The 144,179-nt window shown below is 45.7% G+C and overlaps 1 protein-coding gene across 1 annotated transcript; it reads right to left on the bottom strand.

Annotated features, from left to right (window-relative positions):
• Positions 1-28,561: 28,561 nt before the first annotated feature.
• Positions 28,562-111,438, bottom strand: LOC134601436 (immunoglobulin superfamily member 2-like). Its single transcript, XM_063445925.1, has 9 exons — positions 111,322-111,438; positions 110,559-110,939; positions 101,849-102,262; positions 97,213-97,593; positions 92,318-92,707; positions 85,841-86,239; positions 49,339-49,740; positions 44,068-44,463; positions 28,562-29,025 (listed from the first exon to the last, which is right to left on the bottom strand). The coding sequence occupies exons 1-9, from the start codon at positions 111,362-111,364 to the stop codon at positions 28,787-28,789; spliced, it is 3,045 nt and encodes a 1,014-aa protein (XP_063301995.1). The 5' UTR covers positions 111,365-111,438; the 3' UTR covers positions 28,562-28,786.
• Between the last annotated feature and the right edge of the window lie 32,741 nt (positions 111,439-144,179).

Genomic DNA, 144,179 nt, shown 5'->3' with positions numbered 1-144,179 from the left:
AGTTGGAGCCCCTCTCCGTGTGTTTCTGGGCACTAAGGGCGTTGTTCTCTCCAGGACCCAGGAGTGCGACGTCGAGGGGGTCGCCTGTTGCTGTGGTCGCGAGAGGATCCCCAGTGTCCGCAGGAAAAGTCCTGCCTCCTGTAGTGAGGTGAGAGTGAAAGTGGTGCATTCCTTGGTCATTGTTTTTTTGGTCACAGAGATCTCGGCAATGTCCATTTATTTTCAATGTTGGCGTCACGCAGCTGGCTTGTTACTGGGGATTTTCTCCATAATAGAGTGTTCCGGGTTAAGTCTTGGAAGAATGTTAGGTGGGATGACTCAAAAGCAAGTGGAGGCTTCCCCTTGACTGTGTCAGGATCATCATTGTGCTTTGCGCAATATTGTGTATTTGGGTCAGGCTGGGATCGAACCTGAGTTTCCTGCATCCCAGTCAGGATCCTTACATTGGGCTCCACGCATCTTTGACTGTTTCTAGATGTTCTTGGTATCCTGTAGTCTGAGCCTGTTTGCCTGGGATTTGCACACCTGTTCCTGGTTCCATGATCATTGGTTGAGACTCCCTATTTAAACCCCGCAAGTCTGGTTCTCGTTGTCAGATCGTGTTTCCTGTTCCGTTTGGTTTCACTGCTGTTCATCTGACTCCTGGTTTTGATCCCCTGCTCGTCTACTGTTTTGCCTGATTGCCGCCAGCCCTGACTTCTGATTCTGTTACCGACTACTCTTCTGGATTTCCCTTGTCTGTACTGCGTTCCAGGAAGCACTGGTTATTTCAGCCCCAGTGCACTGTGTCACAGCCTTGGGGATTTCTGTCCTGAGTCCCCTCGGTCTGTGCCGAATTGCAAAGGGTGCCTTAACTCTGCCTGCCGGACTCCCACTCCAGGTAAGATCCCTGACAGTACGATCTGACCAAATGGAGTCTGCAGAGTTGAGGATTACCGTTGCAGCCTTGACCCAGCAAGTTTCCCAGCTCACCCAGGCTTTGCAGGGCTTACAGCAGGAGCTGGCTTCCCTTAAAGGGAGAGTAACATATGACTCTGGACTATCTGAACCGCTGGTTGCTCTACCTGAGAAATTTTCTGGGATCCGGTCTAAGTTTGATACCTTCAAGGTTGACTGCGAGGTCCTGTTCTCCTTGAGACCACTTACCTATGCCACAGATGTCATTAAAGTGAGGACAGCAATTACCTTATTGTCGGGGCACCTTAAGATTTGGGCCCACCAATTGTTACTCACCAAAAGCCCAGTCCTGGATTCCTGGGAGTCCTTTATTCGGTCCCTGGGGTTACAATGCAACAAGACACAAAAGTCCTATGTACATAGAACACCTACTGTTGCGTCACATATATTGCAACCCGGACTGGAAATGGATTACACTACTCCTTTTACTCGGACTGATGTTACAACTAACCCTACCACTCCCAAGTCTCCTGAAACGCCTGAAACATCCTATACATCTGGCAGGGAGGCGGAGGAACCCATGGAGATTGGACTGGTTAGGTTCCGTCAGTCATCTCAAGAAAGGGCAAGAAGGGTGGCGCATGGACTGTGTTATTATTGTGGGGAGATGGGGCATTTAATCTCCTTTTGTCCCATTTCGTCCTTCTAGGCCTCGGGTTCTCCGTCTGGGTACTACTCCAGCATATCCTATGAGACCTGTCTGCCAACATGCTGCCTGTCCTTGCTTGACCACTTTGACCAATCCTCAGCCTTCTACAGTTGTTGCCCCTGAGGTTGTGCTGGAATCAGTTACGAAAGAACCTGAGATCTCTGTTTCCACTAAAGAGTCTGCTTCTAAGAAGGCAAGCACCACAACCACTTCAAGTCCTGTCAAGGAAGTCCCTCCTGCTGGCTGTACCTATGCCTCTAATGGGACTCTAGTCCGGAAGGAGGACTTGCAAGATTTTGAGAAGGCTCTAAAAGCTATGAACTCCACTCCTACAAGTACTACTAAAACCAAGAAAACAAAAAAGTAACCTCCTGGGTCGTGCTTGCCTTCCTCTTCTCACCTACGGCATCTTTGAAGGGGGGGGTAATGTCAGGATCATCATTGTGCTTTGCGCAATATTGTGTATTTGGGTCTGGCTGGGATCGAACCTGAGTTTCCTGCATCCCAGTCAGGATCCTTACATTGGGCTCCACACATCTTTGACTGTTTCTAGATGTTCTTGGTATCCTGTAGTCTGAGCCTGTTTGCCTGGGATTTACACACCTGTTCCTGGTTCCATGATCATTGGTTGAGACTCCCTATTTAAACCCCGCAAGTCTGGTTCTCGTTGTCAGATCGTGTTTCCTGTTCCGTTTGGTTTCACTGCTGTTCATCTGACTCCTGGTTTTGATCCCCTGCTCGTCTACTGTTTTGCCTGATTGCCGCCAGCCCTGACTTCTGATTCTGTTACCGACTACTCTTCTGGATTTCCCTTGTCTGTACTGCGTTCCAGGAAGCACTGGTTATTTCAGCCCCAGTGCACTGTGTCACACCCTTGGGGATTTCTGTCCTGAGTCCCCTCGGTCTGTGCCGAATTGCAAAGGGTGCCTTAACTCTGCCTGCCGGACTCCCACTCCAGGTAAGATCCCTGACAGACTGCAGAGAGAAGCCTGATTTTGTCGGCCATGGAGTGCCACCTTATAATGACATCCTGTGATGCAGCGGGTGGTGCTTGTCTCGGCTTTCGTATGTGAAAGTGTCTAAGGTAGTGGGGCAATTCAGTAGGGTCTATACTGTCTCGGATCCCCCTTATTTTTATGTAAGCCCTAGTGTGATCCTTGGCCACATCCACTCTTGTAGTGAGGGTGTTCTGGGAGGTTTGCATTTGTTGGAAATGCTCTTTTAGCCCTTGTACCTCCTGCTTCAGGTCGAGTATGTCCTCCTCCGAAGGCCTGCGTGCGTGCGGTCACCGCCTGGATTTCGGTCTTAAGCATGTTATGACTAACTCCTCCCCCCCTTTTTTTTTTTATAAATTCTTTATTCAGAATTTTAAGTCTTTTGATTGTAAGCGAGGGGTACAGAATGTAAAAGAGGGGTGGGGTACAAATGAGATCCATTTAGTACAGTAGGTTAATATATCAGAGATGAGGTGACAAACTCCCCTTTTTAAGGGAGTTTGCCATGAGTTTTTGGAGGGGCCTGCTAGCCAGCCTCCTGCCCTGCGACTTTGGACCCTGGGGTGTATTGCTATATAAAGTGTAAAAAAAAAAAAGTGTCAAGATTCGCTGCGTACATCTGTCTCATTTCCAGTGCCGTACATACCGCAGTCGCAGATGTACATGTCGCAGATGCAACAGGGCCCGTCACTCCAGGGGGCCCGGCCGCCCCGCTGACCCCTGTGATCGGGTACCCGCTGCCATGTTTTGCGACCCCGGCCCGCGCGGCAAACCGCCGGGGCCACCATCCAAGGGGTCCATCGGGTGGCCCATGCTGTCAGAGCCACCCGATGGAGATGGATTGTCAGGGGGCCCAGTAGTGCTGTTAAAGTTAAATCCATCTGATGACATCACTGCTGGGAGGAAGTGACTACACGTCACTCCTCCCAGCTAACACACACAGCCCGCGCGGGAGGAAGCAGAGGGAGTCAGAATGGGAACTCTGACTCCCATCAACCTGAGCCATCGCTGGACCCCAAGAAGTGTCACCCTCCTGCACCTAAAAGGTAGGAAACAGGAGGGTGACTTAAATATTGTGTGTGTGTGTATGTGTGCCTGTTTGTATGTATGTGTCTCTGTATGTTTGTGTGTGTATCTATCAGTGTGTGTGTGTGTGTGTGTGTGTGTCTGTCTGTATGTATGTGTGCCTGTCTGTTTGTATGTATGTGTCATTGTATGTGTGTGTGCCTGTCTGTATGTATGTGTATGTATGTGTGCCTGTCTGTTTGTATGTATGTGTCATTGTATGTGTGTGTGTCTGTCTGTATGTATGTGTGCCTGTCTGTTTGTATGTATGTGTCATTGTATGTGTGTGTGCCGGTCTGTATGTATGTGTCTGTGTGTGTGTCTGTCTGTATGTATGTGTGCCTGTCTGTTTGTATGTATGTGTCTATGTGTGTGTGTCTGTCTGTATGTATGTGTGCCTGTCTGTTTGTATGTATGTGTCATTGTATGTGTGTGTGCCGGTCTGTATGTATGTGTCTGTCTGTCTGTATGTGTGCCTGTCTGTTTGTATGTATGTGTATTGTGTGTGTATGTGTGTCTCTGTGTGTCTGTCAGGGGGAGGCACTGGGGCCCCATGGATTGTGTGTACGCCACTGCTCATTTCCATGAGCAGGTCCGCAATGTCTTGCTTGGTGGCTGGGGTGTGCTTGTCCCGAAGGGCTGCTATCTCCAATGTTTGCTGGGAAGGAGAGAACTCCAGCATCTTCACATGTTGTTCTTCTTCATCTCCTGAGGCTGGCTCACGGTCTGGAGAGGCCGCCATCTTTGGCGCCATTGGAAGTTGGAGCAGTGTGCTGATATCTTGCGTGTCTCTATTAGTGCCTGGGGGGGGGTGTGTTTCGGCTGAACTGGTCTGTTGTGCTTTCGAGCGCGAGCTTTGTGGTTAGGAACGCGGCGTAGGCCCCTGTTCCCCGTCGGGTCTTCTTACCCATTTGCAGGAACAAAAAAAAGCATTAGTGAGTTGTCTGTCTTTGTGGGGTACCATGGGGGGTGGTTATGCGTTTCGATGGCGCTGAGAGGGTCTAAGATTGGCATGGATTTGATGTCGTTTGTACAGAACTCTGCAGGATTGCGGCCATTCAGGTTATAAGCTAGACTCCACTCCAATTACATATATTTTAATCCCTGAGTACTGGATCTCAGAGTTAAGTAACATTCTCACCTCTCGGATGGGATCCACGTGAGCTAACGCTGGCCCATGGAACGCCATACAATCAGAACATGTCTGACTGCCAGCAGCAATATTTATATATTAACCATTTGCTGTGATTTGTCTGCTTTGATTAAACCGTCAGATAATGTCAGAAGGAAAGGTTTGTGTTTACAGAGGAATCTCACGAAAAGGCAAAGATATCACTCTGATAAAGGCTGCCAAAAACCGTGGCCCAGGGGCAATCTGCCATAATACGTTTACTTTAACCAGGTAAAATATACAGATTGCCACAAGTTTTATTACCCAACTTAATGGGATTCATTTTATTGACCTCAGAAACACTGATCAGATCAAGAATATCCACCTGTGACTCTGAGAGACTAGCAATGACGTTTTGCTGGCTTCAGCTCATTCTCTGATTTGTTACCTTTGTCATGGGGTGATTATTCGGACAGTTAGAACCCATTAGGTTAATAAATATTCTGGGTAATTGTGCATATTACTGGGTATATAGGTGTCTGTTTAATGCTCACACTCTCCATACTGATTTCTGGTTTTATTTGGAGTCATATCGCAATATTAATATATCAGCCCTTAGTAAACTTTGTTTGCAATACTTGGTCTGGCTTTTGTTTATTCTCCACCTGGAAGAAACCTATTGTGATGGGATTGATAACCATAGTATTATAGTGCGCTATGGTATGTGTTGGCTCTGTATAAATATAATAAGTATGATGGAAGGAGGCTGCTGGCTCCTTGCCCCCCCCTCCGGTGAGCAATACGTAGCTTGCTTTACCCATAGGACATGCTGAAAGCATTGCCAAGACTCACAGTTTGTGTCTAAATAAAGAGGCGACAAATTTCACACTTCTCATCCATTATCAGACCAGGCAGAGGTTAGGGGGGCACTGTGTGGCGGGATAAAGAATGCTTCGGATCCCCCTGCCTCTCACTGCAATCTAAGAAAACCACAAGAGAGACACTCAGCAGGCAGCAACTGGGTTATTCTCTAAGCTGAGAATTACTCTAATTTCACGCCATAGTATCTGAATTGGATGCATTGGTATCACAAATGGTTACTTGGTTAATCACTGTGGCTCAGTGTATCGATTAACAAATAAACACAGACAGATTATCCACCAGTATTGAATTTTCTATAAACACCCGATTAGCAGACCGTGTTAATCAACATGGAGACTGCATGCTCATCAATAAACAGGGCATATTTGTAAAACGTCCGCCAGTCACAAAGCATTAGCCATCGCTCTGTATTATAACCTTCAGTGACATCATATTGTTATAATATAGTATTATAACCTTCAGTGACATCGTATTGTTATTATTGTATTATCACCTTCAGTGACATCATATTGTTATAATATAGTATTATCACCTTCAGTGACATCGTATTGTTATTATTGTATTATAACCTTCAGTGACATCATATTGTTATTATTGTATTATCACCTTCAGTGACATCGTATTGTTATTATTGTATTATCACCTTCAGTGACATTGTATTGTTATTATTGTATTATCACCTTCAGTGACATCATATTGTTATTATTGTATTATCACCTTCAGTGACATCGTATTGTTATTATTGTATTATAACCTTCAGTGACATCATATTGTTATAATATAGTATTATCACCTTCAGTGACATCGTATTGTTATTATTGTATTATCACCTTCAGTGACATCGTATTGTTATTATTGTATTATCACCTTCAGTGACATCGTATTGTTATTATTGTATTATCACCTTCAGTGACATCGTATTGTTATTATTGTATTATAACCTTCAGTGACATCATATTGTTATTATTGTATTATCACCTTCAGTGACATCGTATTGTTATTATTGTATTATAACCTTCAGTGACATCATATTGTTATTATTGTATTATCACCTTCAGTGACATCGTATTGTTATTATTGTATTATCACCTTCAGTGACATTGTATTGTTATTATTGTATTATCACCTTCAGTGACATCATATTGTTATTATTGTATTATCACCTTCAGTGACATCATATTGTTATTATTGTATTATCACCTTCAGTGACATCGTATTGTTATTATTGTATTATAACCTTCAGTGACATCATATTGTTATTATTGTATTATCACCTTCAGTGACATCGTATTGTTATTATTGTATTATCACCTTCAGTGACATCGTATTGTTATTATTGTATTATCACCTTCAGTGACATCGTATTGTTATTATTGTATTATAACCTTCAGTGACATCATATTGTTATTATTGTATTATCACCTTCAGTGACATCGTATTGTTATTATTGTATTATAACCTTCAGTGACATCATATTGTTATTATTGTATTATCACCTTCAGTGACATCGTATTGTTATTATTGTATTATCACCTTCAGTGACATCGTATTGTTATTATTGTATTATCACTGTAGCGGAGAGCTGATTTCTTCCTAGGAAGGCTCAGGAACAAGTCATTAGTAAATCCACAGCAGAGTTTGCAGCAGGTAAAAAGGTACAGCAATATCCCCACAGCAATCCCAATAACTGGACGACACACAGTTTCAGGAGTAGAACTCACAATCGTTTATTCCAAGGTTTCTTATAAAGCCTGCTCCCATGCAAGGGAGGGACTTACAGTAATTAGGACAGTAACCAATACAGTGCTTGTTACCTCCCACACATCTCCTCCCCTCAGAGTGAGTCATAATCCCCTTAACTTGCACAGCAATTTACCCCAAACCTGGATGTACCCCCAAACCATCCCCTAACATTAAACAGGGTACCGCTAGGTAGCCCTGATCTGGGTGACTATAATATCCAAAATTCACCCAGATCGGACCAGTAGTTCGGTAGTTACGGGGAGGTGAAGTTTGACCGACCGCACACGAGTTGGTATCCGAAAAGGGTTCCATAAGATTGGGCCCTGCGGTCGGTCTCCGTTCGGCAGTTAAAACATACATTTATAATTGCCATCCACACTTAAATTCACATAGATGTTGGTTCCCTCATTCGGTACTTTGTTTCTACCGAATGGGGATTCGTTAGGACTCTCCGTTCGGCAGTTACGGAGCTCTGGAGGTCTCAGCGGTGTTCGGTTGTTTGAGTGTCCGATTTGAGTTCCAGACACTCGACGACCAAACACCGCTGAGATTTTCATGCGTAAGATGGCCGCCGCCACATGTACGCATGCCGAATGGCGGCCACCCAGATACAATGTTAATGAGCCGGTTAACTTGCGGTTTAGAAGGAATGTGAACTTTAATTGCTGGCACACTTCTCTCTGGGGTGGTCCCTCAGTTCGGTAGTTTCCATAAGCATATGGTACGGATGGAAACTACCGAATAACATACAATTCACATAGTAAATATTCGAATGCAATTTAAACACAGGCAAAAAATAGAACGAATACAGTCACACAGGCATGTTATAGGACAGGCTTACTGCATTCCGCTACACTGCTCCCCCTTGCCCACAAGCCGGCATACACAGCCTGATCCCACACGGATCGGCTTGGGGATGACCGGGGTGCTCACGGATCATTTCTCCAGATCAGTTTGTCGTGACAACCCGTCAGCGTTTCCGTTTTGCTTACCCGGGCGGTACTGAATGTTAAAGTCAAAAGGCTGCAGCGCCAAACTCCAGCGCAGCAGCCTGGCATTGTCCCCAGCCACCCGGTTCAGCCAGACTAATGGGTTGTGATCCGTGAGCAGAGAAAAAGCCTGTCCATATAAATAGGGTTGCAATTTCTTCAAGGCCCACACCACAGCCAGACATTCCTTCTCGATGGCGGCGTAGCTTACTTCCCGGGGTAAAAGTTTGCGACTGATGTAAGCTACGGGGTGTTCTCCGCCATCGGCCCCGACTTGACTCAGTACTGCCCCCAATCCAAACATAGAAGCGTCTGTGTGAACAAGAAAACGTTTAGTTGGATTGGGAGCGGCCAAGACAGGGGCATTAACAAGTGCATCTTTCAAGAGTTGGAATGCCTGCTCACACTCCGGGGTCCAGGTTACTTGGCGGTGTGAAGAAAAGAGACCTCAGCTAACCTTTTCTTCTATGTTTTGTGTATTTAATTTCCTTTTTCTGCCTATAGTAGTTTATCCGTTCGGCAGTTTGCATCTACCGAACCACGACCTCCCTCCTGGCTTGTTATGATCTGAAGCCCCGACAATTAAGTGTTCCCTGGGTGGCCGTTGTTCGTATAGCCGAACGCCACGAGGAAAAGAAAACGGCGGCCATCTTGTTCGCACGGGGCGAGTCAGCGGGACTTGGTCGTCGAGTGTCTGGAACTAAAATCGGACACTCGACCGTGCGAAGTACCGCTGAAAACTACCGAACGGCCGGTTCTCCCACTTGCCGAACACCCAGAAGAGCGGCATTCGGTAGTTATATCCGTATGAACCAGGGGAACAATCGCTCCTATGAGCCAGGAGGGTATTTTCGGTACTTTTGACCGCTTTCGCCTTTTTCCCCAATTGACCGACCCCACACACTGAATTCGTGGAACTGTTTTGGGCAGGAGCCTCGTGTGTGGTCGGTAAACTAAGACTTCCACACTTTTTAAGAACCCCTGAACCGATCTGGGTGAAATTTGGATATGTTTGCCTCCCAGATCGGGGCTATCAGGGGATATGTATTTTGTGGGGATACCTTGTGGGGAAAGGGGTGTTCCAATGTTTGGGTAAAATGTGTGCCCTCTGCCTGGAGATAATTGATTTAACCTTTAACTTATCTCACTATCTTCCAGGCAGAGGAAGGGCGTGTAGTAAGAAAATACTGTACAGTGATTGGTGTTATGTTTGTTTGTTTTGGGAGGTCCTCTTGCATGAGGATCCCCATAAAAGCCAGCCTGTTTCAATAAAGCTTTAGTTCTGTTACACCCTTCATGGAGTCTTGGCTCATGTTTGGGGAAAGGATACTCTAACTACTGGGAAGGATTGTCGTGAAGCTGTATTCATCTCTACCCTCTGCTAGAGCTATGATCACTTATACTCAGCAGCTGGAAAAGGAACAAGGGACCGCAGCACCATCTCCCCTGCAGGTCTTAACAGGCGGGGAAGGTTTTTACGTGTCAGGTCAGTGAGGGGTTTGGCCAGGGCACAATAATTGGGGACAAACTTCCGGTAGTACCCTGCTGTCCCTAGGAAGGCTAACACCTGGGTTTTAGTCTTCGGGGTAGGCCACTGTGCTACTGCCTCTACTTTGGCTGGTTCCGGCTTTTGTTTACCGCAGCCCACTCTGTGGCCCAGGTACTGTACCTCGGCCATCCCAATGCTACATTTAGCTGGTTTTAGGGTTAAACCAGCCTCCCTGATCCTGTCTAGAACCGCTCCTACATGGGCCAAGTGCTCCTGCCAGGTATCGCTAAATATGGCAATATCATCGAGATATGCGCAGGTATAGTCTTGGAACCCATCTAGGAGGCGGTTCACCATCCGCTGGAAGGTAGCTGGCGCGTTTTTCATCCCAAACGCCATGACCTTAAATTGGTACAGGCCGAATGGGGTGACAAAGGCAGACTTAGGAATGGCGTCCGGGGCTAAGGGAATCTGCCAATACCCCTTACACAAATCAATCATGGTAAGGTATTGTCCCCTGGCCATCCGGTCCAGTAACTCATCTATCCTAGGCATCGGGTATGCGTCGGATACTGTCTTCTCATTCAATCTCCTGTAGTCCACGCAAAAGCGGGTCGTGCCGTCCCGCTTTGGTACGAGGACCACTGGAGAAGCCCAGGGGCTATCCGAGGGTTCAATCACTCCTAACTGAATCATCTCCTCAATCTCTTTGCGCATATTCTCCCGTACCGCTTCAGGGATGCGGTACGGGGTCTGGCGCATGGGAAGTTATCCTGGGGTTTCTACTCGGTGGGTAGCCAGAGGGGTGTATCCAGGTACATTAGAAAAGGTCTCCTGCTTCTCTTGCAGTAGTTGTTGTACCTCGATACGCTCCTGTGGGCTCAACCGATCCCCCAATACAACTGCTCCTAAATCCCCAGCAAGCTGTCCGTCTTCTAACAGATTGGGGAGGGGTAGGCTGTCGCCTTCTTCAGAGGTGGGGGCGCAGATAGCTGTCACCTCCTCTGAACGTTCCTGGTAAGGCTTCATCATGTTCACATGGATCATGCGTCGCCCCCCAGTCCCTGCGCAGTGGCCAATTATATAAGTGGTGTCACATCGTTGTTCTACCACTTTATAAGGGCCTTGCCAGGCGGCCTGTAGCTTATCGTGTCGGACAGGTTTTAAAATTAAAACTTTCTGCCCGACCTGAAAGCTGCGGTCCCTGGCGCCCCTATCGTACCTGGTGCGCTGACGCGTCTGAGCTGCCTGTAGGTTTTCCTTTACCGTCTTTGTGAGTGCTTCCAGGCGATCTCGGAGGGCCAACACATATGGTACAATAGGGGTGCCTTCGGCGCTACGGTCTCCCTCCCAGTGTTCTCTAATCAAGTCTAGGGGTCCCCTTACCCTCCTCCCGAATAGCAGTTCAAAGGGGGAAAATCCCGTAGATTCCTGCGGCACCTCCCTGTAAGCAAACAGTAAGTGCGGCAGGAATTTTTCCCAGTCTCGGTGAGTCTCTGCGAAGGTTCGGAGCATCTGTTTTAAGGTGCCATTGAACCGTTCGCAGAGCCCATTAGTCTGGGGGTGGTATGGGGCACTAATTGAGGGCTTAACTTTACAGAACTTCCAGAGCTGTTGGGTGACCTCTGCCGTGAACTGAGTGCCCTGATCCGAGATGATCTCCCTGGGTAACCCCATCCGGGAGAAAATCTGCATCAGCGCCTCAGCCACCGTCTCGGCATGTATGTTAGTTAAGGCTACCGCCTCGGGGTAGCGAGTGGCGTAGTCCACTACGGTCAAGATATACCGTTTGCCCGATGGGCTAGGCTTCCGGAGGGGGCCTACAATATCTACTGCGACCCTATGAAAGGGTTCCTCGATTATGGGTAGTGGGTGCAGCTTCACCTTACGCTTATCCCCCCTCTTTCCTACCCTCTGGCACGTATCGCAGGTGTTACAATATCTGCGCACCTCCTGGCTAATCCCTGGCCAGAAGAAACTTTGGGTCAGCCGATATCTGGTACGGTTGACCCCCAAATGTCCGGATAGCGGAATATCGTGCGCTATCCGGAGTAATTCGGTTCGGTACCTCTGAGGTACCACCAGCTGCCTTGCAGCAATGGGGTCTGACCCAGCTATCTGTTTACTCGTCTCTCGGTACAATAACTGTCTGTCCCACACAAATCTTTCTCCCTCCGCCCCCGGTTGGTTAGAGGTGACCTTGTCTCGGTATACTTGTAAGGTAGGGTCAGTGATCACCTCGGCTACAAACTCGTCAGGAGGGGCCCAAGGGATACAGTCTAGGGAAGGGGAGGAATCTCTTACCTGGACCTCCGGCAGTGCGTTGTTGTGCTGGGTGCAGGCCTGTTGCCTGGTGACTACTGGGTGCGCTTCCTCAGTAGTTTGGGGCTCAAATGCGGAGGTGAGTTTGCCCAGATCATTCCCCAGGACCACCTCAGCAGGTAATTGCGGCATTAGTCCCACTTCTACATTCCCGAACCCCGCACCCCAATGCAAGTGTACCCTGGCTGTGTCTAGCCGATACACGGCTCCCCCTGCGACCCTGACAGCCACAGTCTTATTCAGTTTGGCCTTGTCAGAAACCAAATGACTTTGAACCAAGGTGATGGTGGCTCCCGAGTCTCTGAGCCCCTGCATAGGCTTCCCTTCTAGATACACGGTCTGCCTATGGTGCTGTCGATTGTCCGCCTGTGCCTGTAAGGGGTTGGCCTCATGCAGCACTTCCCACTGTTCCACAGTCGTGACTGGAACTGCAGAGCTGTAGGGAAGTGGTACCTCGTCCTGGTAGTGGTGCGCTGCTGCACTCGGTGGTGGTGGTGGCCCTGGTCGGATCCAGGTGGTGCGGTCTCTAGACTGTGGACAATCTCGCTGGAAATGTCCCCACTTCTGGCACCGGTGGCATTGCACAGAAGCAGGTGTGCGGTATCTCGGTTGTGCGGCTGCTGGTGCTGGTGGAGGGAGTTGTCTTGGTGGGGGTTGAGGGTTAAGGGAGAAGGAATTTCCTCCCAGCGGCCGCATGGCAGGTTTAGTACTCACTGCCTTGGTTTGTCTGCGGGCATCCATAAAATCATCTGCATTTTTGGCAGCCTCGGTGAGGGTGGTGGGGTTACGATCCCTCACCCATTCCTGCAGTTCTGTGGATATCCCCTCATAAAACTGTTCCAATAGTAGCATTTGTAACAAGTCCTCCATGGACCGCGCTTTACTCGACTGCATCCACCCAAGAGCTGCCCTTTCTAGTCGGCAAGCCCACTCTGCGTGCGAGTCTTTGTCAGCCTTTTTCAGTTCCCTGAAGCGCCTCCGGTATGCCTCTGGTGTTATTGCATACCGGGCCAGGATAATCTCTTTTACCCGGCTATAGTTCCTAATTTCAACATTTTGGTACAGTGCGGTAGGCTTCAGCTGCCCTTCCTGACAGCCGTCCTGCTAATATGGGTACCCACTCTTCCCTTGGTATGTTATGCAGCGTACATAGTCTCTCAAAGTCTTGGAGGAAGGCATCTATATCCTCCTCTGCCTCCACATAAGTTTTAAACGCTTGATAGGGAATTTTAGGCTTACCCTCTTGTGTCAAAGCTCCTGCTGCACTTCTTTCCGGTGTTTGTGGTCTCCTTTTGCTCATCACAAACTCCTGCACCTCTGTCATGGTTTTAGAGATGATCTCTGTTGGTGGGTTTTCCCCATAAAAGGCCAGCCTGAATTGTAATTGCCTTTGGAACTCCTCCTGTTCTGTTTCAGGTCTTTCTTCCGTGGCCTGGACCTCCTCTGCTCTGTATTCTGCCATTACTTCAGTGATAAGCGTTGCTTTGGATTTGCTGCTAGCTGAAACACCTTTTGCTTCCAGAAGTTCTTTCAACGTGGATCTCTTTAGAGTAGAAAGGTCAATCTCCATTAATCCTTGTTCCTCTGTGAGTCTGGATCCCACCGCTGCCAACCAATGTAGCGGAGAGCTGATTTCTCGCAGCTATTCTCCACTTCGGATCCTAGGAAGGCTCAGGAACAAGTCATTAGTAAATCCACAGCAGAGTTTCCAGCAGGTAAAAAGGTACAGCAATATCCCCACAGCACTCCCAATAACTGGACGACACACAGTTTCAGGAGTAGAACTCACAATCGTTTATTCCAAGGTTTCTTATAAAGCCTGCTCCCATGCAAGGGAGGGATTTACAGTAATTAGGACAGTAACCAATACAGTGCTTGTTACCTCCCACACATCTCCTCCCCTCAGAGTGAGTCATAATCCCCTTAACTTGCACAGCAATTTACCCCAAACCTGGATGTACCCCCAAACCATCCCCTAACATTAAACAGGGTACCGCTAGGTAGCCCTGATCTGGGTGACTATAATATCCAAAATTCACCCAGATCGGACCAGTAGTTCGGTAGTTACGGGGAGGTGAAGTTTGACCGACCGCACACGAGTTGGTATCCGAAAAGGGTTCCATAAGATTGGGCCCTGCGGTCGGTCTCCGTTCGGCAGTTAAAACATACATTTATAATTGCCATCCACACTTAAATTCACATAGATGTTGGTTCCCTCATTCGGTACTTTGTTTCTACCGAATGGGGATTCGTTAGGACTCTCCGTTCGGCAGTTACGGAGCTCTGGAGGTCTCAGCGGTGTTCGGTTGTTTGAGTGTCCGATTTGAGTTCCAGACACTCGACGACCAAACACCGCTGAGATTTTCATGCGTAAGATGGCCGCCGCCACGTGTACGCATGCCGAATGGCGGCCACCAAGATACAATGTTAATGAGCCGGTTAACTTGCGGTTTAGAAGGAATGTGAACTTTAATTGCTGGCACACTTCTCTCTGGGGTGGTCCCTCAGTTCGGTAGTTTCCATAAGCATATGGTACGGATGGAAACTACCGAATAACATACAATTCACATAGTAAATATTCGAATGCAATTTAAACACAGGCAAAAAATAGAACGAATACAGTCACACAGGCATGTTATAGGACAGGCTTACTGCATTCCGCTACAATTATCCCCTTCAGTGACATCATATTGTTATTATTGTATTATAACCTTCAGTGACATCGTATTGTTATTATTGTATTATAACCTTCAGTGACATCGTATTGTTATTATTGTAGTGTGTAGAGTGTGAGCAGGCATTCCAACAACTCAAGACTGCTTTAACTAATGCTCCTGTACTGACTGCTCCTGATCCAACAGGAAAAGGCAGAAATTTTAAATAAATATTTTTCTTCGGTATATATTAATGAGGATCCTATGGCAAGAGATATGCATATGATTGCTGCAACAAACTTGCAGATAACTTGTGATTGGATAACTCGAGACAAGGTGCTACAGCTATTAAAGAAAATTAATGTAAATAAAGCTCCGGGGCCTGACGGTATCCACCCACGAGTACTTAAGGAGCTAAGTGAGGAAATAAGTGAACCTCTGTATTTAATTTTTCAAGATTCTTTTGTTTCAGGTATTGTACCGGAGGATTGGAGGAAGGCAGATGTTGTTCCTATATTTAAAAAGGGTTCAAAATCCTTGCCTGGAAATTATAGACCTGTGAGCTTAACTTCTGTGACTGGGAAATTATTTGAACGGCTATTAAGGGATAATATTCAGGAATTCATTGGGAAGAACTGTGTTATTAGCAATAATCAGCATGGTTTTATGAAACATAGGTCATGTCAAACTAACCTAATTGCATTCTATGAAGAAGTAAGTAGAAATATAGATCAGGGTGTTGCAGTGGATGTGATCTACTTGGATTTTGCCAAGGCATTTGATACGGTTCCTCACAATAGGTTAGTCTTCAAACTAAAAGAAATTGGTCTAGATGAATATTCTTGTTCTTGGGTAGAACATTGGCTTAAGGATAGAGTACAGCGAGTTGTCATAAATGGTAAATTTTCAAGCTGGACAAAAGTGGTAAGTGGTGTCCCTCAGGGTTCTGTTTTGGGACCACTTCTATTTAACATATTTATAAATGATCTTGAAATGGGCATTGAAAGCCATGTATCAGTGGTTGCAGATGACACAAAACTTTGTAAAGTAATAAAATGTGAGCAGGATATTGCCTTGCTGCAGAGGGATTTGGATAGATTGGGGGACTGGGCACTAAAATGGCAGATGAAATTTAACGTAGAAAAATGCAAAGTTATGCACTTCGGGGTTAAGAATGCACAAGCAATTTACACCCTAAATGGTAGTGAACTAGGTATAACCACACACGAGAAGGATTTGGGAATTGTTATAGACAACAAATTAGGTAGCAATATGCAATGTCAATCTGCCGTTGCTAAGGCCAGTAAGGTTTTGTCATGTATAAATAGGGGCATAAATTCTCGAGATGAAAATATAATTTTGCCTCTTTATAAATCGCTGGTACGACCACACCTTGAATATGCTGTGCAATTTTGGGCACCTGTTCTAAAGAAGGATATCATGGCACTAGAAAAAGTGCAGAGACGAGCTACAAAATTGATAAAAGGAATGGAGCATTTTAGTTATGAAGAAAGGTTAAAAAATGTAAATCTATTCAGTTTGGAAAAACGGCGCCTTAGAGGGGATATGATAACATTATACAAATATATTCGGGGCCAGTACAATCCATTATCTGGAAATCTATTCATAAACAGGGCTATACATAGGACACGGGGTCACACATTTAGGCTTGAAGAAAGGAGATTTCATCTAAGGCAAAGAAAAGGTTATTTTACAGTAAGAGCAATAAGGATATGGAATTCATTGCCGGAAGAGGTGGTTTTGTCAGTCTATACAGATGTTTAAACAGCAATTGGATAAATACTTGCAAAAACATAACATACAGGGATACAATTTCTAATTAGTGGGATAATAGCTGCTTGATCCAAGGAGACATCTGACTGCTATTTTGGGGTCAAGAAGGAATTTTTTCCTAGTTTGTTGCAAAATTGGAAGCGATTCAGACTGGGTTTTTTGCCTTCTTTTGGATCAACAGCAAAAGCATATGTGAGGAAGGCTGAACTTGATGGACGCAAGTCTCTTTTCAGCTATGTAACTATGTAACTAAAAGATTTCTTGTCCACACAGACGCTTCAATGTTTGGATTGGGGGCAGTGCTGAGCCAAGTGGGAGCAGATGGCGGAGAACATCCCGTAGCTTACTTGAGCCGAAAGTTGTTGCCCCATGAAGTGAGCTACGCCGCCATTGAAAAAGAATGCCTGGCCGTGGTGTGGGCCCTTAAAAAGTTACAGCCGTATTTGTATGGACAACCTTTTTCCCTACTCACAGATCACAACCCGTTGGTGTGGCTGGGGACAATGCCAGGCTGCTGCGCTGGAGTTTGGCGCTGCAGCCCTTCGACTTCACCATACATTACCGCCCAGGGAAACAAAACGGTAATGCCGACGGGTTATCCAGACAAACTGAACTTGAAAAGTGATCTGTGAGTACTCTCCCGGACATCCCCAAGCCGATCCGTTGGGATCAGACTGTGTATGCCGGCTTGGTTCTGGGGGAGCATTGTGGCAAACCTAGCCACTTCTGGACTATATTGTAGAAAGGTTGTCCGTAGGCTGTATGGGGTACTGTGTATATTTTGTTGTGTATTTATTATATTATGGCCGTTTGCATGCTGGCAGCCGTAAGCTACCAGCATGCATACACTTTGTTTGACGAACTGCGGCTATCCGGGCCGTTCGCCAAACGAATACGGGCTCCCCAGGTGGACCACACACTTAGAGTCGTGTGGCGCTCATTAACCGATTGCAACAATGTTGCAATCGGTAATTAAAGGCTCTCCTAGGTGGCTGTCGTTCGACTACCGACCATGCGGCGGTCGGCCATCTTGGATCCTTTGTCTCTGCAGCGGTGTTTGGTCGTCGAGAGCCTGGAACTGAAAACGGCTACTCGATGATACGAACACCGCTGGACTTCCAGAGTGTTCGGGAGTTCCGCTCTCATCACATTTTGTTCCCCATCAATGTTCGGTAGTTTCAAACCGAACTCGATGGTTAAATGTATTTTGTGCGGCATTCGGTTAGTTTAGCTGGGCGCTGAGCGGTATTCTCACTAAATGTGCCCGCAGACCCCAGCTATCTACCGAACGGTTGTTCGTCCAAAAGTGAGGGATATTATGCGAAATATGGATTTTCATGTGAATTGTCAGTTTTGCTGCACGAGGGGATAATCCACTTAATCGTCCATTTTAGTGGGAGTATCCCTCTCGTGCAGCAATGCCTGTTGGGATAATTACACTGCCTGATGGGAGAAATCCCCTGTAACAGCTGTAAGGAAACCCCTTGCAAGGGGAACTGCATAAATATGGAAATCTGTGAATAAAGCAAGTTAGTTGACTCCCAGACTGTGTTTCGTCCGGTTATTGGGAGGATTGGGATATTGCCTTACTTTTCTAGCGCTGACTGTGGATGTTCCTGTGATACCAGCGGAGATCGTGGATTATAATACTGCATTCCGCTACAATATCGTATTAATAATTGTATTATAACCTTCAGTAATATCGTAATAATATTATTGTATTATCACCTTCAGTGACATCGTAATAATATTATTGTATTATCTACAGTGAGATCGTATTGTTATTATTGTTATTAATGTTCTGTGTTACTGATACACTGTCGGAGTAGCAGGCTTTATAAATGGAAGGATAGATTATAGATATATTAGATATTATTACCTGTAAAATAATATCAGCAGCTAAAATAAACGATTATACAGTATGAGATCGCCATCTACTGGACAATTTACAAAAGGTCTTTTGGCATAGTTCCACCCTCTGTCATGTTGAGAAAGTCCTGTGGATATTTTGTCTTGTGTGTCTGACTGCCTATCCTTCTATTAAAAGCAAAGCATCCACACATAGAAACATATGCTGTGTGTCTCTGCATGACGTGTCTCCACTCTGTATGTTTCTCTCCATGCCATGTCTACACTCTGTGTGTGTCTCTCCGTGCCGTGTCTCCACTCTGTATGTTTCTCTCCATGCCATGTCTACACTCTGTGTGTGTCTCTCCGTGCCGTGTCTCCACTCTGTATGTTTCTCTCCATGCCATGTCTACACTCTGTGTGTGTCTCTCCGTGCCGTGTCTCCACTCTGTATGTTTCTCTCCATGCCATGTCTACACTCTGTGTGTCTCTCCGTGCCGTGTCTCCACTCTGTATGTTTCTCTCCATGCCATGTCTACACTCTGTGTGTGTCTCTCCGTGCCGTGTCTCCACTCTGTATGTTTCTCTCCATGCCATGTCTACACTCTGTGTGTGTCTCTCCGTGCCGTGTCTCCACTCTGTATGTTTCTCTCCATGCCGTGTCTCCACTCTGTGTTTCTCTCCATGCTGTGTCTTTACTCTGTGTGTCTCTCCATACCATGTCTGCACTCTGTATGTTTCTCTCCATGCCGTGTCTCCACTCTGTGTGTGTCTCTCCGTGCCTCTCCGTGCCGTGTCTCCACTCTGTATGTTTCTCTCCATACCATGTCTCCACTCTGTGTCTCTCCATGCCGTGTCTCCACTCTCTGTGTGTCTCTCCATGACGTTTCTCCACTCTGTGTGTGTCTCTCCATGCTGTGTCTCCACTCTGTGTCTCTCCATGCTGTGTCTCCACTCTGTGTCTCTCCATGCTATGTTTCCACTCTGTGTGTGCCTCTCCAATCTGTGTGTGTGTCTCTCCATGCCGTGTCTTTCCACTCGGTGAGAGGCCAAAGGAGTATACCCAGGCTGGAGAAATCTAATAATTGTTGTACCTTGGCCCGCTCCTATGGGCTCAACCGTTCTCCCAATTTGACCTCCTCTATCTCATCTGACTGACTCCCGTCCCCTAGGAGGTCGGGCCGGGGAAAATTGTTAAAGTCCTCGGAGGCAGGGGCACAGATCGCTGCCACTTCCTCCGCTCATTCATGATAGGGCTTCAGCATATTTACATGAAGCATGCGTCGCCCGCCACTTCATGAGCAAGGGCCGATCACATAAGTGGTGTCACACTTTTGTTCCACCACTTGGTATGGGCCCTGGCAGGCAGCCTGTAGCTTGTCATTCTGGACAGGTTTTAAAATTAAAACTGTAACGGATCGTTTTGCACACAAGAGGTTAAAAACCGTTTAGGCGATAATCCCTTTCCAGATAGACAAGCAGCTACTGCAATCACCAATCTCTCGAACTGCAAACTCCCTAATAGGAAACACACGAACACAGGAAGCAGCCAAACAGGAAAAACCATACGATAGGTTTACACTCCTGGCAACACTCCAATTCCCCCCAAGAACGAGACGACACTTCGTTTTGAGGGTCAAGCAGAATCTGGTTTACTGGAGCTAACTGCCCGGCTTTTATGCAGGTCTCCCACCTGGTGGACACTCCTGGTGGACACTCCCCTAGGGGACCAGATGGGAGACTGGGACACAAAGGATACAAGAACCAATCACAGACTTACACATTTCACCAATCCCACAATGCATTACAATCCCTCCTCTCTGCCCTGGAGATAATTGGGAAGTAATCCAATTATCTCCAAGGACAGAGGCAAAACTCCATTAACCACATGTTAGCAAAAAGACAAAATTACATACGGTTACATTTAACATATAAAACATACACCTCCTACATATCCCAGATAGCTTAGATCTGAGCGCCCATTAATACCGAATGGTGCTCAGATCACATACATACAGTTCAATCGCCATGGAGCCAAAGTCTTTCCCCTAGTATTTCGTTACACGAATAGGCTCCATGGCATGGCTATCTGGGGTAATGCTGTTTGTAGCGGAGAGCTGATATTCCACAGCTTTTCTCCACTTAAGATCCCAGTGAGGCTCAGGAACAAGTATTATAGATCCAAAGAATAGTGATTCCAGCAGGCAAAATAATCTGACAATATCCCAACAGCACTCCCAATAACTGGACGACACACAGCATCAGGAGCAGAACTGAAATCTTTAATCACACAACTTGCTTATAAAGGGTTCTCCCTTGCAAGGAAGGGATTTACAGTAATAAGTACATTAGCCAATAGTACAGTAGTTACCTCCCATACCTCTCCTCCTCCTCTCCTCTTCTCCGTTTTAAAATGAAGTAGTCGATCTCCATCCACAGTCCATTTAGCGCTGCTGAATCCTCTGATCCTTGTTCCTCTGTGAGCTCTGGATCCCGACACTGCCAACCAATGTAGCAGAGCGCTAGTCTTAGCAGGGACTTTTCTCCGCTGGTTTCTCCAAGATGAACTCAGGAACAAAGAAGATGCTTCACAGGAACAGCTAAATACAGCAAGAAAAGCCAAGATTCTCCCAACACCTCCCCAGTAACTGGACGACCCAGTTTTGGGGGAATAACTCAAGTTTAATGGTGGCACACTGCCTTTTATGTGATTTTCCCCACAAGGTTACCGCCCGGGTGGACCTTGTGTGGCACCGAGACACCAAATTAACAGACCAATGAAACAGTGCTATACATAGACACACCCATACAGTATGTACAAGCCCTCTGCCTGGTAGATAATTGAGGTAGATAATGTAATAACTCAATTATCTCCAGGCAGGAAAACCACATATTTTACAAGATTCCAGAAGTACCCCCAAAACATGATATATCCCCATAAATGGCACACCCCTTGATGGCTCTGATCTGGGTGAACAACATATCCAAAAATTACCCAGATCAGAGCAGGGGTTCACGAATTACTTGGAAGTCACTTTTGACCGACCACACGCATGATTTAATGCCCAAAAGAGTTCCAGAGAATTAGGCTGTGCGGCTGGTCTATCTTCTCAGTCAAATAATGTGTAAATTGCAGGAACGGATCCGTTCATAACTTCATTGGATGTATCTGGTTCAGTAGATTGTTTCTACCGAATAGCACTTCTTTCGTGCACTTCTAGGTGAACTTAGGTGGAGGAGGAAGTCCCAGCGGTGTTCGCACCGTCAAGTGTCCATTTTTAGTTCCATGCACTCAACGACCAATCACCGCTGCCTTTGTTCGTGTCCCAAGATGGCCACCGCCACGTGTTCGTATATACGAACGGTGACCACCCAGCCGACTGCTTAGAACGTTCGTGTGATTGCGGTTTATGGAGGTGTGAACGGAGTTAATGAGTGGCACACTTCATAGCTGGGTGGTCTACCTTCGGTAGTTTGTTCGGTTGATGAATAAAACCGTGGGAACCACTTAAGGGAATGGATTTTGACGAACGGCCAGGTGAATCAGGGGAAATCCAGAGGAGTATAACAGTTATGGTTACTTTCACACACAGGGGATCAATAAAAGGGGAAAAAGGGGAGACGGACAGCCCAGAGCTGGTATAAAATATGATAGCAGGGTCCATTCTGCTACAGGGTAGATTTGCATATTGCTATTTCTGCATGTAGGAGAGATGTTTTGTGTTAATTATTGTCTTTCCCAGACAGTTATAAATATGTTATTATGAGTTCCTGTATGTTGTCTAATTATTAATATTATTATTATTATTATTATTATTGCCATTTATATAGCGCCAACAGATTCCGTAGCGCTTTACAATATTATGAGAGGGGGATTTAACTATAAATTGGACAATTACAAAAAACTTACAGGAACGATAGGTTGAAGGGAGGACCCTGCTCAAACGAGCTTACATTCTATAGGAGGTGGGATATAAAACATAACAGGACAGGAATTTGCAGTCAAATAAGGTGGGCTGCCCTTTAGGAGAGAGCATGTGAGGTAAAGGTTAGTCTGGGAGGCCATAAGCTTTTCTAAAGTGATGGGTTTTAAGGCACTTCTTAAAAGATGCAAGACTAGGGGAGAGTCTGGTGGTAGGCAGGCTGTTCCATAGGAAGGGAGCCGCCCGCGAGAAGTCCTGCAATCGTGAGTTGGCAGTACGGGTGCGGACAACGGACAGGAGGTGGTCACGGGCAGAGCGGAGAGACCGAGAAGGGACATACTGTTACGACACTCACCGCCTGGGGAATGAAGCTGCCGTTTAGTCGATAATCCCCTTTCTCCAGAAATGCAATTTCAGTCTAACCGATCATAAAACTCCCGAACGGAGCATACGAATGCGGTAACTCCCGATCAGCAATCCATCCGAAATCCTTCCACAGCTAGAAATAAACGAAAGCGCTGTCCCAATAGTCAATCCCTCCACAAACGAGACAAAGCTCCGTTTTGAAGGTCAAGCAGTAATGTGTTTAATGGGGGCTACCTGCCCAGTATTTATGCAGGTCTCCACCAGGTAGACACTCCCCTAGGGGACCTGGTGGAAGACTGTAAAACATTTTAGACAGTAGCCAATCACAGTGGCTATAACACAAGCCCTTCACATTTTACCCATAATACATCTTTTCCTATCCCGGAGATAATTAGGGAGAAACCTAATTAACTCTGAGGATAGGAACCATCGCCATTTTAAAATCAAATACAAAAAATGCAATAAAATACATAATATCAGAAGTACCGAATATATAGTGTTCGTGCAACGTATCCCCAGATAGCCTGGATCTGAGGGCATATTCCTACCGAATAGCGCTCAGGTCCGATGTACACAGTCCAATCGCCATGGAGTCAAAGTCTCTCATAAGTCCTTCGGTATACGAATGACTCCATGGGACGGCTATCTGGGTAAGTTCATACGAATGAAAGAAACTCCCGAACGGACCAGTGTTCGTATGCCTCCAAGAAAATAGAAGGGGGACGGCCGTCTCCAGCGGTGTTCGGTAGATAAAGAGTCCGTTTTTAGATCCATAGGTTTTGCACCGAACACCGCTGATTCGCCTCGTGTCCAAAATGGCCGCCGCCTCATGTTCGGCATACGAACGACGACCACCCGTACGAATGGAATGGAGAGGTGTTTGCGGTTAACCACAACGTTCTAATTTGTGGTCAAGGTGTTAATGAGCCGCACACTCCTCTCCTGGGTGGCCGATGTTCGGTAGTTTCAATCGGTACTTTAGGGAAACGTACGAACAAAAGCATACGGACAGGAAATCCATGAATCTAATGCAAACAGACGAACCAGCAATACAGGTTTATGCAGCAGGGTTCGTCACACGGCTCCCCCCTTGTGGAACACTCCGGCAGACCCGGCTTGGCCCTTTAGCGGGTCAACTTGGGGATGACCGGACTAGGAGGTAGCAAGAACGTCGGTTTGCCGTGATAATCCATCTGCATTCCCATTCTGCTTACCGGGTCGGTAGCTGATGGTGAAGTTATATGGTTGTAATGCTAAACTCCACCGCAGCAGTCTACCATTGTCTCCTGAGACCCGGTTAAGCCAGACAAGGGGATTGTGGTCCGTGATAAGGGAAAATTCCTGTCCATACAAATAGGGACTCCACTTTTTCAATGCCCAGACCAGGGCCAATCATTCTTTCTCCACTGCCGCATAACTCACTTCTCGGGGTAACAGCTTTCGACTGAGATATGCGACAGGGTGTTCTCCTCCATCTTCCCCGACCTGGCTTAGCACAGCCCCCAGTCCATACATGGAAGCATCTGTATGGATGAGAAAACGTTTGTTAGGAACTGGGGCAGCCAGGACAGGGGCATTCACGAGAGCCTGCTTAAGTGCTTGAAACGCAGCTTCACAAGCTGGAGACCACAGGACCTGCTTAGGAAGCTTCGGCGACTGGGGCAAATGTGCTTCAGGTGTCCCGGTTACAGCTAGGAAGCGAGGCGGAGGTATCCAGCCAGTGTACAGGGAGCTCCGTCACACTCAGATTACACATTGATGTAACAGTCCATAACCTTGGCTGGTCACTTCCTTAAAGGACCACTATAGTGCCAGGAAAACAAATAGGGTCATTAGGTGCTCCCCACCCTCATGGCCCCCCTCCTGCTGGGCTGAAGGGGTTAAAACACTTCTCTAGTGCCAAGCTCTCTCGGTGCTGGGGAATTCTCCTCCTCCTGCCGACATCAGCGCTGAATGCGCATCAAAAGCCGCGCGCGCGCACTCAAACCGCCCATAGGAAAGCATTACTCAATGCTTTCCTATGGACGTAAGCGTCTTCTCACTGTGATTTTCACAGCGAGAATCGCTGAAATGGCCTCTAGTGGCTGTCAATGTGACAGCCACTAGAGGATGGATTAACCCTGCAGTGTAAACACAGAGGTTTGTCTGAAACTGCTATGTTTTCAGCCGCAGGGTTAACACTAGATGGACCTGGCACCCAGATCCCTTCATTGAGCTGAAGTGGTCTGGGTGCCTATAGTGGTCCTTTTAACCCAACCTGTCCAAAACAGAAATCATTGAGCCATTTTATTGCCAATTTCCGTTAACGTCTGTGGTATTTAAGTTTTTTTGCTCTATATTTTAGTGGTATATTTTAATAGCCTATGTGTTACTGTAATAAGACAATAATTGTACTCTGCGGTGTCTCCTGCGCACAGCGCTGTGTATACCTTTTGCCTCGGAGTTACTGGGTCTGGGTCATATTTTGTGCTGTCTGAGTACTTCCAAATTTAAACATTTGCCATAAATACATGGAGACGATGAAATGTTTCACATGGTGTGTTTTGATTTATTTATACATTTGTGCTTTTTTTTTTTCTTAACATTTCACACATGGACATTGAATTATTCAGTATATTTTTTAAACTTGATAAAATCTGCAGTTAAAAAAAAACAAACAAACTACAAAAATCAGTTTCTGTGTGGTTATATTTCCCAGGTAAAGTAAGCCCTCCCCCCTCAGGGTATATTGTAACGTTACAGCGATAGTTAAGGAGATACTATGTCTATATGGACATGGTGGTTAAAGCGGCTCTGTCACTTTGCAGGTTTTATGTTTCAAACATTCTTTTTTGTCCCTTTATTTCCCTTTGTTTGTTTGTTTGTTTGTTTGTTTGTTTGTTTTAATAGAGATCCGCAAAGGTCATAATGGGCTTTCAATACCGCTCTAAGTTCTAATAGTTTGGAGTGCAACAACCGATCTCGATGATTCCAGTGTCTCTGCATAACTAGATTCTTGTAGTGGGCTCCCCAGGCGCTTGAACTGGATCTGTTGGACTCTAGTTCTTCTAGGGGAAAATCTCTGTCTAAACTGACATCCCTCAACCACCACAGAAGTTTGAACTTAAGGCTTTGAGGGATGATTATCTGTTGGTTCCAGTTTGAGTTGATTCTGTTGAACTGTCTCAGGAAGTTTTATTAGCCAAAGGACCCATCTGACTAGGCCTATTGATGAAGTCAATGATCCCAGTACACTCAAGTTTGAGTCATATTCCGGCTCCCAGCAACACTCTGCGGCGCGCGAGGGAGCTGAGCAGAGCGCTCAGGGGAAAGTGCTCCCTCGCCAGCGCCGCCCGCCCGACCGCCCGCCCGCCCGCCTGACCGCCCGACTGGCTTGTCAGTTAGCCGCAAGGCGGCTTTTTTTGCCGCCCCCTGGAAAATACCGCCCAAGGCAAATGCCTTGTTTGCCTCGCGGCTAAAACATCCCTGCACCAACTATTTCGTTTGGGTGACTTTCTGGGTTTTACCCCTACAGCAGAGGAAATGTCGACTGAAGCTTAATTGAAATCTTTCAGAGTCCAGTCAAAATTCTTTACTTACACCACTAGCAATGTCCTTGTAGATTCTCAATCCAAACTTTTAATGCTCTGGTGGCTAAAGGTTAAAGCAACTGTAGGATGAAGGCAGGATCCACAAGCCAAGTATGCTTTTACCAGGTCTTTTTTCCATAGGCTCCTTCAGGAATGCCATTCTGTTAATAGGAAGTATAGTCTTTTTGCCAGTCTTACGACTACAGCATCTACCTTAGCAAGAGAAAAGGTGTAAATTTATGCCGGACAATCTTTTTTCTGGCTTTGTCCATCCTGAGTGGATTAAATATTTTAAACTAATTGTAGTGGATTGCGTTTGGCTACTAACCACTGTCCTTAATTTTGGCTGTCCATAACTTTGATTGTTGCAATATTTTGTTCAATTTCCGACAGTTTGTTTCTTTTGAGAAAATAAGTAACAAGTTGGCTACTGAAGCATTTGTCTGGTTGTTCGGTAGAAACCCAATTGCAAACCTGTTAACTACCCCCGTTCGACAAACGAACAAACTCCCGAACAACCAGGCCACCCCGGAGAGGAATGTGGCTGTAATTGACCTCCCCATCGCTATTCACACTTTCCTGATTGATAACCGCACGAACACACTATGTATTCCCTGGCATACGAACACGTGGCGGCAGCCATCTTGCCATACGAACGCACCAGCGGTGTTTGGTCATCGAGTGTCTGGAACCCAAATCGGACACTAGACCACGCGAACACCGCAGAAACCTCAATACTTCCACCTGTTCGTGAGAAAACATACAAACGGCATGGCGTTCGGTGAAAAGATGTACATGAACGAGGGGAATCATACGAACCCAGGCGGAGCCTATTGTAGTGACTTATTTCCAGATTTTAAATGCATGAATGGATACCGACCGCAAGGTCAAAACCCATGGAACTCTTTTCGGCTACTACCTCGTGTGCGGTTGGTAAAACGAAGACCTCCAAGAAATTCCCAAACTGATCTGGGTGATTTTTGAGTATGTTGCTCACCCAGATCAGGGCTATCAGGGGATATGTAATTTATGGGTGTAAGTTATAGTTTTGGGGTACATCCAGGAATTGGGTAAAAATGTGTGTTATAAATGTACAGTTAATTATGTTTTCTCCCAGGCTAAGGGGAGGGAATATGTGGGTTGTACCCAGCTAGGCGGTTGGATAATGCCTAATCTTCTGTGGGCATCTCCCTTACCTAGGAGAATTGCATAAAAGCTGAGTATGTGACATTAAAGTTCAGTTCTGCTCCTGATACTGAGTGTCGTCCAGTCATTGGGAAAGGTGATGGGATATTCATGGATTATTTTCTTTACTGCTTATGCTATTCTTCCTGTGATAATTCACTTGATCCTGAGCAACTCTTGGAATACCAGCGGAGAAAGTCTATGTTAAACTAGCGCTCCGCTACACTAGCTTAGATAGGGGGGAAAAATCGTGAAGCTTTTAGGTCCTCAGAGTAGGTGTTTCCACCTAATGCAGGTGTTTCTACCTTCTCTTCCAGAATGTTTAGAGTATATCTGATCAGGTTTATTAACTTATCCACCTTTTTTGAGTTTATAGATTTGTAATATGGCTCATAATAGTCCTCCTCTTCTTTTGATTCCTGGAAGAACTGCATCTCAAGGCTTAAATCTGAATAGGCCGGGCTACTTCTGGTTCTTTTAGCCAAACTTCTAGTAGCAGACTGGAAATTTTCCACAGTGGCTTGACACAAACCGGAGGAAAGAAACGCTATATCTCCAACTCCTTGAACGAGGCCCTGAGAGTGCTAAGAGACTGGCTATCCTCAAAATAAGAGGCCAAGACACATCAGAGGAGCCGAAAATGGTCCCACCTCTACGGGCACACCAACATTAGGATGGCTTCCCACACTCTCCTGACTGATGAAGGGATAAACAGGCACTATATCGTGCCAGTTGCTTTTAAAGGTATTATACAATACAATATACAATACATTGCCACGTAGCAGTTTTACTATAAAGAAACCAGAACAAGCTAGTCCTGCCTAGGTCCAAAGGCTGTTTTACTGGTGAGGGGTAGAGACGCACAACTACCCATTAGAGAACCATGCAACCATGCTGGTGAGTCAAGGAAAGTAACAAAGATAACCATCCCTGCCTGTTAGCCAAGACAGGAATAAAATAGACTTGGGAGCTCAGAGAGGAAAGGGGCTTTTATCAGCTGTTAATTGTTTATGCTTAATTAATCATCCTGTTTCTCATTCTAGGGAGGAGCTACCCACAAGTGATGCTGCCATAGTTAGCCAGGAAATTTAAACATTAGGATATGAGGAAGAGGAAAGAAATGGTAAACGGCATTAAAACGGCTGCTATAAGCTCCGTGGTATTTGTAAAGGTTTGTTATTGAGGATACTCGGGTTGTGGATATATCAAAATGTCCTGTTTTGCAGAGAAAGTGAAGCCGGGTAATTAGAGTTCGTGGAGAGGCTCGGACTCTTTCATGCTGCCATTTACTGGGGTACCAGCTCCTTTCAGAGATGACCAAATACTGACCCGGTTAGTGTGAAGGGACCGTCCCCTCCGGTTCTTCCTCCTTACCAGGAAGATGCAGATAAGGCTGAGGACGAGAAGCAAAAAGAGCATGGCGATGGTCCCAAGGAAGTAGAGCAGAGAGTGGTGGAAGCAGAAGTCAACGGCTCTTCCTGAAACTGGAATGACAAACAAGATATTACACATACATGGACACGTGTTAGCTCTGTCATTACATGTTAGCTCTGTCATTACATGTTAGCTCTGTCAGGTGGTGACATGACATGTTAGATGGAGCTCTGTCAGGTGGTGACATGACATGTTAGATGGAGCTCTGTCATGTAGTGATGACATGTTAGATGGAGCTCTGTCATGTAGTGATATGACATGTTAGATGGAGCTCTGTCAGGTGGTGATATGACATGTTAGATGGAGCTCTGTCATGTAGTGATATGACATGTTAGATGGAGCTCTGTCAGGTGGTGATATGACATGTTAGATGGAGCTCTGTCATTGTGACGGAACCAATCTCGCCACATTGTTTTGGAGGAGCCTGGTTGCCCGCCTGCTGCCTTTGGACTATGGCCCTGGGAGATTGGGCCCTTTAAAAACAGTATTCGGCCATACCAGAGTGTATGTCACTCATTCTGGCCCTTTAAATACAGTGGGGTAATTTGGTACTTGCCCTGTGTGAGCTGTGATAACCAAGATAGCTATGCCATGGAGCCTATTCGTGTGATTAAAGACTTTGGCTCTATGGCGATTAAACTGTATTCGGTTGGTCTGAGTGCCATTCACCTAATAATGTGCACTCAGACCTGAGCTATCTGGGGATATGTGAAATGTCTGTGTGTTATGTGTAAAATGTAACTTCATGTATTTTAAAGTGTTTTATGTCGTTTTGCAACCATGTGGTTAATGGAGTCTGCCTCTAGTCCTGGATAATTGGATTACTTCTCCAATTATCTCCAGGGCAGAAGGGAGGAAACCGGGATGCATTGTGGGGATGTTTTTCTGCCAGCCAGGGGGAACAAAAGATACTTTTACTAACTTTTGAACCCCTGGTCTGATTCATGCCATCTTTTAATATGTTGTTCCCCTGAATGGATTGATTGAGGATATGTATTTTTATGTGAATGTGATGTATGGTTTTAAAGTTACGAAAGTTGTGTAAAAGTATATTTTGAACTGTATGCATAATGGGATTATGTGTCACACTAAGGGGAGGGGATGTGTGGGATGTAACATCTATGTCATTGGTTATTTTATGCCTCCCCCTGGGTGTGGCCTGTATGTGTACTCATGTAATAAAAACCAGGCTGGGTGCCCCAGCACCTCAGACCACTGCTTGACCTTCAACACGGAGCCTTGTCTCGTTCTTGGGGGGATTCACTGTATGCTGTTGGAGATTGACTGCTAGGAGTGTAAGCTGATGTCTGCTTTTCCTATTCATCTGCTAGCAGCTATTCGTGAGGTTCCAGCTTGGAGTGCTATCTTATTCCCTGGTATGCAGTTCGGGAGTTTGATGCATTCACCTATATCCAATTCGTGAGTTTTTGATGTTCTGCAGTAGCTGTGCCTTTCTGAGAAAAGGGGATTATCGCCTAAACAGATTTTAACCCCTCATATGCTGAAACGGTCCATTACAATTGGTGGCAAGTGGCGGGATCGTTCCTACAGCCAGAAGGACAGCTACAGAACACCATTTCTTTGGATTTACAATTTGAGGGCAACGCATGTCTGAGTACAGCGACCCTGACAGCACCAGGATGGAACCAGCTGTGGAGTACAATGAGGGTGACATGGATGACCGGGATGCATTAAGGAAAGGCATCTGGTACCAGGCCCTGGATAACGTACAGTACAAGCGGGGCAAGAGTCTCCCCAGTGAAGAGCAGCGATGGCAGACACGACTGGCACTGCGGATACCCTTCCTGGGAGAGCAGCCCCTGAAGGGATGGGTGAAGGAACTAGAGCACCGGCTATGGCAGGAGCTATGGCTGGAGGATGCCTACCAGGCGCTCTGGTGGTATATGGCACAGTATATACCCTGGACAGCCGAACATGACAAGCCAGAGGGAGAGGAGTTTGATGGTCCTGGCTTGTTATGGGAGTCCTTTGCAGAGCCTGGCTTTGGGAGCCCTGCGCAAACCAGATTGCAGGACATTTTCTATGAGAAGGAGGCTAGGCATGAGTGGGATGACCCCCATGAGGTAGAGCAAGACCTGGCTCACCTAGCAACCCTGGAGTGGGAACTGGAGCAAAACTACCGAGATCTCTTCCGCTTCATTGGGAAGGCTCAGCAGGACAGTAAGGTGACAGACCCAGATCCAGACCCCTTCCGCTGGGAAGATATTGTAGAGATTTACTGGGAAGAACCCCAGGTGGCCGGTAGAGATGGGACCGAGGTCTCTCCACCGGTCCTGCAGGGAATTGGGAGCCCAGTCTCCATTCCCCAGCGGCAGTGTGAATTGCAGGGAATTGGGAGCCCAGTCTCCATTCCCCAGCGGCAGGCTGAGTTACAGGGGGCAGAGGTAGTTGGTCCTACCCCCCAGCAGCAGAGTGATATGCCGGGAAGGCAGTGTGAAGTGCAGGGAGAGGAGAGCAGCGTCCTCCCTCCCCAGCAGCAGGCTGAGTTACAGGGGGCAGAGGTAGTTGGTCCTACCCCCCTGCAGCAGCGTGATTTATTGGGAATTGGGAGCCCAGTCTCCATTCCCCAGCGGCAGGCTGAGATACAGGGGGCAGAGGTAGTTGGTCCTACCCCCCAGCAGCAGCGTGATTTTTTGGGAATAGAGAGCCCAGTCTCCTTTCCCCAGCGGCAGGACACTGTATTGGGAGGAGAGACAGTCGGTCTCCCTCCACAGATGATGGAAGTATGTATGGGAGAGGAGCTTGCTACCACCTCTCCCCAGCGACGGATCATTGATGTGCAGGGAATAGAGAGCCCAGTCTCCTTTCCCCAGCGGCAGGACACTGTATTGGGAGGAGAGACAGTCGGTCTCCCTCCACAAAGGCGGAAAGTATGTATGGGAGAGGAGCTTGCTACCACCTCTCCCCAGCGGCGGATCCGTAATGTGCAGGGAATAGAGAGCCCAGTCTCCATTCCCCAGCGGCAGAGTGTCCAGCAGGGAATAGAGAGCCCAGTCTCCTTTCCCCAACAGCAGGACACTGTATTGGGAGAAGAGACAGTCGGTCTCCCTCCACAGATGATGGAAGTATGTATGGGAGAGGAGCTTGCTACCACCTCTCCCCAGCGGCGGATCATTGATGTGCAGGGAATAGAGAGCCCAGTCTCCTTTCCCCAGCGGCAGGACACTGTATTGGGAGGAGAGACAGTCGGTCTCCCTCCACAAAGGCGGAAAGTATGTATGGGAGAGGAGCTTGCTACCACCTCTCCCCAGCGGCGGATCCGTAATGTGCAGGGAATAGAGAGCCCAGTCTCCTTTCCCCAGCGGCAGAGTGTCCAGCAGGGAATAGAGAGCCCAGTCTCCTTTCCCCAACAGCAGGACACTGTATTGGGAGAAGAGACAGTCGGTCTCCCTCCACAGATGATGGAAGTATGTATGGGAGAGGAGCTTGCTACCACCTCTCCCCAGCGGCGGATCATTGATGTGCAGGGAATAGAGAGCCCAGTCTCCTTTCCCCAGCGGCAGAGTGTCCAGCAGGGAATAGAGAGCCCAGTCTCCTTTCCCCAGCGGCAGAGTGTTCTATTGGGAGAGGAGCCTGTTACCCCCTCTCCCCAGCGACAGCTTAATGTACCAGGGGGAGACGGTAAGCCCCACAGCTGTGCAGATGGGACCGTGGTCTCTGCACTTACCACACAGGGGGTAGGGATGGTCGATCCTACCCCCCACGACAGAGCTGTGTATCCAAGGGGGAGACAGTCCGTCTCCAGCAACCAGGCTCCAACCAGACTACTCCGGTGGTAGTGCTGGCACGAGGACAGAGTACCGCTGGTCTCTGCCCACTCAGCAACCCACCAAGGCAGCCTACCAGTCCCCTACACAGCCGTGGTGAGGCACCTGGACATGGTCCAACTTCTCCTCTACCCAGGTGTAGTAACCATTTATTGTGGGTGGGCTGTACTGCTGTTTCTGCTTTGTGGGTGGGTTGCTGGACTAACCAGGGCACTGACCGGCAGGAGGTCAGGTACCCTGTTAGTCTTTTTGGAAAGGGGGAGAGCTGTGACGGAACCAATCTCGCCACATTGTTTTGGAGGAGCCTGGTTGCCCGCCTGCTGCCTTTGGACTATGGCCCTGGGAGATTGGGCCCTTTAAAAACAGTATTCGGCCATACCAGAGTGTATGTCACTCATTCTGGCCCTTTAAATACAGTGGGGTAATTTGGTACTTGCCCTGTGTGAGCTGTGGTAACCCAGATAGCTATGCCATGGAGCCTATTCGTGTGATTAAAGACTTTGGCTCTATGGCGATTAAACTGTATTCGGTTGGTCTGAGTGCCATTCACCTAATAATGTGCACTCAGACCTGAGCTATCTGGGGATATGTGAAATGTCTGTGTGTTATGTGTAAAATGTGACTTCATGTATTTTAAAGTGTTTTATGTCGTTTTGCAACCATGTGGTTAATGGAGTCTGCCTCTAGTCCTGGATAATTGGATTACTTCTCCAATTATCTCCAGGGCAGAAGGGAGGAAACCGGGATGCATTGTGGGGATGTTTTTCTGCCAGCCAGGGGGAACAAAAGATACTTTTACTAACTTTTGAACCCCTGGTCTGATTCATGCCATCTTTTAATATGTTGTTCCCCTGAATGGATTGATTGTGGATATGTATTTTTATGTGAATGTGATGTATGGTTTTAAAGTTACGAAAGTTGTGTAAAAGTATATTTTGAACTGTATGCATAGTGGGATTATGTGTCACACTAAGGGGAGGGGATGTGTGGGATGTAACATCTATGTCATTGGTTATTTTATGCCTCCCCCTGGGTGTGGCCTGTATGTGTACTCATGTAATAAAAACCAGGCTGGGTGCCCCAGCACCTCAGACCACTGCTTGACCTTCAACACGGAGCCTTGTCTCGTTCTTGGGGGGATTTGATGCATTCACCTATATCCAATTCGTGAGTTTTTGATGTTCTGCAGTAGTTGTGCCTTTCTGAGAAAAGGGGATTATCGCCTAAACAGATTTTAACCCCTCATATGCTGAAACGGTCCATTACAGTCATGTAGTGATATGACATGTTAGATGGAGCTCTGTCAGGTGGTGATATGACATGTTAGATGGAGCTCTGTCATGTAGTGATATGACATGTTAGATGGAGCTCTGTCATGTAGTGATATGACATGTTAGATGGAGCTCTGTCAGGTGGTGATATGACATGTTAGATGGAGCTCTGTCAGGTGGTGATATGACATGTTAGATGGAGCTCTGTCATGTGGTGATATGACATGTTAGATGGAGCTCTGTCAGGTGGTGATATGACATGTTAGATGGAGCTCTGTCATGTGGTGATATGACATGTTAGATGGAGCTCTGTCAGGTGGTGATATGACATGTTAGATGGAGCTCTGTCAGGTGGTGATATGACATGTTAGATGGAGCTCTGTCAGGTGGTGATATGACATGTTAGATGGAGCTCTGTCAGGTGGTGATATGACATGTTAGATGGAGCTCTGTCAGGTGGTGATATGACATGTTAGATGGAGCTCTTTCAGGTGGTGATATGACATGTTAGATGGAGCTCGGTCATGTAGTGATATGACATGTTAGATGGACCTCTGTCAGGTGGTGATATGACATGTTAGATGGACCTCTGTCAGGTGGTGATATGACATGTTAGATGGAGCTCTGTCAGGTGGTGATATGACATGTTAGATGGAGCTCTGTCAGGTGGTGATATGACATGTTAGATGGAGCTCTGTCAGGTGGTGATATGACATGTTAGATGGAGCTCTGTCAGGTGGTGATATGACATGTTAGATGGAGCTCTGTCAGGTGGTGATATGACATGTTAGATGGAGCTCTGTCAGGTGGTGATATGACATGTTAGATGGAGCTCTGTCAGGTGGTGATATGACATGTTAGATGGAGCTCTGTCATGTAGTGATATGACATGTTAGATGGAACTCTGTCATGTAGTGATATGACATGTTAGATGGAGCTCTGTCATGTAGTGATATGACATGTTAGATGGAGCTCTGTCATGTAGTGATATGACATGTTAGATGGAGCTCTGTCATGTAGTGATATGACATGTTAGATGGAGCTCTGTCATGTAGTGATATGACATGTTAGATGGAGCTCTGTCATGTAGTGATATGACATGTTAGATGGAGCTCTGTCAGGTAGTGATATGACATGCTAGATGGAGCTCTGTCATGTAGTGATATGACATGTTAAATGGAGCTCTGTCAGGTGGTGATATGACATGTTAGATGGAGCTCTGTCATGTAGTGATATGACATGTTAGATGGAGCTCTGTCAGGTGGTGATATGACATGTTAGATGGAGCTCTGTCATGTAGTGATATGACATGTTAGATGGAGCTCTGTCAGGTGGTGATATGACATGTTAGATGGAGCTCTGTTATGTAGTGATATGACATGTTAGATGGAGCTCTGTCATGTAGTGATATGACATGTTAAATGGAGCTCTGTCAGGTGGTGATATGACATGTTAGATGGAGCTCTGTCATGTAGTGATATGACATGTTAGATGGAGCTCTGTCAGGTGGTGATATGACATGTTAGATGGAGCTCTGTCATGTAGTGATATGACATGTTAGATGGAGCTCTGTCAGGTGGTGATATGACATGTTAGATGGAGCTCTGTCATGTAGTGATATGACATGTTAGATGGAGCTCTGTCATGTAGTGATATGACATGTTAGATGGAGCTCTGTCAGGTGGTGATATGACATGTTAGATGGAGCTCTGTTATGTAGTGATATGACATGTTAGATGGAGCTCTGTCATGTAGTGATATGACATGTTAGATGGAGCTCTGTCATGTAGTGATATGACATGTTAGATGGAGCTCTGTCATGTAGTGATATGACATGTTAGATGGAGCTCTGTCAGGTGGTGATATGACATGTTAGATGGAGCTCTGTCATGTAGTGATATGACATGTTAGATGGAGCTCTGTCAGGTGGTGATATGACATGTTAGATGGAGCTCTGTTATGTAGTGATATGACATGTTAGATGGAGCTCTGTCAGGTGGTGATATGACATGTTAGATGGAGCTCTGTCATGTAGTGATATGACATGTTAGATGGAGCTCTGTCCGGTGGTGATATGACATGTTAGATGGAGCTCTGTCAGGTGGTGATATGACATGTTAGATGGAGCTCTGTCAGGTGGTGATATGACATGTTAGATGGAGCTCTGTCAGGTGGTGATATGACATGTTAGATGGAGCTCTGTCATGTAGTGATATGACATGTTAGATGGAGCTCTGTCATGTAGTGATATGACATGTTAGATGGAGCTCTGTCAGGTGGTGATATGACATGTTAGATGGAGCTCGGTCAGGTGGTGATATGACATGTTAGATGGAGCTCTGTCATGTAGTGATCTGACATGTTAGATGGAGCTCTGTCATGTAGTGACATGACATGTTAGATGGAGCTCTGTCAGGTGGTGATATGACATGTTAGATGGAGCTCTGTCAGGTGGTGATATGACATGTTAGATGGAGCTCTGTCATGTAGTGATATGACATGTTAGATGGAGCTCTGTCAGGTGGTGATATGACATGTTAGATGGAGCTCTGTCAGGTGGTGATATGACATGTTAGATGGAGCTCTGTCAGGTGGTGATATGACATGTTAGATGGAGCTCTGTCATGTAGTGATATGACATGTTAGATGGAGCTCTGTCAGGTGGTGATATGACATGTTAGATGGAGCTCTGTCAGGTGGTGATATGACATGTTAGATGGAGCTCTGTCAGGTGGTGATATGACATGTTAGATGGAGCTCTGTCAGGTGGTGATATGACATGTTAGATGGAGCTCTGTCAGGTAGTGATATGACATGTTAGATGGAGCTCTGTCATGTAGTGATATGACATGTTAGATGGAGCTCTGTCAGGTGGTGATATGACATGTTAGATGGAGCTCTGTCAGGTGGTGATATGACATGTTAGATGGAGCTCTGTCATGTAGTGATATGACATGTTAGATGGAGCTCTGTCATGTAGTGATATGACATGTTAGATGGAGCTCTGTCAGGTGGTGATATGACATGTTAGATGGAGCTCTGTCAGGTGGTGATATGACATGTTAGATGGAGCTCTGTCAGGTGGTGATATGACATGTTAGATGGAGCTCTGTTATGTAGTGATATGACATGTTAGATGGAGCTCTGTCAGGGTGTGATATGACATGTTAGATGGAGCTCTGTCAGGTGGTGATATGACATGTTAGATGGAGCTCTGTCAGGTGGTGATATGACATGTTAGATGGAGCTCTGTCAGGTGGTGATATGACATGTTAGATGGAGCTCTGTCAGGTGGTGATATGACATGTTAGATGGAGCTCTGTCATGTAGTGATATGACATGTTAGATGGAGCTCTGTCATGTAGTGATATGACATGTTAGATGGAGCTCTGTCAGGTGGTGATATGACATGTTAGATGGAGCTCTGTTATGTAGTGATATGACATGTTAGATGGAGCTCTGTCAGGGTGTGATATGACATGTTAGATGGAGCTCTGTCAGGGTGTGATATGACATGTTAGATGGAGCTCTGTCAGGTGGTGATATGACATGTTAGATGGAGCTCTGTCAGGTGGTGATATGACATGTTAGATGGAGCTCTGTCAGGTGGTGATATGACATGTTAGATGGAGCTCTGTCAGGTGGTGATATGACATGTTAGATGGAGCTCTGTCATGTAGTGATATGACATGTTAGATGGAGCTCTGTCATGTAGTGATATGACATGTTAGATGGAGCTCTGTCATGTAGTGATATGACATGTTAGATGGAGCTCTGTCATGTGGTGATATGACATGTTAGATGGAGCTCTGTCAGGTGGTGATATGACATGTTAGATGGAGCTCTGTCAGGTGGTGATATGACATGTTAGATGGAGCTCTGTTATGTAGTGATATGACATGTTAGATGGAGCTCTGTAATGTAGTGATATGACATGTTAGATGGAGCTCTGTCATGTAGTGATATGACATGTTAGATGGAGCTCTGTCAGGGTGTGATATGACATGTTAGATGGAGCTCTGTCAGGTGGTGATATGACATGTTAGATGGAGCTCTGTCATGTAGTGATATGACATGTTAGATGGAGCTCTGTCAGGTGGTGATATGACATGTTAGATGGAGCTCTGTCATGTAGTGATATGACATGTTAGATGGAGCTCTGTCATGTAGTGATATGACATGTTAGATGGAGCTCTGTCCGGTGGTGATATGACATGTTAGATGGAGCTCTGTCAGGGTGTGATATGACATGTTAGATGGAGCTCTGTCAGGTGGTGATATGACATGTTAGATGGAGCTCTGTCATGTAGTGATATGACATGTTAGATGGAGCTCTGTCAGGTGGTGATATGACATGTTAGATGGAGCTCTGTCATGTAGTGATATGACATGTTAGATGGAGCTCTGTCATGTAGTGATATGACATGTTAGATGGAGCTCTGTCATGTAGTGATATGACATGTTAGATGGAGCTCTGTCATGTAGTGATATGACATGTTAGATGGAGCTCTGTCAGGTGGTGATATGACATGTTAGATGGAGCTCTGTCATGTAGTGATATGACATGTTAGATGGAGCTCTGTCATGTAGTGATATGACATGTTAGATGGAGCTCTGTCAGGTAGTGATATGACATGCTAGATGGAGCTCTGTCATGTAGTGATATGACATGTTAGATGGAGCTCTGTCAGGTGGTGATATGACATGTTAGATGGAGCTCTGTCATGTAGTGATATGACATGTTAGATGGAGCTCTGTCAGGTGGTGATATGACATGTTAGATGGAGCTCTGTCATGTGGTGATATGACATGTTAGATGGAGCTCTGTCAGGTAGTGATATGACATGTTAGATGGAGCTCTGTCAGGTAGTGATATGACATGTTAGATGGAGCTCTGTCAGGTGGTGATATGACATGTTAGATGGAGCTCTGTCAGGTGGTGATATGACATGTTAGATGGAGCTCTGTCAGGTGGTGATATGACATGTTAGATGGAGCTCTGTCATGTAGTGATATGACATGTTAGATGGAGCTCTGTCAGGTGGTGATATGACATGTTAGATGGAGCTCTGTCAGGTGGTGATATGACATGTTAGGTGGAGCTCTGTCAGGTAGTGATATGACATGTTAGATGGAGCTCTGTCATGTAGTTATATGACATGTTAGATGGAGCTCTGTCATGTAGTGATATGACATGTTAGATGGAGCTCTGTCATGTAGTGATATGACATGTTAGATGGAGCTCTGTCATGTAGTGATATGGCATGTTAGATGGAGCTCTGTCATGTAGTGATATGACATGTTAGATGGAGCTCTGTCATGTAGTGATATGACATGTTAGATGGAGCTCTGTCAGGTGGTGATATGACATGTTAGATGGAGCTCTGTCAGGTGGTGATATGACATGTTAGATGGAGCTCTGTCAGGTGGTGATATGACATGTTAGATGGAGCTCTGTCAGGTGGTGATATGACATGTTAGATGGAGCTCTGTCAGGTGGTGATATGACATGTTAGATGGAGCTCTGTCAGGTGGTAATATGACATGTTAGATGGAGCTTTGTCAGGTGGTGATATGACATGTTAGATGGAGCTCTGTCAGGTAGTGATATGACATGTTAGATGGAGCTCTGTCAGGTGGTGATATGACATGTTAGATGGAGCTCTGTCAGGTAGTGATATGACATGTTAGATGGAGCTCTGTCATGTAGTGATATGACATGTTAGATGGAGCTCTGTCAGGTGGTGATATGACATGTTAGATGGAGCTCTGTCATGTAGTGATATGACATGTTAGATGGAGCTCTGTCATGTAGTGATATGACATGCTAGATGGAGCTCTGTCATGTAGTGATATGACATGTTAGATGGAGCTCTGTCAGGTGGTGATATGACATGTTAGATGGAGCTCTGTCATGTAGTGATATGACATGTTAGATGGAGCTCTGTCAGGCGGTGATATGACATGTTAGATGGAGCTCTGTTATGTAGTGATATGACATGTTAGATGGAGCTCTGTCAGGTGGTGATATGACATGTTAGATGGAGCTCTGTCAGGTGGTGATATGACATGTTAGATGGAGCTCTGTCAGGTGGTGATATGACATGTTAGATGGAGCTCTGTTATGTAGTGATATGACATGTTAGATGGAGCTCTGTCATGTAGTGATTTGACATGTTAGATGGAGCTCTGTCATGTAGTGATATGACATGTTAGATGGAGCTCTGTCATGTAGTGATATGACATGTTAGATGGAGCTCTGTCAGGTGGTGATATGACATGTTAGATGGAGCTCTGTCAGGTGGTGATATGACATGTTAGATGGAGCTCTGTCATGTAGTGATATGACATGTTAGATGGAGCTCTGTCAGGTGGTGATATGACATGTTAGATGGAGCTCTGTCAGGTGGTGATATGACATGTTAGATGGAGCTCTGTCATGTAGTGATATGACATGTTAGATGGAGCTCTGTCATGTAGTGATATGACATGTTAGATGGAGCTCTGTCATGTAGTGACATGACATGTTAGATGGAGCTCTGTCAGGTGGTGATATGACATGTTAGATGGAGCTCTGTCAGGTAGTGATATGACATGTTAGATGGAGCTCTGTCAGGTAGTGATATGACATGTTAGATGGAGCTCTGTCAGGTGGTGATATGACATGTTAGATGGAGCTCTGTCAGGTGGTGATATGACATGTTAGATGGAGCTCTGTCATGTAGTGATATGACATGTTAGATGGAGCTCTGTCAGGTGGTGATATGACATGTTAGATGGAGCTCTGTCAGGTGGTGATATGACATGTTAGATGGAGCTCTGTCAGGTGGTGATATGACATGTTAGATGGAGCTCTGTCATGTAGTGATATGACATGTTAGATGGAGCTCTGTTATGTAGTGATATGACATGTTAGATGGAGCTCTGTCATGTAGTGATATGACATGTTAGATGGAGCTCTGTCAGGTGGTGATATGACATGTTAGATGGAGCTCTGTCAGGGTGTGATATGACATGTTAGATGGAGCTCTGTCAGGTGGTGATATGACATGTTAGATGGAGCTCTGTCAGGTGGTGATATGACATGTTAGATGGAGCTCTGTCAGGTGGTGATATGACATGTTAGATGGAGCTCTGTCATGTAGTGATATGACATGTTAGATGGAGCTCTGTCATGTAGTGATATGACATGTTAGATGGAGCTCTGTCAGGTGGTGATATGACATGTTAGATGGAGCTCTGTCATATAGTGATATGACATGTTAGATGGAGCTCTGTCATGTAGTGACATGACATGTTAGATGGAGCTCTGTCATGTAGTGATATGACATGTTAGATGGAGCTCTGTCAGGTGGTGATATGACATGTTAGATGGAGCTCTGTCAGGTAGTGATATGACATGTTAGATGGAGCTCTGTCATGTAGTGATATGACATGTTAGATGGAGCTCTGTCAGGTGGTGATATGACATGTTAGATGGAGCTCTGTCAGGTGGTGATATGACATGTTAGATGGAGCTCTGTCCGGTGGTGATATGACATGTTAGATGGAGCTCTGTCATGTGGTGATATGACATGTTAGATGGAGCTCTGTCAGGTGGTGATATGACATGTTATATGGAGCTCTGTCCGGTGGTGATATGACATGTTAGATGGAGCTCTGTCAGGGTGTGATATGACATGTTAGATGGAGCTCTGTCAGGGTGTGATATGACATGTTAGATGGAGCTCTGTCATGTAGTGATATGACATGTTAGATGGAGCTCTGTCAGGTGGTGATATGACATGTTAGATGGAGCTCTGTCAGGTGGTGATATGACATGTTAGATGGAGCTCTGTCATGTAGTGATATGACATGTTAAATGGAGCTCTGTCATGTAGTGATATGACATGTTAGATGGAGCTCTGTCAGGTGGTGAGATGACATGTTAGATGGAGCTCTGTCCGGTGGTGATATGACATGTTAGATGGAGCTCTGTCATGTAGTGATATGACATGTTAGATGGAGCTCTGTCAGGTGGTGATATGACATGTTAGATGGAGCTCTGTCATGTAGTGATATGACATGTTAAATGGAGCTCTGTCATGTAGTGATATGACATGTTAGATGGAGCTCTGTCAGGTGGTGATATGACATGTTAGATGGAGCTCTGTCCGGTGGTGATATGACATGTTAGATGGAGCTCTGTCATGTAGTGATATGACATGTTAGATGGAGCTCTGTCATGTAGTGATCTGACATGTTAGATGGAGCTCTGTCAGGTGGTGATATGACATGTTAGATGGAGCTCTGTCATGTAGTGATCTGACATGTTAGATGGAGCTCTGTCAGGTGGTGATATGACATGTTAGATGGAGCTCTGTCAGGTGGTGATATGACATGTTAGATGGAGCTCTGTCAGGTGGTGATATGACATGTTAGATGGAGCTCTGTCATGTAGTGATATGACATGTTAGATGGAGCTCTGTCAGGTGGTGAGATGACATGTTAGATGGAGCTCTGTCATGTAGTGATATGACATGTTAGATGGAGCTCTGTCAGGTGGTGATATGACATGTTAGATGGAGCTCTGTCAGGTGGTGATATGACATGTTAGATGGAGCTCTGTCAGGTGGTGATATGACATGTTAGATGGAGCTCTGTCAGGTGGTGATATGACATGTTAGATGGAGCTCTGTCATGTAGTGATATGACATGTTAGATGGAGCTCTGTCATGTAGTGATATGACATGTTAGATGGAGCTCTGTCATGTAGTGATATGACATGTTAGATGGAGCTCTGTCATGTAGTGATATGACATGTTAGATGGAGCTCTGTCATGTAGTGACATGACATGTTAGATGGAGCTCTGTCAGGTGGTGAGATGACATGTTAGATGGAGCTCTGTCAGGTGGTGATATGACATGTTAGATGGAGCTCTGTCAGGTGGTGATATGACATGTTAGATGGAGCTCTGTCAGGTGGTGATATGACATGTTAGATGGAGCTCTGTCAGGTGGTGATATGACATGTTAGATGGAGCTCTGTCATGTAGTGATATGACATGTTAGATGGAGCTCTGTCATGTAGTGATATGACATGTTAGATGGAGCTCTGTCATGTAGTGATATGACATGTTAGATGGAGCTCTGTCATGTAGTGATATGACATGTTAGATGGAGCTCTGTCATGTAGTGACATGACATGTTAGATGGAGCTCTGTCAGGTGGTGAGATGACATGTTAGATGGAGCTCTGTCAGGTGGTGATATGACATGTTAGATGGAGCTCTGTCAGGTGGTGATATGACATGTTAGATGGAGCTCTGTCAGGTGGTGATCTGACATGTTAGATGGAGCTCTGTCATGTGGTGATATGACATGTTAGATGGAGCTCTGTCATGTGGTGATATGACATGTTAGATGGAGCTCTGTCAGGTGGTTATATGACATGTTAGATGGAGCTCTGTCATGTAGTGACATGACATGTTAGATGGAGCTCTGTCAGGTGGTGAGATGACATGTTAGATGGAGCTCTGTCAGGTGGTGATATGACATGTTAGATGGAGCTCTGTCAGGGTGTGATATGACATGTTAGATGGAGCTCTGTCAGGTGGTGATATGACATGTTAGATGGAGCTCTGTCATGTAGTGATATGACATGTTAGATGGAGCTCTGTCAGGTGGTGATATGACATGTTAGATGGAGCTCTGTCATGTAGTGATATGACATGTTAGATGGAGCTCTGTCAGGTGGTGATATGACATGTTAGATGGAGCTCTGTCAGGTGGTGATATGACATGTTAGATGGAGCTCTGTCAGGTGGTGATATGACATGTTAGATGGAGCTCTGTCAGGTGGTGATATGACATGTTAGATGGAGCTCTGTCAGGTGGTGATATGACATGTTAGATGGAGCTCTGTCAGGTGGTGATATGACATGTTAGATGGAGCTCTGTCATGTAGTGATATGACATGTTAGATGGAGCTCTTATGTTATAAACTAAGACCCCCGTTGCAGTAGCCCCAGGATGGCATATAATTAGGGCCCCACCTGGCGCAGTGACATTGAGCGTCACATATCCTGATTGGTCCGAGTCCTCCATTGTCCAGCCTTGCCCTGATACTCCCAGCCTCCACTCCTCTGCCTGGCAGTAGTATGCCCCGGTATCATTGTGCCCCACAGTCTGCAGGATCAGGCTGTAATTCCCCCGACTTGCACTCTCCAGTCGTAGGCGTTTAGCGAGGAATTTTTCGTATTGAATCTCACCCTCCCAACCAGCCCGCACTAGGAGTCTGGGATAATGTGATACATAATCTGTATAATACCAGGAGACTGAGTACAGCGATGCAGAGCTGGGTACCACCCCTAGAGGGCACTGTAACACAGCATCTTCTCCCTCCACAACCATGAAAGTACGGTTAGATTTGGGGATGTTTAGACTTTTCTCTGTAAAAAGAAAAATATTACAACAAAAGGCAAAAAACAAACAGAATTCAACAAATAACTAACAATTCTAGGAGAGAGAGCTGTATGTCATCACTGAGATTTACAGAGCAACATAGACTGTGACGGCAGATAAGAACCATTCGGCCCATCTAGTCTGCCCAATTTAACTGCTTCTTGAACTTCGTTTGTTACACAAGAAAAAACTATCTATGCCCCCAATGCTTCTTAACTGCCCACCACTATAGGTTTAGTTTGTAGTAGATACCTGGAATAGCCTTCCAGTGGGAGCAGTAACAGTGATATAGAAAGGGTAGTAGATACCTGGAATAGCCTTCCAGTGGGAGCAGTAACAGTGATATAGAAAGGGTAGTAGATACCTGGAATAGCCTTCCAGTGGGAGTAGTAACAGTGATATAGAAAGGGTAGTAGATACCTGGAATAGCCTTCCAGTGGGAGCAGTAACAGTGATATAGAAAGGGTAGTAGATACCTGGAATAGCCTTCCAGTGGGAGCAGTAACAGTGATATAGAAAGGGTAGTAGATACCTGGAATAGCCTTCCAGTGGGAGCGGTAACAGTGATATAGAAAGGGTAGTAGATACCTGGAATAGCCTTCCAGTGGGAGCAGTAACAGTGATATAGAAAGGGTAGTAGATACCTGGAATAGCCTTCCAGTGGGAGCAGTAACAGTGATATAGAAAGGGTAGTAGATACCTGGAATAGCCTTCCAGTGGGAGCAGTAACAGTGATATAGAAAGGGTAGTAGATACCTGGAATAGCCTTCCAGTGGGAGCAGTAACAGTGGTATAGAAAGGGTAGTAGATACCTGGAATAGCCTTCCAGTGGGAGCGGTAACAGTGATATAGAAAGGGTAGTAGATACCTGGAATAGCCTTCCAGTGGGAGCGGTAACAGTGATATAGAAAGGGTAGTAGATACCTGGAATAGCCTTCCAGTGGGAGCGGTAACAGTGATATAGAAAGGGTAGTAGATACCTGGAATAGCCTTCCAGTGGGAGCGGTAACAGTGATATAGAAAGGGTAGTAGATACCTGGAATAGCCTTCTAGTGGGAGCAGTAACAGTGATATAGAAAGGGTAGTAGATACCTGGAATAGCCTTCTAGTGGGAGCGGTAACAGTGATATAGAAAGGGTAGTAGATACCTGGAATAGCCTTCTAGTGGGAGCAGTAACAGTGATATAGAAAGGGTAGTAGATACCTGGAATAGCCTTCCAGTGGGAGCAGTAACAGTGATATAAAAAGGGTAGTAGATACCTGGAATAGCCTTCCAGTGGGAGCAGTAACAGTGATATAGAAAGGGTAGTAGATACCTGGAATAGCCTTCCAGTGGGAGCAGTAACAGTGATATAGAAAGGGTAGTAGATACCTGGAATAGCCTTCCAGTGGGACCAGTAACAGTGATATAGAAAGGGTAGTAGATACCTGGAATAGCCTTCCAGTGGGAGCAGTAACAGTGATATAGAAAGGGTAGTAGATACCTGGAATAGCCTTCCAGTGGGAGCAGTAACAGTGATATAGAAAGGGTAGTAGATACCTGGAATAGCCTTCCAGTGGGAGCGGTAACAGTGATATAGAAAGGGTAGTAGATACCTGGAATAGCCTTCCAGTGGGAGCGGTAACAGTGATATAGAAAGGGTAGTAGATACCTGGAATAGCCTTCCAGTGGGAGCAGTAACAGAGATATAGAAAGGGTAGTAGATACCTGGAATAGCCTTCCAGTGGGAGCGGTAACAGTGATATAGAAAGGGTAGTAGATACCTGGAATAGCCTTCCAGTGGGAGCAGTAACAGTGATATAGAAAGGGTAGTAGATACCTGGAATAGCCTTCCAGTGGGAGCGGTAACAGTGATATAGAAAGGGTAGTAGACACCTGGAATAGCCTTCCAGTGGGAGCAGTAACAGTGATATAGAAAGGGTAGTAGATACATGGAATAGCCTTCCAGTGGGAGCAGTAACAGTGATATAGAAAGGGTAGTAGATACATGGAATAGCCTTCCAGTGGGAGCGGTAACAGTGATATAGAAAGGGTAGTAGATACCTGGAATAGCCTTCCAGTGGGAGCAGTAACACTGATATACCTGGAATAGCCTTCCAGTGGGAGCAGTAACAGTGATATAGAAAGGGTAGTAGATACATGGAATAGCCTTCCAGTGGGAGCGGTAACAGTGATATAGAAAGGGTAGTAGATACCTGGAATAGCCTTCCAGTGGGAGCAGTAACAGTGATATAGAAAGGGTAGTAGATACCTGGAATAGCCTTCCAGTGGGAGCAGTAACAGTGATATAGAAAGGGTAGTAAATACCTGGAATAGCCTTCCAGTGGGAGCGGTAACAGTGATATAGAAAGGGTAGTAGATACCTGGAATAGCCTTCCAGTGGGAGCAGTAACAGAGATATAGAAAGGGTAGTAGATACCTGGAATAGCCTTCCAGTGGGAGCGGTAACAGTGATATAGAAAGGGTAGTAGATACCTGGAATAGCCTTCCAGTGGGAGCAGTAACAGTGATATAGAAAGGGTAGTAGATACCTGGAATAGCCTTCCAGTGGGAGCGGTAACAGTGATATAGAAAGGGTAGTAGATACCTGGAATAGCCTTCCAGTGGGAGCGGTAACAGTGATATAGAAAGGGTAGTAGACACCTGGAATAGCCTTCCAGTGGGAGCAGTAACAGTGATATAGAAAGGGTAGTAGATACCTGGAATAGCCTTCCAGTGGGAGCAGTAACAGTGATATAGAAAGGGTAGTACATACCTGGAATAGCCTTCCAGTGGGAGCAGTAACAGTGATATAGAAAGGGTAGTACATACCTGGAATAGCCTTCCAGTGGGAGCAGTAACAGTGATATAGAAAGGGTAGTAGATACATGGAATAGCCTTCCAGTGGGAGCGGTAACAGTGATATAGAAAGGGTAGTAGATACCTGGAATAGCCTTCCAGTGGGAGCAGTAACACTGATATACCTGGAATAGCCTTCCAGTGGGAGCAGTAACAGTGATATAGAAAGGGTAGTAGATACATGGAATAGCCTTCCAGTGGGAGCGGTAACAGTGATATAGAAAGGGTAGTAGATACCTGGAATAGCCTTCCAGTGGGAGCAGTAACAGTGATATAGAAAGGGTGGTAGATACCTGGCATAGCCTTCCAGTGGGAGCAGTAACAATGATATAGAAAGGGTAGTAGATACCCGGAATAGCCTTCAAGTGCGTGCGGTAACAGTGATATAGAAAGGGTAGTAGATACCTGGAATAGCCTTCCAGTGGGAGCGGTAATAGTGATATAGAAAGGGTAGTAGATACCTGGAATAGCCTTCCAGTGGGAGAAGTAACAGTGATATAGAAAGGGTAGTAGATACCTGGAATAGCCTTCCAGTGAGAGCAGTAACAGTGATATAGAAAGGGTAGTAGATACCTGGAATAGCCTTCCAGTGGGAGCAGTAACAGTGATATAGAAAGGGTAGTAGATACCTGGAATAGCCTTGCAGTGGGAGCGGTAACAGTGATATAGAAAGGGTGGTAAATACCTGGCATAGCCTTCCAGTGGGAGCAGTAACAGTGATATAGAAAGGGTAGTAGATACCTGGAATAGCCTTCCAGTGGGAGCAGTAACAGTGATATAGAAAGGGTAGTAGATACCTGGAATAGCCTTCCAGTGGGAGCGGTAACAGTGATATAGAAAGGGTAGTAGATACCTGGAATAGCCTTCCAGTGGGAGCAGTAACAGTGATATAGAAAAGGTAGTACATACCTGGAATAACCTTCCAGTGGGAGCAGGAAGGGCTTACATTAATAAAGGGAGGGCAGTTTTGAACATTCAAAAACAAGTTAAAACAAGCTAACAAATTGAGGCATTCCTTCCAATGTTAGACATAAGCAGGGCCGGCGTGTCCATAAGGCAGCGCAGGCGCCCGCCTTATGGCCACCGGCTCTGGGGTGCAAGATATGAGTGACCCGGCAGGAAGGAAGCGCTCAGGAGACCACTAAGGGACAAGGAGAGGAGATAACTAAGGGTGGGGGGGGGGGGGGGAGAAGGGGTAGGAAACTACTAAGGGACAGGGTGGGAGAGGAGACCACTAAGGGATGGTGGGGAGACTAATCAGGGACCGGAATGGAGAGGAGGGGAGACAACTAAGGGACAGTGGCGGGTGTAAGAGTTCACAAAGAAACGAGGGAAGGGGTGAAAGAGACACACAGAGTGACTAGTGGGGGAGAAAGAGGCACACAGAAGGGCATAAGTGTGGAGAAAGACATACAGATGGACTGGGAATGAAAGAGACACACAGAAGGGCCTTGGAGGGGGGAATACACAGAGTGGCTGGAGGTGAAAATGACACAGAGCCACTATTGGCTGGCTGGATGGAGGCAGAGGGAGCTATAGTGTTTGGTAGGGGGTAGGGGGGCACAGAGGGGCTGGTGAAGGGGAAAAAGAGACACACAGAGGGACTGGTGGGGAGACTGATGGGCTGGGGGTGAACGAGACACACACAGAGGTATTGGGAAGAGTAAAAGACACAAGGGGGTTGGGAAAGAAGGAGACACACAAAGGGGCTGGTGGGAGTAAGACAAACAAAATGTGGGAGGATGTAAGTGTCATACAAAGGGGACATTAAAAGACACACAAGGGGGTTTGTAAGAGAAACCCAAGGGAGGAGTAAGACACACAATGGGGAAAAATAGGGGATAAGATACACTAAAGGAGATAAGACATTTAAAAGAGGGGATACGAAACACAAAAGCGGTGTTAAGAGACACACAGGTGAAAATTCTTTTTTTGGGGGGGAGGGGCATCAAAATGCATCTTTGCCTGTTTACCCAAATATCCTTGCACCAGCACTGGACGTAAGGTAAACTATTTCTCTCACCTGATCGTCCAAATTCCAGCACTGATATTCCAGATTCCCTTTCTCCTAGCTGGATCCAGTCTCCAGACTCCTGTCGCAGCCATTCCCGCACCACGCAGTGGTAAGACCCAAGCTGGCTGTGATCTGGCCTCAGGATCCTCAGAATGTAGGTGTTGGTGGACACTCGTTGGGTGTGGAACTTTGAACCTTCTGCCCCAGGTGAGAAGATGGAGACCTGCACTCCCTCCTGGGTCACACTCAGGATTTCCAGAGGTGAGTGGGCACCAAGTGAATGGAAGAACCAGGATACACTGAGGAAGGTCCCCGGAGTGCTACACTGCACTGAGCAGGTCATTGTTATCTGGTCCTGACCTTTACTCAGCACTAAATCTTTTGAGGTTCTGTCCACCATCAGCTGGCTCACTGTGCAAGAGAGAACACATGATCATCCAATCATATTATATACAATCTATGGAACCGCCCACTGTGCCAGAGAGGGGACATGGTATCATCCAATCATATTATATACAATCTATGGAACCGCCCACTGTGCCAGAGAGGGGACATGGTATCCAATCATATTATATACATTCTACGGAACTGCCCACTGCGCCCGATAGGGGACATGGTATCATGCAATCATATTATATACAATCTATGGGACCGCCCACTGCGCCAGAGAGAGGACATGGTATCCAATCATATTATATACAATCTATGGAACCACCCACTGCGCCCGAGAGGGGACATGGTATCCAATCATATTATTTACATTCTACGGAACCGCCCACTGCGCCCGATAGGGGACATGGTATCATGCAATCATATTATATACAATCTATGGAACCGCCCACTGCGCCAGAGAGAGGATATGGTATCCAATCATATTATATACATTCTACGGAACCGCCCACTGCGCCCGATAGGGGACATGGTATTATGCAATCATATTATATACAATCTATGGGACCGCCCACTGCGCCAGAGAGAGGACATGGTATCCAATCATATTATATACAATCTATGGAACCGCCCACTGCGCCCGATAGGGGACATGGTATCATGCAATCATATTATATACATTCTATGGAACCGCCCACTGCGCCAGAGAGAGGACATGGTATCCAATCATATTATATACAATCTATGGAACCGCCCACTGTGCCCGATAGGGGACATGGTATCATGCAATCATATTATATACAATCTATGGGACCGCCCACTGTGCCAGAGAGAGGATATGGTATCCAATCATATTATCTACAATCTATGAAACCACCAAGGGACATGGACACTGGAACCAGGTAAGTAAATAAAGTGGCTTTAACTCTTTATTGGCTGGATGGAGGCAGAGGGAGCTATAGTGTTTGTAATTCAGGTTTACAAGGTATATACGTTTTCCTAGACTGTCCTTATTTGAGATTTATTCACGAAATTTGTAGTGAATTGAAACCCAATCTGCAAACCAGCGCAAAATATACAAGCTGTGTCTAGAGCAGAAATCGAGCTATTTATATATAACCAGTTCGGATGCATTTCTGTTTTCAATTTACATTCATTTTATCAGGTTTTAAAAGGAAATATATTTGTTTTAACGATATGTAGAAATATAGGAAAAATGTATCCCTCCCATTAATATATGACAGGCCCCCTCAGCCATTACATACACCTCGGGTTGGACAGTGATTGATAGCTGACAGTTATTGGGTCGGGCAGTGTTTGATTACTGACAGTTATTGGGTCGGACAGTGTTTGATAACTGACAGTTATTGGGTCGGACAGTGTTTGATAACTGACAGTTATTGGGTCGGACAGTGTTTGATAACTGACAGTTATTGGGTCGGACAGTGATTGATAGCTGACAGTTATTGGGTCGGACAGTATTTGATAGTTGACAGTTATTGGGTCGGACAGTGAATGATAGCTGACAGTTATTGGGTCGGACAGTGTTTGATAACTGACAGTTATTGGGTGGGACAGTGTTTGATAACTGACAGTTATTGGGTCGGACAGTGTTTGATAACTGACAGTTATTGGGTCGGACAGTGTTTGATAACTGACAGTTATTGGGTCGGAGAGTGTTTGATAACTGACAGTTATTGGGTCGGACAGTGTTTGATAACTGACAGTTATTGGGTCGGACAGTGTTTGATAGCTGACAGTTATTGGGTCGGACAGTGAATGATAGCTGACAGTTATTGGGTCGGACAGTGAATGATAACTGACAGTTATTGGGTGGGACAGTGTTTGATAACTGACAGTTATTGGGTGGGACAGTGTTTGATAACTGACAGTTATTGGGTCGGACAGTGTTTGATAACTGACAGTTATTGGGTCGGACAGTGTTTGATAACTGACAGTTATTGGGTCGGACAGTGTTTGATACTTGACAGTTATTGGGTCGGACAGTGATTGATTGCTGACAGTTATTGGGTCGGACAGTGATTGATTGCTGACAGTTATTGGGTCGGACAGTGATTGATAGCTGACAGTTATTGGGTCGGACAGTGTTTGATAACTGACAGTTATTGGGTCGGACAGTGTTTGATAGCTGACAGTTATTGGGTCGGACAGTGAATGATAGCTGACAGTTATTGGGTCGAACAGTGTTTGATAACTGACAGTTATTGTGTCGGGCAGTGTTTGATTACTGACAGTTATTGGGTCGGGCAGTGTTTGATAACTGACAGTTATTGGGTCAGACAGTGATTGATAGCTGACAGTTATTGGGTCGGACAGTGTTTGATAGCTGACAGTTATTGGGTCGGACAGTGTTTGATAGCTGACAGTTATTGGGTCGGACAGTGTTTGATAGCTGACAGTTATTGGGTCGGACAGTGAATGATAGCTGACAGTTATTGGGTCGGACAGTGTTTGATAACTGACAGTTATTGTGCCGGGCAGTGTTTGATAACTGACAGTTATTGGGTCGGACAGTGTTTGATAACTGACAGTTATTGGGTCGGACAGTGTTTGATAACTGACAGTTATTGGGTCGTACAGTGTTTGATTACTGACAGTTATGGGTCGGGCAGTGTTTGATAACTGACAGTTATTGGGTCGGGCAGTGTTTGATAACTGACAGTTATTGGGTCGGACAGTGTTTGATAACTGACAGTTATTGGGTCGGGCAGTGTTTGATTACTGACAGTTATTGGGTCGGACAGTGTTTGATAACGGACAGTTATTGGGTAGGACAGTGTTTGATAACTGACAGTTATTGGGTCGGACAGTGATTGATAGCTGACAGTTATTGGGTAGGACAGTGTTTGATAACTGACAGTTATTGGGTCGGACAGTGATTGATAGCTGACAGTTATTGGGTCGGACAGTGTTGCTAGTTGACAGTTATTGGGTCGGACAGTGTTTGATAACTGACAGTTATTGGGTCGGACAGTGTTTGATAATTGACAGTTACTGGGTCGGACAGTGTTTGATAATTGACAGTTACTGGGTCGGACAGTGTTTGATAATTGACAGTTACTGGGTCGGACAGTGTTTGATAATTGACAGTAAATGCGTCGGACAGTGTTTGATTACTGACAGTTATTGGGTCGGACAGTGATTGAGAGCTGACAGTTATTGGGTCAGACAGTGATTGATAGCGGACAGTTATTGGGTCGGACAGTGTTTGATAACTGACAGTTATTGGGTCGGACAGTGATTGATAGCTGACAGTTATTGAGTCGGACAGTGTTTGATAACTGACAGTTATTGGGTCAGACAGTGATTGATAGCTGACAGTTATTGGGTTCCGACCCAGTAACTGTCAATTATCAAACACTGTCCGACCCAATAATAATAGTGATTGAGAGCTGACAGTTATTGGGTCGGACAGTGTTTGATTACTGACAGTTATTGGGTTGGACAGTGATTGAAAACTGACAGTTATTGGGTCGGACAGTGATTGATAGCTGACAGTTATTGGGTCGGACAGTGCTTGGTAACTGACAGTTATTGGGTCAGACAGTGTTTGATAACTGACAGTTATTGGGTCGGACAGTGCTTGATAACCAATAGTTATTGGGTCGGACAGTGATTGATAACTGATAGTTATTGGGTGGGACAGTGTTTGATAACTGACAGTTATTGGGTCGGACAGTGATTGATAACTGACAGTTATTGGGTCGGACAGTGATTGATAGCTGACAGTTATTGGGTCGAACAGTGCTTGATAACTGACAGTTATTCGGTCAGACAGTGTTTGATAACCGACAGTTATTGGATCGGACAGTGATTGATAACTGACAGTTATTGGGTTGGACAGTGATTGATAACTGACAGTTATTGGGTGGGACAGTGCTTGATAACTGACAGTTATTCGGTCAGACAGTGTTTGATAACCAACAGTTATTTGGTCGGACAGTGATTGATAACTGACAGTTATTGGGTCGGACAGTGCTTGATAACTGACAGTTATTCGGTCAGACAGTGTTTGATAACTGACAGTTATTTGGTCGGACAGTGTTTGATAGCTGACAGTTATTGGGTCGGACAGTGATTGATAACTGGCAGTTATTGGGTCGGACAGTGATTGATAGCTGACAGTTATTGGGTCGGACAGTGAATGATAGCTGACAGTTATTGGGTCGGACAGTGTTTGATAACTGACAGTTATTGTGTCGGGCAGTGTTTGATAACTGACGGTTATTGGGTCGGACAGTGTTTGATAACTGGCAGTTATTGGGTCGGACAGTGTTTGATAACTGACAGTTATTGGGTCGGACAGTGTTTGATAACTGACAGTTATTGTGTCGGGCAGTGTTTGATAACTGACGGTTATTGGGTCGGACAGTGTTTGATAACTGGCAGTTATTGGGTCGGACAGTGTTTGATAACTGATGGTTATTGGGTCGGACAGTGTTTGATAACTGACAGTTATTGTCTCGTTATTGGGGGAATTGGATTGTATGCTGATGGCCAGGAGTGTAAGCTGATTGTAGGCTTCTCCTGTTCAGCGGTTTACAGCATTCATATGTTTGAGAACATTCGTATGCTTCTCCAGTTCGGTGGTTGTGGTGTCGGCTAGAGTGCTTGGAGCCCTCAGGAAGCGCTAGGAGCATCCTTCAACGGAGGTACCCAGTCGGGTTGCCCGTCGATCTGTTACAACGACAATAAAATAAATCTATTTCCATTCAATATTTGAAAAGAGTGTTAATATATTTATACATGTTTTTCAAGTGATAGTTTAATTAAAGTTTTTTGCTAAATTAGCTGATGTTGCTTGTCACGGCAAGGGTGTATAATTTATTATTACACCCTTGGAATATTATCCTTTAATGTAATTTGTGTAGTAAATGGCACAGGTTACAGAGATGTTATTGCTGAGGTCAGCAGGGGTTACATCTTTTGAAGCTGGGACCCTCACAGGGGTCAGTTGGCTCCCAGACTGTGTGTCGTCTTGTCCTTGGGGAAGAGGGATTATTATTACGCTGCCTGTGTTTTACCTGCTTTATCCTGACTACCAGCGGAGATACCGTGATTATACTGCTACTCCGCTACAATGAGTAATTAGGACTTCTGTATTTTATCCTTTTAGTTTTTATCTGTTGTTGGTGTAAATAACTTGTTTATCATATATTGTTATATGCACTGTGACTATTCTTTGTTCATAACAAACATTCATTTATTAAGTTCTGCCTTTGTCTGGTTAAGAATACCCGTTACCTGAAGAGACTAGTTAGTATTTTTGTAATTACATAGATATTGTGCTATTGTAATATTGTTGATTTACCTGGGGGACCAAGGCACCCCATTTATAAATTGTCTTGGTGGTGGCAGCGTTAAAATAGTAATAGTTGGGGCGGAGCCAAGCCGTTGAACTGACTGGCCGCATGTGGGAATAGCTCGGCACCAACAAGCCATAAAAACCGTGGTAAACGGGCCAAAAACCCTCAAATACGAACCCAAAACAAAACGTCAGCAAGGCAAAGACATCATGGGTCGCAAGACCAAGAAATCTAAGCCAGACAACCCCAGCATGAGCAGAAATATAGGGGACCTCTGGCGTCAGGCCCAGAGAGCTGAAGAAGCCAAAATGGCCGCTAACGTGGACTTCGCCTCCGACATGTCAGAAGACTACTCGGACGAGGCAGCGGAGGAACAAGCGCTACCACTACAGGCCTCTAGGCCGCCACCTGCACCGCCAGACTCGGCCCCAGTCACAACGGCGATCCTGAAAGATCTGCTTGCGGGCCTACAACACACACTACAGGCCGACGTGGCCCAAATCCGGCAAGACCTGAGAGGCCTGACAGGCCGTATGGCCACATTGGAACAAAACGCCAGCCTAAATGCGAAACACATAGCACAGCTGCAACAAACAGTGGGTGAGCTGACCCAACAGCAAGCGAAAATGGAGCAGAGACTCTCGGTGACTGAGGATCATAGGAGAAGCCTAAACCTCAAAGTCCGGGGGATCACCGAAAATACTGCAGAAGCAGAACTGCCCCACCTAGTACGCCGACTGCTCCACGCGCTCCTACCACCCAAACAAGCGAAAGCGGTGGAGATCGAAGGAATGTTCCGCATACCTAAACCGGTCAAGGCCCCGGCGGATGCACCGCGAGACCTGATCATCCGGTTCCAGAAGAACAGAGATAAAACCGCAGTCCTTACAGCAGTGCGCAACCACTCCCCATATCCCTTCGAGAGCATGGCGCTGTCCTTCTATGCAGATCTATCGGGGAACACGCTTGCATGGCGCCGCTCTCTACAGCCTTTCACGGCCCTCCTGAGGGCAAGCAACATCCCGTATAGATGGAGGGCACCGCGCACACTGCAGGTACATTATGGCGATGCCGCACACCCAGTACATGACATACAGGGGACTACTGCCGGTGTTGGGACTCTCAGGGGTCTCAATGACTAACGGAGGATCGAGCGCTACCACCCACGCCTGGAACCCAGCTACTACCCGTCCATTTGTCCCACGAGAACCAGGAGGGGAACTCCAGACGCCGAACACCACCTGAGACAACTCGGACAGATGGCAGAGACGCCCTGCCCTCTCCAAACTTTCTCTAACCAGCCGGTTACTATTGCCACGAACTACCTATTCGACAAGTACATTTCGCAATGGACTTAACCTACCCTTTCCACCCCTGCCTCCTTTTACCTGAAGAAAACGAAGCAGCCGATGCCAGACACAGAAAATGGGTCTGAAGACTCTCACATCACACGGCTACATAGACTGAGTCATAGACTATTACTTTGCTTATTTTAAGTTTCCTCTCACTCTGTTTCCTCTCCAAACGCCCAATTTAATTCAAAGGGACGCCACCACTTTGACATCCCACACTAAACGACATCGACAGGCCAATAAATACACAGCCCTTCATATTCCCCCCCACACACACACTCAGGAGAACATGAGAGTATAATATATTTACCCACATAACGCCCGAGACATACAAGACAGTCCCGAGAGTTAGAGACACGCATACTCTCCTTGGCAGACCACACTTGTTCCATGTTTTATTTTTATTTTTATTTTTAAAAATAAAGTCGAGACAAAGTTCAGCATATATTAGGTAGATACAACTGCGCTCCGCTCCACCATAAATCAACCTACGTTGAAGCAGGTGCATCTAACACCTATCCACCGACAGCATCCTCCAGACACAATCTAGATATCTTACCACCTTATTGCTGGCATGAATGGCACAAACGTTCATTCCCTGCACGTACCCTATTTGTCGAATGTTATGTCTACCACGCAGGGCTCCTAAATATCCTAACGCTTAACTGAGAATCATATGTCTCTATACTAAAATGTGCTTTTGTCTATCACACGATGTTATTGTTGAAATGTTTTTGACTATGTGGACCTGCTCTGTTGTCGTGAAATAAGCTGTCAATTCTGTCAATCCCAGCACATTAAATTACAGAGTGGACAGCTAAATCCAGAAACACTGAGCTAATAAGCCCATATTTGTTAAAGTTGAAACTCCTCTTCAAAATTTAGCCTGTATTTATAAACCAAAAATGCACTATTGTTAAATGCCACTGTTTCATCTGTTTACTATACACATATTCGCTGTTGTGGCATGTGTCGTTGCTAATGTACTCACCTGTGCAACAAAAATAAAGAATAAAAAAAAAAAAAAAAAAAAATAGTAATAGTTATATTATTATGTTTAAGTGTGGGTGGTGTTAAAAAGGGGAGGATTTTGTCATTATTTCCGGTCTAGTGAAGACAAATAGTGTACTTTAACCCTTTCACCACCACAACTACGTCACGCACACTGCTTTTATTATAGGGCTCGAAGGGCACTCCCGCTGTAGTAACCAAATCACACTCGGTTCCTGAATCAGAGCTCCTCATAGACAGCATTGATTGGACGAGTGCATTGATTGGACGAGTGCGGCTTTGGCTGCATGTGCACTTCCCTTCCCCGATGTTTCTTTGTAGGAAGCGTTGGATTGGACGAGAATGTGGAAGGGGTCAGCACGGTTGCTGATGAAAACAGAGGAAGAAACATTAGAAGGAGAGAACTTGGTAGACATATGTGAGGCCGCTGCTAAGAGCTCCATCTGTGTAAATCTACAGGAACAATCCGATAAAATGCTGTAATGGCTAGCATGCGCTATATAATGGCTAGCATGCTCTGTGCACTGTATAATGGCTGGCATGCTGTGTAATGGCTAGCACGCTCTGTGCACTGTATAATGGCTGGCATGCTGTGTAATGGCTAGCACGCTCTGTGCGCTGTATAATGGCTAGCACGCTCTGTGCACTGTATAATGGCTAGCATGCTCTGTGCGCTGTATAATGGCTAGCACGCTCTGTGCGCTGTATAATGGCTAGCACGCTCTGTGCGCTGTATAATGGCTAGCACGCTCTGTGCGCTGTGTTATGGCTAGCACGCTCTGTGCGCTGTATAATGGCTAGCACGCTCTGTGCGCTGTGTAATGGCTAGCACGCTCTGTGCGCTGTATAATGGCTAGCACGCTCTGTGCGCTGTATAATGGCTAGCACGCTCTGTGCGCTGTGTAATGGCTAGCACGCTCTGTGCGCTGTATAATGGCTAGCACGCTCTGTGCGCTGTATAATGGCTAGCACGCTCTGTGCGCTGTATAATGGCTAGCACGCTCTGTGCGCTGTGTAATGGCTAGCACGCTCTGTGCACTGTATAATGGCTGGCATGCTGTGTAATGGCTAGCACGCTCTGTGCGCTGTGTAATGGCTAGCACGCTCTGTGCGCTGTGTAATGGCTAGCACGCTCTGTGCACTGTATAATGGCTGGCATGCTGTGTAATGGCTAGCACGCTCTGTGCGCTGTGTAATGGCTAGCACGCTCTGTGCGCTGTATAATGGCTAGCACGCTCTGTGCGCTGTATAATGGCTAGCACGCTCTGTGCGCTGTATAATGGCTAGCACGCTCTGTGCGCTGTATAATGGCTAGCACGCTCTGTGCGCTGTGTAATGGCTAGCACGCTCTGTGCGCTGTGTAATGGCTAGCACGCTCTGTGCGCTGTATAATGGCTAGCATGCTCTGTGCGCTGTGTAATGGCTAGCACGCTCTGTGCGCTGTATAATGGCTAGCATGCTCTGTGCGCTGTATAATGGCTAGCACGCTCTGTGCGCTGTGTAATGGCTAGCATGCTCTGTGTGCTGTATAATGGCTAGCACGCTCTGTGCGCTGTATAATGGCTAGCATGCTCTGTGCGCTGTGTAATGGCTAGCACGCTCTGTGCGCTGTATAATGGCTAGCACGCTCTGTGCGCTGTATAATGGCTAGCATGCTCTGTGCGCTGTGTAATGGCTAGCACGCTCTGTGCGCTGTATAATGGCTAGCACGCTCTGTGCGCTGTGTAATGGCTAGCACGCTCTGTGCGCTGTATAATGGCTAGCACGCTCTGTGCGCTGTATAATGGCTAGTATGCTCTGTGTAATGGCTAGCGTGCTGTGTAATGGCTAGCACGCTCTGTGTAATGGCTAGCGTGCTGTGTAATGGCTGGCATGCTCTGTGCGCTGTGTAATGGCTAGCACGCTCTGTGCGCTGTATAATGGCTAGCACGCTCTGTGCGCTGTATAATGGCTAGCATGCTCTGTGCGCTGTGTAATGGCTAGCACGCTCTGTGTGCTGTGTAATGGCTAGCACGCTCTGTGCGCTGTATAATGGCTAGCATGCTCTGTGCGCTGTATAATGGCTAGCACGCTCTGTGCGCTGTGTAATGGCTAGCATGCTCTGTGTGCTGTATAATGGCTAGCACGCTCTGTGCGCTGTATAATGGCTAGCATGCTCTGTGCGCTGTGTAATGGCTAGCACGCTCTGTGCGCTGTGTAATGGCTAGCACGCTCTGTGCGCTGTATAATGGCTAGCACGCTCTGTGCGCTGTATGATGGCTAGCACGCTCTGTGTAATGGCTAGCATGCTGTGTAATGGCTAGCACACTCTGTGTAATGGCTAGCATGCTGTGTAATGGTGGAGGTGTAGCACTGCAAGCTCTGTCTCCCTCCATCAGTTCGGCAATAAGCACAGCTTTCGACTTATTGCTGGCTATCTTAACCCTGGCTTCCAATAGTTATTTCAGCGTTTGACGTTTCAATGTAGTATAATCTGTCTCCATTCACCTCTGCGTTCGTTTCCTTGTTGCATACGAATTGCCATTCACTGTCCCGTTCGGGAGTTTTAATTGCACGAACAACGCTTTTCAGCTGTAAGGTTGGATCCCGTCGCTTGCTACCAATTGTAGCGGAGCTGCAATATTAAATCCCAATATCTCCGCTAGTAGAATAAAGTAGTCCAAGGAAAGCGCTGAATGAAGGCAATATCCCAAATCCCCCAGTAACCGGACGAAACACAATTCTGGGAGTCAACTGAGGTTTTTATTCACAGGTCACAGTATTTATGTGGTTCCCCATGCAAGGGGTTGTACAGTAGGGGACTACATGGGGAACTGAACATACAGGACCATTTACCCACCATGCACTGCTGTACGAGAGGGATACTCCCATAAGATTATCCCTCTGTACAGCAGAACCGGTCTTTTTACTTAAAAATGTATAACTTGCACATTATTTGTGCTATTTAACCGAATTACATCTATATAGATAGCTGGGATCTGAGCGCATAATTCGGGAAACTACCGCTCAGATCCCAGCACAATTAGCCGAATGCCGCACAAAACATACTTTAATAGGAACTCATAAGAAAATACACGGATGCACAGTTTGAAGGAAAGTACCGAAAGACCGGTGGTCCCGAACGGTCTGGAAGTCCAGCGGTGTTCGTGCCGTCGAGTAGCCGATTATAGTTCCAGGCACTCGACGACCAAACACTGCTGGGCTAAAAGTGAATCAAAGATGGCCGCCGCGGCGTGGTCGGTATCCGAACGGCGGCCACCCTGCGAATCAATTAACCGAGGAACGATACATTGTTGCAATCTGTTAATGGGAGCCACATGATCTCTTGTGTGTGGTCTCCCATTCGGTACTTTGTTCGTTTCATGAACAGTATTGAAAGTCACTGTTCGTTAAACTGCATACGAATGCCCTCTATCACCTCTTTAAGCGCACACATAAAATAACATAGATTAAACAGTCTTTTCAGGACAACCATTATATATACAGGAATAGTCTTAAGTGGCTAGGTTTGCCACAATGCTCCCCCAGAACCAAGCCGGCATACACAGTCTGATCCCAACGGATCGGCTTGGGGATGTCCGGAGGAGTACTCACAGATCACTTTTCAAGTTCAGTTTGTCTGGATAACCCGTCGGCGTTGTCATTTTGCTTCCCAGGGCGGTAATGAATGGTAAAGTTGAAGGGCTGCAGCAGCCTGGCATTGTCCCCAGCCACACGGTTCAGCCACACCAACGGGTTGTGATCTGTGAGTAAGGAGAAAGGTTGTCCATACAAATAAGGCTGTAACTTTTTAAGGGCCCACACCACGACCAGGCATTCTTTCTCAATGGCGGCGTAGCTTACTTCTCGTGGTAATAACTTTCTGCTTAAGTAAGCTACGAGATGTTCTCCGCCATCTGCTCCAACTTGGCTCAGCACTGCCCCCAATCCAAACATTGAAGCGTCTGTGTGAACAAGAAATCGTTTCGTTGGATCAGGAACAGCAAGTACAGGTGCATTGGTCAAAGCAGTTTTGAGCTGTCGAAATGCCTGATCACACTCTGGGGCCCAGATGACCCGTCGAGGAAGATTTTTACGTGTCAAGTCAGTGAGGGGTTTGGCCAGGGCACAGTAATTGGGTACAAACTTACGGTAGTATCCTGCGGTACCCAGGAAGGCTAACACTTGGGTTTTTGTCCGGGGGGTAGGCCACTTAGCTACAGCCTCTATTTTGGCGGGTTCCGGTTTTTGTTGCCCACTCCCTACCCTGTGACCAAGATATTGTACTTCCGCCATCCCTATGTGACACTTGCTGGGTTTGAGCGTCAGCCCTGCCTCTCCAATACGGTCAATGACAGCTCCAATATGTCTCAGATGGTCTGACCACGTCTGGCTATATATGGCGATATCGTCCAGGTATGCTCCTGGAACCCATCCAGTAGCCGATCTACCATCCTTTGAAAAGTAGCCGGAGCGTTTTTCATTCCGAATGGCATGACTTGAAACTGGAAAAACAGAGTGACAAATGCTGACTTGGAGATGGCATCCTCGGCTAAAGGAATCTGCCAGTACCCCTTGCACAAGTCAATCATAGTGAGGTACTGGCCTCGTGCCATCTTATCTAGCAGCTCATCTATCCGGGGCATCGGGTAGGCATCAGACACTGTTTTGTCATTTAGCCTCCGGTAGTCAACACAGAACCGTGTTGTGCCATCCTTCTTGGGTACTAGCATTACCGGCACTGCCCAGGGGCTATCGGAATGTTCAATAACCCCTAGCTGCAACATCTCCTCAATCTCTGTCTTCATATGTGCCCTGACTGTTTCAGGGATACGATATGGGGTCTGCCGCATAGGTAGCTGTCCTGGGGTCTCTACCCGGGTGAGTGGCCAGCGGAGTGTACCCTGGTAAATTGGAGAAAGTGGCTCCCTTAGACACAATTAACTCCTGTACCTGGGCACGCTCCTGAGGACTTAGCCGCTCCCCCAGCTGAACACCCCTGGAGTTTTCTGCCTGATCTTCTCGCTCTAATAAATCGGGTAATGGAAGATTCTCCTGATCCTCAGAGGCCGATGCGCATATAGCACTTGAAAGCTGCAGTCCCTGGCTCCCTTATCATACCATCGGCGCTGGTATTGTTGGGCCGCCTGGAGGTTTACCCGTACGGTCTGGGTTAGCGCCTCCAAGCGGTCCCTGACCTCCAGCACATATGGTACAATGGGTATCCCATCTGCACTGCTTTCCCCTTCCCAATTCTCTCTAATTAAATCTAGGGGTCCTCTCACCCTCCTCCCAAACAACAATTCAAAGGGGGAAAACCCGGTGGACACTTGAGGTACCTCTCTGTAGGCGAACAGCAGATGGGGTAAGAATCGCTCCCAGTCCTTATGGGCCTCTCCAAATGTACGGAGCATCTGCTTTAAAGTTCCATTGAACCTTTCACATAAACCATTGAGTGGTAAGCAGAATTCACAATAGGCTTAATGCCACATATTTTCCAGAGTTGGTGGGTTACTTCGGCTGTGAATTGCGTACCCCTATCTGAGATTATCTCCTGTGGGAACCCCACCCGGGAAAATACTTTCATTAGGACTTCTGCCACCGTCTCTGCGTGAATATTAGAGAGGGCCACTGCCTCTGGGTACCTGGTGGCGTAATCAACCACGGTCAAGATGTACTTCTTGCCGGAGGGACTGGGTCTGAGTAGGGGTCCTACTATGTCTACGGCCACCCTACTCAACGGCTCTTCTATAATGGGTAGCGGGCATAATTTGGCCTTGTGTCTGTCATCTCTCTGACAGATATCACACGTCTGACAATACTGCCTAACATATTTAGATATACCTGGCCAGAAGAATGCATGGGTCAGTCGGTATCTAGTTCGGGTCATACCCAGATGCCCAGACAACGGAATATCATGAGCAATCCTAAGGAGTTCCTGTCTGTATTTCTGAGGTACTACCAACTGTCTAGTAGTAACATTTACAGATCCCCCCTGTCGGTTTCGGTGATACTTCAATTTTGATAGTTATGGCTCGCTTCAGGTATGATGTGGACCTTTACCGACAAAAGGTCACTCCGGGTCATTCTAAGCTTAGCGTGTCTTTATGCAATCTATAGCTATATACGGAGTAGACCCTTCCGTTTCCAAATTACTTATAAATACTGTTTTCTTTAACCATTCTAGATGATAATTTTTGATTTATCACTAAAATAATTCAGTGTCTGCAGACCCAAAAGGCACTGTAATAATATTGTAATAAATGAAACAATGACTCAAATAAATATAAGATAAAAGTGTATTGGATGAATGTAACAGAATGCAAAAATAGTCAGTAAATAATTAATCTTACCAAAGTATTACAGCATATGTCCTTGTGTATGATGCTCTGCGTGCAAGTGAGAATGGAATAATGTTTGAATGACTGAATGTTAAAGAATGACAACGTCCTATCCTTTCTCCTTCAGTTAAATAGCCATTTTGTTCTCCATAAAGCAGCCCCCACCTGTGTGATTTTCCCAAAAAGGTTTTCTAACTTGTTACATGATGTAATGTATTGCATATCTAAGTTTGGGATATTCCCTAAATGGCTCGAGCTTGTAATTAGCTTACGACGTGTTTTTGTATACATTTGACTGACAGTACATGTGTTTGTTCTAATTTAATTTTAACCTTGTGGAAATGTCATTGAAAGTGTAACGTTTTTCAAATCTAAGCAAAGTTAAGAAGCCTATTTCAGTCAATAGTCATTCAGTCAGTATTTCATACAACCAAATGTACATTAGTATTAAATATATATATGTATACATATATATATATCTATATATATATATGTATGCGCCACACCATATAATACACATATATATTGCAAACTGCACATTAAATAATGATCCATACTCCACACCCCCCACCACCCTTTCAGCAATACGGTATAATAACCCCTTTTCCCAGGAATACCGATCCCCCTCTAATCCTGCCTGATCAGAGGTCACCCTATCTCTATAGTCTTTCAACGTAGGGTCTACCTTAACCTTTGTTAATATTCACATGGAGCATGCGTCTCTTCCCTACCCCTGAGCAGGGGCTAATCACATAAGTGGTGTCACATCTCTGTTCCACTACCTGGTATGGGCCCTGCCAGGTGGCCTGCAGCTTGTCATTGCGGACAGGTTTTAAAATCAAAACTTTCTGTCCCACTTGAAAGCTGCAGTCCCTGGCTCCCTTATCATACCATCGGCGCTGGTATTGTTGGGCCGCCTGGAGGTTTACCCGTACGGTCTGGGTTAGCGCCTCCAAGCGGTCCCTGACCTCCAGCACATATGGTACAATGGGTATCCCATCTGCACTGCTTTCCCCTTCCCAATTCTCTCTAATTAAATCTAGGGGTCCTCTCACCCTCCTCCCAAACAACAATTCAAAGGGGGAAAACCCGGTGGACACTTGAGGTACCTCTCTGTAGGCGAACAGCAGATGGGGTAAGAATCGCTCCCAGTCCTTATGGGCCTCTCCAAATGTACGGAGCATCTGCTTTAAAGTTCCATTGAACCTTTCACATAAACCATTGAGTGGTAAGCAGAATTCACAATAGGCTTAATGCCACATATTTTCCAGAGTTGGTGGGTTACTTCGGCTGTGAATTGCGTACCCCTATCTGAGATTATCTCCTGTGGGAACCCCACCCGGGAAAATACTTTCATTAGGACTTCTGCCACCGTCTCTGCGTGAATATTAGAGAGGGCCACTGCCTCTGGGTACCTGGTGGCGTAATCAACCACGGTCAAGATGTACTTCTTGCCGGAGGGACTGGGTCTGAGTAGGGGTCCTACTATGTCTACGGCCACCCTACTCAACGGCTCTTCTATAATGGGTAGCGGGCATAATTTGGCCTTGTGTCTGTCATCTCTCTGACAGATATCACACGTCTGACAATACTGCCTAACATATTTAGATATACCTGGCCAGAAGAATGCATGGGTCAGTCGGTATCTAGTTCGGGTCATACCCAGATGCCCAGACAACGGAATATCATGAGCAATCCTAAGGAGTTCCTGTCTGTATTTCTGAGGTACTACCAACTGTCTAGTAGTAACATTTACAGATCCCCCCTGTCGGTTTCGGTGATACTTCAATTTTGATAGTTATGGCTCGCTTCAGGTATGATGTGGACCTTTACCGACAAAAGGTCACTCCGGGTCATTCTAAGCTTAGCGTGTCTTTATGCAATCTATAGCTATATACGGAGTAGACCCTTCCGTTTCCAAATTACTTATAAATACTGTTTTCTTTAACCATTCTAGATGATAATTTTTGATTTATCACTAAAATAATTCAGTGTCTGCAGACCCAAAAGGCACTGTAATAATATTGTAATAAATGAAACAATGACTCAAATAAATATAAGATAAAAGTGTATTGGATGAATGTAACAGAATGCAAAAATAGTCAGTAAATAATTAATCTTACCAAAGTATTACAGCATATGTCCTTGTGTATGATGCTCTGCGTGCAAGTGAGAATGGAATAATGTTTGAATGACTGAATGTTAAAGAATGACAACGTCCTATCCTTTCTCCTTCAGTTAAATAGCCATTTTGTTCTCCATAAAGCAGCCCCCACCTGTGTGATTTTCCCAAAAAGGTTTTCTAACTTGTTACATGATGTAATGTATTGCATATCTAAGTTTGGGATATTCCCTAAATGGCTCGAGCTTGTAATTAGCTTACGACGTGTTTTTGTATACATTTGACTGACAGTACATGTGTTTGTTCTAATTTAATTTTAACCTTGTGGAAATGTCATTGAAAGTGTAACGTTTTTCAAATCTAAGCAAAGTTAAGAAGCCTATTTCAGTCAATAGTCATTCAGTCAGTATTTCATACAACCAAATGTACATTAGTATTAAATATATATATGTATACATATATATATATCTATATATATATATGTATGCGCCACACCATATAATACACATATATATTGCAAACTGCACATTAAATAATGATCCATACTCCACACCCCCCACCACCCTTTCAGCAATACGGTATAATAACCCCTTTTCCCAGGAATACCGATCCCCCTCTAATCCTGCCTGATCAGAGGTCACCCTATCTCTATAGTCTTTCAACGTAGGGTCTACCTTAACCTTTGTCCTAAATTCCGTCGGGGTATCCTAGGGAACATGAGTCATAGGGGGTACATTGTCTCTTACCTGAGCCTCAGAGTGTGTGGATAAAGCCGTGGTGCGAGCCTGTTGCCTTGTGGTTACAGGATGCGCCTCTTGGAGAGGGGCTTGAGGTACAAAAGCCGAAGTCATTCTGCCTAGGTGGTTCCCCAATACAACATCTGCAGGCAGTTTTTGCATCAGGCCCACCTCCACCATACCTTCCCCAACACCCCAATTCAAGTGTACTTTGGCTGTTGGTAATCGGTACATCCCTCCCGCTGCTACCCGGACTGCCACGGATCCGCCTGTGTGTGCCGAGCCTGGAACCAGATGAGGTGCTACTAGGGTCAGAGTGGCCCCCGAGTCTCAGAGTCCTTGCACTTCTCTCCCCTCCAGGGTTACCATCTGGTGATGAGGGTGGCGATTGTCTGTAGCTTGTATAGACATCACGTCATGTAGTACTCCCAGGGGCTCTTCTGTGTGATTAAACATTAGTTCCTGGGGTGCCTGGTAGTGTTGAGCGGCCGCTCGTGGCACTGGGTTTTGCCTTACTTGGCTCCAGGCTTGACGACTCCGGTTCTGGGTACACTCTCTCGCCATGTAGCCCCATTGTTTGCAGGTATGGCACTGAATGTTGGCCCGGCCATTGTATCGAGACGGTGGGGTTTGTCCCTCAGTTGCGGTCTGTAAGGGTGATGTTGCGGGTGCGGTGGTAGCAGCTGTAAGTGGCTGAGTGGTTGGTCGAGTATACCCTCGGTTGAGGTTGCCATGATGCCTCCTAGCGTCATAGTGCTGGTCTGCCAGCCATGCAGCTTCTGTTAGGGTGAGGGGTTTTCTATCTCTCACCCATTCTTGTGCCTCTGGTGTCAGACCGTTGAAAAAACGCTCCAACAATAGCAGCTGGCGTAACTCCTCCATGGTGGTCCTCCATGGTGGTAGCTTCACAAGCTTGTATCCACCCCTGGGAGGCTTGATTAAGCTTGTGTGTCCATTCTGCGTGGGAATGTTTATCTGGTTTGCGCAGTCCTCTAAACATGCGCAGGTATGCCTCCGTGGTAATGGCATATCTCTCCAATATGGCCTGTTTTACCATGATTGACCCGACCAGATAATTTGCCCGCCAGTAAGGGTACCCACACTGCCTGCTCCAGATCATGCAGGTCACACAGTCTTTCAAAATCTTGTAGGTACCCATCAATCTCATCTTTCTCTTCACAAATTTTTTTAAAAGCATGATGCGGTATCTTTGGCTTTATCTGGCTGGTGATTGAAGCAGCAGTAGATTCTGCTCTGGAGGGTGAATCCTGCGGTCTGTGTGCCATCACATATTCCTGCACATCTGCCATAAGTACTGTCAGCATTTCCAGAGGTACTGGAGGGGGTAAGAATTCCAGCCTGGTTCTCATATCTTTCTGGAATGGGGTCTTGTAACCGACCCTTACAAGTCTCTGGTGGCTGTGAAGCAAACAAGGGAATTACAGTTTAATCCGCTATTCGTTTCATTTTCCTCCGTTCGTATGGTTTACGTGAATCCACTGTGTAAAGTATAGGTGGCCGCCATTTCGGGACTTTTACACGTGTTCGCGCCCATCTTGCGCACGAACAGCGGTGTTTGCCTGTAACTGCATGGAACTAAAAACGGATACGCGAACAGGCGAACACCGCTGAATCCTCCAGACCTCCATAAATTCGTACTGAAACTACCGAACGCCCCACCGTTCAGTAGTTATACTTAATCGTCTATGGGGATTTCAGCGAACACCGAGATTCGACTGGATGGCACAAATTTCATGTCTTTTCACCGTACGAACGGAGACCGACCGCAAGGCCAAAACTCATGGAACTATTTTCGGCTAGTTGGTCTGTGCGGTCGGTCAAAACTTTGGAACCCTGTATCTCCCGAACCATTTGTCCGAATTGACTGATTTGCGGATATGTTACCCCCCTAAACAAGGGCTATCCAGCTATGCTGGATTTAAAGGTGTACCCCCTGTTTGTGGGGTACATCCAGAACTTGACTAAAAATGTGTACCGTATAATTATGTTATGTGTTTATCTGAGGGGAGGAGACGTGGGGGTGTTACCATGCATATGATTGGTTATTTTCAACCTCCCCCTGGGTGTGTTCTTTCTGTACTGAATCCTAATAAAAAGCAGGCTGGGTAATCCAGTCCTCAGTTCTTCTTGACCCTTCAAAACGTAGCCTTGTCTCGTTCTTGGAAGGGGATTATCTGGGGATGTTATTCTGCTCCTGTTACAGCTGAACCTGACTCTTGCTCTGGATATCGTCGATGGGATTATACCAGCTTTACTTCTCCACAGCAGCTTGCAGGGAAAAGGACGTCTCCAACGGCAGATACCCTCTCTCTACCTGGGTAGCCGTTACATTGGTGGCAGCGGTGGGATGGTCCTTTTATCCAAGGAGCAAGTGCTGAATGGAGGCACAGTATGCCAAGCTGAAAAGACCCACATTGAAAGAATTATTGGAGAGTCGTGGTAGGAGTGACAGTAACAGACCACGGAGAGAGCTGATAGCTGACCTACTGGAGCTGGACGAAATGGATAGGTCCATGGAGGTAACTGAACCTATTGCACATACCAGCGAAAACAATGTACTTACGGCTATTGTATTGCGGAGATTAGACCTGTACCCAGAAACGTCCACGGAACTAGTAAACCAGTTGTTCCGGGACGCAAAAGAAGAAATAGAAACTAAGAGGAGACAAGAAACGGAACAGATATTAGCCAGACAAGCCACTACGCATGCAGTTCCTACTCCTCCACACGCTGCTCCAGGAAAGAAAATACCGTTTACTGCATTTAAAGCTTTTGTAGAAAGTGAGGAAGAGATAGATGGATATTTGGCCGATTTTGAAAGACAGTGCTCACTACACCAGGTACCACCAGACCAATTGGTCACTATTTTGTCTGGCAAATTGTCAGGCAAGGCCAATGAAGCCTTTCGGGCCCTTACCCCAGAGGATCTTGTACAGTACCAGCATGTTAAAAAGGCACTGTTGACCCGATACGCAGTGACCCCAGAAACCTATTGCCGCCGCTTATGAGAGTCCAAGAAAAAGGTTGTGGACTCCCACATGGAATGGGCTAATAGGTTACAGCGAGTGGCATCACACTGGATTCAAGGGTGCAACGCTAGCACGGGAGAAGAGGTATTACAACTATTTTTATTAGAACACTTCTTCCAAGGTGTATCTGCTGACTTCCAGGATTGGGTAAGGGACAGACGGCCTAGCAACTTAAATGAGGCAGCTCGGCTGGCAGACGAGTACGCTGAAAGCAGGAGGGTAAGCCAAAATACCCCAAGGCCAGCTAACAAAGTGGAGCAACGTCCCCCAGCTGCCTCGTCTCGACTAGAGTTCCGGGCTCCCATACCACCAGGGCCAGCTCGCCCTCAAGGACACAACAACTACCCCCGAGACTCGCCTAGGATCACCTGCCACCGGTGCAACAACCCTGAACATATTGCAAGGTATTGCCCGCTGGGGCCGGCCGCTAATAATAATTGGAGGCGCAACACCACAGAGAACAGCACCACACGTACCTCTGCTGCCCACTGTATAGAGGCCGAGATGGGCCCCGAGGAATGCTTGGGCATCTTGTATGAGGCGGATCCGATACAAGCCGCCTCCCCAGATAATCGCCAGCACCATAGGCAGGAGGTACGCGTGAATGGACAAATAGCCCAAGGATTGAGAGATACGGGGGCTACCATTACTTTGATACAGCGACACTTGGTAAAAACAGAGCATTTGGCCAAACACACCGTTGCTGTCCATGTTGCAGGGGGGACTGTATTTCGTTTACCCACGGCCCGGGTGCACTTGGACTGGGGGGTTGGGTCAGGAAAGACCACGGTGGGCATCATGGATAATTTACCTGCTGAGGTCGTATTGGGCAACGATATTGGCCCTCTGACTTCAGCCTACTTGCCCACCACAGATGCAGCTTGCCACGTAACCACCCGAGCACAGAGCAGGCTTGCCGATGACGCCACCACAGGCCGGGAGACCCAGGTAAGCAACACACAGACACGTAGGTCACACATAGGAGAGAGGCCATTAACTTGGGACACCCCAGAAGAATTTGTGAGGGAGACCAGAGAGGACCCAACCCTACAGACGTACCGGGAGATAGCCGCTAGTGGGGGGGATGAGCATGAACGTTTTGTATGGGAACATGACAGGTTATACCGACTGACTGTGAGTAGGAAGAAGGGCTGTGCCCCTTCACAGAAGCGCCAACTAGTGGTACCCAGAAAGTACCGGTTGGAGCTTCTCCGAATTGGCCATGATATTCCCCTAGCAGGACATTTGGGGGGTAACCGCACAACCTATCGGATCGCCCAGACCTTCTTCTGGCCGGGGATTTCCAAGGATGTGCGGCGCTACTGCAGTACATGCGACATATGCCAGCGGGTAGGGAAGAGAGGGGACCACCCTAAAGCTCGACTGTCACCTATGCCCATAATCGAGAAACCGTTTAGCCGGGTGGCAGTCGACCTGGTAGGACCCCTACCTAACCCCAGTCCATCCGGTAAGAAATATATACTTACTGTGGTGGACTACACTACCCGCTACCCGGAAGCCGTCGAACTGGCAAATATCCAGGCCGACACTGTCGCCAGTGCCCTAGTGGGGATATTCACTAGAGTAGGCTTTCCCCGAGAAATACTGTCTGACAGAGGGACTCAATTTACCGCAGATCTGACCCAACAGTTATGGAAGGTCTGCGGTATTCAAACCCTCCTCAGCTCACCCTACCACCCCCAGACGAACGGTCTCCTTGAACGCTTTAATGGTACCCTGAAGCAGTTGCTGAGGACCTTTACCGCAGAATACAGAGACTGAAACGATCGTCTGGGGTTGCTGTATCTCTCGTGCAGAGAGCACTTGCTGGCATTTCGGATCTGGACTGCCCGTATGGGTGGGACCAGTCTGATATGCTTCAGATATGTTCTCTCTGTAATGGCACAAGATGAGCTAAAACCAGCTTGAGTTCTGAGCGGGGACCCACCGAAGGGCAGGCTATTTCAGCTGCTGTCCGTTCTCAGAATACTCTTGCGACCCGTTTTTTTCTCTCCATAAGCTTAAAGGGTAATCCAGACGTGGACCCCTTGCTCACGGTGCCTAGAGAGATATCAGCTATGCCTCACTGATGATGCCTTACAAGGCTGAAACGATCGTCTGGGGTTGCTGTATCTCTCGTGCAGAGAGCACTTGCTGGCATTTCGGATCTGGACTGCCCGTATGGGTGGGACCAGTCTGATATGCTTCAGATATGTTCTCTCTGTAATGGCACAAGATGAGCTAAAACCAGCTTGAGTTCTGAGCGGGGACCCACCGAAGGGCAGGCTATTTCAGCTGCTGTCCGTTCTCAGAATACTCTTGCGACCCGTTTTTTTCTCTCCATAAGCTTAAAGGGTAATCCAGACGTGGACCCCTTGCTCACGGTGCCTAGAGAGATATCAGCTATGCCTCACTGATGATGCCTTACAAGGCTGAAACGATCGTCTGGGGTTGCTGTATCTCTCGTGCAGAGAGCACTTGCTGGCATTTCGGATCTGGACTGCCCGTATGGGTGGGACCAGTCTGATATGCTTCAGATATGTTCTCTCTGTAATGGCACAAGATGAGCTAAAACCAGCTTGAGTTCTGAGCGGGGACCCACCGAAGGGCAGGCTATTTCAGCTGCTGTCCGTTCTCAGAATACTCTTGCGACCCGTTTTTTATCTCCATAAGCTTAAAGGGTAATCCAGACGTGGACCCCTTGCTCACGGTGCCTAGAGAGATATCAGCTATGCCTCACTGATGATGCCTTACAAGGCTGAAACGATCGTCTGGGGTTGCTGTATCTCTCGTGCAGAGAGCACTTGCTGGCATTTCGGATCTGGACTGCCCGTATGGGTGGGACCAGTCTGATATGCTTCAGATATGTTCTCTCTGTAATGGCACAAGATGAGCTAAAACCAGCTTGAGTTCTGAGCGGGGACCCACCGAAGGGCAGGCTATTTCAGCTGCTGTCCGTTCTCAGAATACTCTTGCGACCCGTTTTTTTCTCTCCATAAGCTTAAAGGGTAATCCAGACGTGGACCCCTTGCTCACGGTGCCTAGAGAGATATCAGCTATGCCTCACTGATGATGCCTTACAAGGCTGAAACGATCGTCTGGGGTTGCTGTATCTCTCGTGCAGAGAGCACTTGCTGGCATTTCGGATCTGGACTGCCCGTATGGGTGGGACCAGTCTGATATGCTTCAGATATGTTCTCTCTGTAATGGCACAAGATGAGCTAAAACCAGCTTGAGTTCTGAGCGGGGACCCACCGAAGGGCAGGCTATTTCAGCTGCTGTCCGTTCTCAGAATACTCTTGCGACCCGTTTTTTTCTCTCCATAAGCTTAAAGGGTAATCCAGACGTGGACCCCTTGCTCACGGTGCCTAGAGAGATATCAGCTATGCCTCACTGATGATGCCTTACAAGGCTGAAACGATCGTCTGGGGTTGCTGTATCTCTCGTGCAGAGAGCACTTGCTGGCATTTCGGATCTGGACTGCCCGTATGGGTGGGACCAGTCTGATATGCTTCAGATATGTTCTCTCTGTAATGGCACAAGATGAGCTAAAACCAGCTTGAGTTCTGAGCGGGGACCCACCGAAGGGCAGGCTATTTCAGCTGCTGTCCGTTCTCAGAATACTCTTGCGACCCGTTTTTTTGGGAGCAGTTCTTGACGCACCTCTTGTTTGCATACCGAGAGGTACCGCAGGAATCCACTGGGTTCTCCCCGTTCGAACTGCTCTACGGAAGAAGGGTTCGAGGTCCCCTCGACCTCATCCGGGAGCATTGGGAAGGGGAGATGGAACATGAAGGGGTCCCTATTGTACCATATGTTCTGGAGATGCGGGACTGCATGGAGCAGTTGGCCCGGATGGCACGGGACCATCTCCATGCGGCCCAGGGTCGACAGAAGCGTTGGTATGATAGGGGCGCCCGACAGAGAACTTTCCAGGTGGGTCAGAAAGTGCTGGTACTTAGACCAGTAAAGGGAAATAAACTCCAGACGTCCTGGCAGGGCCCTTACAAAGTAGTAGCGCAGGTCTGTGACACTACTTATGTGATTGCCAGCAATAAAGATGAGAGAATCCAGAAAACCTTTCATGTAAATTTACTAAAAGAATACCAAGAGCGGCCAGAGGATATTGCCGCTATATGCATTTCTGCTACCGAGGACCCCGATAACCTACCTATCCCAGACCTGTTAGCACCCAGAAAATCCCCTAGCTTACTGGACACCATCCAACTAGGGGAGCGGCTAACCGCAGCCGAAAAGGGCCAACTTAGACAGCTGATAATAGAAAAGAAATTAACGTTCGCTCAGGAACCGGGATACACCACGCTAGCGACCCACTATGTCGAGACCCCAGGACAAGTGCCCATTAGGCAGACCCCTTACAGAATCCCTGAGGCAGTCAGGGAAGAAAGGAAAAAGGAAGTACAAGAGATGTTAAGGTTAGGAGTCATAGAGCCGTCTGACAGCCCCTGGGCTTCGCCAGTAGTTCTAGTGCCCAAAAAGGACGGAGCTACTAGATTTTGTGTAGACTATAGACGACTCAATGACCGTACCCGATGCCCCGAGTGGACGAACTATTAGACCGCATTGCCAGGGGGAGGTATCTGACCACCATTGATTTATGCAAGGGATACTGGCAGATCCCCCTGGCCAAGGAGGCTATCCCCAAGTCGGCGTTCGTCACCCCATTTGGCTTGTACCAATTTAAGGTCATGCCATTTGGGATGAAGAACGCCCCAGCTACCTTTCAGCGCTTGGTAGATAGGCTTCTTGATGGCTTCCAGGACTTCGCCTGCACGTACCTGGATGACATAGCGATCTATAGTGAAACATGGGGGGAACACTTGCGACACGTAGAGGCTGTACTGGATCAGATTCAGGCCGCAGGCCTGACTCTGAAACCAGAAAAATTTAACTTCGGCATGGCCGAAGTCCAATACCTGGGACACAGGGTAGGATGTGGGAAACAACGCCCGGAACACGCTAAGGTTGAGGCGGTAGCTAACTGGCCCACACCCCACACCAAGACGCAGGTATTGGCATTCTTAGGGACAGCAGGATACTACAGGAAATTTATCCCGGACTATAGTGCTATCGCTAAACCCCTGACAGACTTAACTAAAAAGAATTTGCCTAGGGTAGTCCTGTGGTCTCCGGCCTGTGAAAAACAGCCTTTCAAGCCTTGAAAAATGCTCTGATCAATGCACCTGTTCTATCTGCCCCCGTCCCTAACAAAAGATTTGTCGTCCATACAGATGCATCCATGTATGGACTGGGGGCAGTTCTGAGCCAGATCGGAGAGGATGGGGGAGAACACCCTGTCGCGTACCTTAGCAGAAAACTGTTGCCCAGAGAAGTGAGTTACGCGGCAGTGGAAAAAGAATGTTTAGCCCTAGTTTGGGCCCTAAAGAAACTTACACCCTACTTATATGGGCAGGAATTTACTCTGATCACCGATCATAACCCCCTGGTATGGCTGAACCGAGTAGCTGGAGACAATGGACGCTTACTGAGATGGAGCTTAGCCCTACAGCCATATAATTTCTGCATTCAGTATCGCCCTGGCCGATTCAATGGAAACGCTGACTGATTATCCAGGCAAACAGAACTTTTACCGTAGCAGCAGACCGGACAGCCCCAAGTTGACCCGAAAAGGATCAATCCGGGTCTGCCGGAGTGTTCCACAAAAGGGGAGCAGTGTAACCGACCCTTACAAGTCTCTGGTGGCTGTGAAGCAAACAAGGGAATTACAGTTTAATCCGCTATTCGTTTCATTTTCCTCCGTTCGTATGGTTTACGTGAATCCACTGTGTAAAGTATAGGTGGGCGCCATTTCGGGACTTTTACACGTGTTCGCGGCCATCTTGCGCACGAACAGCGGTGTTTGCCTGTAACCGCATGGAACTAAAAACGGATACGCGAACAGGCGAACACCGCTGAATCCTCCAGACCTCCATAAATTCGTACTGAAACTACCGAACGCCCCACCGTTCAGTAGTTATACTTAATCGTCTATGGGGATTTCAGCGAACATCGAGATTCGACTGGATGGCACGAATTTCATGTCTTTTCACCGTACGAACGGAGACCGACCGCAAGGCCAAAACTCATGGAACTATTTTCGGCTAGTTGGTCTGTGCGGTCGGTCAAAACTTTGGAACCCTGTATCTCCCGAACCATTTGTCCGAATTGACTGATTTTCGGATATGTTACCCCCCTAAACAAGGGCTTAAAGGTGTACCCCCTGTTTTTGGGGTACATCCAGAACTTGACTAAAAATGTGTACCGTATAATTATGTTATGTGTTTATCTGAGGGGAGGAGACGTGGGGGTGTTACCATGCATATGATTGGTTATTTTCAACCTCCCCCTGGGTGTGTTCTTTCTGTACTGAATCCTAATAAAAAGCAGGCTGGGTAATCCAGTCCTCAGTTCTTCTTGACCCTTCAAAACGTAGCCTTGTCTCGTTCTTGGAATGGGATTATCTGGGGATGTTATTCTGCTCCTGTTACAGCTGAACCTGACTCTTGCTCTGGATATCGTGGATGGGATTATACCAGCTTTACTTCTCCACAGCAGCTTGCAGGGAAAAGGACGTCTCCAACGGCAGATACCCTCTCTCTACCTGGGTAGCCGTTACAGGTCTCTTCCATGTCTGGTGGAGGTGTAGCACTGCGAGCTCTGTCTCCCTCCATCAGTTCGGCAATAAGCACAGCTTTCGACTTATTGCTGGCTATCTTACCCCTGGCTTCCAATAGTTATTTCAGCGTTTGACGTTTCAATGTAGTATAATCTGTCTCCATTCACCTCTGCGTTCGTTTCCTTGTTGCATACGAATTGCCATTCACTGTCCCGTTCGGCAGTTTTAATTGCACGAACAACGCTTTTCACCTGTAAGGTTGGATCCCGTCGCTTGCCACCAATTGTAGCGGAGCTGCAATATTAAATCCCAATATCTCCGCTAGTAGAATAAAGTAATCCAAGGAAAGCGCTGAATGAAGGCAATATCCCAAATCCCCCAGTAACCGGACGAAACACAATTCTGTGAGTCAACTGAGGTTTTTATTCACAGGTCACAGTATTTATGTGGTTCCCCATGCAAGGGGTTGTACAGTAGGGGACTACATGGGGAACTGAACATACAGGACCATTTACCCACCATGCACTGCTGTACGAGAGGGATACTCCCATAAGAATATCCTGTTAAGTGGATTATCCCTCTGTACAGCAGAACCGGTCTTTTTACTTAAAAATGTATAACTTGCACGTTATTCGTGCTATTTAACCGAATTGCATATAGGTAGATAGCTGGGATCTGAGCGCATACTTCAGGAAACTACCGCTCAAATCCCAGCACAATTAGCCGAATGCCACACGAAACACACTTTAATAGGAACTCATAAGAAAATACACGGATGCACAGTTTGAAGGAAAGTACCGAAAGACCGGTGGTCCCAAACGGTCTGGAAGTCCAGCGATGTTCGTGCCGTCGAGTAGCCGATTTTAGTTCCAGGCACTCGGCGACCAAACACTGCTGGGCTAAAAGTAAATCCAAGATGGCCGCCGCAGCGTGGTCGGTATCCGAACGGCGGCCACCCATCGAATCAACTAACCGAGGAACAATACATTGTTGCAATCTGTTAATGGGAGCCACACGACCTCCTGTGTGTGGTCTCCCATTCGGTACTTTGTTCGTTTCATGAACAGTTTTGAAAGTCACTGTTCGTGTAACTGCCATAGGAATGCTAGCGGCTTTCGCGCCAGTAGTGTACGAATGCCCTCTATCCCATATTTAAGCGAACACTTAAAATAAGCTATATATCACACAGTCTCTCCAGGACAGCCATTATACATAAAAGAATAGTCTTAAGTGGCTAGGTTTGCCACACACCACCGACACAAACTAAAGGCCTCCATCCCATACGGGCAATATCTGAGAGCACATAGGAATTGCTCAGAAAACAACACTTTTCTTGAAGAATGCAACAATCTAGGCTCGAGACTAAAGCCTTGGGATACCCAAATAGAGTACTCAAACGTGTCTTCCAACAAGCATGCCTACAAAACAGGTCAGAGAAACACAAAACTGACCAACAACCAATCAGATGATTCAGGATGACATTATGTAAAATAACTGACCAATACTAACACACTATTGTGAACTACAGGAAACTTTACCCAAATTTCCATCACTTACTGCACAGAGAGCTAAAAACATCAAGGATCTACTGGTACATAGTTACCGGACGATCCCACTTGGCTAATCCAGACAGATGTGGACACTGTAAAGCTTGTTGTTACGGTTACCCCCAGGCTAGCTGAAGGCTGGACTGCTTGGATGTCCTGGTTCCCGAAGGTGGAGAGAGAGAAGCGCTGTTCCGTTCAGCAGACCACCAGAGTCCTGTGAATACAAAGCAATCCCACTAGCTCTAGTATAGCTAGGATACCTTGGTTCCCACAAAACGAGTCGAGGCTGCGATTTGAAGGTCAAACACGAACTGGCTTTAATGGCACAGGGTTAGCGTTATTTATGCAAAATCCCAGGTCCAGGGACAGCCCCCTAATGGGATACAGGGACAATACATACAGTTGACCAATGACAATACACTGCATCATTTGAAATAGTCCCCGCTTATCTTGGAGATAATGATTCCAACGGTTATGGCAATTCAATTATCTCCAAGTGCCCAGAATCCCACGTGTATTTCCAACAGGTAAAAACAGAATAAAATACATATTTATAACAGTTTACGAAATACCCCTTACATTCTACCATTCGTTAGATAGCTCGGGTCTGAGCGCATCAGATAGACAAATAGCGCTCAGACCTCACGAACGGTATGGCTAGTCTCTGAGATATAAGTATTTTCGTGTCTCTTTGTCCCGAACACGAGATGGCGGCCATCTTTTCTGCTTGTGAATAGGCGAGCGGGTATCGGTTTCAAAACTCCTGGAACCAAACCCGGATAGCAAGCTGTACGAATACCGCTCTCTGGCTGGTTGTCCCAACCCTTCGTGAACCGAACGTAGACCGCCCTGAAGGGGCCAATTAGCCTGCGGTTAACTGCAGCCTCAACGTTCTAATTACGGACACACGCCGGGGTGTAGGTGGTCCTCGTTCGGGAGTTTGGATACGGTGAAAATAGTCGATGAACGAGGCACCCTGAGGCAGTCAATTAAGGTTATGGTTTACCGCAAACCGCAACCTCCCGGTGGTCGTCCGTTCGGTTGTTTCCGAGGTCAACAGGGTTAAGTAGCGGCACACGCCAGGGGCCGGGTGGTCCGAGTTCGTATGCATGAATATGTAATCCAAGGGGTATAAGTGGGTATAAGTAGCAAGAATACGGAAGTAACCGTCTTCGGTACTTTAACATAGTGTAATCCAATATGAGTCTGTGGAGTGTCCGTAACACTTGTCAATTCAGTAAACCATCAAAAATGACAGTGTCCAACCAAAACAACTTCCAGATTTACACTAATGCCTTTGTAAACTGTGCAACTACTAAAGTAATCTATTTAATTACATGCAGTTGTGGGAAACAATATATTGGGAAAACGTTCCAACAATTTAGAAGAAGGATACTCCAGCATATCCACCCAATCACTAATATCACCAATTTTCACAATTCTAACATGTCTCATCTCACTTTTCAAGCCATCGAAAAGTTACAACCACACTCCAGAAAAAGCGATTTGAATTTATGTCTCCTCCAAAAAGAGGCAAAATGGATCTTCAAATTCAAAACCATAGCCCCCTGGGGCTTACTGAGGAATTAAATCATACCTCATTCATTCATAGATAACTTCTAACACTAGCACTATAACCACAACACCAGCACATTACAGATACACTTACACTTTATTTCAATAAGATGCGAATTAAATATAAATTCTTTAACTAAATCAAAGCAGACACTTGAAAAATTATTATAAAAAATGGATTTATCCCATCCTCATGACCAATACAGTTTCTAAATATCCATTTTTACATTGGACACCCTCTTCTCCACTCTGACAGGGAGTCTATTGAGTCTAAAGTGTCACCTATTATTAGTATCATATTATTTTATAAATATTCTTTATTTTATTTATAAATATCCAGTACAAAAATCCCTCACTCTGGTTCTAAACAATAATAAAAACAAACAGGATTTATTTCCATGCACATCCAAACAATCTTTATTATGCATTTAAGAATCCAAACTAAAATCAATATGTAGTAATCACTCTGCTGAATATCTTCTAAAATCTAGGGTTCATTGTATATAAATCTGGGTACTACAATGAGTAACTGTCTCCAGCACTACTCTGATGTATAATTAAGGAGTCTCATCTTTAAACCCCCACTCTTCCCCCCCTTCCCTGTTGTCTTTCTTCGCCGCTAGGTCGGCACAGACTGTTTCCTATCGGTTAGGTGGAAAAAACAATATGCAAATGGGATCATACTGTTGCGTCTACCCCTGGAGCATCACTATTGGTGCTCGTAACTGTCAGTCCCGTTTGAACACACCAATTGGTCATCAAGGGTAAACCTATCGGAACCCCCTGTCCTGATATAAAAATCACTCAGGAGTCCACTTTCCTTCAATTCCCCCTGAAGAGCCTGCCTAGCGAAACGCGTCGGGGCTCGGCTCAGAAGCTCATGCATGTCGGCTTCCTTGAACATAGAAATCTCGCCCTCGCTATAGCGATTAATTCTGATAGGAGATGTCAGCATACCCACTCCGCTTTTGAGTCCTGACGAGGATTTCCGAACCCACGTTTGGAGCTATTTTGCATTTAGCTGCACAGAAACTCTATGATAGCAGCCAGTGATAAATATTGCTAATTACAGCGAATAGGTGTGTTACGATTGCCTCCGGTCTAGCAGGAGGTTGGATCGCTTGGATTTCCTGGTTCCCGAAGTCAGAGAGTCGAACGATGCTTCAATCGGTAGAAAACCTGTAAATGTAGAATCTCCCACTAGCTATAGTAAAGCTAGGATTCCCGGATCCCTACAACATGAGTCGAGGCTGCGAGTTGAGGGTAAAAACCAACTGGCTTTACTGGCACACAAGCATGGCAATTTATGCAAGTCCCCAGGTCCAGGGACAGCCCCTTGTGGACCTGGTGGGATACAGGTACAATGCAACGAGTCAACCAATCACAATACATTGTATCTTTCAAACTAGTACCCGCCCAGCTTGGAGATAATGAGGCCAACGGTTATACAATCTAATTATCTCCAAGAGCCCAAAAGACCATGCTTTATTATATTCCAGCAAACCGCATAGAAATATATAACTTAGGCATTATTAACAACATATAGTCCATTCCACGAATTGTTCGGTAGCTCAGATCTGGATGCATCAATTGTACGAATTGCGCCCAGATCCCACGAACAGAAAGGAAGATTTCTGCCATATAAAGTCTTGTTCGGTAGTTGGATTGTAAGACCTCGATGGCGGCCATGTTTTTAGGTCCGTCAATGGACAGCGGGACCTCGACTCTGTACTTATGGAACGGAGGTCGGGTAGATAGTCATACGAATCCCCGCTACCAGTCTGGTTGTCCCGGCCGATCGGGACACAAACGGAGACCGCCCGAAAGGGGTACTTAACCTGCGGTTAACCACAAAATGAACGTTTTAATCAATGCAACACACCAGAACGTAGGTGGTCCCCCATTCGTGAGTCTTTCGGTAGTTTCCCTTAGGGAATTGTGCACTAATGGAGGGTCCCCTGGGACCGTCGATTAGCTTGTGGTTAACCGGAGACCGCAATGCCTTGTGCGGTTAATGAGCGGCACACTCCGCTCATTCGGTAGTTCGAGGGGTGACAAGGTTAAGTGGCAGCACACGCCAAAGGCCGGGTGGTCCATCGTTCGTACCAACGAATGAGACTTTATAACAGTTCGTGTAATCCGTTCGTATGAGCTGAATGCCGGTAAAATAGGGTTTAAATGAGGAGAGGCAAAATATAACAATAGGATGGGTCTTTGTAACAAGGTGCTCTTGAAGGCACAGCTTAGGAATGATTTAACCCTTGGACAGCTAGATACTAAGGTTGGGTAGTTATCACTTCATATTAGGTGCCCATGAAGGCACAGCCGAGCACTTTTACCAGTATTCCTATGTTTAACCTGGAGCTACATTAGCTTTGCTTTTACCTTCAATATTCCAAGAATTGTTAGTCTAAGTGTGCTAGGAATTAGGTGCCCAATAAGGCACAGCTTAGTACATTCACTAACTACAATTATTAATCGTACCTGCTTCCAATTTCCAAGCACCCTTAGTAATAGCTCCATAACGTTCAGGATAATACCGTATGGACTTTAATATATAGTTTTCCTGCTGATACTGATAGTTTAAACAGCCCTTTCAGCCATTTCCCCTGTTTGTATTCCTTCCTTGCTACATTTTGCAGGTTTTGAAGGTAGCAATGATGAGACACATTTGTTGCGAATCTCCACCATTTATTTGGCTGATTGACAGGACAATAGTTGTAAACTTGAATATAGGAATAGATATACCGTATTTCTCTTTCCTTTAGGGTCTATCAATTATAGAGAATCTGCACGATAGTACCTCCCCCCTTTTTTCACTGTGTGATACGTATAGATATATCATCTCTTTAAATATAACTATAAGTTTTAAACTACATACTATTATTTCACTTTTTGATATATATCGGTAGGCAAAGTTCTAACTCCAACTAAAATACCTGTATAATGGCTAGCACACTCTGTGCTCTGTATAATGACTAGCACGCTCTGTAAATTGGCTAGCATGCTCTGTGTATATGTATAATGGCTAACACGCGCTGTATAATGGCTAGCACACTCTGTGCACTGTGTAATGACTAGCATGCTCTGTAAATTGGCTAGCATGCTCTGTGTATATGTATAATGGCTAGCACGCGCTGTATAATGGCTAGCATTCTCTGTATAATGGCTAGCTTGCTCTGTGCTCTATATAATGATTAGCACACTCTGTAAATTGGCTAGCATGCTCTGTGTATATGTATAATGTATAATGACTAGCACGCGCCGTATAATGGCTAGCATTCTCTGTATAATGGCTAGCTTGCTCTGTGCTCTGTATAATGACTAGCACGCTCTGTAAATTGGCTAGCATGCTCTGTGTATATGTATAATGGCTAGCACGCGCTGTATAATGGCTAGCATTCTCTGTATAATGGCTAGCTAGCTCTGTGCTCTATATAATGATTAGCACACTCTGTAAATTGGCTAGCATGCTCTGTGTATATGTATAATGTATAATGACTAGCACGCGCCGTATAATGGCTAGCATTCTCTGTATAATGGCTAGCTTGCTCTGTGCTCTGTATAATGACTAGCACGCTCTGTAAATTGGCTAGCATGCTCTGTGTATATGTATAATGACTAGCACGCGCTGTATAATGGCTAGCATTCTCTGTATAATGGCTAGCACACTCTGTGCTCTGTATAATGACTAGCACGCTCTGTAAATTGGCTAGCATGCTCTGTGTATATGTATAATGGCTAGCACGCGCTGTATAATGGCTAGCATTCTCTGTATAATCGCTAGCTAGCTCTGTGCTCTATATAATGGCTAGCACACTCTGTAAATTGGCTAGCATGCTCTGTGTATATGTATAATGACTAGCATGCGCTGTATAATGGCTAGCATTCTCTGTATAATGGCTAGCTAGCTCTGTGCTCTATATAATGGCTAGCACACTCTGTAAATTGGCTAGCATGCTCTGTGTATATGTATAATGGCTAGCACGCGCTGTAAAATGGCTAGCATTCTCTATATAATGGCTAGCACACTCTGTGCACTGTATAATGGCTAGCATGTACTGTATAATGGCTAGCTTGCTCTGTGCACTGTGTAATGACTAGCACGCTCTGTAAATTGGCTAGCATGCTCTGTGTATATTTATAATGGCTAGCACGCGCTGTATAATGGCTAGCATTCTCTGTATAATGCCTAGCATGCTCTGGGCTTTGTATAATGGCTAGCACGCTCTGAGCGCTGTGTAATGGCTAGCACACTCTATATAATGGCTAGCATGCTCTATGCTTTCTATAATGGCTAGCACACTCTATATAATGGCTAGCATGCTCTGTGCTTTGTATAATGGTTAGCATGCTCTGTATAATGGTTAGCACGCTATGTGCACTGTGTAATGGCTGGCATGCTCTGTATAATGGCTAGCATGCTCTGTATAATGGCTAGCACGCTCTGTGCGCTGTGTAATGGCTAGCACACTCTATATAATGGCTAGCATGCTCTGTGCTCTGTATAATGGCTAGCACGCTCTGTATAATGGCTAGCACACTCTGTGCACTGTATAATGGCTAGCAGGCTCTGTATAATGGCTTGTACTCCCAGTGAGCTATGTAAATGCCAGTTATCTCTAATGACTAACATGTCCCAAACACTGTATATGATTTGCATGCCCTATGCAGTGTACCATTAATTGCACAACGTGACTCAGCCTGGTTGCTCCTACCTGATTGTGACCACAAGACACAGCTGTAGCAGACCCAGCCACTTCCTGCATATCTGCAAATAGTGGTTACATCTAGCACACAAAAATCTCTGAACACGACAGATACATAACTCATTCTCTCCGTGTGTGTCAGTCCCTATGACAGGTCCGCAAATCTCTAGTAAAATACACAAAAATAGCAGTACCACGCTCACAAGGGACACTATAGTCCTCAATATCAACTTTAGCTTAATGAAGCAGTATTGGTGTATAGATCATGTCCCCGCAGTCTCACTGCTCAATCCTCTGCTATTTAAAACTAAATCACTTTGTTTATGAACCTTGGTCACACCTCATATGACTTACACAGCTTTCCAAAACACTTCCTGTAAAGAGTCATCTAATGTTTACACTTCCTTTATTGCACATTTTGTTTAATTTAGAATTTTGTTTCTCCTGCTCTGTTAATAGTTTGCTATACCCTACAGAAGCCTCCTGTGTGTCATTAAAGTTCAATTTACAGAGCAGAAGATAATAACTTCTAAAGTAAGTTACATCTGATTGAAAATGAAACCATTTTGTTTTCATGCAGGCTGTGTCAGTCTCAGCCAGGGTGTGTGTGACATGGGCTGCATAAACAGAAACAAAGTGATTTAACTCCTAAATGACAGAGAATTGAGCAGTGAGACTGCAGGGACTTTTCTATACATTATAACTGCTTAATTAAGTTAAAGTTGTTGTGGTGACTATAGTGTCCCTTTAATAGGAAATAAAATCTTTCTGGAGAACAAGTAACCTAGTAGTGCAGAGTTATTACAATAGTGTGTACATGTCATGTATTGATAAGAATGATAGCTAACACATCTCTGTGTTGGGCATCAAAAAAGAGAGGGGGAGGGGATACAAAACAAAATTAAAGCTGAATTCACGTCAGAATTGAGCACTTTTTAAATTTGCTGCTTATTATGTGGCCGTGCCCTATTCGTTACATGCAATAAATCTGCACGGCAAGGATTCCCGTTCTCTACATATCTGTTTTTCTTTAAGTTCCTTTGAGTGCGGTATTGCTATTTCGTGATAATTTTCAGAATTGGAGGTACATTACTGACTGATTTACTGCCACGATGGAATTTTGGTATTTTATATATATCCATTTTCATTAGTTTTTATTAACAATAATTTTCCCTAATTTGGGGTAATGGCACATACGTCTCTTTTACTTTATTTCATATATTAAACCGTTATCTAACTCCCGGCGATGTATGAGGCATTCGAGCTATAACTCCCGGCGCTGTGTGAGGCGTTCGAGCTATAACTCCCGGCGCTGTGTGAGGCGTTCGAGCTATAACTCCCTGCGCTGTGTGAGGCGTTCGAGCTATAACTCCTGGCACTGTGTGAGGTGTTCGAGCTCTAACTCCCGGCGCTGTGTGAGGCGTTTGAGCTCTAACTCCCGGCGCTGTGTGAGGTGTTCGAGCTATAACTCCCGGCGCTGTGTGAGGTGTTCGAGCTATAACTCCCGGCGCTGTGTGAGGCGTTCGAGCTGTAACTTCCGGCGCTGTGTGAGGCGTTCGAGCTGTAACTTCCGGTGCTGTGTGAGGTGTTCGAGCTGTAACTTCCGGTGCTGTGTGAGGTGTTCGAGCTGTAACTCTGGCACTGTGTGAGCAGTTTGGGCTCTATATATAGGTATGTTTCTTTGTGGTGCAAGTAGTGTAGTCTGGCTGAGGTTTTGGGGTTACATGTACTCACGTGGAAGATCAATTTGTATCATTAGATTGTTCGACGTTGCTGATGCTGCTGTCGTGTCTGGTTCATCACTCTGTACCCCAACTGTGCAGCGATACGTCCCACTCTGTTCTCTTTGAACTTTGTAGATTCGCAGTTTGCTTTTTGCCTCTGATATTGAGAGCTGGGCTCTCATCTGAATGCCAGGCAGTGACTCCCCCCAGGACAAGATCTCATTTGGTGATTTATGGACCAGTACCTGGAACCATCTGCTGGGGTCTGACGATGGGCTGAATTCCCAGGCCCAAAACAGTGACCTGTTTGCCAAACTGTAATCAGCTGTCGCGGAGCAGAATAGCTCAGTATCGCCACCCAATGTTATCTTCGCGTTTCGGACGCTGAGAGACGCTCTGAGGGAGGAGTCTGCAGAGAGAAAATTGTAGTGTCTGATAAAAGGGACGTTCTTGTATGTAATGTTTGTGTTTAATTGCAGTTCATGTAGTGTTAGCTTTCAATGTGAGTGTACATGTACGTGCAGTGTTGGTGTTTGATTGCTGGGATGTGTTTGCATGATGTGTTGGTGTTTGATTGCTGGGATGTATGCACATACACATACAATGCCATATATATACACATACACACACACACACACACACACACATTAACACAGATACAGACTTATAAACACACTGACATATATACACACACTCAGATACACTGACATATACACACACATACACACTGACATATACACACACATACACACACAAATGCAGATACATTAACACATATACACACACAGACATATACCAAGTTCAGGTTTTTATTCCCCTTCACCCACATATAAACACACTGATACACATTGACATATTAACGCAATGACATATATACACACACTGACACACACACACACACTCCGATACACTGACATATAAACACACTGACACACACAAATGCAAATACACTGACACGTATACACACACTGACATCTACCAAGCTCAGGTTTGTATTCCGTAATGCTGTACAATAAGTGGACTTAGACAAGTACCAAGATGAGCTGGACGCACAAGAATAGAAGAGGCTGAGGGCTGTCTTGAACAAGTTACATTCTAGAAATCCTTCATTTCCCCCAGAGTTTCACCACCCAGCCAATAACAGAGCAAGCACCATGCAAGCTGTGAGCACGCAGAGTCCACCCAAACAAATCGCCTCCGTATATATCCCCCCTTACACCATATATATCTCCACTTACACCGTATATATCATCACTTACACCGTATATATCTCCACGTACACCGTATATATCTCCACGGACACCGTATATATCTCCACGTACACCGTATATATCTCCACTCACACCGTATATATCTCCACTCACACCGTATATATCTCCACGTACACCGTATATATCATCACTTACACCGTATATATCTCCACGTACACCGTATATATCTCCACGTACACCGTATATATCTCCACGTACACCGTATATATCATCACTTACACCGTATATATCTCCACGTACACCGTATATATCTCCACTCACACCGTATATATCACCACTTACACCGTATATATCTCCACGTACACCGTATATATCTCCACGTACACCGTATATATCTCCACGTACACCGTATATATCTCCACTCACACCGTATATATCTCCACTCACACCGTATATATCATCACTTACACCGTATATAGACCCCCTTACACCGTATATATCTCCACTTACACCGTATATATCTCCACTTACACCGTATATATCATCACTTACACCGTATATATCTCCACTTACACCGTATATATCATCACTTACACCGTATATATCTCCATGTACACCGTATATATCTCCACTTACACCGTATATATCTCCACGTACACCGTATATATCTCCACGTACACCGTATATATCTCCACGTACACCGTATATATCTCCACGTACACGTATATATCTCCACTCACACCGTATATATCTCCACGTACACCGTATATATCCCCCCTTACACCGTATATATCTCCACTTACACCGTATATATCATCACTTACACCGTATATATCTCCACGTACACGTATATATTCCCCCTTACACCGTATATATCTCCACTTACACCGTATATATCATCACTTACACCGTATATATCTCCACGTACACCGTATATATCATCACTTACACCGTATATATCTCCACGTACACCGTATATATCTCCACGTACACCGTATATATCTCCACTCACACCGTATATATCTCCACTCACACCGTATATATCTCCACTTACACCGTATATATCATCACTTACACTGTATATATCTTCACTTACATCGTATATATCTCCCCTTACACCATATATATCTCCACTTACATCGTATATCTCTCCCCCTACACCGTATATATCTCCCCTTACACCGTATATATCTCCCCTTACACCGTATATACAGGGAGTGCAGAATTATTAGGCAAGTTGTATTTTTGAGGATTAATTTTATTATTGAACAACAACCATGTTCTCAATGAACCCAAAAAACTCATTAATATCAAAGCTTAATATTTTTGGAAGTAGTTTTTAGTTTGTTTTTAGTTTTAGCTATTTTAGGGGGATATCTGTGTGTGCAGGTGACTATTACTATGCATAATTATTAGGCAACTTAACAAAAAACAAATATATACCCATTTCAATTATTTATTTTTACCAGTGAAACCAATATAACATCTCAACATTCACAAATATACATTTCTGACATTCAAAAACAAAACAAAAACAAATCAGTGACCAATATAGCCACCTTTCTTTGCAAGGACACTCAAAAGCCTGCCATCCATGGATTCTGTCAGTGTTTTGATCTGTTCACCATCAACATTGCGTGCAGAAGCAACCACAGCCTCCCAGACACTGTTCAGAGAGGTGTACTGTTTTCCCTCCCTGTAAATCTCACATTTGATGATGGACCACAGGTTCTCAATGGGGTTCAGATCAGGTGAACAAGGAGGCCATGTCATTAGATTTTCTTCTTTTATACCCTTTCTTGACAGCCACGCTGTGGAGTACTTGGACGCGTGTGATGGAGCATTGTCCTGCATGAAAATCAGGTTTTTCTTGAAGGATGCAGACTTCTTCCTGTACCACTGCTTGAAGAAGGTGTCTTCCAGAAACTGGCAGTAGGACTGGGAGTTGAGCTTGACTCCATCCTCATCCCGAAAAGGCCCCACAAGCTCATCTTTGATGATACCAGCCCAAACCAGTACTCCACCTCCACCTTGCTGGCGTCTGAGTCGGACTGGAGCTCTCTGCCCTTTACCAATCCAGCCACGGGCCCATCCATCTGGCCCATCAAGACTCACTCTCATTTCATCAGTCCATAAAACCTTAGAAAAATCAGTCTTGAGATATTTCTTGGCCCAGTCTTGACGTTTCAGCTTGTGTGTCTTGTTCAGTGGTGGTCGTCTTTCAGCCTTTCTTACCTTGGCCATGTCTCTGAGTATTGCACACCTTGTGCTTTTGGGCACTCCAGTGATGTTGCAGCTCTGAAATATGGCCAAACTGGTGGCAAGTGGCATCTTGGCAGCTGCACGCTTGACTTTTCTAAATTCATGGGCAGTTATTTTGTGCCTTGGTTTTTCCACACGCTTCTTGCGACCCTGTTGACTATTTTGAATGAAACGCTTGATTGTTCGATGATCACGCTTCAGAAGCTTTGCAATTTTAAGAGTGCTGCATCCCTCTGCAAGATATCTCACTATTTTTGACTTTTCTGAGCCTGCCAAGTCCTTCTTTTGACCCATTTTGCCAAAGGAAAGGAAGTTGCCTAATAATTATGCACACCTGATATAGGGTGTTGATGTCATTAGACCACACCCCTTCTCATTACAGAGATGCACATCACCTAATATGCTTAATTGGTAGTAGGCTTTCGAGCCTATACAGCTTGGAGTAAGACAACATGCATAAAGAGGATGATGTGGTCAAAATACTCATTTGCCTAATAATTCTGCACTCCCTGTATCTCCCCTTACACCGTATATATCTCCACGTACACCGTATATATCTCCACGTACACCGTATATATCTCCACGTACACCGTATATATCTCCACTCACACCGTATATATCTCCACTCACACCGTATATATCTCCACTCACACCATATATATCATCACTTACACTGTATATATCTCCACTTACACTGTATATATCTCCACTTACATCGTATATATCTCCACTTACATCGTATATCTCTCCCCTTACACCGTATATCTCTCCCCTTACACCGTATATATCTCCCCTTACACCGTATATATCTCCACGTACACCGTATATATCTCCACGTACACCGTATATATCTCCACGTACACCGTATATATCTCCACTCACACCGTATATATCTCCACTCACACCGTATATATCTCCACTCACACCGTATATATCATCACTTACACTGTATATATCTCCACTTACATCGTATATATCTCCACGTACATCGTATATATCTCCACGTACACCGTATAAATCTCCGTATATATCTCCCCGTACACCGTATATATCTCCCCTTACACCATATATATCTCCCCTTACACCATATATATCTCCCCTTACACAACATATATCTCCACATACACCGTATATATCTCCACTTACACCGTATATATCTCCACTTACACCGTATATATCTCCCCGTACACCGTATATATCTCCCCGTACACCGTATATATCTCCCCTTACACCCTATATATCTCCCCTTACACCATATATATCTCCACGTACACCGTATATATCTCCTCTTACACCGTATATATCTCCACGTACACCATATATATCTCCACTTACACCGTATATATCTCCCCGTACACCGTATATATCTCCACATACACCGTATATATCTCCCCTTACACCCTATATATCTCCCCTTACACCATATATATCTCCACGTACACCGTATATATCTCCTCTTACACCGTATATATCTCCACGTACACCGTATATATCTCCACGTACACCGTATATATCTCCACTTACACCGTATATATCTCCCCGTACACCGTATATATCTCCACATACACCGTATATATCTCCCCTTACACCCTATATATCTCCCCTTACACCATATATATCTCCACGTACACCGTATATATCTCCTCTTACACCGTATATATCTCCACGTACACCATATATATCTCCACATACACCGTATATATCTCCCCTTACACCCTATATATCTCCCCTTACACCGTATATATCTCCACTTACACCGTATATATCTCCACGTACACCGTATATATCTCCTCTTACACCGTATATATCTCCACGTACACCGTATATATCTCCACGTACACCGTATATATCTCCCCTTACACCTTATATATCTCCACGTACACCGTATATATCTCCACGTACACCGTATATATCTCCACGTACACCGTATATATCTCCACTTACACCGTATATATCTCCACTTACACCGTATATATCTCCCCTTACATCGTATATATCCCCCCTTACACCGTATATATCTCCACTTACACCGTATATATCTCCACCTACACCGTATATATCTCCACCTACATCGTATATATCTCCACGTACACCGTATATATCTCCCGTTACACCGTATATATCCACCCTTACACCGTATATATCTCCACTTACACCGTATATATCTCCACGTACACTGTATATATCTCCACGTACACTGTATATATCTCCACTTACACCGTATATATCTCCCCTTACACCGTATATATCTCCATGTACACCGTATATATCTCCACTTACACCGTATATATCTCCACGTACACTGTATAGATCTCCACTTACATCATATATACACCGTACACCGTATATATCTCCACGTACACCGTATATATCTCCACTTACATCATATATATATCCACGTACATCGTATATATCTCCCCTTACACCGTATATATCTCCACTTACATCGTATATATCTCCTCTTACACCGTATATATCTCCCCTTACACCGTATATATCTCCATGTACACCGTATATATCTCCACTTACACCGTATATATCTCCACGTACACTGTATAGATCTCCACTTACATCATATATACACCGTACACCGTATATATCTCCACGTACACCGTATATATCTCCACTTACATCATATATATATCCACGTACATCGTATATATCTCCCCTTACACCGTATATATCTCCACTTACACCGTATATATCTCCCCTTACACCGTATATATCTCCCCTTACACCGTATATATCTCCCCTTACACCGTATATATCTCCACGTACACCGTATATATCTCCACGTACACCGTATATATCTCCACGTACACCGTATATATCTCCATGCACACCGTATATATCTCCACGTACACCGTATATATCTCCATGTACATCGTATATATCTCCACTTACACCGTATATATCTCCATGTACATCGTATATATCTCCACGTACACCGTATATATCTCCATGTACATCGTATATATCCCCTCTTATATCTCCACTTTGAGGTTGCCACTTACTCAGTTTTTTTACGTCTATTTCTATAAGCTTTGACTTTGTTATATTCTTCCAGCCTCCATAAGATTCCAGAATCCATTCTGTGACGCGGCAGCCATATTTCCCCTTGTCTGTAATGCTCAGTCTTTCCAATTTCAGGGTGAATTTCCCAGAGTCCATCTTTTCTGCGACTAGTTGCCCCTTGGCATGCTCCTGTAAGTAAAGCTCTCCCAATGTCAGTGCCCCATCTTTGTTCAGTGAGGCCACTTCTACCCACTGCCCAGAGGAAGCCACCCGGTACCAGGCCACAGACAGTGAGCCTGAATAGTCCACAGTCTGACACAGGAACCTGACCGATCCACCTTCGTATACCTGGAGGGTATCGCTGGAGAGGGTCACCTGTGGGTTTCTGGCTGTAAAATATCAGTATTAAAAAAAACAATGTTAATATAGTGTGCTCTATAATAGCACAGAATCAGGGCAGTACAATGCAGTATAGTGCGGTAAGTAGCATTACTGTATAAACAATATCATACTATATTAAGGTATAATGCATATCATAGAATAGTATTATAAAGGCCAGTATATCACAGAGTAACAGTGGGGCTGTTCTGAGAAATGTTTGGTGGCTTACTAACTTTATAGAACTAACAAGTATCTTATTTACACAGACTGATTTCTAACACATTTATTGCAGTTTAAAGACACATTACTGGGAGTATTATTACTGTGGAGCTCTGTTATACACTCAGACACATTACTGGGAGTATTATTACTGTGGAGCTCTGTTACTCAGACACATTACTGAGAGTATTATTGCTGTGGAGCTCTGTGATACACTCAGGCCCCATACTGGGAGTATTATTACTGTGGAGCTCTGTTATACACTCAGACACATTACTGGGAGTATTATTGCTGTGGAGCTCTGTTACTCAGACACATTACTGAGAGTATTATTGCTGTGGAGCTCTGTGATACACTCAGGCCCCATACTGGGAGTATTATTACTGTGGAGCTCTGTTATACACTCAGACACATTACTGGGAGTATTATTGCTGTGGAGCTCTGTTATACACTCAGACACATTACTGGGGGTATTATTACTGTGGAGCTCTGTTATACACTCAGACACATTACTGGGAGTATTATTGCTGTGGGGCTCTGTTATACACTCAGACACATTACTGGGGGTATTATTGCTGTGGAGCTCTGTGATACACTCACATTACTGGGAGTATTATTACTGTGGAGCTCTGTTATACACTCAGACACATTACTGGGAGTATTATTACTGTGGAGCTCTGTTATACACTCAGACACATTACTGGGAGTATTATTACTGTGGAGCTCTGTTATACACTCAGGCACATTACTGTGAGTATTATTACTGTGGAGCTCTGTTACTCAGACACATTACTGAGAGTATTATTGCTGTGGAGCTCTGTGATACACTCAGGCCCCATACTGGGAGTATTATTGCTGTGGAGCTCTGTTATACACTCAGACACATTACTGGGAGTATTATTGCTGTGGAGCTCTGTTATACACTCAGGCACATTACTGGGAGTATTATTACTGTGGAGCTCTGTTATTCACTCAGACACATTACTGGGAGTATTATTACTGTGGAGCTCTGTTATACACTCAGGCACATTACTGGGAGTATTATTACTGTGGAGCTCTGTTACTCAGACACATTACTGAGAGTATTATTGCTGTGGAGCTCTGTGATACACTCAGGCACATTACTGGGAGTATTATTGTTGTGGAGCTCTGTTATACACTCAGACACATTACTGGGAGTATTATTACTGTGGAGCTCTGTGATACACTCAGGCACATTACTGGGAGTATTATTGTTGTGGAGCTCTGTTACACACCCAGACACATTACTGGGAGTATTATTGCTGTGGGGCTCTGTTATACACTCAGACACATTACTGGGAGTATTATTGCTGTGGCGCTCTGTGATACACTCAGACACATTACTGGGAGTATTATTGCTGTGGAGCTCTGTTACTCAGACACATTACTGAGAGTATTATTGCTGTGGAGCTCTGTGATACACTCAGGCCCCATACTGGGAGTATTATTACTGTGGAGCTCTGTTATACACTCAGACACATTACTGGGAGTATTATTGCTGTGGAGTTCTGTTATACACTCAGACACATTACTGGGGGTATTATTGCTGTGGAGCTCTGTGATACACTCACATTACTGGGAGTATTATTACTGTGGAGCTCTGTTATACACTCAGACACATTACTGGGAGTATTATTACTGTGGAGCTCTGTTATACACTCAGACACATTACTGGGAGTATTATTACTGTGGAGCTCTGTTATACACTCAGGCACATTACTGTGAGTATTATTACTGTGGAGCTCTGTTACTCAGACACATTACTGAGAGTATTATTGCTGTGGAGCTCTGTGATACACTCAGGCCCCATACTGGGAGTATTATTGCTGTGGAGCTCTGTTATACACTCAGACACATTACTGGGAGTATTATTGCTGTGGAGCTCTGTTATACACTCAGGCACATTACTGGGAGTATTATTACTGTGGAGCTCTGTTATACACTCAGACACATTACTGGGAGTATTATTACTGTGGAGCTCTGTTATACACTCAGGCACATTACTGGGAGTATTATTACTGTGGAGCTCTGTTACTCAGACACATTACTGAGAGTATTATTGCTGTGGAGCTCTGTGATACACTCAGGCACATTACTGGGAGTATTATTGTTGTGGAGCTCTGTTATACACTCAGACACATTACTGGGAGTATTATTACTGTGGAGCTCTGTGATACACTCAGGCACATTACTGGGAGTATTATTGTTGTGGAGCTCTGTTATTCACTCAGACACATTACTGGGAGTATTATTGCTGTGGAGCTCTGTGATACACTCAGGCACATTACTGGGAGTATTATTGTTGTGGAGCTCTGTTATTCACTCAGACACATTACTGGGAGTATTATTGCTGTGGAGCTCTGTGATACACTCAGGCACATTACTGGGAGTATTTTTGTTGTGGAGCTCTGTTACACACCCAGACACATTACTGGGAGTATTATTGCTGTGGAGCTCTGTGATACACTCAGACACATTACTGGGAGTATTTTTGTTGTGGAGCTCTGTTACACACCCAGACACATTACTGGGAGTATTATTGCTGTGGGGCTCTGTTATACACTCAGACACATTACTGGGAGTATTATTGCTGTGGCGCTCTGTGATACACTCAGACACATTACTGGGAGTATTATTGCTGTGGAGCTCTGTTATACACTCAGACACATTACTGGGAGTATTTTTGTTGTGGAGCTCTGTTACACACCCAGACACATTACTGGGAGTATTATTGCTGGGGAGCTCTGTTATACACTCAGACACATTACTGGGAGTATTATTGCTGTGGAGCTCTGTGATACACTCAGACACATTACTGGGAGTATTATTGCTGTGGAGCTCTGTTATACACTCAGACACATTACTGGGAGTATTATTGCTGTGGAGCTCTGTTATACACACCAACAACATGGAACTCATAGAAAAGAGGGACATTAGGATAGAAATAGGAACTGTCCCTCCTGAATAGGGACACTTAGGAGGTATGATAGCACACAGTACAGTAAAACAAAGATGGGTATGGCACAGTAAATTTTAGCATAGCACGGTATAGTATACTAGAGTAAAATGAAGCATAGGTGTATGTCATGTATAGACCCCTACCTGCCCCCAGGTGTATGTCATGTATAGACCCCTACCTGCCCCCAGGTGTATATCATGTATAGATTCCTACCTGCCCCCAGGTGTATATCATTTATAGATTCCTACCTGCCCCCAGGTGTATATCATTTATAGATTCCTACCTACCCTTAGGTGTATATCATTTATAGATTCCTACCTGCCCCATGTGTATATCATGTATAGATTCCTACCTGCCCCCAGGTGTATATCATTTATAGATTCCTACCTGCCCCCAGGTGTATATCATGTATAGATTCCTACCTGCCCCAGGTGTATATCATTTATAGATTCCTACCTACTCTTAGGTGTATATCATGTATAGATCCCTGCCTGCTCCCAGGTGTATATCATGTATAGATTCCTACGCGCCCCAGGTGTATATCATGTATAGGTCTCTACCTGCTCCCAGGTGTATATCATGTATAGATCCCTACCTGCTCCCAGGTGTATATCATGTATAGATTCCTACCTGCCCCCAGGTGTATATCATGTATAGATCCCTACCTGCTCCCAGGTGTATATCATGTATAGATTCCTACCTGCCCCCAGGTGTATATCATGTATAGATTCCTACCTGCCCCCAGGTGTATATCATGTATAGATCCCTACCTGCCCCCAGGTGTATATCATGTATAGATTCCTACCTGCCCCCAGGTGTATATCATGTATAGATTCCTACCTGCCCCCAGGTGTATATCATGTATAGATTCCTACCTGCCCCCAGGTGTATATCATGTATAGATTCCTACCTGCCCCCAGGTGTATATCATGTATAGATTCCTACCTGCCCCCAGGTGTATATCATGTATAGATTCCTACCTGCCCCCAGGTGTATATCATGTATAGATCCCTACCTGCCCCCAGGTGTATATCATGTATAGATTCCTACGCGCCCCAGGTGTATATCATGTATAGATTCCTACCTGCCCCCAGGTGTATATCATGTCTTGGTCTCTACCTGCCCCCAGGTGCATATCATGTATAGATCCCTACCTGCTCCCAGGTGTATATCATGTATAGGTCTCTACCTGCCCCCAGGTGCATATCATGTATAGATCCCTACCTGCTCCCAGGTGTATATCCTGTATAGGTCTCTACCTGCCCCAAGATACATTTAGCCCATTGGTGCATATAATCCCTAAATGTTTCCCACCTATTTCTCTCACGGTTATGGACAGTGTATTGGAATTTCTGCTTGCCCCAGGTCCTGAGCCTGCATTATCCTCCTCCGTCACTTGACAGCTGTAGGACCCTCCATCCTTCATGCCAGAGGTGTCAATCTTTAAATACCAGGTTTCTTCACTTGTCCTGCCCATGACCAGCTGTTCCTTAGTCGCCCGGGCACCATACAGCCCAGCATAGGAGGGTATGCCAGAGGAGTACCAGGTACCCAGTGTGACTTCGTCATGCAGCCATTTGACTTGAAAGGGGCCCCTGGACATGCCTTGGCTAGTGATGGAGCAAAATAGTTCTAGTCGCTTTCCAGATACGAGAATTGAGTCTGCAGCTTTTATCTTCACCTCATAGTCCTGTCCTAAAATCAGGAGAATATTAAACTGAAACCTTTCACAGATATTCTGAAATATAAAACTAATACTCAGGGATCATCACCCAAAAAATGAAATTGTATTAGAGAGACAGAGTGGTTAAAGTTTGAGTCATTTTTACAAGAATTATTCTAAACTTTAACTACAAAACAGACTTTATAGAAAAGATAATTCCCCACAATGCAGTGACGTACAGTGGCAGGTAATAATATGCAGCGACAGATAGTAACGCGCAGCGACCGATAGTAACGCGCAGCGACAGAAGTAACATACAGTGACAGATAGTAACATACAGCGACAGATAGTAACATACAGCGACAGATAGTAACATACAGCGACAGATAGTAACGCACAGCGACAGATAGTAACATACAGCGACAGATAGTAACGCACAGCGACAGATAGTAACATACAGCGACAGATAGTAACGCACAGCGACAGATAGTAACGCACAGCGACAGATAGTAACGCGCAGCGACAGATAGTAACGCGCAGCGACAGATAGTAACATACAGCGACAGATAGTAACATACAGCGACAGATAGTAACGCACAGCGACAGATAGTAACGCACAGCGACAGATAGTAACGCACAGCGACAGATAGTAACACACAGTGACAGATAGTAACACACAGTAACAGATAGTAACACACAGCGACAGATAGTAACACACAGCGACAGATAGTAACACACAGTGACAGATAGTAACACACAGCGACAGATAGTAACATACAGTGACAGATAGTAACATACAGCGACAGATAGTAACATACAGCGACAGATAGTAACACACAGTGACAGATAGTAACACACAGTGACAGATAGTAACACACAGTAACAGATAGTAACGCACAGCGACAGATAGTAACGCACAGCGACAGATAGTAACGCACAGCGACAGATAGTAACATACAGTGACAGATAGTAACGCGCAGCGACAGATAGTAACATACAGCGACAGATAGTAACGCACAGCGACAGATAGTAACGCACAGCGACAGATAGTAACGCACAGCGACAGATAGTAACATACAGTGACAGATAGTAACGCGCAGCGACAGATAGTAACATACAGCGACAGATAGTAACGCACAGCGACAGATAGTAACATACAGTGACAGATAGTAACGCGCAGCGACAGATAGTAACATACAGCGACAGATAGTAACGCACAGTGACAGATAGTAACACACAGCGACAGATAGTAACATACAGTGACAGATAGTAACATACAGCGACAGATAGTAAACACACAGTGACAGATAGTAACATACAGTTGTAGCGGAGGGCAGTATTAGAGTCCACGATCTCCGCTGGTTCCACCGGTAAATCCACAGTCAGCGCTGAAAAGTAATGCAAGTCCCCAAATCCTCCCAATAACCGGACGAAACACAGTTTGGGAGTCAACTAACTCGCTTTATTCACAAGATGGCATATTTAAACAGTTCCCCATGCAAGGGGTTTCCTTACAGACAATTCAGGGGATTTCTCCCATCAGACATTGTTATTCTCCCAACAGGCACCGCTGCACGAGAGGGATACTCCCACCAAAATGGACGCTTAAGTGGATTATCTCCTCGTGCAGCAGAACCGACAATTTACTTTAAAATACATATTTTGTATAATATTCGGTACTTTGAGACAACCGAACGTTCGGTAGATAGCGGGGGTCTGAGCGCACCTTTTGTGAGAATACCGCTCAGATCCCAGCTGAACTGACCGAACGCCGCAACAAATACTGTTCTGCATAGAAGTTCCCCTCAATCTGTCGATTACATTTAGGGGAACGTTTCTACCGAAAACCGGGCTCCCGAACGGCCTGGAAGTGCAGCGGTGTTCGCATCATCGAGTAGCCGTTTTTAGTTCCAGGCGCTCGATGACCAAACACCGCTGCAAAATAGACGAACCAAGATGGCCGACCGCCGCATGGTCGGTAGCCGAACGACGGCCACCCAGGAGGGTCTATAATTACCGATTGCAACATTGTTGCAACCGGTTAACAAGCGCCACACGACCATAAATGTGTGATCTATCAGGGGGGCCCAGATTCGTTTGGCGAACAGCCTAGATAGCCGCTGTTCGCCGAACGAAGTACTTGGATGCTGGTAGCTTACGGCTGCCAGCATGCGAATTACCATAGCACAATACACACATAGCAGTTATACATAGCACACAGTACAGCCTATAGACAACCTTCTCCGATTATAGTCCAGAAGTGGCTAGGTTTGCCACAACAGTGACAGATAGTAACATACAGCGACAGATAGTAACGCACAGCGACAGATAGTAACGCACAGCGACAGATAGTAACACACAGTGACAGATAGTAACACACAGTGACAGATAGTAACACACAGTGACAGATAGTAACATACAGTGACAGATAGTAACGTGCAGCGACAGATAGTAACATACAGCGACAGATAGTAACATACAGCGACAGATAGTAACGCACAGCGACAGATAGTAACGCACAGCGACAGATAGTAACGCACAGCGACAGATAGTAACGCACAGCGACAGATAGTAACATACAGTGACAGATAGTAACGCGCAGCGACAGATAGTAACATACAGCGACAGATAGTAACGCACAGCGACAGATAGTAACATACAGTGACAGATAGTAACGCGCAGCGACAGATAGTAACATACAGCGACAGATAGTAACGCACAGTGACAGATAGTAACACACAGTGACAGATAGTAACACACAGTGACAGATAGTAACATACAGCGACAGATAGTAACACACAGCGACAGATAGTAACATACAGTGACAGATAGTAACACGCATCGACAGATGGCAACATACAGTGACAGTAACGCGCAGCGACAGATAGTAATGCGCAGCAACAGATAGTAAGGCGCAGCGACAGATAGTAACATACAGTGATAGATAGTAACACGTAGCGACAGATAGTAACGCGCAGTGACTGGTAGTAACATACAGTGACAGTAACGCGCAGCTACAGATCGTAACGCGCAGCGACAGAAAGTTTGGACAGTGAATGGCTGGCTTACTGGAGCCTCTTTCACCCCCTGCAGCCAGTACCAGGAGATCTGATAACAACGCGCAGTGACAGATAGTAATGCACAGCGACAGATAGTAACATGCAGCGACATTTAGTAACATACAGCGACAGATAACGCAAAGTGACAGATAGTAACATGCAGCGACATTTAGTAACATACAGCGACAGATAGTAACACACAGTGACAGTAACATACAGTGACAGATATTAACGCGCAGCGACAGATAGTAACGCGCAGCGACAGATAGTAACGCGCAGCGACAGATAGTAACGCGCAGCGACAGATAGTAACACTCAGCGACAGATAGTAACACACAGTGACAGATAGTAACACACAGCGACAGATAGTAACGCGCAGCGACAGATAGTAACGCGCAGCGACAGATAGTAACATACAGTGACAGATAGTAACACACAGCGACAGATAGTAACGCGCAGCGTCAGATAGTAACATACAGTAACAGTAACGCGCAGCGACAGATAGTAACACGCAGCGACAGATAGTAACACGCAGCGACAGATAGTAACACGCAGCGACAGATAGTAACATACAGCGACAGATAGTAACACACAGCGACAGTAACACACAGTGACAGATAGTAACACACAGCGACAGATAGTAACGCGCAGCGACAGATAGTAACGCGCAGCGACAGATAGTAACGCGCAGCGACAGATAGTAACGCGCAGCGACAGATAGTAACATACAGTGACAGATAGTAACACACAGCGACAGATAGTAACGCGCAGCGACAGATAATAACATACAGTGACAGTAACGGCAGCGACAGATAGTAACACGCAGCGACAGATAGTAACATACAGCGACAGATAGTAACACACAGTGACAGATAGTAACATACAGTGACAGATAGTAAACACACAGTGACAGATAGTAACGCGCAGCGACGGATAATAACATACAGTGACAGTAACGGCAGCGACAGATAGTAACACGCAGCGACAGATAGTAACATACAGCGACAGATAGTAACACACAGTGACAGATAGTAACGCGCAGCGACAGATAGTAAGGCGCAGCGACAGATAGTAACATACAGTGATAGATAGTAACACGCAGCGACAGATAGTAAGGCGCAGTGACAGGTAGTAACATACAGTGACAGTAACGCGCAGCGACAGATAGTAACGCGCAGCGACAGATAGTTTGGTCAGTGAATGGCTGGCTTACTGGAGTCTCACTCACCCCCTGCAGCCAGTACCAGGAGATCTGATTTGTCAGATTGTTTTTCAATGATTTTTGTCCAGGTTTTGTCCGGATCCTGAATCCATTCAGACCCCTGGCAGGATATTCGACCCTGGTCAGACAGACGGACAGACATTATGGACAGTCTGTAGGATGTGTCATCGAGCTTGTCCAAACGCACCTCTCCTGAGGCAAAGCGTTTCGTGTATGTGGGGCCTGGCCGAAGCACAAATTGTGGGGTTAGGGTCAGTATCTCTAGCTGTGTGTCTTTCTCAGATATGAGATGCCACGTGACGGAGAGATGAGTATGTTGAGAAGAGGCCTTAGATACTTGGCAGGTCAGTTCCATCTGGTCACGTTCTGTCTTTCTCAGACTCTGCGGGGCCATCTTCACCATCAGGTTGTCTGGAATCACTTGGTAAAAAATAAAGAAACATTAGCTAGCGAGTATAAATGTCCCGAGTGAGTGTGGCATGGCGATATACCGATAACGTAGCATGCTAAAAATATGTTTTGTGCCGATCTAATTATTGGTCAAATTCCCAAACTCCTCGCTGAAATGAACCGACTCACGAACCAACCGAAACGTGCAATGGCTAAGCATGTTTATTTTGGTTCATGATTCGGAATAAAGTTGTGATTGATGGAAAAACAAATGGTATGGTGAGTGAACTTCAGTAATTTACATTCAATACATCATGTATCTCTGTGATTTATGATCACTTCATGTGTTTAGGGGAAACTTGCCAGTTTCTATTGTATAGGTTCACTTTAAATCTCACCAGAACCTAGCGTTATGACATGGAGTCTCTGAAATCTTAAAAAATAATAGAGAGAGGCACGATGGGAGGACATGAATGTAAGGACAGGGTTATGGGGTGATGGGTAGTGGGTAAGAAGAATTGTACAATATTGTGGGGAATGACGCAAGAAGCATTACAATCAGAATGGGGAAGTTCTCTTATTAGAAGGTTAGTATTGTAGAAACCAGGGGAGCTATGGGACACGTGCTTTATTCTCAGTTACTGTCTCCTGCAAGCTGGCATAGTATTGGCAGAAATGGAGGGATATCTACCAAGCTGGCATAGTATTGGCAGAAATGGAGGGATATCTACCAAGCTGGCATAGTATTGGCAGAAATGGAGGGATGTCTACTAAGCTGGCATAGTATTGGCAGAAATGGAGGGATATCTACCAAGCTGGCAAAGTACTGGCAGAAATGGAGGAATGTCTACCAAGCTGGCATAGTATTGGCAGAAATGGAGGGATATCTACCAAGCTGGCATAGTATTGGCAGAAATGGAGGGATATCTACCAAGCTGGCATAGTACTGGCAGAAATGGAGGAATGTCTACCAAGCTGGCATAGTATTTGCAGAAATGGAGGGATATCTACCAAGCTGGCAAAGTACTGGCAGAAATGGAGGAATGTCTACCAAGCTGGCATAGTATTGGCAGAACTGGAGGGATATCTACCAAGCTGGCATAGTATTGGCAGAAATGGAGGGATATCTACCAAGCTGGCATAGTATTGGCAGAAATGGAGGGATGTCTACTAAGCTGGCATAGTATTGGCAGAAATGGAGGGATATCTACCAAGCTGGCAAAGTACTGGCAGAAATGGAGGAATGTCTACCAAGCTGGCATAGTATTGGCAGAAATGGAGGGATATCTACCAAGCTGGCATAGTATTGGCAGAAATGGAGGGATATCTACCAAGCTGGCATAGTACTGGCAGAAATGGAGGAATGTCTACCAAGCTGGCATAGTATTTGCAGAAATGGAGGGATATCTACCAAGCTGGCAAAGTACTGGCAGAAATGGAGGAATGTCTACCAAGCTGGCATAGTATTGGCAGAACTGGAGGGATATCTACCAAGCTGGAGTAGTATTGGCAGAAATGGAGGAATGTCTACCAAGCTGGCATAGTATTGGCAGAAATGGAGGAATGTCTACCAAGCTGGCATAGTACTGGCAGAACTGGAGGGATATCTACCAAGCTGGCATAGTATTGGCAGAAATGGAGGAATGTCTACCAAGCTGGCATATTACTGGCAGAAATGGAGGGATATCTACCAAGCTGGCATAGTACTGGCAGAAATGGAGGAATGTCTACCAAGCTGGTATAGTACTGGCAGAAATGGAGGAATGTCTACCAAGCTGGCATAGTACTGGCAGAAATGGAGGAATGTCTACCAAGCTGGCATAGTTCTGGCAGAAATGGAGGGATATCTACCAAGCTGGCATAGTACTGGCAGAAATGGAGGGATATCTACCAAGCTGGCATAGTACTGCCAGAAATGGAGGAATGTCTACCAAGCTGGCATAGTATTGGCAGAAATGGAGGAATGTCTACCAAGCTGGCATAGTACTGGCAGAAATGGAGGGATATCTACGTGGCTGGCATAGTACTGGCAGAAATGGAGGAATGTCTACCAAGCTGGCATAGTACTGGCAGAAATGGAGGAATGTCTACCAAGCTGGCATAGTACTGGCAGAAATGGAGGAATGTCTACCAAGCTGGCATAGTTCTGGCAAAAATGGAGGGATATCTACCAAGCTGGCATAGTTCTGGCAGAAATGGAGGGATATCTACCAAGCTGGTATAGTATTGGCAGAAATGGAGGAATGTCTACCAAGCTGGCATAGTACTGGCAGAAATGGAGGAATGTCTACCAAGCTGGCATAGTACTGGCAGAAATGGAGGATATCTACAAAGCTGGCATAGTATTGGCAGAAATGGAGGGATATCTACCAAGCTGGCATAGTATTGGCAGAAATGGAGGGATATCTACCAAGCTGGCATAGTACTGGCTGAAATGGAGGGATATCTACCAAGCTGGCATAGTATTGGCAGAAATGGAGGAATGTCTACCAAGCTGGCATAGTACTGGCAGAAATGGAGGGATATCTACCAAGCTGGCATAGTACTGGCAGAAATGGAGGAATGTCTACCAAGCTGGCATAGTACTGGCAGAAATGGAGGAATGTCTACCAAGCTGGCATAGTACTGGCAGAAATGGAGGAATGTCTACCAAGCTGGCATAGTTCTGGCAGAAATGGAGGGATATCTACCAAGCTGGCATAGTTCTGGCAGAAATGGAGGGATATCTACCAAGCTGGTATAGTATTGGCAGAAATGGAGGGATATCTACCAAGCTGGCATAGTACTGGCAGAAATGGAGGGATATCTACCAAGCTGGCATAGTACTGGCAGAAATGGAGGGATATCTACCAAGCTGGCATAGTATTGGCAGAAATGGAGGAATGTCTACCAAGCTGGCATAGTATTGGCAGAACTGGAGGGATATCTACCAAGCTGGCATAGTACTGGCAGAAATGGAGGGATATCTACCAAGCTGGCATAGTATTGGCAGAAATGGAGGGATATCTACCAAGCTGGCATAGTATTGGCAGAAATGGAGGGATATCTACCAAGCTGGCATAGTATTGGCAGAAATGGAGGGATATCTACCAAGCTGGCATAGTATTGGCAGAAATGGAGGGATATCTACCAAGCTGGCATAGTATTGGCAGAAATGGAGGGATATCTACCAAGCTGGCATAGTACTGGCAGAAATGGAGGGATATCTACCAAGCTGGCATAGTATTGGCAGAAATGGAGGGATATCTACCAAGCTGGCATAGTATTGGCAGAAATGGAGGGATATCTACCAAGCTGGCATAGTACTGGCAGAAATGGAGGGATATCTACCAAGCTGGCATAGTATTGGCAGATATGGAGGGATATCTACCAAGCTGGCATAGTTCTGGCAGAAATGGAGGGATATCTACCAAGCTGGCATAGTACTGGCAGAAATAGAGGGATATCTACCAAGCTGGCATAGTATTGGCAGAAATGGAGGGATATCTACCAAGCTGGCATAGTACTGGCAGAAATGGAGGGATATCTACCAAGCTGGCATAGTATTGGCAGAAATGGAGGGATATCTACCAAGCTGGCATAGTATTGGCAGAACTGGAGGGATATCTACCAAGCTGGCATAGTATTGGCAGAACTGGAGGAATGTCTACCAAGCTGGCATAGTATTGGCAGAACTGGAGGGATATCTACCAAGCTGGCATAGTTCTGGCAGAAATGGAGGGATATCTACCAAGCTGGCATAGTACTGGCAGAAATGGAGGAATGTCTACCAAGCTGGCATAGTACTGGCAGAAATGGAGGAATGTCTCCTGCAAGCTGGCATAGTACTGGCAGAAATGGAGGGATATCTACCAAGCTGGCATAGTATTGGCAGAAATGGAGGAATGTCTACCAAGCTGGCATAGTATTGGCAGAACTGGAGGGATATCTACCAAGCTGGCATAGTTCTGGCAGAAATGGAGGGATATCTACCAAGCTGGCATAGTACTGGCAGAAATGGAGGAATGTCTACCAAGCTGGCATAGTACTGGCAGAAATGGAGGAATGTCTCCTGCAAGCTGGCATAGTACTGGCAGAAATGGAGGGATATCTACCAAGCTGGCATAGTATTGGCAGAAATGGAGGAATGTCTACCAAGCTGGCATAGTATTGGCAGAAATGGAGGGATGTCTACTAAGCTGGCATAGTACTGGCAGAAATGGAGGGATGTCTACTAAGCTGGCATAGTACTGGCAGAAATGGAGGGATATCTACCAAGCTGGCATAGTACTGGCAGAAATGGAGGGATGTCTACTAAGCTGGTATAGTACTGGCAGAAATGGAGGGATATCTACCAAGCTGGCATAGTATTGGCAGAAATGGAGGGATATCTACCAAGCTGGTATAGTATTGGCAGAAATCGAGGGATGTCTACCAAGCTGGTATAGTATTGGCAGAAATGGAGGGATATCTACCAAGCTGGTATAGTACTGGCAGAAATGGAGGGATATCTACCAAGCTGGTATAGTACTGGCAGAAATGGAAGTATAATATGGCTTAGTATAGTGTGAAATAGCGTAATAAAGTATAATATGGCCTAGTATAGTGTGATATAGTGTAATAAAGTATGATATGGCCTAGTTTAGTGTAATATAGTGTAATAAAGTATAATATGGCCTAGTATAGTGTGATGTAGCGTAATAAAGTATGATATGGCCTAGTATAGTGTGATATAGCGTAATAAAGTATGATATGGCCTAGTATAGTGTGATATAGCGTAATAAAGTATGATATGGCCTAGTATAGTGTGAAATAGCGTAATAAAGTATAATATGGTCTAGTATAGTGTGATATAGCGTAATAAAGTATGATATGGCCTAGTATAGTGTGAAATAGCGTAATAAAGTATGATATGGCCTAGTATAGTGTGATATAGTGTAATAAAGTATGATATGGCCTAGTTTAGTGTAATATAGTGTAATAAAGTATAATATGGCCTAGTATAGTGTGATATAGCGTAATAAAGTATGATATGGCCTAGTATAGTGTGATATCGTGTAATAAAGTATGATATGGCCTAGTATAGTGTGAAATAGCGTAATAAAGTATAATATGGCCTAGTATAGTGTGATATAGTGTAATAAAGTATGATATGGCCTAGTATAGTGTGATATAGTGTAATAAAGTATGATAATGCCTAGTATAGTGTGATATAGTGTAATAAAGTATGATATGGCCTAGTATAGTGTGATATAGCGTAATAAAGTATGATATGGCCTAGTATAGTGTGATATAGTGTAATAAATTATGATATGGCCTACTATAGTGTGATATAGTGTAATAAAGTATAATATGGCCTAGTATAGTGTGATATAGCGTAATAAAGTATGATATGGCCTAGTATAGTGTGATATAGTGTAATAAAGTATAATATGGCCTAGTATAGTGTGATATAGCGTAATAAAGTAAGATATGGCCTAGTATAGTGTGATATAGTGTAATAAAGCATGATATGGCCTAGTATAGTGTGATATAGCGTAATAAAGTATGATAATGCCTAGTATAGTGTGATATAGTGTAATAAAGTATGATAATGCCTAGTATAGTGTGATATAGTGTAATAAAGTATGATATGGCCTAGTATAGTGTGATATACCGTAATAAAGTATGATATGGCCTAGTATAGTGTGATATAGCGTAATAAAGTATAATATGGCCTAGTTTAGTGTAATATAGTGTAATAAAGTATGATATGGCCTAGTATAGTGTGATATAGCGTAATAAAGTATGATATGGCCTAGTATAGTGTGATATAGCGTAATAAAGTATGATATGGCCTAGTATAGTGTGATATAGTGTAATAAAGTATAATATGGCCTAGTTTAGTGTAATATAGTGTAATAAAGTATAATATGGCCTAGTATAGTGTGATATAGTGTAATAAAGTATGATATGGCCTAGTATAGTGTGATATAGTGTAATAAATTATGATATGGCCTACTATAGTGTGATTATAGTGTAATAAAGTATATGGCCTAGTATAGTGTGATATAGCGTAATAAAGTATAATATGGCCTAGTATAGTGTGATATAGTGTAATGATATGGCCTAGTATAGTGTGATATAGCGTAATAAAGTATGATATGGCCTAGTATAGTGTGATATAGCGTAATAAAGTATGATATGGCCTAGTATAGTGTGATATAGCGTAATAAAGTATGATATGGCCTAGTATAGTGTGATATAGCGTAATAAAGTATGATATGGCCTAGTATAGTGTGATATAGCGTAATAAAGTATGATATGGCCTAGTATAGTGTGATATAGCGTAATAAAGTATGATATGGCCTAGTATAGTGTGATATAGCGTAATAAAGTATGATATGGCCTAATATAGTGTGATATAGTGTAATAAAGTATGATAATGCCTAGTATAGTGTGATATAGCGTAATAAAGTATGATATGGCCTAGTATAGTGTGATATAGCGTAATAAAGTATGTGGCCTAGTATAGTGTGATATAGTGTAATAAAGTATGATAATGCCTAGTATAGTGTGATATAGTGTAATAAAGTATAATATGGCCTTGTATAGTGTGATATAGTGTAATAAAGTATGATATGGCCTAGTATAGTGTGATATAGCGTAATAAAGTATAATATGGCCTAGTATAGTGTGATATAGCGTAATAAAGTATGATATGGCCTAGTATAGTGTGATATAGTGTAATGATATGGCCTAGTATAGTGTGATATAGTGTAATAAAGTATGATATGGCCTAGTATAGTGTGATATACCGTAATAAAGTATGATATGGCCTAGTATAGTGTGATATAGTGTAATAAAGTATGATATGGCCTAGTATAGTGTGATATAGCGTAATAAAGTATAATATGGCCTAGTATAGTGTGATATAGCGTAATAAAGTATAATATGGCCTAGTATAGTGTGATATAGTGTAATGATATGGCCTAGTATAGTGTGATATAGTGTAATAAAGTATGATATGGCCTAGTATAGTGTGATATAGCGTAATAAAGTATAATATGGCCTTGTATAGTGTGATATAGTGTAATAAAGTATGATATGGCCTAGTATAGTGTGATATAGCGTAATAAAGTATAATATGGCCTAGTATAGTGTGATATAGCGTAATAAAGTATGATATGGCCTAGTATAGTGTGATATAGTGTAATGATATGGCCTAGTATAGTGTGATATAGTGTAATAAAGTATGATATGGCCTAGTATAGTGTGATATACCGTAATAAAGTATGATATGGCCTAGTATAGTGTGATATAGCGTAATAAAGTATGATATGGCCTAGTATAGTGTGATATAGTGTAATGATATGGCCTAGTATAGTGTGATATAGTGTAATAAAGTATGATATGGCCTAGTATAGTGTGATATACCGTAATAAAGTATGATATGGCCTAGTATAGTGTGATATAGCGTAATAAAGTATGATATGGCCTAGTATAGTGTGATATAGCGTAATAAAGTATGATATGGCCTAGTATAGTGTGATATAGTGTAATGATATGGCCTAGTATAGTGTGATATAGTGTAATAAAGTATGATATGGCCTAGTATAGTGTGATATACCGTAATAAAGTATGATATGGCCTAGTATAGTGTGATATAGCGTAATAAAGTATGATATGGCCTAGTATAGTGTGATATAGTGTAATGATATGGCCTAGTATAGTGTGATATAGTGTAATAAAGTATGATATGGCCTAGTATAGTGTGACTATATGATTTAGCTTCTTATAAGTCTCAATTAAATTGTATTGGCAAAACCTAGTTGAAAATTATCAACTAGTTTCGGCCGACGCTTTTATCAAATTTCGACAAAAGTCCTCTGATGAAAGTGTTAGAGAAGCTCATTACTGGCCTTTATGTGATGTTATTTTTTTTTTTAAATGACTAACTCTGCAATTAAAATATAAATATTTTAAAAAGTTTTTGGTGGTCAATACTCCCCCGCTCGCCATGCCGTGGATGGGGGCATGTCTGTTAATCAGCACCAATCAGTCCAGCCCTGGTTCTTTAATCTGAAGCCCCCCACAATGCCCATGATGGGAACATGCGGTCTGTGCCAGGTCCCCCCATATGATAAAAGTGTCTGGGGTACAATAGCTGCCCAGTCGCTAGTCTTTTATTACAGCTTTTTTTCATTGTTTAACAGACATACCCCCACCCCCATGGGCTTTTTCTAACAATTTCTCAGTTTGCTGCTAAAAGCTTTTATTAACATCTTTGTGCTGTTGATCCCATATGGTGATAGTAGGTGCCCCTAATACCTATTGAAAACCACCCTGACATTTACAGAGGACTTACCTACAAGGTTGACCTTGGCACTGTAGCTCCCGTGGAATGATGGATCGGTGTTTGGTGTGTGGCACTCATACTCTCCAGTGTCTCGTTCCTGCAGCTGACGGATTTGTAAGAGGCTATGGTCACCCGACAGTCTCTCCACGTAGATGTCTCCACTCCGAACACGCTGGCTGTAGATGGCGTAGGAGAAAGAAGGATCCTCTTCAGTGGTGACCACCTGTACCTCCCGGTCTGGAGCAGAGGGCAGGTATACAGACCATCTGAAATTCTGCTGGCTGGGGCCTTGGTAGCCACGCACCTTACACCAGATACTGATCTGGGAGCCCATAGTGCGGTATAGGGGCCCTGGCTGGATGGCCACCTCTCGTTGGGCCTGAGACACACCTGTGGAAAGGAAGCATATTTGATAGATTTTTGTTTACATTGCTGGAGGCATATTCCTTCAAAGTATAAATGTATAAACACCATCATAAGCTCTTTCAGCCTATCCTATTTAAGGCAGCAGTTTAGGGTGTTTTTTCTTTTCTTTTTTTGGGGGGGGGGGGGAATTTTACATCCTTTATGTGAAAAAAGCAAAATATAGAATGATAGAATGTGAAAAAAAGATTCTCATAGATTGGAAACACAGGGAGGTCTCATTCTATACAGCCAGCAGCTGCCCCTGGAGTCTGCCACAAACCTGTACCCTTGGTGGACCCATCGCTGGAATTAAATATATCCTGATATACAGACCTGTCTCACATTGGAAATGTCAATAGCTTCTTACCCAGAATGCTGAGCAGCAGGAGCCAGCCAGGTACAGGAGACATTGTGGGTGCAGAGAGGTGCTGTTTGGAGAGGGTGTAGGGACGTGTGCCTCTCAACTTGTGTCAATGACACTGAAATACGGAGCATTTTGCAGACACAGGTTAAATGTGAAAGCAGAGACACTCCAAACTTCTCTCACAGCTAAACAGGAAACCACCGACTTCTATGCAGACACCATGTTACGTAGGACCCATCTTCCCACACGCACAGACAGACATTAGCTAATCATTATGGGCACATAAAAACGTTGTGTACTTACAGGAAACTAGAAAACTATAAGTTATCATCTGAAGCCAGTGATAAGCAGGTTCTGATTATTATTATTGCTTAAAATGTAACAAAAATCCCCAGTCTCTGCCAATGGGACTGATTCAAGAGAAGAAGTGTGAAAATTGGTTATTTAATTTTTTTTTTTTTGTTTAATTCTTTGTTAACATTTGGTGTGTGTGCACCATAACAAGAAAAAAGGTTACAAATGATCACATAAAGTGGGATAATGAAACAGATGATATTCACATCAAGGTAACCATTTATAGCATCATTTGATGCAGTGGTGTGAATTGTGCTTGTTTGAGTTGCCAGTGAGCCCCTTTTGTACGAGGTTGGGGTTTGATGAATGCAAGCTGCCCTGATACCGGCCAGTCCTGGTTGGTTTGTCTGCATTTGGATAGTGCACATCGAGCTATCAATGGTGACCGGTTTGGTAGCATAGCGTCCCCCTATGGGGGTTGATGTGGCTGTTTCCATTCGCCTGGTACAAGAGGTCGTTGCTTGGTGTGCGGTGTTGGGGCGTGGTAACCAGTCTTGTATATCGTATTGTGCGTAGTTCTTCACTCTGGGGTTGTGTGCAAGTGCACGGCCAGTGGTACGGTGAGCAGTGTATTCCGCTGCTGTCCTAGTAACGTATTGGATGAGGTTCCGTCTGGGAATGCTCTGTAGAGCTTTGTGACTCATTGTCACTATGAAAATGGTTATTTTTTTAACGGTTCCTTAATGTAAAATGGGAGCTGGATGGTATATATTAATTTAATATGGATAACATTGTCAAAAAAACCAATTGAACCCGGAGGAACGCGTTTCACAGGCACGTGCTTGTTTGCGTTTTCAGCGTAGAGTGTCTCGGGCGCCCAGTCACAGGTTGAGCTTCATCCCAGAGTGGAATATTCAGACAACGCAGGTTTCCTATCATCAAAGACGGGAGACTGGCTGAGTTAAGAAATGCGGAATTGACGCCCTGAGCCAGTTTGTGAGTCTTAGCGGGAAGTCTTGTTTTATTTGCCAATATCAATAAAATTGCAGCAATACACTATGTACACAAACATAATCTCAGGTTTGTCCATAATACTTCTGGTTTTAAAACACAACTTGGGGAACAACCCAGGAGAGAAGGATTACGAACCCCCAGTACATCTTCTTTTACAAGAATGTCTGCAGGTACATTGTTTATACTGAGTGGGTTGAACATGGTTAACTGCTATAGAACTGGTTTCTCGTTTTCCTGTTAACTTGTTGTTTCTGTGAATAGCTCTGTATTGTGCAATAAAGCTCAGTTATTTCATGGGATCGATACATCAGGTTATGGATTATTTCAGCATTTACATGTTTACCAGTAACCTTCATGGTACTAAAGGACCACTATAGGCACCCAGACCACCTCAGCCTAATGAAGTGGTCTGGGTGCCAGGTCCATCTAGGGTTAACCCTGCCTGCTGTAAACATAGCAGGGTCAGAGAAACTGCTATGTTTATAAATGGGTTAATCCAGTCTCTAGTGGCTGTCTCATTGACAGCCGCTAGAGGCGCTTACGCGTTTCTCACTGTGATTTTCACAGTGAGAAGACGCCAGCGTCCATAGGAAACCCACGAAAAAAAACCACAAAAAAAAGTAAGTCTGATTTAGAAGTGGGCAGTTATTCTATTTCGTATCATTCACAAAGCACAGGGCCGGACTAGGAAGAAAAATTGTCCTTGTCATTTTTTAATCAGTGGCCCAGGGGGAAAGAGGTGAAGACCAATGGGGGCTAGTGTCATCATCAATGACAAGCACTCTCCCTACATAGTGAGCATGTTGGTTCAATGCTCTGTCAGGGCAGTCCATGTGCAGTGCACCGCTGAAGAGCTCAAACATAATAAAAAGACCCTGCATGTGTTCTGTGCAAGCAAATTTAAAGACTCGCATTAGGGCCTCAGCTACAGTCTCTGCCTGAATATTGCTCAGGGCGACTTCCTCAGGGTACCTGGTAGCGTAGTCCACAATGGTCAGAATATATTTCTTCCCAGAGGGACTAGGCTTACCTAGGGGACCTATGAGGTCGACAGCTACTCAGCCGAAGGGGTCTGCACTCACACGAACAATTAGAATGCTGTGGTTAGAATCGTTAAGAGGTGATGATAGGGCTTAACAAGCTCCCGGGTGGTCCCTGGTTCCTGAACAGGATAGAAAAAAGGCATGAACAAAGTCTTTTATGAGCCTTTTTGCATGCCCCATAGTCCTGAGACAGGAGGGTGTCAAACAGGCCCCTCCAGGAACCAGTGGTGAGGTTATTTTCGCCACAAAGGTTAACTGGCCCAGTGTCACGCCGCCGTTGGGGCGGCATTCCCACACATCGAGGGGAATGCCACCGAATACTTACTCGGTCTGCGCATATAGTTACATAGCTGAAAAGAGACTTCCTCACATATGTTTTTGCTGTTGATCCAAAAGAAGGCAAAAAACCTAGTCTGAAGCGCTTCCAATTTTGCTACAAACTAGGAGAAAATTCCTTCTTGACCCCAAAATAGCAGTCAGATGTCTCCTTGGATCAAGCAGCTATTACCCCACTAATTAGAAATTATATCCCTGTATGTTATGTTTTTGCAAGTATTTATCCAATTGCTGTTTAAACATCTGTATAGACTCTGATAAAACCACCTCTTCCGGCAGAGAATTCCATATCCTTAATGCTCTTACTGAAAAAAAACCCTTTTCTTTGCCTTTGATGAAATCTCCTTTCTTCCAGCCTAAATGTGTGACCCCGTGTCCTATGTATAGCCCTGTTTATGAATAGATTCCCAGATAAAGGTTTGTACTGGCCCCGAATATATTTGTATAATGTTATCATATCCCCTCTGAGGCGCCGTTTTTCCAAACTAAAGAGATTACAATTTTTTAACCTTTCTTCGTAACTAAAAGGCCCCATCTTATTGTGGCGGCATTCCCACGTGTTAATGGGAATGCCGCCTATCACTTACCTCCTCCTGAGATGCCTATGATAGGAACTCCTCCCCCTCACACAGCGGCCGGGTCTGTAATCATTAGAGACGCCGGCCGATGCAAATTAGATCCTTTTGTAACGGCACCCCCAGGCATAAAAGGGTTAAACCGCTGTTTAGTAGATCATCCCTTCCAGATATACAGGCACAGCTACTGTAGACACCAATCCACCGAACCGGAGAAGCATATGAATGCCGTAAACAGCTGAACCGGAACCATTCAATGCTGTAAACAGCCGAATAGGAAAAACCAATGCTGTAAACAGCCGAATAGGTTTACACTCCTAGCAGTCAAACTGGAACAGCATACAGTAAATCCCCCCAAGAACAAGACAAGGCTCCGTGTTGAGGGTCAAGCAGTGAACAGACAGAGCTGTGGGTTTATTGTTCTTATATACACATTAGTACCACCCACAGGGTTTTGGAAAACAACCAATATACACGTACAATACACTCAGACACTCCCACACAAAATCCTCCCCTCTGCCTGTGATACAATTACCTTACACAATGGGTAATGTAATTATCACAAGCAGAGAAATACAGTTTTTCCACATTATTCATAACTTTAAAAGTATGCATCACATTCACATAAACTTACATTTTCAGAATCAGCATACTCCAAATACAAACATACGTCAAAATCATACAAATTGGTCCAGTGGTTCAAAAGATAGATTGTAGTCCTTTGTGACCAAATGAAGCATGGCTTTTCTGCCCAAAACCAGTTCCACAGAGTCTTCTATCCTGGAGATAATTGGGAAGTAATCCAATTATCTCCAAGGACAGAGGCAAAACTCCATTGAACACATGGCAGCAAAAGACAATAAAATACATAAAAATATATAACTGTGCAGCCATTGCATAAAACAGGTACATTCAACATATCCCCAGATAGCTCAGATCTGAGCGCACATTGTTACTGAATGGCGCTCAGATCACACAAATACAGTTCAATTACCATGGAGCCAAAGTCTTTCCCATAGTCTTTTATTATACGAATGGGCTCCATGGCATAGCTATCTGGGGTATTGTAGCGGTACTTACCCTTTCCAGGGGCCGGCCGGGGTCCTCTGTTCAAGCTGCGCGCGGCTCATCCGCCGTCTGTGACAGGAAGGCAGGCAGTGACCGCGAGAAGGGGTATCGGGCGCGCTCTTAAAGGGACAGTGGGAGCCTAAATTGGCAAAGGTCCCTGTCATGCCACACTCCCCATACACTTACCTTTTGGGGGCGTGGATATGACAGGGGCCAATCAAAATAGATGTTTAGGTATATATATACTCACCTTTTTCCCTTAGTTCCTTGCCCTATCGTGGTTTCTGTTTCAGTTCCCTTTAGCGCTTGTTGTGTTCAGTTGTGTTCCTTCGTACTTGACCTTGGCTTTGTTTCTGACTACGTTATCTCTTTATCCTTAACTGTTCTGTTTGCCGGCTTGCTGTTTACTGTGTACCAGACCCCGGCTAGTCTTAGTTTACGCTTTCTCTTTGTGCCCTTGACCTCGGATCGCTCCTGACTCTGTACTCCTCTCATATACGTCGAGTCCGGCCATTCTAAGGTCCGGTAGACGTATCTCCCCTCTGTGTTGTCTTCTGTTGAGTTGAATCCTGCGTGTTGGGGTATATTTTCGTTACAGGTATCACCGCTCAAACAGGGCAAGCACCGAATGACCCGGCTTTCGTGTCTTTGCAGGGGAAAATCAAGCTTTTTAACATGGGGCCATAGTCCAGAGGCAACAGGCGGGCAACAAGGCTCCTCCAATGCAATGTGGCGAGATTGGTCTTGTCACAATCTCTCTCCATGAGTGCAGTGATTATATCAGCCTTGGAGCAGTTATATCACAGTTCTCACTGTGAGATCCAGCCAGCCAGATGTTGTCGCCCCAGAAGTGCCCAATAGGGGATCCCAAGCCTGCGTTCCTGCCTCTAAGCCACTATTTCCGCTCACAAACCATCCTGAATGTTGTGAATGAGGAACAGGAACCGTGGAATCTGTCAGGCATAATCCCAAATGGTTCTGAATATGCAGGTTCCATGGTTGGGTGTACTGTTCCTTTAAATGCCAATACATCCTTCTGCACCTCCTGAACAGTCTGGAACACCTTGGTCACTTGCTGAGCAAGGGAGGTGAGCAGCTTGTATATCTCTGCAGACTCCATGGTCAGTTCATTGACTCTGGTTCTGCTGTCTGGTTCCTGTTTTTGAGTATCCAGATCGTTTGTTCTCCAGTTTGTTCCTGGCTCCTGACCTTGGCTTATTTGTATCGTGTATCCTGACTTCTGGCATCCTCTGACTTTGGCTTACCCTCGTTTATCCTGACTTCTGGCACCCTCTGATTTTTGGCTTACCCTCGACAATTCTCCTGCTTGTGTCCTTACCTGTACTGCGACTTGGAGCAATATCCTACACAGCTCCGTGCACAGACTCACAGGCCAGGTGAATTCTTACCTGACCACCATGGCCTGTGTTTAATTGCAAGGGTGAGCATATATCTCTGCCTACCGGACTCCTACTTCAGGTAAGCCTTTACAGGTTACTGGCAAATTGTCTTTGGCTTCCATCAACTCCTTGAGCGTTTGTCTCTTTAATGCGGCATATTTCATGAATCCGTACGGTTAATGAATGCTGGGTCCGTTCGGCTGGGAAGTACCATCCCACTTCTACCACCAGATGTAGTGGACCACGGGTAACCCGACTGGTTACCTCCGCTAATACCTTCGCTCAGCCACTCAGGAACCATTAACACAAGCAGATATCCATTCCCCCAGCAACCAGACGAAACATAGTTCTGAGAGTCAACTGAATTTTATTCGGTCACACAAGGCTTTTATGCCCAGTCCCCTACAAGGGGTTTACAACATAATAAAACAGGGGTTTCAATCACAAGATCCTCTGTGCCTGAGAGATAATTGCGTGAGAAAATTCTTCTAATTTAATTATTTCTCAGGAACAGAATATCCAACAAAATATACTGTACCCCAAAATAACCCCACAAAAAGTACATTCCCCAATAGCCACAATCTGAGTGTATAACATATCCAAGAATTACTCAAATCGGTTCAGTGAAACTGTAATACCATCGAGGTAAAGTTTTGACTGGCCAGACACGAGGCACTAGCCCAAAACAGTTCCAGGAAAATAGGTGTTCTGGCTGGTCTCCGTTCGTGGGGTGCCTGTGCGAACACCATGCAAGTGAATCTTTTCATGTCAGGAAACAAATGCTCCCCCAGTTCGGTAGTTCATATCTCCCATACATCGTTTGTATAGGTGGTCAGGAAATAGAACAGGCAGCGGGCTAAGTTTTACTGGCGTTCGCGCAAGTGCCTAGCCATAAAGAGTTCCAGGCACTCGACGACCAAGTACCACTGCCCACATTCAGGAGACAAGATGGCCAGGGGTAGCATTCATTAAGTACTGCCCTTGCGGTTTCGCACTTAAGTTGCTGGTGTGAACGTTCTGATGGGGTACAGGGGTGGTCCCCGTTCGGGAGATGAATAAATTTTAATCGTATGAAGTACTCCCGAACGGAAAAAAGGGTCAAACACACGAAATAAGGGAAAAACCATCTGAATAGGTGGTAAGTTCTGCCACAATCACAATGATGTCAAAGAAATTTTTTAGAAAGATCGGAACCAGCTTTACGGGAGTTTAGACGCACAACTAAAGTTCAATTTTCAATAATCAGAATTAAATTTGATCTAAATGCACATATATATACATTTTCAGATAACACATTAAAGGCTCAATTTGATAAATTAACAGATAATAAATCAAATAAAAAAAAAGATAATAAGAGTCTGGTATGATCATCTTGAATCTAGATCACCCTCTTTCAAAAGCAAAGCTCTGGAATATGGGGGCAGGAATGTATTTAAGAAACAATGGTGGGATAGCTGGTTGCAAATAGGGAAGATTACTCAATGTTTATCTCTTCAGGAACTTCATTTCAAACTGGTACACAGATGGCTTTACTACCCGGAGAAGCTATAGAAATTTAAATCTAAAGAAAACCCTCTATGCTGGAGATATATTAAACAATATGTGGTGGTCAGTGTAACAAAACCTTACAGTCTTCTGGGACCTGTGGAATAATCAAGGGAATTGTATTGAATATCATCTGTTCGGTAGAAATGCAACTGATAAAGAAACGAATCAAACTACCAAACACCGGACCACCTTGGTGGGTAATTAAGGGGTATTTTACCTCCCAGCTTGTTTCCAGCCGTTCGCATGGTTCAGCACGAATTCCGTGTGTAAAATATAGGTGGCCGCCATTTCGGGACTTTACACGTGTTCGCGGCTATCATACGCACGAACAGCGGTGTTTGCCTGTGAACGCATGGAACTAAAAACGGATACGCAAACAGGCGAACACCGCTGAGACCTCCATGCAGGGCCAAAACTTATGGAACTCTTTTCGGCTAGGGAATCTATGCGGTCGGTCAAAACTTCAAAGTCCCATAACGCCCGAACCCCTCAACCGAATGAGCTGGAATTTGGATATGTTGTTCCCCTGAATGAGAGCTATCCAGAACTTGGGTAAAATACTGTATGTGTTAATTATGTTAAATGTTTATCTGAGGGGAGGGGTCGTGGGGGTTGTACCATGTATGTGATTGGTGATTTTATGCCTCCCCCTGGGTGTGTTCTTTTTGTACTGAATTGTAATAAAAACCAGGCTGGGTGTTCCAGCACTCAGTTCTTCTTGACCCTTCAAAACTTAGCCTCGTCTTGTTCTTGGAAGGGGATTATTGTGGATTATTACTCTGCTCTTTTTACAGCTGAACCTGACTCTCCCTCTAGATCTCGTGGATGGGATTATACCAGCTTTTCTTTTACACAGCAGCTTGCCAGGGAAAAGGACGTCACCAACGGCTGATACCCTCTCCCTACCTGGGTAGCCGTTACATTGGTTGGCAGCGGAGGGATGGTCCTTTTATCCAGAGAGCAAGTGCTGAATGGAGTCTCAGTACGCCAAGCTGAAAAGACCCACACTAAAAGATTTATTGGAGAGTCGTGGTAGAAGTGCCAGTAACAGACCACGGAGGGAGCTGATAGCTGACCTGCTGGAGCTGGACGAAATGGATAGGTCCATGGAGGTAACTGAACCTATTGCACCTATCAGTGAGGACGATGTAATTACTGCTATTGTACAGCGGAGATTATCTTTGTATCCAGCAACATCCGTGGAACTAATAAACCAGCTGTTCCGGGAAGCAAGGGAGGAGATACAAACTAAGAGGGAACAAGAAACGGGACTGGTAAGAGCTAGGCAAGCCATTACACCTGCAGTTCCTAACCCTCCACCCGCTGTTACAGGGAAGAAAATACCATTCACTGCATTTATAGCTTTTGTAGAAAGTGAGGAAGAAATAGATGGATATTTGGCTGATTTTGCGAGGCAGTGCTCACTACACCAGGTACCACCAGACCAATGGGTCACTATTTTGTCTGGTAAATTGTCGGGCAAAGCCAATGAAGCCTTTCGGGCTCTTGCTGCAGAGGATATTTTACAGTACCAGCAAGTTAAAGAGGCGCTGCTAACCCGATATGCTGTAACCCCAGAAACCTACCGCCGCCGCTTCCGGGAGTCCAAGAAAAAGGTGGTGGACTCCCACATGGAATGGGCTAATAGGTTACAGCGGGTGGCATCACACTGGGTACGAGGGTGCAACGCCAACACAGGGGAAGAAGTACTGCAGCTATTCTTATTAGAACACTTTTTCCAAGGTTTATCTGCTGACTTACAGGATTGGGTAAGGGACAGGCGACCCAACAACCTAAGTGAGGCAGCTCGGCTGGAGGACGATTACGCCGAAACCAGGAGAGTGAGCCAGAGTACCCCAAGGCCAGCTAACAAAGTGGAACCACGTAACGCAGCTGCCACCCCTCGCCCAGAGTTCCGTGCTCCCATACCCCCAGGGCCAGCTCGCCCTCAAGGGTCCAACAACTACCCCCGGGACTCGCCTAGAATAACCTGTCACTGTTGCAACAATCCTGGACATATCGCACGCTACTGCCCGCTGGGGTCGGCCGCTAATAATTGGAGGCGCACCTCACCCACTACAGAGAACCACACCCCACGTACCTCTGCTGCCCACTGTATAGAGACCGAGGTGGGCCCAGAGGAATGCTTGGGTATCCTGTATGAGGCGGATCCGATACAAGCCGCATCCCCAGATAATCGTCAGCACCATCGTCAGGAAGTACGAGTGAATGGACAAATAGCCCAAGGCTTAAGAGATACTGGAGCTACCATTACCTTGATACAACGACATTTGGTAAAACCAGAGCATCTGTCCAAACACACAGTTGCTGTCCGTGTCGCAGGGGGAGCTGTATTTCGTTTACCCACAGCCCGGGTGCACTTGGACTGGGGGGTCGGGTCAGTAAAGACTACTGTGGGCATCATGGATAATCTGCCCGCTGAAGTCGTATTGGGCAACGATATTGGCCCCCTGACTTCAGCCTACTTACCCACCACGGATGAAGCTTGCCCCGTGACCACCCGAGCCCAGAGCCGGCTTGCAGATGACCCCACAACAGGACGGGAGACCCAGGTAAGCCAAACACAGACACATAGATCACCTATGGGAGAGAAACCTTTAGCTTGGGACACCCCAGAAGAGTTTGGGAGGGAAACCAGGGAGGACCCAACCCTTCAGAAATACCGTGAGATAGCTGCCAGTGGGGGAGATGAGCAGGAACGTTTTATATGGGAGAATGACAAATTATACCGACTGACTGTAGGTAGGAAAAGAGGCTGTGCCCCTTCCCAGAAGCGCCAACTAGTGCTACCCAGAAAGTACCGGTTGGACCTTCTCCGAATTGGCCACGATATTCCTCTAGCAGGACATTTGGGGGGTAACCGCACAGCCTACCGGATCACCCAGACCTTTTTTTGGCCGGGGATCTCAAAGGATGTGCGGCGCTACTGCAGTACATGCGACATATGTCAGCGAGTAGGGAAAAGAGGGGATCACCCTAAAGCTCGACTGTCACCTATGCCCGTGATTGAGGAACCGTTTAGCAGGGTGGCAGTCGACCTGGTAGGACCCCTACCTAACCCCAGTCCATCTGGTAAGAAATATATACTTACTGTGGTGGACTACGCTACCCGAACCCGGAAGCCGTCGCTCTGACGAATATCCAGGCTGACACTGTCGCCAGTGCCCTAGTGGGGATATTCACCAGAGTGGGATTTCCACGAGAAATATTGTCTGACAGAGGGACTCAATTTACCGCAGATCTAACCCAACAGTTATGGAAGGTCTGCGGTATTCAAAACCTCCTCAGCTCGCCATACCACCCCCAGACTAACGGTTTCTGTGAACGCTTTAATGGGACCCTGAAGCAGTTACTAAGGACCTTTACAGCGGAATACAGAGACTGGGAGCGATTCTTGCCGCACCTCTTGTTTGCATACCGAGAGGTACCGCAGGAATCCACTGGGTTCTCTCCGTTCGAGCTGCTCTACGGAAGGAGGGTTCGAGGCCCCCTCGACCTCATCCCAGAGCACTGTGAAGGAGAGATGGAACACGAGGGGGTCCCCATTGTGCCATATGTTCTGGAGATGCGGGACCGCATGGAGCAGTTAGCCCGGATGGCACGGGACCATCTCTATGCGGCCCAGGGTCGACAGAAACGTTGGTACGATCGGGGCGCCCGACAGAGAACATTCCAGGTGGGACAGAAGGTTCTGGTACTTAGACCAGTAAAGGGGAATAAACTCCAGACCTCTTGGCAGGGCCCTTACAAAGTAGTAGCACAGGGCTGCGACACTACTTATGTGATTGCCAGCAACAAAGATGAAAGGATTCAGAAAACCTTCCATGATAACCTACTGAAAGAGTACCACGAGAGGCCAGAGGATATTGCCGCTATATGCATTCCTGCTACAGAGGACCCTGAAAACCTACCTATCCCAGACCTTTTAGCACCCAGAAAACCCCATAGCTTGCTTGACACAATACAACTAGGGGAGCGACTAACCGCAGCAGAAAAGGGCCAACTTAGGCAGTTTATAATAGAAAAGAGACTAACGTTCTCCCAGGAACCAGGATACACCATGCTAGCGACCCACTATGTCGAAACCCCAGGACAAACCCCTCTTAGACAGCCCCCCTACAGAATCCCTGAGGCAGTCAAGGAGGAAATGAAAAAAGAAGTACAGGAGATGTTGAGGCTAGGAGTCATAGAGCCATCTGACAGCCCCTGGGCTTCACCAGTAGTCCTAGTGCCCAAAAAGGACAGAGCTACCAGATTTTGTGTGGACTATAGGCGACTCAATGACCGTACAGTGACAGATGCGTACCCCATGCCCAGAGTGGATGAGCTATTAGACCGCATTGCCAGGGGGCGATACCTGACCACCATTGATCTATGCAAGGGATACTGGCAGATTCCCCTGGCCAAGGAGGCTATCCCCAAGTCGGCGTTCGTCACCCCATTTGGCTTGTACCAATTTAGGGTCATGCCATTTGGGATGAAGAACGCCCCAGCTACCTTTCAGCGCTTGGTAGATAGGCTCCTTGATGGCTTCCAGGACTTCGCTTGCGCGTACCTGGATGACATTTCAATCTATAGTGAAACATGGGGGGAACACTTGAGACATGTAGAGGCTGTACTGGATCAGATTCGGGCAGCAGGCCTGACTCTGAAGCCAGAAAAGTGTAACTTCGGCATGGCCGAAGTCCAGTACTTGGGACACAGGGTGAGGTGTGGGAAACAGCGCCCAGAACCAGCTAAGGTTGAGGCTGTAGCCAACTGGCCCACACCCAACACCAAGACTCAGGTATTAGCATTCTTAGGGACGGCAGGATATTATAGGAAGTTTGTCCCTGACAATAGCGCCATCGCCAAACCCCTGACAGACTTAACCAAAAAGAACTTGCCTAGGATAGTCCTGTGGTCTCCCGCCTGTGTAACCGCCTTTCAAGCCCTGAAAAATGCTCTGATTCATGCACTTGTCCTGTCTGCCCCCGTCCCTAACAAAAGATTTGTCGTTCATACAGATGCCTCCATGTATGGACTGGGGGCAGTTCTGAGCCAGATCGGAGAGGATGGGGGCGAACACCCTGTCGCGTATCTCAGCAGAAAACTGTTGCCCAGAGAAGTGAGTTACGCGGCAGTGGAAAAAGAGTGTTTAGCCCTGGTCTGGGCACTAAAGAAACTTACACCATACTTGTATGGGCAGGAATTTACTTTAATTAAAGACCATAATCCCCTGGTATGGTTGAACAGAGTAGCTGGAGATAATGGACGCTTACTGAGATGGAGTCTAGCGCTACAGCCATATAATTTCTCCATTCTATACCGCCCTGGCAAGTTTAATGGAAATGCCGATGGACTGTCCAGACAAACGGAACTTTTGCCCTAACAGTTGATCGGACAGCCCCAAGTTGACCCGAAAAGGATCAATCCGGGTCTGCCGGAGTGTTCCACAAAAGGGGAGCAGTGTAACAAAACCTTACAGTCTCCTGGGACCTGTGGAATAATCAAGGGAATTGTATTGAATATCATCTGTTTGGTAGAAATGCAACTGATAAAGAAATGAATCAAACTACCAAACACCGGACCACCTTGGTGGGTAATTAAGGGGTATTTTACCTCCCAGCTTGTTTCCAGCTGTTCGCATGGTTCAGCACGAATTCCGTGTGTAAAATATAGGTGGCCGCCATTTCGGGACTTTACACGTGTTCGCGGCTATCATGCGCACGAACAGCGGTGTTTGCCTGTGAACGCATGGAACTAAAAACGGATACGCAAACAGGCGAACACCGCTGAGACCTCCATGCGCCCAGAACTTCGTGCCAGAACTACCGAACAACCGGCCGTTCGGTAGTTATACTTAACTGTCTATGGGGATTCCAGCGAACACCGAGATAGCTGTGGATGGCAAGGATTTCGTGGGGTTTTATTACGCGAACGGAGACCGACCGCAGGGCCAAAACTTATGGAACTCTTTTCGGCTAGGGAATCTATGCGGTCGGTCAAAACTTCAAAGTCCCATAACGCCCGAACCCCTCAACCGAATGAGCTGGAATTTGGATATGTTGTTCCCCTGAATGAGAGCTATCCAGAACTTGGGTAAAATACTGTATGTGTTAATTATGTTAAATGTTTATCTGAGGGGAGGGGTCGTGGGGGTTGTACCATGTATGTGATTGGTGATTTTATGCCTCCCCCTGGGTGTGTTCTTTTTGTACTAAATTGTAATAAAACCAGGCTGGGTGTTCCAGCACTCAGTTCTTATTGACCCTTCAAAACGTAGCCTCGTCTCGTTCTTGGAAGGGGATTATTGTGGATTATTACTCTGCTCTTTTTTACAGCTGAACCTGACTCTCCCTCTGGATCTCGTGGATGGGATTATACCAGCTTTACTTTTACACAGCAGCTTGCCAGGGAAAAGGACGTCACCAACGGCTGATACCCTCTATTCCACAAATCTATTCCACTTAAATAGGGCCTTGACCATAGAAATAACATTAGCAAAAACATAGAGAGACAATTGAAAAATCAAGGGGAAATAGATTGGTCAAAGATTAAAAATCAGATATCCCACCAATGCCTGATGGAAAAGGGATATTATGCTGCATGCAAAATTCTAGGACAAAAGGCTGGCCAATCAGCCCTAATTCTATCTCAACTACCCTGAAATGTCTTCTTTCTTTATAAAACTATATTAAATAAATTTAATCTACGAGATACCAGGTACATACCAGGTAGTCTAGGATGTCTAGTCTATCTTGGTCTAATATATGGGAAATAGTGATGTACCGAACTGTCTGCCGGCGAACAGTTCCCGGCGAACTTAGCGTGTTCGCGTTCGCCGCGGCGGGCGGACACATGCGCAGTTCAATCCGCCCCCTATTCGTCATCATTGGGCAAACTTTGACCCTGTGCCTCTCGGTCAGCAGACACATTCCAGCCAATCAGCAGCACTCCCTCCCTTCCACACCCTCCAACCTCCCTCCCAGCATCCATTTTCGATTCATTCTGAAGCTGCATGCTTAGTGAGAGGAGGGAAAGTTTACCTGCTGCTGATTAGATAGGGAAATTGATAGCTAGGCTAGGGTATTCAGTGTCCACTACAATCCTGAAGGACTCATCTGATCTCTGCTGTAAGGACAGCACCCCAAAAAGCCCTTTTTAGGGCTATAACATTAGGCTGCTTTTTTTTTTTTTTTTTTCCTGTGTAATGTAATTGCAGGTGCCTGCCTGCCAGCTTCTGTGTGAGGTTCACATTGGATACTGTGCCTACTTGCCCAGTGCCACCACTCATATCTGTTTTAACAATAGGTTAAGCTTTACATTTAAAATAAATAATTTTTTTTCACTGTAATAGAAGAGCAGTTGCCTGCCTGCCAGCTTCTGTGTCAGGTTGGATGCCTTGCCCATTTGCACAGTCAGTGCCACCACTCATATCTGTTTTTACAATAGGTTAAGCTTTAGATTTTAAAGAAATATTTTTTTTTCACTGTAATAGAAGAGCAGTTGCCTGCCTGCCAGCTTCTGTGTCAGGTTGGATGCCTTGCCCATTTGCACAGTCAGTGCCACCACTCATATCTGTTTTAACAATAGGTTAAGCTTTAGATTTAAAAGAAATATTTTTTTTTCACTGTAATAGAAGAGCAGTTGCCTGCCTGCCTGCCAGCTTCTGTGTCAGGTTGGATGCCTTGCCCATTTGCACAGTCAGTGCCACCACTCATATCTGTTTTAACAATAAGTTAAGCTTTACATTTAAAATAAATAATTTTTTTTCACTGTAATAGAAGAGCAGTTGCCTGCCTGCCAGCTTCTGTGTCAGGTTGGATGCCTTGCCCATTTGCACAGTCAGTGCCACCACTCATATCTGTTTTTACAATAGGTTAAGATTTAGATTTAAAAGAAATATTTTTTTTTCAATGTAATAGAAGAGCAGTTGCCTGCCTGCCAGCTTCTGTGTCAGGTTGGATGCCTTGCCCATTTGCACAGTCAGTGCCACCACTCATATCTGTTTTTACAATAGGTTAAGCTTTAGATTTAAAATAAATAATTTTTTTTCACTGTAATAGAAGAGCAGTTAGTTGTCTGCAAGCGTCTGGGTGTCAGGCCTACTTCAGCGTGTGCTCTGCAGACCTGTGCCAGCGTGCTTTGACAGTTGCCAATCATATCTGGTGTCTCTTTAGCGTGTTTTTACAAAGAAAAAAGGTTTCCAGTGTAAGCTAATAGCAGCCAGTCAGTGTCCTTCAAGCGGCTCTGTCAGGCCTTCCTTCAGCATGTGCCCTGCACAACCCTGCCAGCGTACTTTGACAGTTGCCACTCATATCTGGTGTCTCTATAGCGTGCTTTCACAACCAAAATTTTGTTTCCACTGTAATAGAAGAGCAGTTGCCTGCCTGCCAGCTTCTGTGTGAGGTTCACAGTGGATACTGTGCCCTCTTGCCCAGTGCCACCACTCATATCTGTTTTTACAATAGCTTAAGCTTTAGATTTAAAAGAAATAATTTTTTTTCACTGTAATAGAAGAGCAGTTAGTTGTCTGCAAGCGTCTGGGTGTCAGGCCTACTTCAGCGTGTGCTCTGCAGACCTGTGCCAGCGTGCTTTGACAGTTGGCAATCATATTTGGTGTCTCTTTAGCGTGCTTTTACAAAGAAAAAAGGTTTCTAGTGTAAGCTAATAGCAGCCAGTCAGTGTCCTTCAAGCGGCTCTGTCAGTCCTTCCTTCAGCGTGTGCTCTCCAGAACTGTTCCAGTGCACATTGCCAATCATATCTGGTGTCTCTATAGCGTGCTTTTACAAAGAAAAAAGGTTTCTAGTGTAAGCTAATAGCAGCCAGTCAGTGTCCTTCAAGCGGCTCTGTCAGTCCTTCCTTCAGCGTGTGCTCTCCAGAACTGTTCCAGTGCACATTGCCAATCATATCTGGTGTCTCTATAGCGTGCTTTTAAAAACAAAATTTTTTTTTCACTGTTATAGATTGAATAGCAGTTACTTGTCTTCAAGCGGGTGTGTCAGGCCTACAGTGTGTGCTCTGCAGAACTGTTCAAGTGCACATTGCCAATCATATCTGGTGTCTCTATAGCGTGCTTTTACAAAGAAAAAAGGTTTCTAGTGTAAGCTAATAGCAGCCAGTCAGTGTCCTTCAAGCGGCTCTGTCAGTCCTTCCTTCAGCGTGTGCTCTCCAGAACTGTTCCAGTGCACATTGCCAATCATATCTGGTGTCTCTATAGCGTGCTTTTAAAAACAAATTTTTTTTTTCACTGTTATAGATTGAATAGCAGTTACTTGTCTTCAAGCGGGTGTGTCAGGCCTACAGTGTGTGCTCTGCAGAACTGTTACAGTTCACATTGCCAATCATATCTGGTCTCACAGTAGCTTGCACGCATAGTACCACTAATCCCCCCAAAAATGACAGGCAGAGGCAGGCCACCCCGCAGGGGCCGTCGTGGTCGTGGTGCTGTGATTCCCTTTTGCCCTAGAATAATGCCCAGTTTTCAGAAGCCACGTACCCTGAACTTGAAAAGTTCTGAGGACATAGTTGACTGGCTAACACAGGACACCCAATCTTGTACAGCCTCCGCTCGGAACCTTGACGCACCATCCTCCTCCAGCTTAGCTTCAGGCACCTCTCAAGATACCACTCACCCGCCTGCCGCCACCACCAAAACTAGCACCACAACCGCTTTACTTGGTATGTCAGAGTTATTCACACACCCGTTTGAAGAAATGAGTGATGCGCAACCATTATTGCTAGAGGATGTAGATAACAGGGATATGTCTCAGGCAGGCAGCATTAAACACATGGAGGTACGGTGTGATGATGATGTTGTACTCGCTGCTGCTTCCTTTTCTGAGTTGTCAGATACAAGCGAAGCGGTTGATGATGACGATGCGTCCATGGATGTCACGTGGGTGCCCGCTCGGCAAGAAGAAGAACAGGGCGAAAGTTCAGATGGGGAGACAGAGAGGAGGAGGAGACGAGTTGGAAGCAGGGGGGGGTCGTCGCAAGGAGCTAGTGGCACAGTCAGGCAGCATGCATTGGCACCCGGGGTCAGCCCGACAGCACGCCAATCAACGCATGCTGTGTCCACCACCAGAATGCCGTCATTGCAGAGCTCAGCAGTGTGGCATTTTTTTTGTGTGTCTGCCTCGGACAACAGCGATGCCATTTGCAACCTGTGCCAAAGGAAACTGAGTCGTGGGAGGTCCAACACCCACCTAGGTACAACTGCTCATGATCTCACATCACAAACGCCTATGGGATCAACACATGAGTACAAGCAGCACGCCTACTCTAAGCCGCCATCCTCCTCCTGGTCTAGCATCTTCAGCCACGTCAACCACTGCTGTCCTTCTTGCCCCCTCTCAACCATCCGCCACTCCGTCTCCTGCCTTGAGCAGTTCCCGCTCATCTGCCCACAGTCATGTGTCTGTCAAGGACATGTTTGAGCGTAAGAAGCCAATGTCACCAAGTCACCCCCTTGCCCAGCGTCTGACAGCTGGCTTGTCCGAACTATTAGCCCGCCAGCTTTTACCATACAATCTGGTTGAGTCTGAGGCGTTCAAAAAATTTGTAGCTATTGGGACACCGCAGTGGAAGGTACCCGGACGGAATTTCTTTTCACAAAAGGCAATCCCCAACTTGTACTCGATTGTGCAAAAGGAAGTCATGGCATGTCTGGCACACAGTGTTGGGGCAAGGGTCCATCTGACCACTGATACCTGGTCTGCAAAGCATGGTCAGGGCAGGTATATCACCTACACTGCGCATTGGGTAAACCTGCTGACGGCTGACAAGCAAGGAATGCGTGGCATTGCAGAGGAGTTGGTGACACCGCCACGAATTGCAGGCAGTCCTGCTGCCACCTCCTCTACTCCTCCTACTCCATCCTCTTCCATAACCTCCTCGGCTGAGTCCTCTTGTGCTGCTGCGTCTTGCTCCACATCAACGGCACCCCCCCAGCTCCCCAGGTACTATTCCACATCCCGGATACGGCAGTGTCACGCCGTCTTGGGTTTGACTTGCTTGAAAGCAGAGAGTCACACCGGACAAGAACTCCTGTCCACCCTGAACGCACAGGTGGAAAAGTGGCTGACTCCGCAGCAACTGGATATCGGCAAAGTGGTGTGTGACAACGGAAAAAATTTGATAGCGGCATTGAAGTTGGGCAAGTTGACACATGTGCCGTGCATGGCACATGTGTGTAATCTGATCGTACAACGCTTTGTGCATAAGTACACAGGCTTACAGGACGTCCTGAAGCAGGCCAGGAAGGTGTGTGGCCATTTCAGGCGTTCCTACACGGCCATGGCTCACTTTGCCGATATCCAGCGGCGAAACAACATGCCAGTGAGGCGCTTGATTTGCGACAGCCCTACACGTTGGAATTCCACACTCCTAAGGTTCGACCGCCTGCTCCAACAAGAAAAAGCTGTTAATGAATATTTGTATGACCGGGGTGCTAGGACAGCCTCTGGGGAGCTGGGAATTTTTTTGCCACGTTACTGGACGCTCATGCGCAATGCCTGTAGGCTCATGCGTCCTTTTGAGGAGGTGACAAACCTAGTCAGTCGCAACGAAGGCACCATCAGCGACATCATACCATTTGTTTTCTTCCTGGAGCATGCCCTGCGAAGAGTGCTGGATCAGGCTGTAGATGAGCGTGAAGAGGAAGAGTTGTGGTCACCATCACCACCAGAAACAGCCTTATCAGCATCGCTTGCTGGACCTGCGGCAACGCTGGAAGAGGATTGTGAGGAAGAGGAGTCAGAGGAGGATTGTAGCTTTGAGGAGGAGGAGGAGGAGCAAGACCAAACACAACAGGCATCCCAGGGTGCTCGTTGTCACCTATCTGGTACCCGTGGTGTTGTACGTGGCTGGGGGGAAGAACATACCTTCAATGACATCAGTGAGGAGGAGGAACGGGAAATGAGTAGCTTGGCATCCAACCTTGTGCAAATGGGGTCTTTCATGCTGTCCTGCCTGTTGAGGGACCCTCGTATAAAAAGGCTGAAGGAGAACGACCTGTACTGGGTGTCCACACTACTAGACCCCCGGTATAAGCAGAAAGTGGCGGAAATGTTACCGAATTACAACAAGTCGGAAAGGATGCAGCATTTGCAAAATAAATTAAAAAGTATGCTTTAAACAGCGTATAAGGGTGATGTCACAGCACAACGGGAATCTAACAGGGGGAGAGGTGGAAGTCATCCTCCTCCTCCTCCCACGACCACGCCGGCAAGGACAGGACGCTTTAAAGACGTGTTGTTGATGGGGGACATGCGGACCTTTTTAAGTCCTATGCATCGCCACAGCCCTTCGGGATCCACCCTCAGAGAGCAACTCGACCGACAGGTAGCAGACTACCTCGCCTTAACTGCAGATATCGACACTCTGAGGAGCGATGAACCCCTTGACTACTGGGTGTGCAGGCTTGACCTGTGGCCTGAGCTATCCCAATTTGCGATAGAACTTCTGGCCTGCCCCGCTTCAAGTGTCCTGTCAGAAAGGACCTTCAGTGCAGCAGGAGGTATTGAGAAGAGAAGAGAAGTCGCCTAGGTCAAAAAAGTCTAGATTACCTCACCTTTATTAAGATGAATGAGGGATGGATCTCGAAGGGACTGACACTGGGCGATACATTCGATTAAAAAAGGCCTGATGAGATGAGCTGCCTTGGGCTAAAAATGGTCCACACGCTGCTGTATTTTAGCTCTGAATGACGTTTGACTTGCGTGACTTATCCGCCACCAACTAGGGTTCAAGCCGCCATGTTTTAGGGCACTTTCTGCCTGTGAAACAAACATCAATTTTTCTGGCCGCTGCTACAGCAGCGGCTGCAACAATACCAAATTTTTCAGGCATGTGCACATGCCTAATTTTTAGGCCCACTGGTGCAGCACTGTGGCTTCAAAAACCAAACTAAAAAAAAATACTCCAAGATGGCACCAATATACCAGTGGTCTAAGCATCTTCCCACCTTGGCCTAAAAAGGGGAGGTGATTCCACAATTAAAAATCGCTGCCATTTACACATCCACTGATAGGAGACGCGGAAGGTATTAAACTGATCAGAACAATACTAAACTCACCAATCCTATCTGGTGGCACATTAGCTTGCCCGCGCAGTGCCCCAAATTTCAAGTAAGAGGAGCATCTTCTTCCATCTCCCTGTTACATAAATCAATGCCATATCCATAGAAATTGTACATAATATCCAGGAGAGTTTTACAGGGCCAAATCTTGTCGCCTGTTGAAGAGGTGACCTTGCTCGGGTCCCAGGTGTGCGGTTCCTAAAATGGCTGCCATATACATGTCCACTGATAGGAGACGCGGAAGGTATTAAACTGATATGAACATTTACTAAACTCACCACTCCGAGTGCTGTTTAATTTTTTTGTGGTGAGACTTTACAGGACAGAGTGCTTCTCCACGGGACATGTTAACTCACGGGCAGCTGGCTCATCAAGGAACCAGAGCAGCTTGAACGAGGTGACCTTGCTCGGGTCCCAGGTGTGCGGTCCCTAAAATGGCTGCCATATACACGTCCACTGATAGGAGACGCGGAAGGTATTAAACTGATATGAACAATACTCCACTCCTATCAGTAGGTCCGTCCCATTGTGATTTATGCCCCCCACCCACCGCGCAGGGATGGGGGCCGGGGGGGAGGAAAGTAGGCCCCCCCATTGTGATTTATGGCCCCCACCCACCGCGCAGGGGTTGGGGAGGACAGTAGCTCCCCCCAGTGTGTATCATGGGCTTTGAGGACAGGTGTCAATCCATACCTGCCAAGTGACCCTATGTAGGGGGAACAGTCTCTATTCTGCTCTGTGTCAGTGTGTATCATGGTCTCTGTGGACAGGGAACAGTCTCTATTCTGCTCTGTGTCAGTGTGTATCAGGGGCTTTGAGGACAGGTGTCAATCCATACCTGCCAAGTGACCCTATGTAGGGGTCACAGTCTCTATTCTGCTCTGTGTCAGTGTGTATCATGGTCTATGTGGACGGGGAACAGTCTCTATTCTGCTCTGTGTCAGTGTGTATCATGGTCTCTGTGGACAGGGAACAGTCTCTATTCTGCTCTGTGTCAGTGTGTATCAGGGGCTTTGAGGACAGGTGTCAATCCATACCTGCCAAGTGACCCTATGTAGGGGGAACAGTCTCTATTCTGCTCTGTGTCAGTGTGTATCATGGTCTCTGTGGACGGGGAACAGTCTCTATTCTGCTCTGTGTCAGTGTGTATCATGGTCTCTGTGGACAGGGAACAGTCTCTATTCTGCTCTGTGTCAGTGTGTATCAGGGGCTTTGAGGACAGGTGTCAATCCATACCTGCCAAGTGACCCTATGTAGGGGGAGAAGTCTCTATTCTGCTCTGTGTCAGTGTGTATCATGGTCTCTGTGGACAGGGAACAGTCTCTATTCTGCTCTGTGTCAGTGTGTATCAGGGGCTTTGAGGACAGGTGTCAATCCATATCTGCCAAGTGACCCTATGTAGGGGGAACAGTCCCTATTCTGCTCTGTGTCAGTGTGTATCATGGTCTCTGAGGACAGGTGTCAATCCATATCTGCCAAGTGACCCTATGTAGGGGGAACAGTCTCTATTCTGCTCTGTGTCAGTGTGTATCAGGGGTTTTGAGGACAGGTGTCAATCCATATCTGCCAAGTGACCCTATGTAGGGGGAACAGTCCCTATTCTGCTCTGTGTCAGTGTGTATCAGGGGTTTTGAGGACAGGTGTCAATCCATATCTGCCAAGTGACCCTATGTAGGGGGAACAGTCCCTATTCTGCTCTGTGTCAGTGTGTATCAGGGGTTTTGAGGACAGGTGTCAATCCATATCTGCCAAGTGACCCTATGTAGGGGGAACAGTCTCTATTCTGCTCTGTGTCAGTGTGTATCAGGGGTTTTGAGGACAGGTGTCAATCCATATCTGCCAAGTGCCCCTATGTAGGGGGAACAGTCCCTATTCTGCTCTGTGTCAGTGTGTATCAGGGGTTTTGAGGACAGGTGTCAATCCATATCTGCCAAGTGACCCTATGTAGGGGGAACAGTCTCTATTCTGCTCTGTGTCAGTGTGTATCAGGGGTTTTGAGGACAGGTGTCAATCCATATCTGCCAAGTGACCCGATGTAGGGGGAACAGTCTCTATTCTGCTCTGTGTCAGTGTGTATCAGGGATCATTAGGATAGGTGTCAATCCATATCTGCCAAGTGACCCTATGTAGGGGGAACAGTCTCTATTCCGCTCTGTGTCAGTGTGTATCAGGGATTTGACTATCTTTATTCAGATTCAAAAATTACAATTCCAGGAAAAATTTAACAAACATTTACAAGAACATGTTATGCACATCATAGAAACAACGTGAACCTCTTTAAAGCCACAAACTCAAGACAAAAAATACGTACACACAATGTGTAAGGGTTTGAAAGAATATTCTGAATCCTTACATGTTTACTTTATCGTTTGTTTGATTTTTGTGAACCATATATAAACTACAAGCAGCGTGAAAACTCAAGTGGCCATGCTGATCAAATTAAATAGTATGCTTTACACAGCGTATAAGGGTGATGTCACAGCACAACGGGAATCTAACAGGGGAAGAGGTGAAAGTCATCCTCCCCCTCCCACGACCCCGCCATATCTGCCAAGTGACCCTATGTAGGGGTAACAGTCTCTATTCTGCTCTGTGTCAGTGTGTATCATGGTCTCTGAGGACGGGGAACAGTCTCTATTCTGCTCTGTGTCAGTGTGTATCAGGGGCTTTGAGGACAGGTGTCAATGTTAGGTGATTTCTGCCCTTTATGGATTAAAAGCAGACTCTGCATCAACTGTGTAATTTTCCATGGGAGTTTTGCCATGGATCCCCCTCCGGCATGCCACAGTCCAGGTGTTAGTCCCCTTGAAACAACTTTTCCATCACTTTTAAGTCAATTGAAGTCAATGGCGGTTCGCGAACATTTGAGGAAGTTCGCGTTCGCCGTTCTCGAACCGAAAATTTCGGGTTCGCGACAACACTAATGGGAAATATAAGCTTTAGTTTAACAGAGGAAAGATAAAAGATAAATTTGGGACCAACTGTGTGGCGGAACCAGCCTCACCACTGGGCATTGGAGAAGACTGATTGCCAGCCCCCTGCCCTGTGACTATGGCCCCATGTTGAAATGCTTGATTTTCCCCTGCAAAGACCCGAAAGCCGGGTCATTCTGTACTTTCCCTATGTGAGCAGTGATACCCCAGATAGCTATGCCATGGAGCCCATTCGTATAACAAAAGACTATGTGAAAGACTTTGGCTCCATGGCGATTGAACTGTGTGTATGTGATCTGAGCGCCATTCAGTAACAATGTGCGCTCAGATCTAAGCTATCTGGGGATATGTTGAATGTACCTGTTTTATGCAATAGCTGCTCAGTTATATATATATTTTTTTTTTTGTCAATCTTTATTTTATTGAGGCATATCAGAAGGGTACAGAATGGAGAAAGGGAAGTGCGAGGGTATTTCACAAGAGATAGGAGTAAATACAGCTGTAACAGTGCCATTTACATTTCCGAGAAAAAAAAAAAAGTGTGCCTCGTTTTTATTTTTTTAAGTCGTTAAACCGAAGCGTATATTGAACATGTTTAGTTAAAATGCAATCTAAAACAACTGTTATGTGTTTCACGTTAAGTATGCTAAACAACGCTTACGTTATGGTTACTGAAGTCAATATTAAGAGTAGGTTACATGCTGGGCAGGGAACAACTGTGAATATCCTGGTCAAATCTGATTGGGAACACGATAAGTATCACACAGTAGGCCCCTCAGGAAGTTAAATAATCTGCACAAGCTGGGTACACGCTATGACCAAAGCCCTCATAGTGAGTTGCTTAGGTGAACTGTTTAAAAACTTCCTGTTAGCCCCGGCATCAGGCTATACATGAGTAGTTTAAGGGTACTTACTTAAAATTAAGGTGAGAAATAAAGAAAAATATTGAAAAATATTGAAAAAACAGCACCCGCATGCATTATGCAAAAGGAGACCTCTAGGAGGCATTTAACTGGTGAAGGCAGAAAACGATCATAATATCATTAATCATTGAGATTACTCATGTCCCGCTGCAAAACATCACAATAGCCCGCTTAAACTGTCAAGTAGCCTTGTTACATTCTCTAGACAAATCAAGCTTATAAGTCTGCAAATGATAGCTCAGGACGTGAGTAGCAGGTGACATAGCCCCGTGTGGACAGTACAGCATAGAACATTTAGGCTAAGAGTGACATGCAATTGTTAAACTTGTGTGGACAAGACAAGAGAGATGTTACACATTGGGGCTGTGAGGTTTACTTAAGTGCTAAGTCAGTCTCAGTATTGGAGGTTGTGGTAAGGTCTGGGCAGCGCCCTGAACTGCAGAGGCAGTGTGTAAAGGCCTCCACCAACTCCTGGGGTGCTTGTGCCCAATCATCCTATGCCTCGTTTATAGGAGGGCTTTGGGTATGCTTGAGTGTCCCGCAGAGGTCGGGCAGAGTGGGGTGGTGTGGATGCCGTCGTTCTCCTCGGCCACTTGCCTTTACGCTGATCTGCGCTGATGTTGCCGGTGTACAGTGTTTTCGGCTGGGTGAGTGGGACGCTCTTTGGCTGTGGCTGTGCTTGACGTGGTGCGGTATGCTCTCTTGCTGGCGGTATCTTCACGGTTCTCTGCCATGCCTTGGGTCTAGTGGTGGCCCTTGGGCCTTTTCGGGTCAGCCTCACCATGTGCCGCTGATGAGTCGGTTTGCGTGCACGCGGGTGGGGTCTCCGTCTGCGGCGCCATCTTCGTGATTGTAACAGGGGGTCGCTAAAGTGGCTGTAGCGGGGGTCCTTGGGCTTTTTGTCAGGCGTGTTCGCCGGTTTTGCGGTCTGTTGCTGTCTGCTCTCCAGGCTTGCCCAGAAGGTGTCTATTATGGCTTCAATTCGTGCCCAAGTATGTTGCCATTTTGTGTCGCTGCGTTCACACGTGGCGTCCGCCATTGTGTGTCCCCCCGTTTTTGCAGGCAACCCGCTGTGAGTCTGTTTTCTCACCCGTATAAGCCTTGATGCCAGGGGTGGTTGGACCGGGATCACCCCCGCCTGTCCTGATTGGGGGAGCGGGTATGCAAGAGCTCGGTACCCCCAGCTTTTGGGCGAGGAGAGCGGCCGTCTCTCCTCAGCTCCATCTGCCGTGGGCCGCAGTCCGCCTTCATCGGTTCAGGATTGCAGGAGGAACTCGGGTCTGGTATCCTCTGGTTCACCAGGGTGCCCCCGTCCTGGGTAGCTACTCCCGGCATGATTTTAAGCTTAGTGGCGGTGAGCATTCTCCTTGTAGGCAGCATGTTTGTCAGGAGCTCCTCCGCCATGCGACCGATTGGCTTGCAGGTCAGGCCCCGCCCCCCAGTTATATATTTTTATGTATTTTATTGTATTTTGCTACCATGTGGCTAATAGAGTTTTGCCTCTGTCCTTGGAGATAATTGGATTACTTCCCAATTATCTCCAGGATAGAAGACTCTGTGGAACTGGTTTTGGGCAGAAAAGCCATGCTTCATTTGGTCAAATAGGACTTTCCCTTAATTTTTTAACCCCTGAACCGATTGCCCTGATTTTTGAGTATGTGTATATTTCAAGCATGCTGATTCTGAAAATGTATGTTTTATGTGAATGGCATGTATATTTGGAAGTTATTAATATTTAGTAAAAACTGCATTTCTCTGCCTGTGATAATTATATTACCCATTGTGTTCAGTAATCATATCACAGGCAGAGGGGAGAATTTTGTGTGGGAGTGTCTGTGTGTATTGTACGGATTGATTAGTTGTATTTCAAAACCCTGTGGGCAGTACTATGTTTGTGGATTGTGAATAAAAGAGGCTGTATGTGCCAGTTGTCAGGGTGGCGGTCCGGTGCCCGGAACCCAATATGCCTGATGTTAAGTGGGAGTCTTCAGCGTGGAGGTGGATTAGCAGGGTCTGGTGCAGGGTAACCGCACGCCCCCTGGTGTTGAGCACCAGCGTTTGTGCAGCCACATACCAAGACCCTGATTCAGCTTATGCGGATAACAGGAACTAGGAGCTTGGAAATTAAGCAGACCTCCAGGAGCTGAATAGAGAGGCTCTGCAGCAAGAATGTATCCAGTACAGAAACAAGGCTAGACTAGAGATAGGCACCAAACATGAAAACAAGACAGAACTAATAGAACCCAGAACCAGAGAAGGATAGTAAGCTAAACCCAGAACATATACACAAGACATGAGGAAAACATGAACATAACATGGGCATGACTGGACAGGACTGTACATGGACTGGGTATACAAACTAAAACAAGACAAGATAACATAGGCAAAACAAGAGGAGAAATGACCAAGCACTATATAAGGAAATCATGGGGATTTAGTCACACTATATGACCATACATTGCATAAGCCTGCCAACAACGCCAATGTACCCCATATCTGGCAGGTCCTACACTGCCTTATGTATACTAAAACATCCACAGATTCAGAACACATATATAGCACTTACCTGCAAGAAAGGACAGAAGCCGTGAGCAGCTGCCTGCAGGAACACTGAAACATAATGAAAGATGAAAACAAACGGGTGTGGCAACATAAAACAAACATTTAAAGGAAACCTGGAGACTGGGAAATCCAGGGACGAACTATAGGAATGAACCCAGAAATCCCAGCTTAAAGAAAACCAGACACAGAATAGAAAACCAAAAACTAAGAAAAACTAAACAAGAATAGTAAAAGGAGTACTGGATACCAGAAGCCATTACCAGAATGATCCGCAGCCAGGAACAGAACGTGACACCAGTACAGTCAGTTCTGCTTGACCCTCAAAATGAAGTGTCGTCTCGTTATTGGGGGAATTGGATTGTATGCTGATTGCCAGGAGTGTAAGCTGATTGTATGCTTTTCCTGTTTAGCTGTTTACAGCTTTCAAATGCTTGAGAGCATTCGTATGCTTCTCCGGTTCGGTGGTTGTGGTGTCTGCTGCAGTGCTTGGAGTCCTCAGGAAGCGCTAGGAGCCCGTCGATCTGTTACAAACTGAGACTTACTTGTCAGTTTGTTGTCGTAGTATGTCTAGTTATTATATTACGTTTTAAGTCCTATATATATTTTCAAAATAATGTAAATGTCTTTTTCTATGTATCATGTAAAAATAAATAAAGAAACTTTGTATTAAAAGGTAAGACTATACTATATTTAGGGGGGCAAGGGAGGGCCAGGGGGCTAGATGGTGTTGTCTCTTCTCCTTGGCCACCATGGAAGGTCATAATAATCCTCGCTTCTTCTGCTCTGATCTTCTGTAGGATCCAAGAAATGAGAACTACTGGTGGAAATATATAGGCTATGGAGAAGTTCCACTGAATAAAAAGGGTATCTATGAAATCCGCTGGATTCAGGGAGGCAAACCTGTGTGCTTTTTTTCGTTTGTCTTTGTAGCCATGAGGTCTGTTGTTGGTGTTGGTGTACCAAATCTTGCTGTGATATCCTTAAATATTTGGGCTGTAAGCGAGCAGTCTGTCAGATCAGTGGTTCCCAACCTTTTTTCACTTGAGTACCCCTTGGCAGCCCATTTCCATAAATTGTACCCCTCATATTAGCGAAATGTTTGAAATAACAGCAACTTTATTAATAACAAATGTAGACGTTTTCTTTGCCCATCTCCCCCTTTTCTCTGCTCCAGGCTCCACTACTCCTCCTCTGCTTCAGGATCTCTCTGCTTTTCCCCTGTCCCAGGCTCTCCCTTCTTCTCCTCTGTTTCAGACTCTCCCTGCTCTTCCTCTGCCCCTAGCATCCCCTGCTTCATCTCCTTCCCAGATGTCCCTGCTCCTCCTCTGGCCCAGGCTCTCCCGGCTCTTCCTCTGCCCCAGGCTCTCCCTCTTCCTCTGCCCCAGGCTCTCATGCTTCTCCTCTGCCCCAGGCTCCACTACTCCTACTCTGCTTCAGGATCTCCCTGCTTCTCCTCTGCCCCAGGCTCTCCCTGTTCCTCCTCTGCCCCAGACCCATCTGCTTCTCCTCTGCCCCAGGCTTCCTCTGCTTCTCCTCTGTTTCAGTATCTTCCTGCTCTTCCTCTGCCTCAGGCTACCCTACTCCTCCTCGGCCCCAGGCTCCACTACTCCTCCTCTGCTTCAGGATCTCCCTACTCCTCCTCTGCCCCAAGCTTCCCCTGATTCTCCTCTGCCCCAGGCTTTCCCTATTCATTATCTGCCGCTGCTCTTCCTGCTTCTCCTCTGCCCCATGCCCAACTACTCCTCCTTGGTCCCAGGCTCATCTGCTCTTCCTCTGCCCCACGCTCCCCTGCTCTTCCTCTGCCCCAGGCTCCACTTATCCTTCTCTGCCCTAGGCTCCACTACTCCTCCTGTGCTTCAGGATCTCCCAACTTCTCCTCTGCCCCAGGCTCTCCCTGCTTCTCATCTGCCCCAGGCTCTCCCTGTTCTCCCTCTGCCCCAGGTTCACCTTCTCTTCCTCTGCCCCAGGCTCACCTGCTCTTTCTCTGCCCCAGGCTCCCCTGCTATTCTTCTGCCCCAGGCTACCCCTGCTTCTTCTCTGCCCCACGCTCTCCCTGCTTCTCCTCTGCCCCAGGCACTCCCTGCTTCTCCTCTTCCCCAGGCTCTCCCTGCTTCTCCTCTACCCCAGGCTCTCCCTGTTTCTCCTCGACCCCAGGCACTCCTTCTCTCCATCTGCCCCAGACTTACCTGCTATTTCTCTGCCCCAGGCTCTCCCTGCTTCTCCTCTGCCCCAGGTTCTCCCTGGTTCTCCTTTGACCCAGGTTCTCCCTGCTTCTTCTCTGTCCCAAGCTCTTCCTGCTTCTTCTCTGCCCCAGGTTCTCCTGCTCTTCCTCTGCCCCAGGCTCTCCTGCTCTTCCTCTGCCCCAGGCTCTACTGCTATTCCTCTGCCCCAGGCTCTCCCTGCTTCTTCTCTGCCCCAGGTTCTCCTGCTCTTCCTCTGCCCCAGACTACCTTGTTCTCATGTGCCCCGTGCTCCACTCCTCCTCCTCTGCTTCAGGATCTCTTCTTCTCCTCTTCCTCAGGCTCCACTACTCTTCCTTGGCCACTGCCCCCCCCCCGCTTCTTAAGGCTCCCCATGCTTCTCACACTGCTGCTAGACACATTAAAACACATGCAGATACACAGACACACGATTACACACACTGACACACATGCAGATACAGACACACAGATACACAGACTGACACATGTGCAGATACACAGATACAAACATTGACATATATTCAAATGTACATATACACAGATCCAAAAAATGACACGCTCACAAAGATACACACACTGACACAGATGCACAGACACATGCAGATGCACACACATACACTGATACACATACTGACATACATGCAGATACACATATATACACACTGACACACATACAGTGCAGGGGTGTGGAAATTAAAAAGACAAAAACTACTTGTCAAGTGACTAAAGCGTTGTCCAATCTACTTGTCCTGATACAAAAAAATATTTTAATCAAAACCATATTTAAATAAGGTCTTCATTGACAGTAACTGAAGAGATGGACCTAACAATTAGGCATGTGCAGAGGGAAAATTTTCGGTTCGGTTCGGCATTCCGAAAATCGGGACTTCCGCAATTCTGCACTTTAACACTTCGGAATTTCGGTACTTCAGGACTTCTCTTGCAGCCCCTCACACACACTGCCCCCTCATACACGTACTGCCCCTTAACACACGCATTGCCCCCTTCACGCACATACAGCACCTCTCACACACACACTGCACCCTTCGCAAACGCTGCACTCTTCACACACACACACTACACACAAAGCACCCTTTACACACACAGCACCTCACAGACACACATAGAAAAAAAAGGAAAAGGAAAAAAATTGATACATTTAAGTACTTTTTTTTTTTAAACCCTCCTTTCTAAAGAAATAACATTTTAAAAATCGCACTTGCGCTATATATTTAGTTACTGTGGCACTGGTGGGCACTAAGAAAATTTTACCATCAACAAACCAACAAAGATACAAAAGTGGGCGGTAGGTATTAAAGGGCTGACTACCCCTGGTGTAGGTTATGTAGTGTGTGTAGGGAATATAGTGAGGTGCGGGAAAGGGATGTAGTGTGTATGTGTGTAAGAAACATGGTGTTGTGCAGGATAGAGATGTAGTATGTGTATGGAACATGGTGTCGTGAGGGATATGGGGAACACACTAAAGTTTGGGATAGGGGTGTAGTGTGTATGTTTGTAGGTTTTGTAGAGTGTGTAAGGCATATAGTGTGGAGTGAGATAAGGATGTAGCGTGTGTAGGGCACATTGTGGGTGGTGCGATAGGGATGTAGTACGGTACAGGTAGGGCACATAATGGGTAGAGCACATAGTGTGCGATAGGGATGTTGTGTGGGTAGGGCATATAGTGTGGGTTGGGATAGGGTGACAGATGGTAGAGGGAGGGATGGGGTGACAGTTGGCAGAGGAGGGGAGGGGTCACAGGTTGCAAAGTGAGGGAGTGACGGAGGGAGGGAGGAGGGTGACAGAGTGTGGGAGGGAGTGGGTGACAGGTAACAGAGGGAGGGGGTCATGGGTGACAGCTGGCAAAGTGTGGGGAAAGAGGGGGTGGTAGAGTGAGTGAGGGGATAAAAGTGGCTGAGTCCCGGTGACAGAGTGCGGGTGGCAGAGTGCAGGTGACAGGTGGCAGAGTGGGTGACAGATGACAGAATGAGGGAGGGGGTGACAGACTGAGGGAGGGGGTGAGGGGTGGCAGAGTGAGGGAGGGCGTAGGTAGCAGAGTAAGGGGGTGACAAAGTAAGGGACAGAGAGAGTGCCTGGTAGCAGAGTGAGGGAGGGAGGGGGTGACTGGTGACAGAGTGTGTGAGGCGTGTTAGAAATATCTTGGTTTTTCCCTGGTGGTCCTGTCGGCTGTCACACTCCCTAGTGGTCCGGTGGACTGTCTCTCCAGTCTGCAGCTGCGCCTGTTGTGAGCTGCACACTGTGCATTGTCTTGCAATTTCCAGAAGTCAGAGTGTTGCCATGGTAACCTGCAACAATGCTCTGATTGGCCAGAGATTGCGAGATACTGCACAGTCTGCAGCTCACACCCGGCGCAGCTGCAGACTGGAAGAGCTGGCTCTCTCCCTCACAGGGCAGACTGGAGGGGCCTTGCACGCGGCGGCACACAGGGCAAGCCGCTGGGCCCCCTCCTGATATCAAGTCCATGGAATGAGGACCCGAAAATCACTCTGCTGTAAGGTGAATTAGGCGGCCGCGAGGCGCGGGTCAGCGCAAGACCTTAGGTGGCCGCCTACATCGCCTATTTAGAGAGCCACCTGTGCCTTGAAGGAGGATCCAAGCCCCCTGCAGCTGTGCGGGATACCTGGATCCTAGGTAAAAAAAGAAACAAAACCTTTAACTCTGCTGCTAGCCGGTAGCAGGGGTAAAAGAAAAAAATAACAGCCTGCCCAGCCCCGCATTTCCTGTGCACCGGGTGATACAATTTGCGCAACTGATACAGATGTAAAGCTACAAACACTACCACACATGCAGACACCAAGCCAGACAGAAACAATGACACACATACAGATACACATACTGACACATAAATATACACACACACACAGATGTACAGACAAACACTGACACACATGCTACTACACAGACACAAAGATGCAAACACTGACACACATACAGATATACACACTGACACACATGCAGACACCCAGACAGAAACACTGACACACATACAGATACTGACACAAAAATATACACACACACAGACAGATGTACAGACAAACACTACCACACATGCAGACACCCAGACAGAAACACTGACACACATACAGATATACACACTGACACACATACAGATGTACAAACATTACATACATACAGACACCCAAAACACACATACAAGTGAAACATTTACCATTTTTTAGGCTATAATACACAGTTTCTGTGTCAGTCTTTATGATTTTTTATAGACCTCTGTCTAGTGTGCCTTTTACAATGACACACATACAGACACCCAGACAGAAACACTGACACATACAGATATACACACTGACACACATACAGATATACACACTGACACACATACAGACACCCAGACAGAAACACTGACACATACAGATATACACACTGACACACATACAGATATACACACTGACACACATACAGATATACACACTGACACACATACAGATATACACACTGACACACATGCAGACACCCAGACAGAAACAATGACACACATACAGATACACATACTGACACAGATGTACAGACAAACACTAACACACATGCTACTACACAGACACAAAGATGCAAACACTGACACACATACAGATATACACACTGACACACATGCAGACACCCAGACAGAAACACTGACACACATACAGATGTACAAACATTACATACATACAGACACCCAAAACACACATACAAGTGAAACATTTACCCTTTTTTAGGCTATAATACACAGTTTCTGTGTCAGTCTTTATGATTTTTTATAGACCTCTGTCTAGTGTGCCTTTTACAATGACACACATACAGACACCCAGACAGAAACACTGACACATACAGATATACACACTGACACACATACAGATATACA

This window comes from Pelobates fuscus, chromosome 1 (assembly GCF_036172605.1).
Source record: "Pelobates fuscus isolate aPelFus1 chromosome 1, aPelFus1.pri, whole genome shotgun sequence".
NCBI lineage: Eukaryota > Metazoa > Chordata > Amphibia > Anura > Pelobatidae > Pelobates > Pelobates fuscus.
Note: the sequence above shows the minus strand (reverse complement) of the source record. Positions and strands in the feature narration are given on the sequence as shown.

Excerpts from the sequence above, each read along its gene's own strand:
- LOC134601436 (XM_063445925.1), bottom strand. The coding sequence starts at position 111,364 with ATGTCTCCTGTACCTGGCTGGCTCCTGCTGCTCAGCATTCTGG. Across the intron at positions 110,940-111,321 it reads CCTGCTGCTCAGCATTCTGG|GTGTGTCTCAGGCCCAACGA; the intron begins GTAAGAAGCTAT and ends TCCTTTCCACAG. Across the intron at positions 97,594-101,848 it reads CCTGGTACTGGCTGCAGGGG|GACAGGACTATGAGGTGAAG; the intron begins GTGAGTGAGACT and ends TCCTGATTTTAG.